The sequence below is a fragment of the Pelobates fuscus genome, chromosome 9, assembly GCF_036172605.1.
Source record: "Pelobates fuscus isolate aPelFus1 chromosome 9, aPelFus1.pri, whole genome shotgun sequence".
In the NCBI taxonomy this organism is placed as follows: domain Eukaryota; kingdom Metazoa; phylum Chordata; class Amphibia; order Anura; family Pelobatidae; genus Pelobates; species Pelobates fuscus.
In genome coordinates, this window is record NC_086325.1 from 46,871,996 (window position 1) to 46,986,018 (window position 114,023).

The 114,023-nt window shown below is 39.1% G+C and overlaps 2 protein-coding genes across 4 annotated transcripts; one reads left to right on the top strand and one right to left on the bottom strand.

Annotated features, from left to right (window-relative positions):
* The first annotated feature begins 17,018 nt into the window (after positions 1-17,018).
* LOC134572752 (fibronectin type-III domain-containing protein 3A-like) lies at positions 17,019-99,316 on the top strand. Of its 3 annotated transcripts, none has more exons than XM_063431912.1 (26): positions 17,019-17,157; positions 54,897-55,038; positions 69,814-69,904; positions 70,296-70,372; positions 74,508-74,739; positions 76,009-76,284; positions 79,191-79,249; positions 79,766-79,923; positions 81,833-81,892; positions 82,036-82,174; positions 83,764-83,817; positions 83,984-84,105; positions 84,204-84,378; positions 85,404-85,490; positions 86,374-86,512; positions 86,594-86,662; positions 86,752-86,870; positions 88,666-88,771; positions 89,387-89,562; positions 89,658-89,771; positions 91,024-91,173; positions 91,486-91,769; positions 92,725-92,937; positions 96,120-96,286; positions 97,173-97,294; positions 98,615-99,316. In XM_063431912.1, the coding sequence occupies exons 2-26, from the start codon at positions 54,928-54,930 to the stop codon at positions 98,930-98,932; spliced, it is 3,618 nt and encodes a 1,205-aa protein (XP_063287982.1). In that variant the 5' UTR covers positions 17,019-17,157; positions 54,897-54,927; the 3' UTR covers positions 98,933-99,316. The 3 variants fall into 3 exon arrangements, with proteins under 3 accessions (XP_063287982.1, XP_063287983.1, XP_063287984.1); XM_063431913.1 differs by having other exon boundaries at positions 69,829-69,904; XM_063431914.1 differs by lacking the exon at positions 17,019-17,157 and adding an exon at positions 61,221-61,367 and having other exon boundaries at positions 54,957-55,038.
* Positions 99,317-106,386: 7,070 nt separating this feature from the next.
* LOC134573641 (growth hormone secretagogue receptor type 1-like) lies at positions 106,387-110,192 on the bottom strand. The gene is made up of 2 exons (XM_063433427.1): positions 109,445-110,192; positions 106,387-106,685 (listed from the first exon to the last, which is right to left on the bottom strand). The coding sequence occupies exons 1-2, from the start codon at positions 110,190-110,192 to the stop codon at positions 106,387-106,389; spliced, it is 1,047 nt and encodes a 348-aa protein (XP_063289497.1).
* Between the last annotated feature and the right edge of the window lie 3,831 nt (positions 110,193-114,023).

Sequence of the window (114,023 nt, forward strand, 5' to 3'; positions counted from 1 at the left end):
TCACACACAGCACTCACACACATTACAAACAGCACTGTCACACACATCACACAGCACTCTCACACACAGCATTCTCACACACACCACACACAGCACTTTCACACACATCACACACCGCACCCTCACATACCACACCCTCACACACAGCACCCCTCACACACAGCACCCCTCACACACAGCACCCATCACAAACAGCATCCATCACGCACACATACTGCACCCCTCACATACACACAGAACCCCGCCAACACACTGCACCACACACATACACAATAGTTCCAAACACACACACACATATATATATATATATATATATATATACATACATACACACACACAGCACCCCTCACACACATACTGCACCCCTAAACACATTACATTCCAGACACACACTAGATCCCTTACCCAACTCTGGATCATCTACACACATACACACTAGATCCCTATATACACTCTGAATCCGTTATAAACACACACACACTAGATCTCCTACACATTCTGGGTCCTTCAAACACACACTAGACTCCTATACACACACACACACACACACACTACACTCTTAACATACACACTCTGAATCCCCTATACACACACACACTAGATTCCTTGTAAGCAAACACATACTACACCCCTAAACACACACTTTCTACAAACACTACATCACCTATACACACACTCTATAGCCTGTTTGCACACATGCTACATCCCCTTTACATACATTCTCTACAGCCCCTAGCCACATATGCATCACATTACACCACAGGCACAACATGTCTAAAACTAACCTTATTACACAATACCACACCACAATCAGCTCACTCTACACACACGCAATACCACAAGCAGACTCCAAACACATGCACAATACTCTTTCCTGGCATTTTTGTCTCCTGGTATCCAGTTATAGAGACACCAGAGACAAGTTGCACAGTTGCAAGGAAACACAGTGCAAGCATGTTATTAAATTTGCTTGCACTGTGCAGAACAAATACAGGTTTTTTTTTTCTCATGCTAGAACTCTTCAGCAGAGCTCTGCGCATGGTTCGCCCTGGAAGAGCATTGAACCAACATGCTCACTTTGAGAGGGGGCGTGCTTGTCATTAGTGATGACAAAACACACCTCCTCTGACCCGCCCCCTCCTTAGTGGGCCGCTGGGATAAAAAAATGCCCGGGCCGAATTTTTCTCCCAGTCCGGCCCTGATCCCTACTCACACACCAAAACATACAGTGAATCCTACACACACACAGAAATACACCATGCGTCCGTTACACACTCACCTTTACACACAAAGCATCCCTTACACACACACGCACACACACACAATGCATCCTTTACACACACACACACTGCTTCTCTTAATGCATCTCTTACCCACACTCAATGCACCCATTACAGACACACACACTGCATTACATCACATACACAGAAACACACCTGGCATCCCTTACTCATGCAAACATAGATTCACACAATACATCTCTTACACACACACACACTGCATACCTATACACACACTAAATCCCTTACACAAACTGGTATCCCTTGAGGAAGACCCGAATGGGTCGAAACGTCGGTCAACTTATTGTATACCTTTTGATGGAATAAATACTTTGTTTATTACTTGAAAGACCCAAGAGTGCTACCTTTGTCTACTTACTCTATATACAATCAGCGTGGAAGTGCACCAGGGCATAATTTTCAACTTTAAAGTACCAGCAAGGGTAAGTGCCATTCACACTTCTTACTGTATATATATACATTAAAAGTGATCTATATGTATTAAAGGACAATTAGATCTAAAATGTACAAGTGACTTAGTGCGTATTATCATGGAGTATACAAAGGGTGTAGTTATAGCAAATTGCTACCCAGCTAGGAATATATTATACAAATAAAATTTAAAGTTAGAGAAAATTGCAGATTTCAAAGTCAGAATTGAGGCAGTTGGGTATAAGGTTATTGAAATTAAATATAAACTTAATTTCCTCTTTTCCTAACTTATTTATGTAGTTACCTCCCCTCCAATCTTTTTTAACTAATTTGATAGCACAGAAAAAAAGGTCTGTAGGGTCTTGATTATGAAAAATCTTAAAATGTTGAGAGACAGAATGTGTCTCTAGGCCTTTCTTGATATTACGGACATGTTCTGCAATGCAAACATTATGGGGCCGTATAGTTCTCCCTATGTAGAGGAGGTTACAAGGACATTTTAGGGCATAAATAATTCCTTTGGAGTGACATGTAAGATGGTCTTTTATTTTGTATGGTTTTCCTATTGTACAGCCATAAAAACCTATAAGATTGTTGCTAAAATGATTTAGTTTTGTAGTGTCTAAATTGCTTTTAACTAAAATATTTTTCAAATTATTGGTTCCCCTATATATTGTTTTTGGTTTTGGGGGTAAAATGACTTTTAGGATGGGATCATCCCTTAGGATGTGCCAATGTTTTTGTATGGCTTTTTGTATTCTTTTCGCACTGCCGTTGTATTTGCTTATGAACGGAATTTCGTTATACTTTTGAGAACTGTTCTTAGGTTTATATTTCAAAAGTTGATCTCTTTCTAAAAGTTTAACCTCTTCCATATTTTTCTTTAGATCATTTTCGTCGTAGCCTTTCTCTAGAAATTGGTTCATTAGGTATTCAGCTTGTTGTGTATATTCTTCTACGTCTTTGCAATTCCTCCTTATTCTCTTAAACTGTCCTTTCGGGGCGTTTGTGAGCCAGGGAGTATGGTGACAGCTATTTCGGTTAATATAGCTGTTCGTGTCTACTGGTTTAAAATAATTTTTGGTAAAAATAGTTGAATCTTTAATATATATATTAAGATCTAAAAAATTGATGTCTATATTACTAATGTTACTAGTCAATTTAATGCCCCAGTCGTTGGTGTTGAGAAACTCGAGGAAATTTGCCAGTTCATGATTGTTACCTGTCCAGATGAAAAATATATCATCGATATACCTGCGATAGGACACCAAGTTTGCCGTCCAGCAATGGCCACTGGAGATGAACTGCTCTTCCCAATGTGCCATAAAAAGATTCGCATAGCTGGGGGCAAACTTGGTGCCCATCGCAGTACCGCAGATCTGTAGAAAAAACTGATCTTGGAACCAAAAAAAGTTATTTGTTAAAATGAGTAAAATTCCTTCTAAAATAAACTCTATTTGTTCCTTCTTAAAAGACGATTTTTCTAAAAAGTGTTTAGCTGCTTACAGTCCTTTTTTGTGGGGGATAATACTGTATAGTGAACTAACGTCATACGTGACTAAAAAGTAGCCCTCCTGCCATTCAGTTTGCTCCAATACTTGGAGCATGTGGTTGGTGTCTTTGAGGTAGTATGGGTTTTTGACCACTAAAGGTTGCAGCATAACATCTATGTACTCTGATATTCGAGTGGATACTGAATCAATGCCTGAGATTATCGGTCTACCTGGTGGGTTGTATCTGTCTTTATGCACCTTAGGTAGATGATAAAACACTGGGACTCTAGGGTGGGTAAAAGACAAATATTTAGCTTCCTTCTCATTTATAATTTCTAGTTCCTTTCCTTTAGAGATGTATGCATCAAATGTTTTCTGTGTTTCTTCCATAGGATTAGATGTTAAACGTTGGTATGTTCTCTACAGGATAGGTTTTGCTGATAACTATTGTTTTTTTTTATTTTGTCTACCTCCTTCATGACCACAATTTCAAAGGCCTTCATCTGGTCAGAGTTCATATGTTTGGGGAAGAAGGTAGATTTTTCTTTAAGGTCTGAATGTATAAAATTTTCATTCTGTATAGATATTGGGGGTTCGTCTTTTCCATAAAAGAACTTTTTAAGAGATAATTTCCTAATAAACTGGTTAAGATCAATAAAAAAATCAAATTTATTAAAATCTGCTGTGGATGCAAATTTAAGACCCTTCTTAAAAATTTCTCTTTGGTCTGTGGAGAGGTCTTTTTGTGTTAGATTAAAAATGCCTTCTACATCCGTCTCTTGTTCCGTTTCTCCCTGTATGTTCTTTCCTCTTTTCCTTCTTCTTCTTCTTCTTCTTCTATGGGTCTCTGTCTCTTCCCGGGAGATTCCTGGGGGAGTGTTTTCTGAGACCACTGTAGTCTGTTGATGGTTGGATCCTTCCAAAAAAACGACGAGGATGGTAAATCCGTTGGGGGTAGATCAGATCTTTGTTCTGTGTAGTGCTTTCCTGCTATAGTAGATTCTGAATCTCTTTTTCTCCTATTTTCAACAGTTTTTTTCTCTATCACTCATTGTGTGCTCTCTTAGTACTCTATCCTTAACTACTGAACTATAAGTTCTTCTGTTATTCTTATATGTGTAGTCCCTTGGTCCTTGGGTATTCTTTTCCCAATTCGTATTCTTGTGTTTTAATGTTGGTCTTTCTCTATGGTCCCTCATCCTATTTTCACGTCGAGGTATGTATGTGTGAGACTTATGCCCCGACTCCTCTTTGTTATTTCTGTAGGGACTTCTTTCTCGTATTTTTCCGCTTTTACTCTGTCTTCTTACATTACCTGTCTTGTAGTCGATGACGTCTCTAAGGTATTTCTTTTTCTTAATTTCTATGATGGTATCTTCTATTTTGTCTACTTTTGTTTTAATCTCTTTAACTACGTTGTTGTAAATTTCTGGGCTAGTGTTTTCAATCAAATCATCTTTCCACTTTATAATATCTTCATTAAGTTTTGGTAGGCTTTCTTCCCTCCTGGCTACTATATAGCCTATGAGGCTGAAAGAAAAGCCGTCCAACATCTGGTTCCAACCAGTCATGAAATGAGGGTCATCTCTATCAGAGGTTGGATCTTTTGTAAATCTAAGACCTCTGGGTGTAATTCTTTCATTTACATATTTGTTAAAAGTTGCAATTTCCCATTTGGTTTTCATTTCTTTGATTAGTGCTTTTTCTAAATTGTATTTGCTTTTATCCACATTACTATAATTTTGTGTCAGGGTACTGTCCTTCCCTCCTATGAAGCACATATCTATATTATTAATATGATAATTCCTATTGTCTAGAAATGCCATTTTCAGTGCAACAACGTTCAACTTCAGTGAGAGGATATATAGTCAAAGTTTAACCCCTTAAGGACCAAACTTCTGGAATAAAAGGGAATCATGACATGTCACATGTAATGTGTCCTTAAGGGGTTAAAATACAAATACAGAGTCTAAACATATATACCAAAAAGTGCCAAGTAACTCAAAAACACCCGTGTGGCAACCTCTCTACCCACACTATAAAAAGCAAAACATATACATACACAATGGGTGGAGTATCTTGGTTGGAGGTATAAGAATATGGCAAGGATACAAATGGGATAACTGTAAAACAAAATAAAAACACAAGCACCTAGTGCAAGATCATACAATACATAGATAATAAAATGAAGATTTCGTGATTTAGTACTCACAAAGGAAGAGCCAGAGAATTATGGCTCAATCTAGATGCCTGTGGGAAAGTTGGAAGGGATCACACTCCCTTTAAGTGTATAGGTGATGCTTTGTTGGTCCCAAAAAAGGAAGAATGTCCATACAGATAAAGTAAAGACAATGCTTCCTTTTAATAGAGGGGTTTCAATAAAATACAAGATGAATATAAAATGAAATAAAATGCAAAGCAAGATTCCTTCTTGCCAACACCACTGCAAGTGGTAGAGTCAAAAATTCCACTATGGGATATTCTGAACACCAAGACGCGTTTCGCCTATGGATTAGGCTTCCTCAGTTGCTAAAGTTACCTTTCCGTTGATGTTCTCTTATACCTCTTCCAGATTGCACTGTAGTGTTAACCTGTTCCGGGTTTGTCTCCTTTCCGTGCCGTTTCTATTCGCGGCAGCACACTGATGACGAACTTCCAGTTCGCGGTTTTCTATCTCGATCATTGTTGGAACGCATATGCGTTCCATTTGTTTAAAAAACTTTCTTGTCCATTTTGTCCATATGTTTAAAACATTTGCCGAACCCGGGCGCATTTAGTATGGAATAGAAGACATCAAAAGGATTTTAAAAGCATAATAATGCCAACATATAATAAAAGTTGAAAGAAACATATATAGATGTAATAATACATGTATTAGAGTTATCCACATGGGACAACATAAAATAAGAGCATAAGATAGATTTTGAAAACATAACTGTATCAACATGTAATAAAAATAGTACGAGAGCTGTTTAGCCCTTTAAGGTAAAAATGCTCCCGGTTGCCTTCTGGCACCATAACAAATTAATTTAGATGAAGTTGTTATGGTGACCGGAGTATTCTTGCAAGTGGGAGCTTCTATCTTAGCTCCTTATCATTATTATAAGCTCTGTCCTATACACCTGGTAGGTAGCATAGAGAGAGCTTACAGAGAGGAGAAGAAATGAAACATCGAGTGTTATGTATAAAAGTTTGTATTCAGAAAAGTTTTCAGAAGTACCAAAATTAGGGCAATCACCATGGAAACCAGTGTAACCAGAAGGCAGATGCCATTGGTGACTGCACTGTTTTACAGCTTTTGAACACTTTTCAGAAAATGACACTTTTACACATAGGCCCGCAGGTTTCTATTTATCCTCTTCATTTGCAAGCTTTACCATTTCGGAATAGGATTATGATGTCAGTTGCTAAATAATAAATACAAATTTAAAAGAAAACGACACATGAAACAAGGTAAGTAGACGTTATAGGATAATTTTCATTGTTTTATTCAATGCTGTAAATTCCAGAGAAGTGACATTTCCCCTTTAACGAGTTGTTATAGAATGCTGGTAAAATTATTCTATGTGGAAATTTCCCACCTCCCAAAATTACAGATCCACAGAGGGAAACTGTTTTATTTAAAGGGATATCGCTGCAAAGAGGACATTATTTGATTTAAAGGAACATGGTTGCAAAGGAACTAACCATTAAGAAGACCATGTATAATAAATCCCCAAAATTAGATGTTAACAAATAATTACTTTTTTTCCCTCTATAATTACTACTTTACTACTTTATTAGTCATTTGTGAAGCAAATAACAAGTTGCTCATAAATGTCATAATTGTGCAGATATACTAGAAAAAAAGAAGCATTTTAGCATAGGGTCTCACTATAAAAGGCACGCAGGTGTGTTGTTTTACTAAGCTATATTATGATCATTGTATTTTTCATCCACGTCTGTATCCAGAATTTTTTACAGTACTTGTATATTTTCATTTTCGGCAATTAAGGCATTAAAAAAAAAAAAAAAAACACAACTTCACAGTGTTAGTTTCTAAAATGTGAACCAGAAATGTAAAATGAATTTGGAATTAGAAAGAAAAGCTAGAAAACTACAAAATTAAAAAACTTTCGGCAGGTCCGCTTTGTTTTTAGTTAGGCTATTGTCAGAGGCGGCTCTAGACTTTATGAGGCCTTAGGCAAAACGCAAACATGAGGCCCCACTAACAAAAAAGTGTCACATATACACATTGATGCACTGTCTACCTGTGTATGTGCCTGAGAGTGTGTCTGACACAGTATCCTTGTGTGTGTGAATGTATGTCTCTGTGAGCATGTTAGCGTTTTTGTCTGAGACCCTATGTGTATGGGGTAGCTGATGGTGAGAGGGAGCGGGGGGTGATGGTAATGTGAGTGGGAGCGGGGGGTGATGGTAATGTGAGAGGGAGCGGGGGGTGATGGTAATGTGAGAGGGAGCGGGGGGTGATGTGAGAGGGAGCGGGGGGTAATGTGAGAGTGGGGGGGTAATGTGAGAGTGAGTAATGTGAGAGTGAGGGGGGGTAATGTGAGGGGGGTAATGTGAGAGTGAGGGGGGGTAATGTGAGAGTGAGAGGGGGTAATGTGAGAGGGGGGTAATGTGAGAGGGGGGTAATGTGAGAGTGAGAGGGGGGTAATGTGAGAGTGAGAGGGGGGTAATGTGAGAGTGAGAGGGGGGTAATGTGAGAGTGAGGGGGCTAATGTGAGAGTGAGGGGGCTAATGTGAGAGTGGGGGGGGCTAATGTGAGAGTGGGGGGGGCTAATGTGAGAGTGGGGGGGGTAATGTGAGAGTGGGGGGGGTAATGTGAGAGTGGGGGGGGGGGTAATGTGAGAGTGGGGGGGGTGATGTGAGAAGGAGGGGGTGATGGTGAGTGGGGTGAGGCTGAGGGTGGTGACGGAGGGTTATGCTGAGGGTGGTGAGGGGTGATGCTGAGGGTGGTGATGCTGAGGGTGGTGGGGGTGAGGCTGAGGGTGGTGAGGGGTTAATGCTGAGGGTGGTATGGGGGTGAAGCTGAGGGTGGTGGTGGGTGGTGAAGCTGAGGGTGGTGAGGGGTGATGCTGAGGGTGGTGGGAGGTGAGGCTGAGGGTGGTGGGGGGTTATGGGGGATGGTGAGGCTGAGGGTGGTGGGGGGTAATGGTGAGGGTGGTGGGAGGTGAGGCTGAGGGTGGTGGGAGTTATGGGGATGGTGAGGCTGAGGCTGGTGGGGGTAATGGTGGTGGGGGGTGAGGCTGAGGGTGGTGGGGGGTGGTGAGGCTGAGGGTGGTGGGGGGTGGTGAGGCTGAGGGTGGTGGGGGGTAATGGTGGTGGGGGTGAGACTGAGGCTGGTGGGGGGTGAGGCTGAGGGTGGTGGGGGGTGATGGTGAGGGTGGTGGGGGGTAAGGCTGAGGGTGGTGGGGGGTAAGGCTGAGGGTGGTAGGAGGTGAGGCTGAGGGTGGTGGGGGTTATGGGGATGGTGAGCCTGAGGGTGGTGGGGTGATGGTGAGGGTGGTGGGGGGTGATGGTGGTGGGGGGTGAGGCTGAGGGTGGTGGGGGTGATGGTGAGGGTGGGGAGGGGTGATGGTGGTGGGGGGTGAAGCTGGGGGTGGTGGGGGGTAATGGTGAGGGTGGTGGGAGGTGAGGCTGAGGGTGGTGGGGGGTAATGGTGAGGGTGGTGGGAGGTGAGGCTGAGGGTGGTGGGGGGTAATGGTGAGGGTGGTGGGGGGTGAGGCTGAGGGTGAAGGGGGGTGATGGTGAGGGTGGTGGGTGGTGGGGGGTGATGGTGAGGGTGGTGATGGTGAGGGTGGTGGGGGGTGATGGTGAGGGTGGTGGGGGTGGTGGTGGGAGGTGAGGCTGAGGGTGGTGGGGGTAATGGTGAGGGTGGTGGGGGGTGAGGCTGAGGGTGAAGGGGGGTGAGGCTGAGGTTGGTGGGGGTGAGGCTGAGGGTGGTGGGGGGTGAGGCTGAGGGTGGTGGGGGGTGAGGCTAAGGGTGGTGGGGGTGAGGCTGAGGGTGGTGGGAGGTGAGGCTGAGGGTGGTAGGAGGTGAGGCTGAGGGTGGTGGGGGTTATGGGGATGGTGAGGCTGAGGGTGGTGGAGGTAATGATGAGGGTGGTGGGGGGTGAGGCTGAGGGTGAAGGGGGGTGAGGCTGAGGGTGGTGGGGGTGGTGAGGCTGAGGGTGGTGGAGGTAATGGTGAGGGTGGTGGGGGGTGAGGCTGAGGGTGAAGGGGGGTGAGGCTGAGGGTGGTGGGGGTGGTGAGGCTGAGGGTGGTGGGAGGGTAATGGTGGTGGTGGGTGAGGCTAAGGGTGGTGGGGGGTGAGGCTGAGGGTGGTGGGTAAGGCTGAGGGTGGTGGGAGGTGAGGCTGAGGGTGGTAGGAGGTGAGGCTGAGGGTGGTGGGGGTTATGGGGATGGTGAGCCTGAGGGTGGTGGGGTGATGGTGGTGGGGGGTGATGGTGGTGGGGGTGGGGGGTGAGGCTGAGGGTGGTGGGGGGTGAGGCTGATGGTGAAGGGGGGTGATGCTGAGGATGGTGGGGGTGATGGTGAGGGTGGTGGGGTGTGATGGTGGTGGGGGGCAGGCTGAGGGTGGTGGGGGTGATGGTGAGGGTGGGGAGGGGTGATGGTGGTGGGGGGTGAAGCTGGGGGTGGTGGGGGGTAATGGTGAGGGTGGTGGGAGGTGAGGCTGAGGGTGGTGGGGGGTAATGGTGAGGGTGGTGGGGGGTGAGGCTGAGGGTGGTGGGAGGTGAGGCTGAGGGTGGTGGGGGGTAATGGTGAGGGTGGTGGGGGGTGAGGCTGAGGGTGAAGGGGGTGAGGCTGAGGTTGGTGGGGGTGATGGTGAGGGTGGTGGGGGGTGAGGCTGAGGGTAGTGGGGGGTGATGGTGGTGGGGGGTGAACCTGAGTGTGGTTGGGGGTGATGGGGAGGGAGAGCCTACCTTTCCCTGGTGGTCCAGTGGGCTCCCTGGTGGTCCGGTGGCCACTGCTTCCGGTCTGCAGCTCCGCAGAGCTGCAGACCGTGTAATCTCGCGAGATTTCAGAGCGTTGCCGTGGTAACCCGCGGCAACGCTCTGATTGGCCAATTCTCGCGAGTCACATGGTCTGCAGCTCTGCTCACTGCGGAGCTGCAGACCAGTGTCTGCAATGGTGGCCGGGCAGCCAGGAGGGGCCTCGCACCCGGCGGCATACCGGGCAAGCCGCCGGGCCCCCTCCTGGTGTCAGGTCCTCGGTCACTGACCGAGGACCTGACACACTCTGCCCACAGGCGGTTTAGGCGGCCGCGAGGCCCCAGCCAGCGCGAGGCCTTAGGCGGCCGCCTAAACCGCCTAATTAGAGAGCCGCCTCTGGCTATTGTGGTTTAAAATCCTTTTATAAGAAGCGACCATTACCACCTTATTCTACTTAATAAGCAGCTTATTTGTAAAAAAAAAATCTATATTTTTGCAGCTGGCTGGTAAATGTCTCTCACAGTTATCTATTTTTAGCTACTTAAATATTTAAGTGTTCTAAGACAAGTTCAATATATTTTAGACATTATATTCTGTGAATATTTACATTGCTTTATACACACACGCATTACTATGAGTTCTATTGCACAGGACTTTTTAATGCTTGTAAAGTTTGTTCTTTAATACACTTCTGCACTGTAAAAAGTATAAACACAGAAAAGCACAGTCAAGTAGGTTCTAAGTCAGGGTTGGTCAAAAGGTAGACCCCAGCTGTTATATAACTACAACTCTGATTACACTTTAACCCCTTAAGGACACATGACATGTGTGACATGTCATGATTCCCTTTTATTCCAGAAGTTTGGTCCTTAAGGGGTTAAAGGGACACTATAGTCACCAGAACAACTACAGCTTAATGTAGTTGTTCTGGTGAGTATAATCATTTCCTTCCCTCCTTTTCAGAGAAGAGGCAGTGTTTACATTGCCCCTAGGGACACCTCCAAGTGGCCACTCCACAGATTGCCACTGGAGATGCTTCCTGGCTCAGGGCTGCACAGTAAGCAGCCCTGCCGTTCAACGTCTCCACGCTCTGCATGGAGATCCTGAATTTTCCTCATAGAGATGCATTGATTCAATGCATCTCTATGAGGAGGTCCTGATTGGCCAAAATGGCATTTGGCCACGCCCCGTGCCAATTTAAGCCAATCCAATGCTTTCCCTATGGGAAAAATCGGCCATTTTGATGATGTCACAAAGGGGGTGCAGCCAACACAAGCGTACCCGTGCGGTGCTGGAAATTTTAAATGGGGGCTAAGGGGGGGGGGGGGGGGGCAAGCCACGTAAATGGTGTTTAGCACTACAGGGTCAGGAAAACATGTTTGTGTTCCTGACCCTGTAGTGATCCTTTAAGACATTTTAGTTCTAAAGATTTGCTTTTCTACCCTCTGATGTTCAAAGCAGTCTTAAAAATTGACAGCTTGTGCAAAAAAGGGTCAAAAATATATACTAAATACAAAATAATAGTTAGGCAATCTCTAAACCAGTATTACCATAATCCTTTTAACTAACACTAAAGCGTGAACTGTCGAGAATTCAAAGAATTCAAAGCATTCAAAGTAAGTTTCAATTTTTAGATGATAAAAACCAAAATGGAAATAATAATTTGGCCTAAAAGTTGCAATTTACAAATCTACAATAAAATTCTTGATAGTTCCTGACACTTTGGTAAAAAAAGAAAAAAAAAACCTGAAAGGGTTACTCTAAAGTTCTTTGATTTTTCCTATGGTGGGAGGGAAGCTTCTGTCAACACAACTTGAAACTGGGAGATCTAAGGTAAAAAAAAAAGATTTTTTTAACAAAACTCAGCAAAAATTCCACCAAGATGACATCAGTATGTAGATAACCCCAGGTTATACATTTTTATCATAGACACGTACTTTATTGACTTCAGTTTTCCGTAGGGTATTTTAGGGGGGGGAGGCGGGGGGGCGGTGGAATAGCTCAGTTATAAATATATTTAATACATCTTAAGTGGAAATCTAAATGTACATCATTTGTAGACAGCTTGGTAAGGAAGGGGATTATCCCCAAAATACTAACTTGACAGCTGATAAAAAAAAAAAAAGAGTTATAATGACGTATGTACAGCATTATCAACAATTAAATAGAAGTATGGAATGATTTAAGGCAGTAATCATTAAATAACTTTTAAAAGCATGTATATCTATATTTATCTGTAATAACAATAAGAATTGATTTACCTGGAAGGGTATATAAAGTTTTTACAGATTTTTAGGTATACCCAGTGCTATTGTAACACAGCTAAAATTGTACTTATTTTATTAAAATGTGCAATTCCCAATATCTCCAGGTGTCTGAGCATACTACACCAGTGGCAAAAGATGTGAATCTGGGTGATTATACATTTAGCTTCCAAATCTGTTTTGTCCCTTCGGTGTGTCCACAACATAAAGTCTGCATCAGTTGGATAAATATTACTCTATACTTGCTAGTTTAATTAACGCAATGCGTTCTGTCCCATCACTTTCGATTCAATGACGACACATCAACAGTGGGAATTAGAAGCGTAATAAATTTTGACGTGGGAATTATTGCATATGTAAAACAACCCCCTTTTAGTATTTTATCATTAGCTCGAGAAGATCAACCATAAGTGCTATCCAATTGGTGATCTTAAAAAATTCTCCAACTCAGCTAAAGTCAACTATTTTAATTGGACTTCAATTTGCTAAAATTTGATGTTTGGTATATGGCAGAGAATTGAGCAGTGAGACTGCTGGAGCATGATGTATACTAAAAACTGCTTCATTAAGCTAGAGTTGTTTTGGTGTCGATATTGTTCCTTTTATATACTGGCTTTATGTTAATCTCCAAATCATACATCAGTATGTAATCAGGAGACACACTTTTTAAAATTAAGAGCTAGGCAAATTCAGTATTCATACATCTTAATTCAATGTAACTCAATTAAAGGAACACTATAGTCACCTAAATTACTTTAGCTAAATAAAGCAGTTTTAGTGTATAGATCATTCCCCTGCAATTTCACTGCTCAACTTACTGTCATTTAGGAGTTAAATCACTTTGTTTCTGTTTATGCAGCCCTAGCCACACCTCCCCTGGCTATGATTGACAGAGCCTGCATGAAAAAAAAATGGTTTCACTTTCAAACAGATGCAATTTACCTTAAATAATTGTATCTCAATCTCTAAATTGAACTTTAATCACATACAGGAGGCTCTTGCAGGGTCTAGCAAGCTATTAACATAGCAGGGGATAAGAAAATATTAATTAAACAGAACTTGCACTAAAGAAAGCCTAAATAGGGCTCTCTTTACAGGAAGTGTTTATGGAAGGCTGTGCAAGTCACATGCAGGGAGGTGTGACTAGGGTTCATAAACAAAGGGATTTAACTCCTAAATGGCAGAGGATTGAGCAGTGAGGCTGCAGGGGCATGTTCTATACACCAAAACTGCTTCATTAAGCTAAAGTTGTTCAGGTGACTATAGTGTCCCTTTAAATCCTAGTTAATTGCAAGGAGAAATTCAACTCATAAACTAAACTTTAGGGCAAAGTGCCAGCCTGAACATATTAGAAAGTGTACTTTAGCATAATTTATTTTAATTAGAACACACTCATAGCATCACCAATCAAGCAGAGCCACACAATTATCTAAATATTTTTTTTCTGGAGTCATATGGTATTTATTATGACCTTTATAATTCTTGCCAACTATAATGGTATTGGGGAAAGAGAGATGAGGTCTCAGGCCATAAAATGCAATGGTTGTTATCAGCCAAGATAAGGGCATTTTTTGTGAGCAATGTGAGAATGACATCACTTGTAATTTCTGAATCAGGAGCACAATACCTAGTTTGATCTTTATAAGGATATCTGTGTAAATGGGTTTGAATATTTAATACTGTAGAGGTTTATTCCATGATTTGCATGGAATTCAAAGTGAACTTAAAATTTCAGACCAAAATAATCAAACCAAACACATAGCTGTCTTGAGGATTTTTTTTCCAATTCAGCTAGCTACTGTGACCTGAAATTTAAAATTAACTTTACGGTCCAGACAATACACACTTTATGTTTGGGAAGTAGAGTGATCATAGCTTGCATTTTGTATAATTAAAAAGACTACATAAGCATCAATGGGAAATGCAAGCCACGATCCCAAGATGAGTACGTTCTGCCCTAGTCTGAGAGTGTTGTGCAACTAAAGCAAGCCTAAAGGGGCACTATAGTGTCAGGAACACAAACGTATGTATTCCTGACACTATAGTTCTAAAACCATTGTTTAGGTTGTCAGCCGCGTTTCCTAGGGTTAGAAAGTTGACTTACTCAACTTTTTCCAGCACTGCATGGGGCTCCTCGTGTCTGGCCCCGCCCCCAATCCACCTTCTTGCATGACATCATCAGAATTTGATGATCTCAGCCAATCCAATGCTTTCCAACAGGAAAGCATTGGATTGGCTGAGATTGTCAATTCTAATAAACTAATTCTAATGATCTCAGACAAGAAGGTGGGGCTCGGGCAGAGACAAACACCATGCTGTCCAATCAGCTTCACCCCATAGAGCGTGGAGATGCTGAACATCAGTGCTGACCCAGGAAGTACTTCTAGGGGCCATCTGAGTGGCTGCCACTGGATGTGTCTCTAGGCAGCAATGTAACCCCTTTCTTTCTTTGGAAAAAAAAAAACAGTGTTTACAATAAAAAGCCTGCAGGGACTGACCATACTCACCAGAACAACTACATTAAGCTGTAGTTGTTCTGGTAACAATAGTGTCCCCTTTACATAGAGGTCTTTTTGCTTGTTCCTATTCATCCTCCCTATTTGAAGACTGAAGGAACCCAAATCAGTAAAAAGTTGTTTATATGCCAAAAAATAATAAATTCCAAACACCCTTAAGAAATACTTATTTGTTACGGGTCTTAACTAAGAAAAGTGGGTCAATCACCATGGAAACCAGTGGAACAAGCTGACCTATTGCATTGGTGCCTCCTCCCCTTTTATATTTTTGCAACACTTCTTAGAGCTGAAGACTTCTTACAAAAGGTAGAAATCCTAGTGAGTTTATTCTATGATTTGTGGTAAATGAAGGACCATATTGCAAAATATAGGCCAAAATAGACATGGGGATATTTTAGCATTTATGTATTCATTTATCAATTCACCATTTAGTGAAAAAAACAAATCTTACCAGTGTGCGCCAGACATCGTGATGCGTATATGTCTGCTAGTCTAACGTCTGGAAAATAAATGTCTGCTACCTCCTTTATAAAGCTTCAGTTTTGGTAACCTCGTCAGAGTTTATTTTTAGGAATGGTTTGTGCTAAACGATATGTGTGCGTATGTAAGAAATTAGGATTAAAATGCTATATTTCTAGCTCATTTAAAGGAATGCACACCATTGTTTCTGCCATAATGGCTTTTTTTTTTTTCTGAGAAAGAAATGAAAATAATTTTACCCAATGAAAGTACTTTAAAGTCCATGAGTATGCTTTTTTTTTTTGCAGGAACTTTCTTAACAAAACGTTTATGTAAAATGGGACTTTAAGCATTTATTTATTTATTTCTAAAATATTTTACCAGAATGGATACATTGAGATCTATTTTGTTTTCCAGTATCTCCTGGGTCCACAAAACATTGCATTGTTACAATAGGATACAATATTACAAAAATACAATATACAAACAATATATACATGTATATAATATATACATATACACACGCACATATATAAATGTAATACATAACAGGTAATACATATGTTCAACCCTGACAGGTGCATTCTGTGCTGACGTATTTGGCCATAGATCTCTTTAAAGATTTTAGATTGAATGAAGATTTGACTGTGTCCCTGGGGTTTTTCCATAATTGCGGTGCTCTGTAGAAAAATGAGCATTGAGACACTTTATTTTTGTATTGCGGTATGCTAAATATCTTTTATGATTAAGGTAGAACAAAAACAGACACTTAATAGTATACAGTGGGGAATTTTTTGTGTGTGAAATCTGTGATGATCAATCCTAATATTAGTTCACAATGGAGATCTACTTGTATAAACACAAGATGTATTTACTAAGAAATGAATCCTTTGACATACAGAGCTATGCTCGAGGTGGCATTTTCTTGCCATAAAGTAAATGGTTCTATAAAATATGTTGTTGTTGTTACTTTTGAAATAAGGCAAGTATGGCACTGGTTAGGATCAATATGCAGATGTAGCTCTACTTGCACACATGTGCCAGTTTACCAAGACAGCCATGATTTTTACATTTAGGGTGAATTAAAAAAAAAAAGAAAGAAAAAAAAAAAAGTAATTATGGGAGAGAGTTGTAAAAGGGGACTCATCGGCACAAACATTACACTGGTTTCCATAGTAACTGCTTCTTTTTTTTTTTTTTAACTTTGTAACAGATTTGCAATCCATCTTTATACTTAACCCCATAGTGTTTGGACTTAGCTGATCCTGATGAAGGAAGGAGACTGCAGACAGAGCAGTCTCTGTGAGTAACTCCTGCAGTGTCTGTCAGAAGGAGGGGAGGGTGACCTGTCTGCATGGGTGGAAGGTATTTTTGCCTATCTCTGCCAGCCTGTCTGTAATTTCCAGAGGGGGAGGTATTCTGTTCCTGGTAGTCAGTGGGGTGTGCTCAGTGAAAGGAGATTGTGTCTGAGCCCTCTTAGCAATCTGCATGTAGGGGAAAGAGAGAGGTAGTGTGTGTGTGTGTCTATCCCAGGCAGGCTGTCTGTGTGCTCAGTGAGAGGGGGAGGGGGAGAGCAGTCCTGTCTGGCAGTCTGTAGACCGCCCCAACTCCGCGCATGCGCAGTCCCTGCATTCCAGCATGGCGCTGCAGCCCGGCAGTGGAGGAGCTGCGCACTGAGATTGCAGCGGCCCCGTTGACCTTACGGAGCAGGAAACTCCGACTTAGCCCCTTCACTACCATCACTGGATCTCTCACCCAATTCTCCAGACGGCACCCAGGTAAGAGCTGTACTCTGGATAACTCTGCACACCCTCCCATCGTCAACCCCAGGATACTTACACCCCCACCCCCTCTATCTCATGTCAGTGGTATTTAAATCCCCCTGGCAGTATTACCCCAGCCCCCACCATTATCCACCCCAGGGTATTTAAATCCCCCGGGCAGCATCTCCCCCACCCATCCACCCCAGGGTATTTAAATCCCCCTGGCAGTGTTATCCCCCCATTCTCCATCCCAGGGTATTTAAATCCCTCTGGCAGCACAACCCCTCATTCTCAAACCCAGGGTATTTAAACTCCCCAACAATCCCCCCCATCTTATGCCAGTGGTATTTAACCACCCTGGCAGCATGACCCTCCTTTCTCTACCCCATGGTATTAAAATCCCCCTGGCAGCATTATTCCCCCTCATTCTCATCCCCACGGTATTTAACCCCCTACGACAGCATGCCCTCCACCCCCTTCCCCTACCCCAAATAATTTAACCCCCTGACAGCATGCTTCTCCCCCTTAGAGCTGCAAAAAACACTTTGTGGATGGTAACTCTATCACACACCATCCCATACCTTTGCCCCTCTGCTGGCACTTATTCCAAATGGGAGATAATTCTGACTGCCCATGGGGTAGAACAGACTTTTTATTTGCCCCCAGTGTGATGGAATGAGCAGTGGGCAGTGAGTGCTATTGCTCTAACTCAGTGGATTGTATAGTTTAAGGGGGGCAGACATGGGTTAACCTCTTTCTGGGGCAGTACGTACAATAGAGGGTTAAAAAAACATGTTTTTGTTCTATGCCCCCCCTTGGTGACTTCAGTATTGCCCCCCCCCCCCCTTCCCCCTGTCCTTCACAGAATTTGCAGCCCCCCTGTCCCCCCTATCTTTGCCTCCTGGAAATGCCACGTAGGCTTTAGTGACTGCAGATGGAGAGAGAGAGGATCCTGCGCCCTCCCAACTCACTTTTCTCCCCTCCTCCTTTTTTCTCCTTATTACTTTTTTCATATGTATTTTCTTACTTCAAAGCCAATCGTCTTGCTTTAAAATTTTCAACTATATTCCCTTATTATGTGCCTATTGATCTCCCATTAGACGGGTGCAACCCCCCTGTCCCCTACAGTCACAACAAAGGGCTATTGACTTTTTGTATGACGTCACCCCACGGACAGTTACTTGCTGCGGGCGGGCTCTAATGTCAGTAAGAAGGGGGTTGGTGGGGGTTACGAGGGTCTAGGATTATTGCTATTCAGGGACTGAATGAGTCCTCTGGATTTAGTATAGCTGGACCCCCCCCCCCCCTCTCCTTTCCTTAACTTCTCAGCCCCATCCCTTGTAGTTTGATGCTGAATGTGTGTTGCTTAAAAATGTTTTTTTCTAAACTTTGTAAATAAAAGGAAAACAAAGAAATGCAAAAAAAAAAAAAAAAAAAAAAATAGAGACCCACGTGATACATTTACTCTCACAGTGCCCTGCATTACTTGGCACTTCCATGGAAGTCGATGTTATATGAAGTGATAAAAACATAATGACACTTTTACTCAACATTCCTTTAGCAATATATTCACAGATGTGTTAGTTAAATATGAAAACCCAAGCTGTCTCTCAATCTATAGTATTTGGAGTAGCATTTTTCAGATTTGCCTTAATAAATATGATCTGTGGTCCCCAGACCAAGAGACCAGGGAAGTGAACTAGAAGCATTGAAATTATCTTGTAATATCCATCACAAGGTTTACAGATCAATTAATCTTTTGAATAGAACACCCGATTGCTGTCTGTGGTTTTATATATAACCTCTTAGATGTATCTTTACTGGTTAAGTTCATAACTATGTATCTCATTGAGTTACTTGGAGGAACTTTGTTGAAATGTAGCAATACTTTACAAATATGACATAATTATTACATTTGCCCTCTAAATATTTTTTTTTTCAATGTCATTCTTTTGTCTCCTACCCATATAAAAATGTATCTTGAAAACTGTTTAATCAATTCAGTTGTTTAAGGCAGGATCCATTTTTTTAATCTTTGTTAATCTATAAAAGTGACCCTTTATATTGCATCCTTTATACAATATCCACTGTAGGATACAAACAATCAGTATAAATATGTATCAAGTCCCTTTGTAGCCACTCCAGAACATAACTGGTTTGTCTAGCAACTTTGTGTTACTGTTCACCATACACCATTTCAGATAAAGGATCCAACAAAATGTATTAACACCTTGTTCTAAGTGTCTGCCTGTGAGTGATGGGGCAGTTTTACTGCCACTGCATATTTACAAAACTCATTCTTTGTCATAGGACTAAACCTCACTTTATAGGCCTGATGAGCATTTTAAAAAGAAACTATACAGTCAATCATTTGCTTTCCCCCTGATAGCAGTGTGATACAAGCTCGTTTTCCATTGAGACAGAATTGTTACGTTGTAAAACAAAAATGGTACTTTGCTGTTTATTTGCCTTTGGTTTGACACACATACATGTTTATACATTGAAGCAGTGATGGCCACCCTCGCTTCTCCAGATGTTTTCATACATCAGCCACTAGCCCAGCTGTGCATGAAACAAAAATAATAGTTTGCTAACTTTAGCCAGGTCCTCACAAAGCAGACTTTCGAATGCCATGCATACATTCCTCGTCAGTTTCAGCTTTTCGTGATTAGATTTCTGGCGTACCCGTTTTTATATATTCCTCATGGATGCTGCAGTGGGCTGTCTTCGTTTTACAGTGGTTTCCATATTTAAGTGTTAGCAAGTCCAAGTTCGTCTCTGGCCAAAGCAGACATTGTTCCAGTTTAACAGCTGTGCGATTGGCACCCTCTGTCTCTTTCCTCCATACAAATTCACCTCCAAATTCTCCTTTCTCTAAACTATCCCAGTGCGTTGGGGTTGAATTCCATTACCGTGAATCAATGACCATCTTGTAAAATGTAGCACGAGATCTACAAAGCAGGATGGAAATATCTACGATTCCCTCTATCTTCTGCTTACATTTTTCCACTCTTAAAGTAAGGGGAAAAACTGTTCTCTTTGCGCATTATTCCACAGAACAAGCTGCCACAAGTGGAAGGCTTTTGTACATAATATATTGTTTTAACAAGTTTACTACCCCCTCCCAGTACACTTGGCCTGGGTTATACTTAGGCACTACCTTGGCAATGGCATTGAATAATGAATGTCTAGATGTGTTTTCTGGCAGACCTCCTCTGACTATAAATAGCCCTTTCAAAAATGAGTAAGCTAATACTCTGCTAGGCTGGATTTATTTTCTCTCCATATAGATTTTCTTGCTTGCCCATAGAAACACAGTGACTTCCTTGTTCTGTCTCAGTAGCTCTATGATATCGGATCTCCTTCACCTATCGTTACGATATTCAAGGATGAGCTGACTTTTTTTGTTTTTAAAAAAATGAGCAGTGAGGCATTGTTTGCATATAGGTATATAATGAAGTAGGGCAGAAGTCATGTTGAATGACCGTAGACATTGGTGACCCACCACGAAGTATCATCGGGTGTCTACAAGAGCTGGGCCTTGCGTGCGTCTGCTGATGGTCTAGAAGTAAAAAATAGGGAGGTTTGGGCCTAATATTTCACAGGTGTCTCATCTCCTGCCCTGTGCTTTGAATGACTGAAGGTGGTGGGATGTGATATAACGTGTTGTGCTGACTCAGATTTGTACAATTTATCCCATTTCTTCCTCAAATTAAATCAGGGATTTGAATGGATGCTCCAATCAGATGAGGTGCTTTTGGAGTTAACTGCATGTCCCATCCCCCTCCCCCACCCAAGACCTATTTTATAAAAATACAGACATTTTTAAAATGTTTTTTTTATAAATGACCTTAGTAATCAGAGCTTGTCTGAAACCACAGGAATAAAGATGATCAATTCATATATATATATATATATATATATATATATATATATATATATATATATATATATATATATATATATTTTGTGTGTGTGTAAGCATGTTAATGCAATTTTGGGTGTTTCTCTGTATTAGGTGCCTGTGGCGTTTGATTCTATTTACCTTGACCAATAAGGAAATACAGTGTGGTAGTTTCATTTCTCAACATATAGTTCGGTTATGTATTCCTTCTGAGTACCAAAGAGTTCATTTTTTTTTCTTTTATTATTTCCTTGTAAGATTAAACTGTAAAAGGAAAGGAATGTAAGCCTTGTATGTGTTAGGGGTGTGCTATTGGGCTTTAATATAATTTTGAATTTATTTATTTTATACCTCCTGTATTTAGAATTTCAGTAGGGCCTGTTCAGTATGACACACATTTCAGTCTAAATTGAAAACTTTTGAATTGTGTCTATCGTGTTTGGTTATTTGATTATGTAGCCTGTGATATTACTAATGAATGGATCTAACATGCACCTGTCATGCCTAGCATAACGTGGTGTCACTTTCCCAACATTCAATTTATCCTCTTCATTGTATTAGTCTATTTCTATATTGACAGCAAATGTAGACATTTTTTGGCCTACTTCACCAGCTGTCAATGCGTTCTTAGTTTTTTGTTTTTTTTCTTCCAAAAAATGGTTAGAACCAATGCACCCTAGAAAAACCCTCCTCCTTCGGGCAGTGTAGTTGCTGTGATTAACTGTGCCTTGTACTTTGCCAGATGTGTATAGGTATGGTTGAATAGACAATATTCTTCCTTACACAGAAATTAACTGACAAAGAAGCCATTGTGTTGGCATGTTAGGGGATGCGTACAGGTAATCTTTCCAAGCAGCGCTGGCATTTCAGTTAGTGTAACACCCACAAACCTGTCAAGCCAAGCAATAGCTTACTTGTGCATTATTTGAGATGGAGCTTCTGAGACTGGGGGAGCCCTGCATTGACACAAGCCTGATGGTGGGGGAGGGGGGAGTAGAGGAGGGGAAATGTCTAAGGACTTATCATTGCACAGTAAGCACTGCATTGAGCTGTGTCTCTTTAAAAAAAAAAAAAAAATTAATTATGCAAAAGGAACTAACTTAGCCACATGTCCACTGTAAAATTGTGTGCTTTAAACTGTTGCTGAAAAATAGTCACATGAAAAATAAAATTGTCGCTGCACTATATATTTATTCATTCATTTTATGTATTGCATTTTATATAGTGTAAATCTAAAACTTCACTTGAGGTTTATTGTTTTGATAGAGGCATTTTCATTTTTTTAATTAATTTTTTTTAGCTTTTTTTTGTGTGTCCTTGAGGGGTAGCACTTAATTTCCATAATACCTTTACATTAATCTATTAACTGTGAAGCAGGAGCTGAACGTAGCATTAAAAAGCTAGTTTAAAACTAGGCCGTTTTTCACCTTTCCCTCTTTGCATGAGGACATCCAGCGTCCTCAAAATCCCGCTAGGAGAGCATTAATTCAATGCTTTCCTATGGGGAAGGCCTAATGCACACACGCCACTCGCCGCGCATGCATATTGAGGTCCTTCTAGGTGCTAATGTCAGAGAAGGCTGTGCCAGCGCCCGAGGGACTTCGGTGCGAGAATAAGATGAGTGAAAGAAAGGGTTATTTAACCCTTTCAAGGCTGTGGAGCAGGCAGAGGAACACTTTTTTGTTAGGAATACAACTTTGTATTCCTACCACTGTACCGTTACTTTAATCATTTTATTACTATTGTTCTGGTGATTGTGTTTTTGATGACAGAATAATTTAGATTAACAGTCCAGATATTATCCAAAATCCACTCACTATTTGCATTCCAAGTCTATCTGGTTGACCAAAAGGACCATTTTTTGAAAGCACTACCCATGCATGGCGTGTATGTTTGTAGAAAAAAAAAAAAAAACCTATCGTCCTTGCAGTTAGTGGGTCACAGTCAAGCTGTGGTTGAAGCATACTGATGTTGTTATGGTGCCAGAAGTGTCCTGGTGTCGTTAAATCCCCTTCCACCATGTGGTTTGACAACTTAGTTAATAGTTCAACCCCTGAAGGTAAGCTGGTACCAGGGACCTCCTGCCACCATAACAACTTAATTCTGATGAAGTTGTTATGGTGTTCGGAGTGTTGCTTTCGCATGCGGGCATTTAAATGTTTGAAATTTGTGAATACATTTACACAGTTATAAAATGTACTAACACCTCTCATTAATAGACACTAGAGCTAAATGCAAAAATGTAGAAATTATAACTTCGTATCTATTTTTTTAATTTAGGGAAGTATATTTTAAGAACAAATTCAAATTTTCAGCACCTGTGACCAGGACATTGCGTGGATGTATAAGAATGGTTGGAACCGCTTACTTGGCCAAATTCTCTGCATACTCTTATGCAACACCCTAAGAGTTTATGCAAGCCGCTAAATACTCTTGGGGTGACACCCCATAGCATTGCCGACTGGCATGGCGCATGACATCCCAAAGGCTGCAACTCTCCTATAAACATGCCGGGTCACACCTCATGAAAACATTTCTTGAGAAGCGAGTGACATCTGCTTTTTAAGACATTGTGATTTGTTTCTTCCTCTGGTGGATTGTGAAATCTCGTGATGTATAATAACATTACAAGAGAAAAATAGGGATGTATAAGTTGATTTTGCCACAAATCACATATAGAGAAGTTTGTATGTTCACATATACGTATAAAAAGAGCTATTGGGAGAATTGCTGGGAGTTCTAATTAGGAGTTTAAACTAAATAGCCAAATTGAAAACATTTTTATTTCAGATATTGTGGCCTGAAATTTGCTTTGAATTTCTAACATTTCACACTGTATCGAATATTCATATAATGTATACGAATGCGTGAAAATACATGCATCAGTGCTTCAATGGCTCAGAATACAAGAATTTCAAATACAAAAAGCAAGGCACTTCTGGGATAATGTGATTTTTTTTTATTTATTTAAATGTCAAGTAGCTTACAAATGTACGAGCAATTTGTTCAAATTATATGTGATTTGGCACTTTAAGCACCATAATCACTGAAAAAGTTGAATTCAGGTGTTTCAATCAAACCGATTGCCATAGGTGTATAAAACCAAGCACCTAGTCATTCGGCTTGCATTTACAAACTTTTGCGAAAAAATGAGTTAGTTCTGAAGATCTTAATGAATTCAAGCGTGGTACTGTGATAGGAAACCATCATTGCAAAAACTAAGTTTGTGAAATTTCATCCCTGTTAGACATTCCATTTTTCAACTGTAAGTGGTATTACTGGGAAGTGGAAGCATTTAGGATGAGCAGCAACTCAGCCACGAAGCGGAAGTCCACGTAAAGTCACAGAGCGAGCGGTGTTACCGATTGCTGAGGTGCATGGTGTGTAAAAGTCGCCAATGCTCTGCTGAATCCGTAGCTGAAGAGTTCCAAACTTCCACTGACATTAATATCACCACAAAAACTGTGCGGTGGGAGCTTCATGAAATGGGTTTCTATGGCCGAGTAGCCACATGCAAGCCTCACATCACCAAGTACAATGCCAAGCGTCGGGTCAAGTAGTGTGTGTGGAATGGTTTTAAGGGGTTGGGTTAGGCTGCTTACTTCCAGTGAAGGGAAATTTGAATGCTTCAGCATGCTCCAAGACATTTTGGACAATGCTTTGCTTCCGACTTTGTTGGAACAGTTTGGTGAAGGTCCTTTTCTATTTCAGCTTACCTGTGCCACAGTGCACAAAACAGGGACTATAAATGCACCTTGGTGTGTAAAAACATGACTGGCGCACACACAGGCCTGAGCTCAACCCCATCGAAAACTTTCGAGTGAATGGGAAGGGAGAACCAAGATAATGCTAGCCAGGCCTTCTCGTTCTACATTAGTGTCTAACCTCACAAATGCTCTGCTGGATGAATGAGCAAACATTTCTACAGAAACACTCCAAAATCTTGCGGAAAAGCATTCCCAGAAGAGTGGAAGCTGTTATAGCTGCAAAGTGTGAACAAATTACATAATAATGTCTATGTATTTAGAATTCGATGATATAAAAATCACTGTTGGTGTCCTGGTCAGGTATCCTAATAATTTTGTCCTTATGTACTCTGAGTATGTACCTGGCTCAGCCAATGAGAGACCAGTGGTTCACATAATTTTACCCCACAGCCAATCATGGTAATTTTTTTGTAACTGTCAAATTTGTACTCTGCATGGCTCTGAAAAAACTTTACAGAACAGTGATTGGCTGTGGGGTGGAATCAGCAACTCGACTCACACTGATCGATTTACCTTCCAACAAAAATGGGGTTTTGTGAAATGGGGTGGGATGTTTAAATCGGTGGAGATAAGCTACAGAAAACGGCAATTTTTTGTTTGTTTGTATTTAATATGCTTAAGTTGTGTCTGGGGAATCCCCTTTAATGTAGGCCATGGGTCTTTCTTTATCCACATCCACTCTGCCTGTGAGAGCAAGGCCATGCCATTGGAATGTGGAAAACTTCTTATTCCATCTCCCCTCCCCCAGTTTTGTTAACGCTTAACTCGTTAAACTTTCTCTTCATATTTCTATTGTTTGTTGTTTCCTTTATAATACTCGTTCCTTTAGACTTTCTAGTTTATATTGACCTACCCACCTCTCTCGCCTTGGCTTCCTCCTCATTGCTTACTGATTGTAACCTATGATTTTGCTATACATGAGGCTCATCATGAGTCACAGCCCATATTTGACTTTACTTTAGTTGGCTCTAATTTCTAAATGCAATGCATACTGCATTCTATATAACATGAAAAAAAAACCACACTTGGGGTTATTTGCTAAACTCTAGATTGTAGCAAATTAAGACATAAGATTTTCAAATTATTTATCTACAACATTTCCCATAGACTTTTACAGTGATTTCTATAGATAACTCACTTGAAAAGTTTATCCAAAAATACAAATTAATTAGAAAAACGTATCCAGAAATATTAAACCTTGGCCTAAATCTGAATATTAAAATTGATGCTAAATTAGTCAAACTAGACTAGTCTAGTCTAGAGCCAAGGTGGATATTTGTTTCAGATCAACTATATTTGTTCAATTTGCTGGATTTAATTCACTAAATGTAGGTTTTTGTGAATAATCTAGTCTTGATAGTCTGGCAAGCCATTCATTAAATGAGTGTTTGTCATTCAATAGTTTTGTTTTTTTCTCTTTTCAATTTCTTGTACTCAATATACGGAAAGGAAAAACTGTCTAGGAACAACAAATGTTTATATATTTTTTAAATACTAACCATGGCAATAGTGGATTTTGAGCTCCGGTTGATTGGATGGTGGCAGATAGCCAAATTATTTACAGATTACAGTTATGTTGATTCCTATTGGAGATGAGGAATCAAGTGGCAGTCAGGTTTAATTATTTCCTTAGTTTGCTTGTCCAAAACTGAAAATCTTCATGTATGGTTGGTGAGCCAGTTGCGTCTTAGTTACCATATTGGTAACTTTGCATCAGTGTTGGCCAGTCATGGTGACTTTAAATCTGTTATCTCAACATACACTAGACTAGTCAATATTGTAGCATTTATCAGTGCGATTATTTGGCTGTTGTGTCCTAAATTTAGAAATTCTCTTCATTTCACTTAGGTGTGGTGTTTAGTGGTGTGTGGTGTTCCCCCCACTTTCTCTAGCAGCATGGATTGTTTGAATGGTCTTGATTTCCGTAGTGGAGGCGCATACAAAAATGTAAAAGTTTTGTGCGAATTTGCCAAGGTCATTCTGCTTTGTATCCAGCTGTTATCTTTGGAAAAAGGCAAAGCCTGATTGTTATATTTTGCATTCCTGTGGGTGAAAAAGGGACACATTGAATTTTTATTTTCTTGCAAAGCCTGTAGGGCAAAAGGAAGATGGCAAATTATTCGTTCCTTCTAGACGTCTGCGAAAACGTTTCCTGTCAATTTAATATAAGGAATTTTGCTGCCTGTAAAGTTACAAAAAATCTGTTATTTTCTGACAATATTATGATTACAGTGCTATACTTAAAAGTGTGCAAGTGCACCAGAGTTATCAAAATGATTTTATTTGAGTAATTCCATGTCCCCTTTTCTTTTTTTTTTTTGGGGTGAATGTGTGTACTATGCGGAAAATTATTTTTTTGCGTTAGTTCATGCTAGCTGCATGTTTACATTGTGTTTAACATAACAATTATGCTTTCATTTTCTTGACATATGGCACCATGGTATTGCTTTGCGTGCTTGGTATTGAGAGGTAAAATAATATTTGGCTAGAAAATATAATGCTTAATTTAATTGATCAGAAATCTGCCCAGTGTTTGGTGATTTTTTCCTTGGCCACTTAAATGAAAAAAAACTATTCACTATCTGGTTCTCTTGCATTTCCAGAAGCTACAGGTTTCTCTATCTGAGATGAGAATTTTTACTTAGAAATTCAAATAGTTCACTTTTCTTCTCTTCAATTAAAAATGACTCTTTCTTTAAGACATTTAAATTTGCATGCACTGTTTTTCTCTGTTCTCTTCCTGCTAACGTCACTCCCAGGAGACAAGTTCCGTCATGTCATCATTTATGCTATCACGTCCAGCGTATGTGTAACTGGAGCTGACATCAGACGTCTTATGGCCTAAATATATAGGCCCTGAAGCAGATTCTTTTAGGAGCAGTATGTTTGGCTTTTGTTAGATTGTAAAAGGCAATAACACCTGTTAGATGAAAAGAAAAGAAGAATGTATTATTTTTAATGTCAAAGTGGGTGGAGGTGTTATATTGTACTTGGGAAGTTCCTGATAAAGGTTATGGATGTAATGCTGCTTTGCATAAAGCCGTAGTGGGATATCCGAATATCCTTCAGGGTTTCTTTGTATATTTACATTTAATTAGTCTAAGAATATGTGTGTCTTCCTCCAGTGTAAAGGCCTCCTACATGGTTGAAAGAATCAAACAAAATGGATAATTGGAGATGGATATCATTTGAGCTGTGCTTAAAGGAACACTATGGTGCTAGGAATACAAAGCTGCATTCCTAACACTATAGTGTCCCATATCCCCCCTGCACATGCGCAGTAGACTCCCTATGTATGTATATGGGAAAGCATTGGATTATGGGAAAGCATTGGATTGGCTGAGATCATCAAGATTGATCTCCGTTTTGGAGGCAAAGCCATGAGGAGCAAGCTGCGGGGAGACCAGCGCTGCGTGATTAAAATCACCTTTTTACTGTGATCGGAGGGGGGGCAGTGACCTAAACATCCAATTCAGGACTACAGTGCCAGGAAAACATGTTTGTACATATTTATTAATTTATTTTTTAGCCTTTGTAACTTCTGCAGTGTTGTAAAAATTTTATTTGTCCTTTTTTTTTTTTTTAAGTTTTTTTTTTGTATGCTGGGTTTTTCATGTTCGTGTTTCAATTTCTAAATTCGAAATAGGAGATTCCAATCATTCTACACCCTTAGGTCCTTCTTTTATGGCAATCAAACTGCTTATTAATATTATAACTATTCTAGTGACAGCTAAGGTGTGAGTTGAATAAATAAGATATTTACTGACGTGTCTTATCACAGCACATTGATGCAGTGTTGATTGTCCTGCCTAAGGTTAAAGGTTATTTTACTGACTTGAGGAAACTGATCATGACTTTTTCCAGGTACTAGTTGCCCTTAAACTAATGGAGAATTCTATTTTGCATTATATTGTGCATCATAAATATTTTATTTAATGAAGACCTTTTTCTATTCCAGGATTAAGACATCCCTATTACCTTATAAAACATTGATGATGTGCATTGGTTGTGTAATTTCCTGTGCTGTCTAAGTGATTGGAAAACAAATACTTTCAGATATAGTCATAGCTCAAACACACCAGCAGCTACCCGTCCTTTGGAAACCTTTCAGAATGTATCCTGGAATTATCTTTCTGTCTCTGTGAACTGAACATTCTGGTAAATAATGCCATCAAACCTTCCTTTATTCAAAGGCAGCACTGGGACGTACATGTTCTGGTCTGCCCAAGATTAGTGAGAGTTACACTTGTAGCTCCCACTGTTGAATTCAGCTCCTCTCCCAATAATGATATCGCAGAACTGGAGCTGGGGAGACAGAATTGCTTTTGTTTCTGCCTCCTGTGCTCCACTCCCTTCAAACATGTAACGAGAGAGGGCTTAATTCATCTGATGCCCACTTCATATTGCACGAATGTCCCAGTGCCTCTGTAAGATCAAGGGGAACTTTGCCAAATGGCAGCTGGAGTGCAATAGTGTAACTCTCACTGTCCATCCCAGCACATAAAAAAGGTCATCATAAACCATGGATATCAGCATTAAGCTTAGTGCGCCCTGATAACTAACTTCCAGAACACTTAGCCTAATTGCCGGTGATAATGTAGAATTGTAATTTCCATGAGTCCTTGCAGCCGTGGAGTGCCGTGTTTTTTGTCAAACTGTATTATCATGGTTTTGATGGAAAAGCAGGTGGATGAACCAAATTATCTTTCACCGCCATATCCACTATAATGAGTTGTAGTGGTTGTGGTGCTCTAAACCCCCATTACTAAAACAAATTTTTGAAATCACTGCTGCCTTTGAAAATTACACAGACTAGGCATTTCATGGTAATTAACATTTCCTATAAGCCCCTAGTATGCAGAAAAATATATATTTGTATCAGCGATTGCTACTAACTGTTCTAATGTTTTAATGTAAGGTAACCGTTTCTCTTTAAGAATCACTAATCCTTTACGCCTCAGACTGTCCCTTGGATATTCAGAGGGTTTAAAGATAAATATGACTAGATAACATTTTAGTGATTGGTTAAATTTGAGAAAATGTCACTGCAGTGCTCGTTGTGTTCTTTCTACATGCAGGAAAATTTGTATTTAAAAAATATAAAATACAGTCGGAATTTGACAAACTGATGACTGTATGCCACCCAGGTGCATCGGCTTGCATTCGGGCCATGTAAATGTCATCATTCACACTGCTTTGTTTAGTTTATTGTTCAGTTTCTGAAAGGTCAAAACCAGTGAGGTAAATGTTTAGCACAGCTGTGTATTTAAATACCTCCTTTTTCAGTGGCAGAGCTTAAACATCTTATTATACTAACCTCAGGATTTCGGCTCCAATGTAAAGGCAGATATGGCGATTTTCCAAGTACCTGGCCAAACCTTACTGCAAGGCTCAGCAGATGTAACTAATGCCATTTATCTGAAAACCGTAGGGAAATTATTAGTAAAAAATGAGTAGTTATAGAATAATTTACTAAATAGAAAGTTATGGTTACTTGACAGCCAACAGGCTAAAATAACCCCACTTTGTAACATCATCAAAAAATAAAACTCTGTGTTATTAAACCCCTGCTCCCAGAGGTGAGTTGCATTTTTCTAATATAAATAAGGTCTGTTTTTAAATCGTGTATGTCAAGACATTGCGTCCGTAAGTCTCTAAATGACATTCTTTATTGCAATCTGTATTTAGATAATCCGTTATCAGGTAATTGCTGCTGTTTTGTCTATTTCTTGCTATTTATCCATGGTCTAGTCCTATTACCAGCACCCATAATAATTGAGGTGGAGATTAGATAAAGACATACAGAGAGAAATGGCAAGCCAGACTAAATGAAAGATAAACCAACAAAGAGTTGTTCTGTATTATTAGCTGCAGAAATACAGGCAATACCTACAATATATTGTCTTTTATAGGTACCTGTCAGAACTATGGGCACTCATGCTTTTTTTTTTTATTTTAAAGAGCATAACATTCTATGTATACATTGTGTTAGCCGTTTTTGCTAGCAAATGAATAGATTGGAAGAAAAAACTATTTTAAAATAGGTATTTCTTCCACCTGTCAGTCAAATCTTTGGCATAAAATATATGCCGAAGAAATGGCTGACAAGGGAGGGCAGAAAAGATTACCCACAGGTGGTGCTTCTGCTCGCCGCACATAACAACCAGAGTGCATGAGCTGTGGTTGCTATGGAAAGTCCCTAGCTAATGCTAGGGAGCGTAGGCGGATATAGGCATGCTCGCAGGGAAGTCAGGCACACCCTAGCAGCCAGTTTGCGCATGTGCAGTGTGAAATCTGTTTTTTGCAGTTTACTCAAATGTCCCCGAGAAACAGTATTTAAACCAAGCTGATACTTTCTTGCAAATCCAGGACAAAAGAAAGGTATCCATTTGAATTCCAACATCCGTTATCCACATCCTCTAGGCTAGGGAGCTAACAGACATGGGCCAACAAAGTAATAGTGATTAACACGACTCTCTGGAGTCATGGAGACTGACACTCCTCCATATTTCTTTAATTGATCACCCTAGACCAAACATACACAAAAATGTATGCAATGAAGAATCCTAAAAAAAAAAAAATAATTCTCTGTTGTTTGCGTGATTGTAAAGGAAGGCATGCTTATTCATTTATTTTTGACTTTACAAGTGTAAGTATCAAGGCACTAAGCAAGAATCTTACAGCTCATATTTCCCATAAACCCCAGTGCAGCCTTATTAAAGTTAATGAGAAGTGTGCACAATAAAGCAGCTTATGGAATTTCAATCCGTGAAAAACACATGGATGAAACCCACTGACAGAGGTGTATGGAAGCAAGAGTATTTATTACTGAATGAGAAGATGACACTTTTGCATCTCATTGACTTTAAAAGGACCATACATTGCCTAAAGATCTAAATGTTTAAAGTGTGTTATATTGATAATTAAAACAGAAAATACTAAAACTCTGAAAACTGGCAAAAAAACATCCCAAAAAAATCAGTTGCCAGCCTCTCAGTAAGTCTCCGCTCAGTTCTTAGAAAAAGTTTTGAAAATCAGACTGATCCCTTCGGTAAGGACAGTTCAGATCTGAAAGATTGGCAAGTTGGCAAAAGTGGATCTGATCAGCAGGTAGATAGCACCCATACTGCAGTTCCCATCAATATGTTCACCATCCCTATTTAAAAAATGTTCACTGTTTACTGAAGAGCTGGGCAGGTGAGAGGTTGGTACATCATGTGCCCGGACGGAATGCACATGCACTGTGTTTAAATGGGCATGTATGAAGATCAGATCGGGCAGTTTGATGGGCAATTTGAGGGATTGTGGTGGAACTACAACTGGGTAAGAAAAGAGAGCATTTCTGAAATGAGTGACTGTTGGGACAGGACAGTAAATTGAAGTAGTTGTGGTGTGCAAAAAACGGGGCGCAAGAGAATGCTAAGAACAGGCAGCAGCTGAAATAGCCTCCCCTTCGGTGGTGTGATCCTTTGATGTAAAATTAGGTTCTTTTTTTTTCTGTCCTTTTATACCTATATTTTTTTTACATTTTTTTTTTAACAAAGTTAAAAATGAGATAACTGAAAACTTTTTTCCCTTGCTGGATATTTATAAGCTCTTTGTTTTGTGAAGTTGGTAGCTTTAGTGACCTGAAAATATGCCTATTCCGCATAGATATCCGCATCCCACCCCTACATCGTGTTAAACTTAATTCTCGTGATATAACACAGCAGACCAAATTGTCATTTTCTTGGCAGGGAGGAACATAATGTTTGTTCTGGATGCTACCCTGATTAGATTGCTAAGAGAGGTTGATGGGATAACCATAAAACTGTTTTATTATTATTCCTCGACTTGGCACAATTAAAGTATCTATGCATGGTAATATTTAGTACCCTCTAGTAACATGAGATTTCACTACTTTAGTTTCCTTGATTTCTCACCTGTTAATTCGTTCTCTCCTTCTTTGTTTTGTCCCCATCTCTATATTTTTTGTTTTCTTAATTTGTGTCATCTGTTATATTTACACATTTTGTAGTATACATGTTTGTATGGTCTCTAAGCACACATGAGTATATTGTAGGCTGTAAATCATGTTGATTTGAAAATTGTTTTCATTATATAGCGTAAATATTTTGCCTTGTTTTAAGTATATTGTGTTTATTTGTTTGGTTTTATGGTAGGTTAGAGAATTTCTAAGTAGCCGAGGTCAGCTTTATTGCAGATTTATATTATTCTGGGTTATTTTCAGTCTAGTTCTGTCTGCACCTGGTGTCCTTGTATTGTAACTATTGCTTGTTTGTGAGGTCTCTCCACCTGGTGTAATATTGTATTTCAGATCGACGGAAAAAAACGTCGAGATCAGCCCGTACCACTTGATGCTGTTTATACAAAAAAGGTGATAAACTCAGACTGAATAAATTAGGGCCACTATTCCGTCTTAACTTGAGAAAGGCAATGAGTTTCCCCCCTAAATCATGCCATAAAAACTGTAGTCTTGTATATCCAATGTATTCTTAGACTCCAACAGACTCACAGTCATTTTGCATTCACTCATCTCAACCTGCATCACAAACTCAACTGTCTAGTCTTTAACCCCTTAAGGACCAAACTTCTGGAATAAAAGGGAATCATGACATGTCACACATGTCATGTGTCCTTAAGGGGTTAAACTAAACCTTTATAAATGCTCCCATTTTGCAATTGTAGCTAAAGAATCCGGTTTGCCACTATTACTGATAATGGTGCTCGGGGGAGGTGACGAGTTAAGCGAGGTGGCTTAAGGGATAGGTAATTCTTCTCTAACCAGTAGTTTCATTAATGAAAAGACATAAGCTTCCTATGTAGCTAACTGAGCTTTTTAAAGTTCAGTAATAATAGCTCATAGAGCCTGAATCGTTTAGTCAAGGGAGAATATAGCTTTACATTTGATGTCTGTAAGGATGGCTTTTTAAGATAATTGCAGCCGTTCTTGGAGAAACAACAAAATGCACGGAGATGGGGGGAGCATCTTGCTTACATTTCAGATGCATTATAAACAGGTGGTAATAGTGTTTAATGGATCCCGCCATGAGGTTACTCATGCACTTTCTTATCCAACACCGCTTACTATAAGCCCTCAATCCATACTGTTTCCACATTGCCTTAGCATCCTACCCATCAGTCAAGTCATTATTGTACACCCACTGTATTCTTTCATCAGCACTAGTTTAGAAAATGTGTTTGTGGGGTCAGAAAAGTTAACATTAAATGTAGAAATCCGCACTGCGGTATTTACCTTTATCCTGTAACTGAGTTCCTCCATCCTGCCTCCCTGTCAATCATTGCTAAAAATATGGATATTTTCTGCCAGTGAACATGGTTAATAGAAGAGAAGAAACTGAAACAATGTTTCTGTTCTCCTGCTCATTTGCATGACGTGCCCTGACTGTGCCTGGACTGGAATGTGATGTCATATTTTATCATTCCACTGTAAAATTTTAAGAGAAGTGACCGTTCCCCTTTAAGGCAAACTTATCACGTCATCTGTGCTTGTTTCACATTTGCCAAAAACACCAGACCATCATTTTTTTTTTCCTCTTTAAAATTTTTTTTTTGCAAAGTAATGATTTTACTAAAGAGGAACGTTTTAAAAAATATATAAATATAAATCTCCATCAAATGAAACAATTAGTGGATGTTGAATCCATAATGCAGACTTTAAAAGAAATCATGGGAAATAAAGACATTTGTTTCAGATTATTGGTACAAATGCAGATTTTGTTTTTGTTCAAATGGTATACCCTTTAAACAGAACATGTCAACCACCAGGACATGCATGTATATTAATTGGACACTATAGCATTTGGAATTCAAACCTATATTACTAATGCTATAGTGCCACTAGTTACATTCTAGACCACACCCCCATCGTTGCCATATATTTAGTTATGCTTTTTTTGGAGGGAGGGGGCGGTTATATCTAAAAACAGCTTGCAGAGCCTGCAGGTCTCTTATCCTCTTATCTGCTACCGTTGCAAACCCTTCCCTATTAACTTGGCCAATAATTTCTGTGGCTGACAAATCACATACTTTCCAATGCAGCTCAATGAGAAGTCTCTATAAGGCAGGTGCTCTGAGCAATTGCTGCCTCTTGCGTTTAGCTCCACTGAGCTAACCAACCCAGGAAGTAATATTACCTGCTGTCTGCTTGAACACCAAGTGGGTGTAAACAGGTTAATTTATTAGTGTCCATTTCTTTTGAAATCTGCACTTTTTGCAACATGAAATGAAGAGGACATACTCTTCATTCATACATATTTTCAGCAAACTAAAGTGCTTTAGCGGTCTCGAGTGTCCCTTTAAATTCAAGAAAATGTGTACTTGGCCATAACTTCAGTAATGCAATAAGTGCACTCGCACCATTCTTGTTGCACTGCAGGTCCCTAAATAAGTGGAAATAAATGTGCTTGTTGTAACTAGGTGTTATTGCAATGATATGCAAATTTAAAAAATATGAATATTATACTACGGAGATTTGTCAAAAGCAGTACACCCAATAGCTAACTTTTTAGTTAGCTAATCCGTTTTGTAAAAATATCATTACTGAGATTTCTGCTTCACCTTTTAAATCTCATGTTTTGTTTTTTGTTTTTTGTTTTTGTACTGATATTCCATATGCTGTTACAGTTATGTGGATTGAATTCTAAGACATAAAAACAGATTGCTCCATTACTGGTGAGTGAAGATATGCTGCATGCAAAGTTATTGTGCTTAAAAAAAAAAATTACTTGGCTGTCAAGAAAGATAAGATGCTATTGATCTGCACTTTTCAGGTTCCTAAAATTGGCATATAAAAAAAAATACAGATTTATTGCCATATAAAAAATAAATTTCCCCGGTGGTTGCTGTGGATGTTGGTTTTGTTTCCTAGCCTCCTCTCCTCCAGCCCTTCCACTGTGCACTCACTGCCACCCACGCACATGGTGGAATGTTGAGTTAATAAGTGCACATGCTTTGGCCAGATGGGATCGGAACTGCAAGGAGACAAAGTCTCTATGATAAGTTCTACTTGTGCTGCACTGTGTGTGCATCTGCAAAGTCTATATGCACTGCCACCTCTGCTTTGTTATTTTTCCATTACCGGTCACGTGGGAGGAATTGCAGGAACTGCACTACATTGACCAAGCCAGAGGAGTGGAACAATGCGAGCAATAACTCTCTCAATGTAACATATTAATATTTTAGATTTCTCTTAGATCTCCCTCCTTAATGGCATAAGCTGCGTAGTAATATTTACTTGCACTATGCTTCTTTTTTTTGTTTTGTTACACACAGAGTTAAACCATATTCTAGAACTTTTTAATTTTTTTTTATCTTTTCTAAACATGTTGTTCTTCACCCATTTTCTCCTAGAATGCACTGTTCTGACCTTGTTCCTTCCAAGTGGAGTGGAGTCCTTCCACGGACTCCCCTTTTCACCTTCCTTTTCCTGCCCTTCCCTTGTACTGCCAATAAATCTTTGTCTCTGGGAGAATTTGTGCTGTAAATAAACTTTAATGAGCCATAGGCAGCAATAGGGTTAAGGTGTAAATTGGAATTTCCTTGGCTATTAAATACTGGACAATTATATGCTAAACTATGTTATCAGTGCCATCAGTTATACATAGGGAGCTGGCACTATCCTGAACAGAGGAATAATAATAATATTCAGAATATTTCTCTTGATCTCCTGCATTTGGCTCATTTCCTCTTTCCCTCTCTGGTTTTGTTCATCATTGGCGTTTATTTCCGTTTCACTTACTGACTCATCATATCGTCGCTCATGTCTATGATACAGACTTTTCCAGAGAATTCTATTGCAAAGGTTACAATATGTTCTCCCGGCCTAGTTCATAAAGGTACATTGGAGCCTCTTGTTTACTTCCTGGATGCTATGAGCCACGTTGCACAAACTTCCTTTTCAAAGGCAGTCCATAAAATACTCACTGGGAGCAGCCATCTTTGTTTTTCTTAGTAAAAGGCAAGCAGTTTAGGTAGTGTAGAAAACATTATGTCTTACATGTAAGAATTTTTTTATATATATTTTTTTGTAAATACATTGCTTCATCAAATAACTTTGAGCATTGGAGCCATAGAACAAAAAAAATATATATATTTGTTTAGTTTTCTTTTCACGGAAAGTGTTTGAGTTTGATTCTCGATGGAAACTGAATGATTCTTGAGAATTGCTATAATTAGCAAGTAAGAAAACCAAATTGGTTTATGTTACTAACCCCAATATTGAGTGAGTTTCATATCAGTCCCCCGTCAACTAACAGGTGTGTACTGTGGCTGTGTGTGTATACATATAATTTATTTATTTTCAAGACCTGAGGAAAACTTGGAAAAGCTTGACTTTTAAGAATTTTGTTAGTCCAATCTAAAAGGTATCCGTACATACTGCAATACCCTCTCAGGGTTAAAATGACAGGACCACTGCACCCATTCCACTTCATTAAACTCTTTTCCGACTAAACAGACTGTGAAGTTTGACACTTATTTATTTTATATAGCAATTCTTACATAGTGCCCTTATCAAGAGCACTTTACATAGATTAACAAACAATACATTAATTGATAGCATATTGATACAGCCATTGGGTTGCAGTATATATAGATAAGTATAATACTTAGATGAAATATCATTATGAATAGAACAACAAAGTACGGTAACCTAGAACAAATCATTAAACAACAAAGTTTCATTGAACTACTGTATATTCTCCTCAGATGTGGGAGGTCAGGAGCTTCCACTTGTAAAAAGAACTAGGGAAAGTTCCCAAAATTAAACCCCCTTTTCTTTTCTTTTTTTTCTGAGTGATTGACTCTAATCCTTACAGGTGTGTAAAAAGTTGCATGTTTACAGACAGATTACTAGTAGTCTTATCACATAGTAGTCTTATCAGACTTTTAGTAGTCTTATCAAAGATTAGATAAAGCTTTTAGGAGGCTTTGAAGAGCAGGTGACCTCTGGAAAATGCCACGTGTTTAGGAAATGGCATCTGAAAAGTTTTTAACTGACCTGTGATCCTAAAACATTTTAAAACTTTATTTCTCTCTTAAATAAATAGTAATGTATTCTAGACAGAGATAAGCAGGGCAAGGAGGGAGCATAAATGGAAGAGGAGAAACCAATAAAATAGGGCAGGTTTATTACAGTGTTCTGTTGTAAAAATGTGGTCTGAATTACTGAAATTAGGGCAATCACCATGCAAACCAGGCACCATTCCATTGGTCGCTTTTCTCCTTTTACACATTTTGCTTCGCTTTAAAAAATCTCACCCAATGATTGTTTCTCCTCTCCCAATGCAATGTGTGCACTACCTGCGCCAGGATTGAAATGGATTATAATGTCGGTTTCTCAATCTTTAATATACATTTAAAAGAAAAGCAGGGTCACATTAAAAGTTACCACTACTTATGGGTGCTTTTCACTGTTTTAATACACTACATTTCCCAAAATTGAGGGAAACCTTGCATTCAATATCCTATTTGGAATATAGCAACAGTATAGAGTAATCACCAGAACTAATACAGCTTAATGTTGTGTTTATGGTGCAAGTAGTCTCTCAGCGCACTCTCTCTGCTTTGATTAAACTGTTTTCCAGAATTTTGGCAACATCCGGGGGATTCCCAGGTACCATAAGCCCACCTCATTGCCTCTGACGTTTTAATGTTGATTCTGGTCCTGGCATTTCATTTAGTTAGATTAACCCCTTAAGGACACATGACGTGTGACATGTCATGATTCCCTTTTATTCCAGAGGTTTGGTCCTTAAGGGGTTAATGCAGCCTGTTTTTTTTTATAAAGTAAAATGATTATTGTCCTGTTGACCCATTAAGCTTCTGTGAGTGCAAAAGTAATATTTAGCGAGATTGAGCAATGCTGATAAATTAACACTGATGGCATATTGAATATAGGCTCGTTATCCTATAAATGTGAGCAATGCAATTTGAAGCTTATATATTTCACGATGGAGCCACTGATAATGGGGAATGGTCTATACTGCCAACTTGCTGCAGCTATCGCTGTCGTTTATCAATTTGATCCTTGGACTATCTGTATGTCCTGATGGGTTTGTCTCTGAGTCCTCGGGGCATTGGTCATGCTTTGGTGGGTTTGCGAGACATTGCATTTGATGTGCCTTGCTGGGAGCTCATGTTGGGAATCTTTACTTAAGATAAGTTGCTGAAATGTTTGCTTTGTAACAAAGTTTACATTTTGTCAAGGTTCACATCAGTATCACAAGCAAACAGTAAGTGTGGATTCCCAGGGACACTGGGCCTTTCAGACTTTGCTGAAATGGTCAAAGTGACCTTTGCTTTTTCTGTGCAAACACCAGGCCCAGAAACAAGTCCTGCAGCTATTGTAGCCACCGTGTTCTTTGTTAATTCTTTGTTGTAACGTTTGCCAAGACCTGGCTGGTTTTACAATGTCTAAGCTTTGTAATTTTTTTTAATTTTTTTTTTTGCCACTTGTTAATGTTTTTCTAACTCTTTCCAGATCTCAGACTAATTTTGCAGTTTCCTGTGTATTGATCACTTTTACTTTAAAGTATTCATCCAGAATTGCTTCCCCATATTCCCTGAAGGCAGAATAAATAGTTATTTCGACTAACACATGATGGGGGAAAAAAGTCTGGATCTCAGTCAGTGCAAATATTTAGGAGACAAAATTCATCCTTAATCATGTGTTTTGTGTCCAAAAACACCCACATTATTCATAGGACTTGGTGTTCTTAATTTTATCTATTGCTTTGTATCACTTTTCATGTCACAGATGCAGTCTTATGGCACCAAATACGACTAAGCTCCTCAGTAATAGTTAAGCTTACATCTTTAGCATAGACAACAAGAGGTATGTATGTACTGGCTATTATTGTGGAATGTAACATAAACTGACTGCACTTGCAAATGTATGTTTAGTACTAGTACACAAAAGCATCCCTTTAAAACCCCTTAAGGACCAAACTTCTGGAATAAAAGGGAATCATGACATGTCACACATGTCATGTGTCCTTAAGAGGTTAAAAAGGATACATAGAGCTAGCAAAATATTTTTTAAAAAAGTGCCTTTTTGCACTGGTTAAATTTGAGGTAATCCTTCGGTTCCTTTCGATTCACTGGGCATTGAATTAACGTCAGATCTTTTATTCAGAAATTGAGTATGTTATAGTTATTGTCAGTTATGCAACTTGGGGAAAAAAATAGATTCCTTTTTATTTCGACATTTTCACTGCGGTCAGACAGTTGGGAAAGAATGTCAGTGACTATATGCTGCTTAAACGCAAAAGAAAGTGCTTAAGACAATTTGCCATGCAAGATGAAATGTGTTTGATGAAAAGAACAGATTTTCGGTTCGACCCTTGTTTACAACAGCGGCTGTAACACGGTAATTTAGGCAATGCTCTCCAGCTCTTCTTTTTACTTCTTTTATTTTTTATTTTTTTTAAAGTTAAATCCAAGGACATACTTAAAAATTAGAGAAATCTCAAAGTATCCTTCCTGGTAAAATATTTTATAAATAAAGTATTTAGCCAACTTTTCCCTGTTTTTCAGATATGTATTGATGTACCTGTGATTTTCAGGGAGTCAAATTAATCCCGTAGATTGTCAGCTCATTTGAGCAGGGCCATCTTTAAGTCTTGTCTCTGTAATAGTCTAGATGTCAGTTGCTTATTGTCAAATATCCCCATTTTATAATCGTAAAGTGCCGCTGAATACGTTGGCGCTATATAAATGGTGCGGATGCTGCTACCACTAATACTTATTGTCTGAAAGCATTAACTGACTGGGAGAGTTCTGCAAAGTTTAACCTAAAACGTGATATTGCCTTTGAAATCCTTACAATTCACACTGTAATGAATACCACTGCTAGATGACTGATTTAAACATTATTCAAAGCAAAATCATCTTGACAAATTCTCTGATGTTGCTCAAAACCTGCAGAGATGAACCCAGTTTAAAATGCTGTTAATGATCTTGTGGTAATTTATGGTAAGAATGTTGGTCTTGAATATTCGCTTGGATGTTAATCATACTGATGTAAATCATGTAAAAAAACACTTACCGTAACCTTACATCATGTGTTACTCTTATGTGGTGATTGGTCCTCTGCGTTATAGAGTCTGTTGTGCTTAGTCGCTCCTTTTCCCACTAATTCATCAATAAAATAGAGCTACTTCCAGCTTGATTGCTCACTTGAAATCATGCTAGTTATTTAAAAAAATGTGCTTATCTCAACTGAAATTACGTGTTTTTTTTTTTTTTTACACCTGAGGAATCCACGACGTTGAAATAAGACTTCTCGCCCCACAGAGGTCACCTGGTTATCATTTTTTGTTTGACTGTCTATTAACCTGGGTGTGGTAATGGCCTTCAAGTGATAACTCTGAGATAATTACACCATTCCCGGCAAGCCACGCGCAAGCTCCAAAATAATTGAATTATAATGATGGGTAATTCTGCAATGAATGTTTCTCACAGCAAATAACTGATTTGTTGTGGTCCTTCACTAGTTGCACTGCTTTGAGGTTTGTCCTGAATAGTAGAACATTAGAAATGGGATAGCACCTAAACCATGTAGAATTGGGGGATGTTTGGCATCAGATTGTAAGCATTTCAGGCTAGCATGTGTTGTGTTGGACTGACTGGCCATGCAGATTTTGCTAGTAGAATCTCTTTGCAGTAGGACAAAGTTAGTCTTTAGTAAAACCAAATTGAAGCAAAATGTTGCTCTAAAATCTAGCTTTCACCAGAGTTGGCATGACAACTTCCAAATATCTACTACCTACTAGTTACATTTATTTGGAGAAATATGTGAAATGTAGAGCTTTAAATAGACATAATAGAGGAATTGGTTCATTTGTATAGCCTCATGTACACAGTATATTTAAAAAGAAAATAAGTTTAAAAAAAATTAAATAATAAACTTGCATTCAAACTAAGTATCTAAAATTGCAGCACTTGCACAGGTAGAACTCTGCTTGACCAGAAAGACGGTCCACCAATCAGGAGCCTCTCATTACATCTATTTTTTTTCTCCTTTGTCCTTCAGAACTTTGTGGGATACATGGTTTAACCAGCTATCGTAGTTCTGCTCATCATATAGAATGAAGAGAACAGTTCAGCAAGCTGATAAGAAACAAAATACTGTTGCTATCAGCATTTTGATACCTCAATTGTATGTGCAGCCATTGCTTGAGTTTTTCCAAGTTGTAGGTAGTGTGTGTGTGTGTGTGTGTGTGTATATGTGTGTGTGTGTATATGTGTGTGTGTGTGTGTGTGTATATATATATATATATATATATATATATATTGCACTATACCACATTTACATTACTGTAGTAATAAAAGGTTTTCTATATATAATAACCTTTTATCCCTACAGTACTCAACTTTATGTGAAACAGGTCACATTTTTCCATTATTTTGTCAGTGGGAATAATGGAAGAGGGATGGGGAGTATCTATTACACAGTGCAGAAAGGGTTTTCACTTGAAAATCTGTGTGAGCTGATTAGCAAAATGTGTTGTAATTGTAATCAATAAATCACACTCATTGAGCTTTCTGTCCGACTTAAGAATATCATCGTATGACTGACGAGCCTTTTGCGATTTCTTCAGTGACACGTTCCTTTGCCAGCTATCTTTGTCAGAACTGGCCCATTGCTCTTTGAGCAGAGACTTCCTGGCACCAGGGAGACCTAGGAGAAAAACACAGATTCCTTTTATGAACTTTTCTCTGTGAAAATGCATTCAAATAATAACATGCTTGAATCTGTATGGAAATCAAGACCTTAACCCCTTCAAAGCCGGCGACTTGCGAGGATTGTCACAATTACAAGTTCTCAGCCTAACAATGTTCCTAAAGGGGTTAAATAATGTAACACTGATTTTGACAACTTGACAAATAAAGTTAGCCAAGCTCCAAATGGAGCTCTCCTTCCTTCCTTAATGCAACTACTGGCAGTGCTACACATGTGAAAGTGCAACATATAACTATATGGGAGATCCTGTGAGAAGTTTGCTGTCACTGGGATTTCCCTGCACACACAGATTTCATTAATATTCCCTATTGTGCTTCACTTATGGCTTGACGCGTACATGGTCATCTCTGCTAGCGTATGTCTGCATATATAAAAATTCTCTGGCAACTAAGTTGCAAAGAGCACATACATTCTTTGTTCCTAGAAATTCTCTCATTAAATGCCAACACATTCTACAATTATACACATGCTTATTATATACACAAGCTGTCCTTATCTATTGATAGCTAGATAAACATCTGATATTTCTGGGCAGAGCCTACTCTCAAGAAATAACCGTAGTAAAAAAAAAAACAAAAAAAAACCAAGGATTAAGGGTCAACAAGTGCAAACATTTTAAGATAAGCCAACATTCGTCCCAGGTCATCTGAGTTGAAACTGTTTTTAAAATCTATGCTTTGTGTTACGCATACAATTTCGGAAATTTTGTGGAAACCAAAAAGGCTACCGTTTGAGACAATCGCCCACCAATTCTCCATTTTTAATCTTTGTATATACACACCAGTCTAGACAAATTGAAGGATGGAATGACTTTTTTTTTTAAAAGCATTGTTTGCACAGAGCCAGTATGTGGGCAGTTGTTCTCATCAACACTTGTTATTTAGTTGCTAGTGGTTCCAGCTGATGTATGTCCGCGATACAGAATTCAGGTGTTTATTTCGCCATTGTTCTAATCTATTTTATGTACTTTTTTAATAGCTGTATCATATTTAATTAAAATATGCTGCTGATTGCTTTGTTTTCATTTGTTAATGTGGAAGACTTTAAAATACTATTTTTGAGGACCTCTGTATTAAATCAGTCGTGGATGAATTTGAATATATTATAGGAGTCAGCTGGATCATTTTATTAATTCTTTATTTTTGTAGTGCATTTGAGGGAACAACGCACATGGGGTACCCCGACGGCAATCCACATGCTTTTTCCAAACAATTATAACAGTAAGGGTATGTTAGTACTTGCACAATTCTATAGTTAGTATGCGGTTTGTCAAGATCATTCACGATTTAGTATCTATTAAGCGTAAGGTAGAGATATTACATGGGTGGGCCAGGGAGAATAGGCAAAACATTAATAGGCTTGCTTAGGTATTAAGGAAGTGTTCAGTACTATGCTAGACAATACGTGACTGTAGTTACTTATGTAATTGCTGTTTGGTTGCATGCTAAGCACAGTATGGTTGGTATTGTTAAACTAATATTTGGTTTGTTACATGTTAGACCATCAAGATTGTCAAGAGAGTAATAACATAAAGAACAGACTTAACCTGCTAGTTCTCATGGGTGTGGTTGAGAACAGGAGTCCAGCAATGCGAGTGCGGGTGAGTCTTAGGTCAGAGAGTTCAGCTTGCCCCGCAGCATCTGGGATCCTAGTGCTTTCTCAGCCGATTCCCAGCTTGGGGGGGGGGGGGGGGATTTCAGGTCCCTCCATATTTGTGTCCTCGCTCGTGGCGTGTCGCCATTGCGGATTGCTGCCTGTCGTTGTTGGGAGTTGCTTTCTCTGAGCTCTTTGGGAGACGCTGCCCCTGTACCTTGGACCTTGTTCCGGGTTTCCGCTGCTGTCTTTCCCTGGCGCCTCAGGTGACCAGCTCCTTGGTGCTTTCTTGGCATCCGCCTTGTGTGTGGAGGGTCTCGTGGGACAGGCCTGCCACGTGGGGGTTTTGGTGTTGCGTCGGCATCTTGTGGGCAAGTATGTAGCCCTTGATCCTCTAGGCAGGGCCGTACAGATGCTTGGCTGCCGTTAGGTGTGTTCCCCTTCTTTGCCCCCAACCGCCGTTGTGAGCGGGTGTGTTGCAGATTTGGCGGGATGTACACGAGCTTCGCCAGGGAGCCTGTCCGGTACGTGCCGGTCTGCTGGGTTTGAGGCTTGGCTGTGGTCGGTTCGCTTGTTTGCTGGGGCTGTAGCCTTGCCTCCAGATTTGACCAGAAGTTGGCAAAGTGAGAGTCCAATCGGGCTAGAATATTGTCTATGGAGGCCTCGGCTGAGGTAGCAGCGACAGCCGTCGCCATTTTGTCGCGTGGTGTTTTTCAATGCTGTGTATAGGAGGTAGTGGTGGGCGCCCTCCTCGGACCGGGATGACCCCCGCCGGTCTGAGGGGGGGGAGGGGAGGTGCAGAAATCTGCTTGAGTACCTGTATTTTAGCATCCAGAGAGCGCCGTCCCTCTGGCGCCAAAAGTGCTTGTAGGCCGCACTGGGTGTCAGCGTGGTTGCACTGATCCAATCGTCATCAATTTTTGGTATCGATCTATTCGTCGTGATCTCTGCTATGCAGTGTGCAGTATTTTGCGGTGTAAACAGCTGACTGGCGTGATTTATGGAGAGTTATGCTGCCATTCAGCCCGCCAGTCAGGCTCCGCCCCCCTGGATCATTTTAGGAGTCAGCCTGATTTTATCAAACGCCAGGAATGAACAGTGCCCCAGAGATCTCTTTTAAATGGACCGCTTAAAATATGTTCCTGCTTGAAGCTTACATGTCATAACACTTATACAATGACCTCTAATTTTAAGTGTACTTGTCATTGAAATATTACATAGAATGGCTTCACAGAATAACATTTAAAGCAGACTTGTCAGCCAGAAAAAGGTCAGCATTGTATAAAAAGTACAATTTTTGCAGGAGGGAGCAGCAAATGTCAGATATGTATATATTTTTTTAACATATACTTTTAGTGGCATTTTCCCCAATACAATATGCAGATTAACTTTGGAGACAAACCTGTTCTGACCTTATCTTCAATGCTTTTTCTGAATAACGAGAGTGAATATGAGCATGCTTTATTAGGATTACGACTGAGAAAGTATTATGACAGTTCTATTTGTATAATGAATTGGCCAGAAAAAGGTTGATCATTAATTGGCCATATTCTATATATGTTGGTCATTGTGGCTACCTGCCACTATATTAAGGCCAATGAGATAGCTCCGTGGGCTAATGCATCATCAGTAGAATCTGTTCAACCCTTGGAGGTCGCAGCTTCAAATCCCAGCAGGGCTGACTCAGCCCTTCATCCTTCCGAGGTAGATAAAATGATTACCATTAAATTGGGTAATAGTAACAACCCCTGGATTTTGGGCCAAGGTAAGATCCCCAGGACAAACTTGAAAACCAGAGTTGCCTGAATGTACCTCTCCTGGTTAAATACTTTGCTATTGTTATTATTCTGTGTAACATTCATTCCACAATGTAACGTGATATAAAGTTGTATCTTTATATTATTGCATTTGCCTCCACTATGTTCTATATTTGCTAGCTATTTGTTTGGTTTTGTGTGGCTTTGTTTCTCTTGTGAAATCACAATCGATTGTGTAATTTAGCCTTAATTTCGTAAATGTTATCCTAAGCCTTTGCTTGATAAGCAATATTTACATTCAGAGGTCAAAAAAAATTCTCTAAACTTTAAAACCTACCTAAATTATTCATTCAATCTGAAAACACTGGTAGAGTTATGTTGAACAAGCATTTTTACTATAGCAGGATTGGTCCTTGAGTACATTTTTGACCTTAAATAGTATTTAGTTTTAGGATTTCCTGTATGAGTTCATGTTGTGTGTGTGTGTGGGCTGACCATCCCCCACATAGTGGGATGCTTATATTCCTCTTAAGGACACTTTCTGTACATCCGTATCATGTGCTGAGTAATCTTGGTATTTAAAGGCCATCCAGTTTCTTCAACCCTTTGAATTCTGAGTTATTTGAAGAATTACATCGCTATTTGGAGATTTCTGGCCCCAAGCAATGTGTGAAGTGGGTAGAATAAACATTCTACATGTGTGTGTTTTGCTTTTTGTTAAAACTGAACCATTATCAGATACAAATATTAAGCCTCTCAGCCTGGCTCAAGTCCTTAAAGTACTGTTATTTTTCTCTACATTGTATTTTTGCAGAATTTAGCGCAGCACTAGGAACCATATCAACTTTACTGATTGCTAGATATTTGTTACATTGTTGTCCTTCTCTCATATACACACACAAGTGAAAATATGTATGATGTTTTTTGTGTGTTATAGAGAAACTAAATCCACTGAAGGGTTCTGGAGACCTAGTAAATCATGAGACTAAAGGCCGGCTGTTTTCGAACAATGAGTTTTCAGGCTACATTCCTTTTATTAAAGCTAAAGTAGGTGTAGGCCGCGAAAGGAAACTCTTGAAAATACTGTGGTCCGAAAAATAAGTTAATGCACTACAACATAAACAAAGAATGTGAGAACTCTGAGAACAGACGAAAGCTTGGTCTTCAGTTTAGTCACAGTTTAGTCTTCGGGTAGTCTTCGCTCGAGTCTCAAAAATAGTTTTTGCTCACTTTACCGTTGCACATGATATTGAACCCACCCATGAAAGCAGTCTAGAACCGAAGTGCCGGCAAGTTCTATCTGCATGAGAGATGCAGCAACCCCGAACAATGTTTCAGCCTTCTCAGGGCCTCATCAGCGCGGTGTAACTGATACCCCTCTAGACACAGTGAACACAGGGTCCACGTGTGAATTTCCTTTCTAACTTGGGGAAAGACACATTAATGCATTGCAACAAAAATTTTAAACATGAGAACTCTGAGAAAGGACAAAAGCATAGAGAAACTCAATAGCTTGCCCTTTGGTAAATTCACCTTGAGATCTAAGCAGGGACCCACCAAGGGCAAGATACTTGAGCTGTTGTCCATTCTCCATATTCTCTTGCACCCTGTTTTTTGCTCTCTTCATGGTCCTATAAGGGTATTGGCTATACCTCACTGATGAGGACTTACAAGGCCAATATAATTGTCTGGGGCTGCTGTATCTCTCGTGCAGAGACAACTGGTCTGTATTTCGGATTTGGCCTTTTTTTTTTTTCTAGTTAAAACCAGCTTGAGATCTGAGTAGGGACCCATCTACAGGAAAGCTAAGTGAGCTGTTCAGTATTCTCTTGCACTCAGTTTTTTTGCTCTCCCAAAAAGAAAGTTGAGAAATATGTTGCAGAATACTGCAGCTCACATAATGAAATGCCTTGGGACATTTTCAGTGGTTCTCAGCTGATAACACTCCTCTAAAGTGTCTGTTATACAAGATCCCCAAGTGCTAATCAGATTTCTCCCATCCCAATCCATTGTGGATAAGGAACGAAAGATGTTAATTTAGGCTAAAAAAAATGAATGGATCAGTCAACCAGAGGCCGATGTATTTCAGTGCAAAACATCTGAATTAAAAACACTTTGATCAGTCAGTCATAGTGCCACTATCTAACTCTGTCTGTCCATTGTATGTAGAAGTAATCATACAGAAGGCAACTTATACAAAAACATTTTTCACAGCACTACACAGGAAAATCCTATTACAATCAGTTACAACAGTATAGCTCTCTGTTATTTTGCATCTGATAATCAAAAGCAAAGAGGAAACTCGTGTGTCCAAAAATGCATATATGTGTGTGCATGCTTGAGTGTTATGCAAAAGACTTTAATGGTTAAGTTTAATTATTTAACAGTAAACATCAACATATATATATATATATATATATATATATATGTTTCCTATATATATATATATATATATATATATATATATATATATATATATAGGAAACATGGGGGGATGGTTATATATATATATATATTTATAATGCTATAAGTGTTGCTGGTGCAATGCTTTTTTTAACCTATTTTATTTTCTCGAAATGCATGCTTCTCCGGCGGTCTATCATGTCTTTCTTATTATGTGTCTTTAGAAATTCCTAAAACTTGAGAGAGAAGTTAAGGGGGGGTTGCTTTTACTTAGGGTTGCGGGGTTCAGCACCTGGAGGAGTTGAGGTGATACAGTACAGGGTTGTTCACTAAAGTGAAAATATAAAACGAATTTCAAATTATTGGCCAAAATGCAGATATATATATATATATATATATATATATATATATATATATATATATATATATATATATATATATAATAGAAAAAATACCGGCACTCTAGGTCTTCCAAATGGTGGTGTTTAATTGCAGATCATCCAAGGTCAACGTTTCAGCCCTGGATCAGGGCTTTCATCAGGACACATAAAGAGCATTAGTGAACATGACAAGCTTATATAGGACTGTATAACCTATGAGCACTTACCCGATCAGCTGTGGTGAATCAGCCACGATATCCGGCGTCTATCCGCGCCTGACTGCGCATGTGTGGAGCTCCAGGAATGCCCTGTCCGTCACCATTGCGCTGAATCCCCCACGTGACGCGGCTACGTCACGTTACCCCAGCAACCACTTATACATTGCGGCTGTGGGTCATCGTGCTTACGTACACCGTCGGGAGAGTCCCTCCTCTCGTCCGCGGGTGATTGGACCAGCGAGGTGACGGCAGAGTCACTTCCACGCCCCTTCTCATCCAAACGAAAGATTTTTTTGGATAATGAACAGTGGGCATATGCTCATACATGGAACTATCTATATATAATATCGACAAGGGGATAAAATCCTTGTGTATACTTTAATGTGATCTGCTCAATTCAGAGCAGTAATATTGTAGTATATTATCTACATCGTACCAGTGAAAACAGTGATCAACTATGTACAAGAAAACGTGTATAATATAAAAGTGATATGTACATATTTATAGTGGTAACCTAAACTAAGTGTGACCCTATCCAGGGAAGGAAAAAAGACATAATTGTCTCATTTTAAAAGAGAAAAGTGTATTAAGTGGGAATATCTATAGGGCCTCTCTATGGAGGCATCTCTATGTGTATGGGCACTCTAAGAAGTGTCAACACTTTTATATTATACAAGTTTTCTTGTACATAGTTGATCACTGTTTTCACTGGTACGATGTAGATAATATACTACAATATTACTGCTCTGAATTGAGCAGATCACATTAAAGTATACACAAGGATTTTATCCCCTTGTCTATATTATATATAGATAGTTCCATGTATGAGCATATGCCCACTGTTCATTATCCAAAAAAATCTTTCGTTTGGATGAGAAGGGGCGTGGAAGTGACTCTGCCGTCACCTCGCTGGTCCAATCACCCGCGGACGAGAGGAGGGACTCTCCCGACGGTGTACGTAAGCACGATGACCCACAGCTGCAATGTATAAGTAGTTGCTGGGGTAACGTCAGTGGTGTATCCTGGTTTTGTGCTGCCCTAGGCAGGACAAAACTCAGGCGCCCCCCTCACCCCCACCCCCCCCCCCCCCTGCCACCCCCACCCAACCCTTCCCCCGCCTTCTAAATACACACACACTGACAGATACGCATCCATTAGCTAACTGTTAGCTAATGGATGCGTATCTGTCAGTGTGTGTGTGTGAGTGTATGAGTGTGTCTGTGTGTGAGTGTGTCTGTTAGTGAGTGTGAGTGTGTCTGTTAGTGAGTGTGAGTGTGTCTGTTAGTGAGTGTGAGTGTGTCTGTTAGTGAGTGTGTCTGTTAGTGAGTGTGTCTGTTAGTGAGTGTGTCTGTTAGTGAGTGTGTCTGTTAGTGAGTGTGTCTGTTAGTGAGTGTGTCTGTTAGTGAGTGTGTCTGTTAGTGAGTGTGTCTGTTAGTGAGTGTGTCTGTTAGTGAGTGTGTCTGTTAGTGAGTGTGTCTGTTAGTGAGTGTGTCTGTTAGTGAGTGTGTCTGTTAGTGAGTGTATGTCAGTGTGTGTGTATGTCAGTGTGTGTGAGTGTCTGTTAGTGAGTGTGTGAGTGTGTCTGTTAGCTGCTAACAGACACACTCACACACTCACACACACTGACATACACACACTAACAGACACACACAGTCAGACACACACACACACTCTAACAGACACACTCACACACACACACACTCTAACAGACAAACAGACGCACTCACACTCACTAACAGACACACACTAACAGACACACTCACACACACTAACAGACACACTCACACACACTAACAGACACACTCACACACACTAACAGACACACTCACACACACTAACAGACACACACAGTCAGACACACTCACACACACTCTCACACTCACTAACAGACACACACACACACACACACACACACTAACAGACACACTCACTAACAGACACACTCACACACACTAACAGACACACTCACACACACAGTCAGACACACTCACACACACTAACAGACACTCACACACACTAACAGACACTCACACACACTAACAGACACACACACACACACTAACAGACACACTCACTAACAGACACACACTAACAGACACACTCACTAACAGACACACTCACACACACTAACAGACACACTCACACACACTAACAGACACACTCACACACACTAACAGACACACACAGTCACACACTCACACACACTAACAGACACACACAGTCACACACTCACACACACTAACAGACACACACACACACACTAACAGACACACACACACACACTAACAGACACACTCACTAACAGACACACACTAACAGACACACTCACTCACATTAACTCTTTTTTTTTTAATTTACCCCCCCAGCCTCCTTACCTTTGGGAATGCTGGGGGGGTTCTCCCTCTCCCTGGGGTCTAGTGGGGCTGCCGGTCGGGCTGCTGGGCTGGTTGCTGGGCGGGCGGCTGGCGAGGGAGCACTTCCTCTGAGCTGTCTGCTCAGCTCCCTCGCGCGCCGCAGAGTGAGGCTGGGAGGCGGAGCCGGAATATGACGTCATATTCCGGCTCCCAGCCTCACTCTGCGGCGCGCGAGGGAGCTGAGCAGACAGCTCAGAGGAAGTGCTCCCTCGCCAGCCGCCCGCCCGCCCAGCAACCAGCCCAGCAGCCACCAGCCCAGGATGTCTGTTAGCCGCAAGGCTAACAAGGCACTTGCCCTGGGCGTTTGGGGGCGGCTTTTTTTGCCGCCCCCTGGAAAATGCCGCCCAAGGCAAATGCCTTGTTTGCCTCGCGGCAAATACGCCCCTGGGTAACGTGACGTAGCCGCGTCACGTGGGGGATTCAGCGCAATGACGGACAGGGCATTCCTGGAGCTCCACACATGCGCAGTCAGGCGCGGATAGACGCCGGATATCGTGGCTGATTCACCACAGCTGATCGGGTAAGTGCTCATAGGTTATACAGTCCTATATAAGCTTGTCATGTTCACTAATGCTCTTTATGTGTCCTGATGAAAGCCCTGATCCAGGGCTGAAACGTTGACCTTGGATGATCTGCAATTAAACACCACCATTTGGAAGACCTAGAGTGCCGGTATTTTTTCTATTTTATACGTTTTTGTTTCACTGTGCACCAGGCTATAATTTAACAAGTTGGAGTGCAGGAATTTTTTGTTTCACTATATATATATATTCACTTTATCGGGATTAACCTTGTCTGTGTGCCGTGCCTTTATGAGCTCCCCTTTACTTTGTGACTTTATTTTGTTAAAATTTCAATGTGGGGTCATGGACAGGCCTTCAACTCCTATCTAGCAGAATTCATAGTAGATGAGGTTTAGTGGAAACATTTTTTTTTTTTGTTCTCAGGGGAACTCCTCTCTGTGTTATCTTACTAGCATTTTTATTCATACCATCCGCACTTTATGGTACTAAACTTTCACCTGTATTGATAAAATCTGTTACTTGGTTGTGCGCGGAAGTGATGTGTTTGATGGAATTGGCACAGAGTAGAATGATGTAGTCTTACTTTGGGAAGGAAGTTGGCATAGCTGAATTATTCACAGATCACTCATTAAGTTGCGTCAACAGAAGCCCGATCAGTGGTTGAAAAGAACGAATGTGTATTTTGGTTATTCATTTTCCACACACAAGCTATTAACTGACATACACAGAGCAGGCATAGTCTGCTGTGAAACTTGGAAATTTAAATACTGAATGTGAGGTTACGAAATGATTGCCATAAAATCTCCAGCACAGTGCTCTTTTGTTTTACTTCTGCGGGAAAGACGTTGCCTGATAAACGTAATATGGCATGACAAATTTCCTATATCCTGTTATCTCATTCTTTCTTTTTTTTTTTTTTTTCATGAGAACTTAAGGCCAGTTTAACTCTATCCACCCACATTACTTATATGTTCTAAACAGTGTTGCTCAAATTTTTAATGATGAAGGACACATTTCAGTGAACGGCCTAAGTTTGGGGGCTGAACACTATTAAATCTGTGATACAATAATATACTGAATGTGTGGACTTTTCAGACTTAATGAGTCCATGCAAAATCCTTTGACGAACATATCTGGCATCCTCAAATTGGAGAGTTAGGTAGCTGATGTTATATTAAGCCATCTAGGGCCAACTTTTGGCCACGGGTTTACAATGCTTTAAGTTAACGTACGTTGAGACTCAAGGTATCGTCATAAAAATGTGATTTAGTTTTTCACAAAAATACCACTGTAGTTCCTCTGTAGAACACAGGCGACCAGATATGTACCAACTTGAGACAAATGGATCATTTTAAAATAGCTCAACTGAATATCAGCTGAATTATAAAAAAAATTTCCCGCTGCAAAAAATTGATAATGTAAGAGGATTCTGGAGGAAATTAGAGTTGATGTATCTTTAAAGGGTTAAGGTGGGTTTGAGATACCATTAGGATGATTTAGGATTAGGAAGGCTTAGATGCAATTTCCCTGTTTTGTACCTAATAATGAAGGATATTTGGTTGCTATTTCACTGTTTGTGAATAACTGAATTCTCCATGTTGTGTGTAGCTGCGGCTGATTTCAACAGACAGCAGTCAAATGGAGTTTCCAGGGCTTCTTTCGGATGGAGCAACCTTCTCTGGCATGGTCCACCACCATCTAGCATAAATGATGGAATCATGATGGTTCTCCAACCATCATGATTCTCCCTCAGTCACATCACTCCCCTTATGGGATGTCAGGGAGGAAATAGAGATCTTGGGTGACTCGGAGGAGGGCGTTCTGCCTTTCACGGTCTGTCGCCAGCATGCTATACGCCAACTATGTGCAGAATTAAAATGAGTCTGTTTGGAACACTTATTCCAGGATGCAAGATGATGCTCCAATGAGGCCATAGTTCAGGTTACACCTATGGCCACTAAGTGCATTTTGGAACGTGTAGAGTAAAACTGCACATACAGACACCAAGTGTCATGACCACTTTTCATGGTGCTTGAAGTAACTCTTTAAATAACGAAGTGTTCCATTTATTAGGAAAATGGGTTAAAACAACTGAATTCTCACAAAAGAACAAAATTTGGCTGCTGTTCAAGTTACCATTTATGATTTAATGATAATACCTTGTTGCCTTTTGTTGAACACTGTGTAACTTTAGGAAATGGCCTCAGCCCATGGCTATTGGCTACCAGAGAACTATGGGGTGTAGTCCAACAACTGCTCCTTTTAAATAAATAACTTGCTTTTCTTTACAGAATCTTGGAAATGAGCCTAATGCGTATAGGGAATATTTATGAATGTGTTGCTAATAGAAATGTTGTGAGAAAATTCTTAAAGTGGGGAAATCTCTATATATCCCTGCAATCAGTGTATTGGGTGCTAATAGAACTCAGAAACACTTTTACTGTGGATAAACTTTCATAAATTCACACCCAGTGTATCTTCTAGTTGAAAACATTTTCAAACAACACTCTAAAGACAATAAATACTACTGCCCATTGTAGTAGTTATGATGCAAGCAAGAAATGCTGTCATGGTTCCATGTCAATGGTAGTAACCTCACTCACCAGGCTGCCAAGGTGCACCGGATCCAGGAAAGGCCAAGCCCCACGTCAAGTATGATATAAAGTAGTGGTCCAGGCACTCAACGTGATAGTTAAGAAAGCAGTTTTATTGGCGCAAACAAACAAGGTTTCGACCTGACCGGCAAACTTGTCAAAGACCCGTTCGGGTCGAAACATTGCTGTTTGTTTGCTCCAATAATACTGCTTTTTTTCGGCTATCACCTTGAGTACCTGGACCACAACTTTATTTCATGATTCCATGTCAAACCATTTTCAAGCAGTTTGTCAAAAGTTAAAGTACCTGTGGAGCAGCCCTTTACTTGTTATATTGTCCACAAAGATGTTTTTTTTTTTTATTGCTGTAACAAAACACATTTGACATATTTCACAGTTATGCATTGCATTTTATATATCTTTTTTTTATTAGGTCGTGGATGTGAACATTCATTGATGAATGAATGAACATTTCAGCAATGATGGCCGACCAGCCTCCCCCCTTGGAAGCCACACCTTTACTGAATGAAGTATCTCTCCTACCTCCCATGGTTAATGGGGACAGCACACAACAGGTAAATGCCTGCTGTAGCCACTGTTACACCAACACATTATAGCTTGCATTATAATTTTAATTTGACACTCATGTTCTCAAGAACTCTGTTTTCAACCCATTCTTCTTGGCACATCAACGCTGTAGGGTTTAGTCATTTCTCAATTGTGTACCAAGGGGGATAATGAGAAAGCTTATACTGTTGGTGTGAACTGGGTAAGGAACATCTAATCTAGATTACTATAGCCCAAACCCAATTCAGATTTCCGCATCGAGGATTTTCACTAACATAGAAGAATCATTGTGGGTATCATTAATTTAATTGGTTTGCCTGGTGACTGCTCTGTTCTTAGAATGTTGCGCTGTCTTTCTACTTCCTATTCTTTTGTGAATTCTCTCCAATGTTTTAAAAATAATTGTGTAGGTCAGCTACTGACCTTCAACTTGTAGGTGATCTAGACCTCCTAATAACTTTTGCTAGCCACTTCCTTTGTTTTTGTTTCATTAAAATTAGTCTGCTAACAGATGGTCTTTTATCACCCCTTGACTGTCACAGGAGTCTGCTGTGTTAGCAATAGTTTGCCACAAGGATGTGGTTTTCTGTGTCATTTTCAGTTTCTTTGGTGGCCCTAAAATTCCATGTGTGTGCCTAAAGAAATTCCCCAGAATTTTGTGGACTTTTCTATCCATCAGTATTTGGACAGTAACCCCAGATTTTATGATTCAGATATGTGAAATGAAAATATAACTGAGTTAAGATCCGAATCATCTGAGATTTGCCATAAATCTTGTCTGAATTACAGCCCTTAGCTGTAACTCAATTTTCAAGAGACCAGAAGAATTTTACATAATGATAAAAAAATCGCCATGATTTTAAACTAAGTTGTCATGTTTATTACTCGATTGAAAGAAGTTTGCCTTCTATAACTGTAACAAAATAAAAAACGAATTGTAAGATGTCACCAAAAATTGCAAATTTGAAGAAAAGTAATTGGTTCAGCTACAGTCAAGTCTTTTTTATTTTAGCCTTTTTTTTACAATAGTTATCCAAAGAATCTGTCCATCTTTCCTTTTTTTGTTTTTGTTTTGTTTTGCGCTTAAGTCTGTTCTAAACTTTTGTTTATTATGTGCCTCTCTAAACATTAATAAAACATCCTTAAATAAATGAAAGGCATATAGTTGAATGTGAACAGGTACACAGCTGTCTACTTCATATTTTCTGCATTCACGGTCAGCAGTGAAGCGTGAGCCTTTACTCGTGGCATTCATACATGCCCACTTCATTACAATACCACTGGCATGTTTGACAAATGACGTGGCATAGTGTGAATTATCCACAGTTCCTTTCTTTTCCTGATCTTTTCTGTTTTCATCAATCTGGCACATTTTAATCTTGTCTCATCTATCCAGAAGGCTTTGTTCCAGAATAAACATACTTTTATGCAAATTATAACCAAGCCAATATATTATTGTGGCTTACCAGTGATTTGCATCTTGTGGTAATCTCTCTGATGTTCTGCTCATGTGGTCCTCTGTTTATACCGTATGCCACTTCTATGTCTGCATTCTAGAGAACATTTGTCTGTTTTGTAGCTAAAAATTTACTTCATGATTATGGGGAAATATTTTGTGATCCAATAGCAGTCTTTGGCTGTTGCTGATCTTTCCGATCTGTTCATGTTTTAGTGGTTTTGGGGCTAAGAATGTCCTCTTAGGAAAAAGGAACAAACAATTAACCCCTAAGGGGATGGGGTATCCATTTAAACTAAGGGACTGTTAAATTTAACAAAGTGCTATAAATTCTATGGTGTTCATGTCTTTATGGATGCTAATACCCTAGAATGTGGTACAGAACCAAAACACAGTTTGTGGAGCTTTAATGTTTAAAGGCACACTATAGTGCCAGGAAAACAAACTTACCTGGGTCCAGCTCCTGGGTCGGCGCTGACTCAGCTCCACCCACCCTCCTTCCCTGCCAATGTGGCTGAGTTCGCAATAGGATATCTCCATAGAAAGACATTATTCACTGCTTTCCTATGGGGATTCTGGTGGCGCTGGAAGTCCTCATGCATAGCGTGAGAACGTCCAGCGTCGTTTAGACAAGCAAAAGTCGCCTATCCACCCGGAAGTCCCTCTTGTGACTGTCTGGTAGACAGTCACTAGAGGAGGAGTTAACTCTAGCAGGTAATTATTGCAGTGTATAAAAGGGTGATGGGAGTTTGCACCCAGACCACTTCAATGAGTTGAAGTGGTCTGGGTGCCTACATTGTCCCTTTAAGCAGAAATGCATAATGTGTCCCAACTGCATTATTTGAGATATCATTGTATCTGAGCTATTAAAAATAAATTAATAATCTACACCCACATACTACATTTTCTATCATTTCTTTTCAGTAACTAGAGCCTTTGGGTAAAAAACATTTTTAAAGTACAGTTGCCCTTATCGAATGTAAATATTTAAGTCTTAAAAAAGGAAACATATTGTAAACTTCTGCACAAAAGTTCAAAGATGGTGCTTATCACTATTTCAAAACAACCACAGCCATGAGAAAGCTGGTATCAGATCAGTAACGATCTACACTAAGAGAAAAAGTTCACAATGGCTACTTTACAACAAATGATCAAAGGCTTAAATAGGAAAATACAATTTACTTTCTGTTTAAAATAGATTTGATTGAAACAAGGCACCATAAGCATGTGGTTAATAAAAATAATAAAGCAACTCACCGACACCTGCATTTAAAAAAGTATCAAGGGAACATCCAAGGCAACATTACAACTTAATTAAAATGAAGTTGGTATGGTGCCAGGAGGCCCCATGCAGCTCCCTTATCTATACAAGTTAAAACGTTCACGGACAGTTTAACCCCAAATTTGGATCTCCAGCATAGGTCCTCTTTGTCCCCGTTGGCATCTGTTGTCTAAAAGTACAAACTTTTTCATTAAGAAAAAAAAAGTGTATTGTTTTACCCATTTCTCGCTCCTAATAAAAAACATATATAAAAAGTGATGATTTCTGTAGACTTATCAGGAGGTAGCCTTGTCATGTTCATATTTTGTGCATGACATATCCACTGTTGGACGATCAGTGTGGTGTTCTGTATCAGGACATATGATATTAGTAGATCGTAATAAATATCACAATATGATGTATTGGGACCGGTGCTCACTATATGGAGAACAATATTTAAGGACGCTGGCATTGAGAGTCGACATAATCTTATTGGAATGGTTGCATGTTATGTGCTATTTCAAATAAAATATGTTGTGAGTGTATGGTATGTAGTCTTAACACACATAGCTTTAGGGTAGTACTATGGTATGCTGAAAAGGGAGGAGATGATTATAGGGTGTAGCTGTATTGTGTGCTATCTCAGGAGGGGTAATGTATCTGGGTGGGTGTAATTGTACATTATTCTGTCCATAAGATTCTAAGTATATGGTGTGTTGAGGATGAATGGGTGGCTGGAAGTTTGAGACACTCCCAAGTGGGGTCTGCCCGCAAGACAAGTTCCTCATCTCTTGTCTCCTCTACTCTACATTTATTAGTAACATATTCGCTTTTTAAACGCAATCTGTCATATGGATTCTATAAAGTCATCCAGTGCGTATAATAATGCTCTGCTAATGGTCATGTCAGATTGTTGAAAGTGTAAATATGGGGTCACCTGTATTCAGTCAGAGCTGTCCACAAGCTACAACGCCAAGAGGGCACCGAAATCATCAAGACCTGAAATGTGGGCATCAATGGTTACTCTGAGCCTCTGGGTTAAACCCTGAGAGTAGCTATGTATGGTTACACAATAATATCCATTATCTAGCTCTATGGTACGTTATTTTATGGGACTTATAGCCTAGGTATATTTTATAGCATCATGTTATGCCTTTTTGTTGTTGTTATATGACTTGTATAAATTCGTCAGCTGCATGCTACGGTCTTTTTTAAACTAGATTAGAGAGACTGGGACTATTGTTACATTCTGTAACACGGTCTTCGGGGATGTTTGAAACTATTAGGAGAGAGAGCCGTATCTGTGTTATACACTTTAACATGGACTTTATGGCTGTCAAATGCTGTATTAGGACAGCTCTAACAATATTACACACTGTGACAAGGGCTGTATGGTTGTTTGATGCCGTTTTATGAAGGCTTTCTCTTATATAAACTTTAACATGGACATTATGGCTGTTTAATGCTGTATTAGGACAGCTGTAACTATATTATACACTGTGACAAGGACTGCGTAGCTGTTTAATGCTGTATTGGGAAGGTGGTACCTAACCTATGAAATTCTCTGTATTATGTTTTGATACCACATTAGTTAAATATCAGTAATATTATATGCTTTAACATGCCTCTATGACCATTCAATATGGTAGAAAGGCTGTAACTGTTATATAGAATAATACTGACTTTATAGCTCTCTGACACTGCATTTGGAAAGCAGTAACTATGATACACAGTATCACTGGCTCTGCAACAATTTGACATTTGGGGAGGGGTTATTAAACGGACACTGTATTCACCACGACCACTATATCTCGATCTGGGTGCAGTGTGTCTGTTCTTTTCACCATGTTAAATAAAGCAACACAGTCTGTAATGTTTACATTGCAGGGTTAAATCGGTTTCTAGTGGTGCTTCCACGGCACTGATTGAGTAAAACTTGGTGGTCATATGACGTGGACGTTCATAGGAAAGCATTGGGTACCTTTCTAGAAATAGTCTGCATGGAAGTAGTCTTGGCTAATCATGTAATCAGTACTGCTCTTTGAGTAAGGCGCACCACTACATCTGACATTGCAGACATTTGTAGCAGCTGATTGGTAAGGTTTGTGTTTTATCTTTGTATGGAATCTCTATTTTAAAAAACAAACAAACAAAAAAAACAGAAAAATAGTGGTAATTTGCATTTTATTTATCCCAAATTGAGAAATACTTGACTGCTTTATTATGGAGTGTGGAACTAGTGCTTCTTTCATATTTAAAAAGTAAAGCATAACCAAAATAAACTTGGGTTATGAGTACATGACCTGTACTGATCTGCTTTTACAAGGTTCCATTTTAGTATATGTCAAGTCTCTGGTATATGCCAACACAAGAAATTTGGTATATGTCAAGTCTGCATATAAAAGAGTTGCGAGAGGCAACATTTTTCAGACATACGCACAGAGACAGTGTCTAAAAAATCTCCACTCGACTGTCAGAACCATAGAAGGACAGAATGCAACAGGCAAATGTTTGAATGCACTTCTTCAATTTCAATACCTTCAAACATCATAGGTTTGAATTTTATTTTATTATACTTATAACTTTTTAACCACATCTGTAGCAGTTGCGTCGTTCAACCGCGTCTTTAACTGAGCTCTTAGAATTGTAACATTTTGATTGGAATTGAGGTATTAAATGCGGTTAATATGGCTAGGTGTGTCAAATTTCCCGGCCACGGCTGATGGTAGATTTGTTGGGCATCCGGGACATTTGTCTCCTTAAAACCTACGTGTGCGTTTGTGGTTTTGTTTTCTGTGAAGGTTTCCTGTTGACTTTTTTTACTTGACTTGTGAGTTCCCAGAGAGTTAATATACTGCTGCTATAAGGTAAAAAAAATTGCCTGAGTCACAAGGAACAAAATCGATGATATAAGTTGCCCTTTTTATTACCTGACCTTTTTTTGGTTGTTGTATCTGAAATAGAAATTAGCGGTATTGTCCAGCATCATACAACTCTTTGCTTCCTCTCTACTATGTTTTGTTAATCAAAACCAGGACAAAAACATCTCCCAGAAACAGTGACTGCATCATAGAATACATTTGATGTGTGTGCTTGAACAAATGTATATGACCGGAATCAACGGGAGCCACTCATGCATGTGCAACACAGCCACATGGACTTCCATGTTAAGGTTTTTTCTTTTTCTCTCATTGAGAGATTCAGAATCTCAGGATACAAGCCAGAAACATCCCATACATATAGTACAGTTAAAGTGGCTCGGTCACCACCCCCTTCCATAATTAGTATCCCATAAAGATAAAATCTTTCTAGAATACTCGCATTGACTGTACTGGAATTTCAGTGAAATTCAAGCACAGTCAATAGGGAAACTAAGACCGTAGGGACTACTTTTTAATAGTATATTTCTTATGCTTGACAAAATGCAGAGCTACTGCCATTTAAATTTTGTAATTTCCCCCACTTGTCACTAGTGATGGCTATAGGGAAAAAGGCATGATCTATGGAGGGTTTCGCTGGATAGACCTCAGTGTTGGACTCTTGCGCATGCACCATTGTACAGCACTAATATGAGCAACTGGCAGGAAGACCATGGCGGCAGGCGTGAGGTACAAGTTCCGGTAAGTAAAACTCACCTTCCCTGCCCCTTTGCGACCACCAGACACCAAAGGAGCAGTCAATGTCAATGGTCTTTGCAAAGTGTGCAAAGACCCCATTTGTTGACAGAGCCACTTTAAATTTACGAAATTCGTAATTCGAAAATAACATTACATTTTTTTATTTATTTTTTTAAATGTTAATAAATAATAGGACATAGAGTGAAAGGATATAAATTCACCATGAACAAAACATGGATGAAAATATGAGGAGTTATTGAGAGTAGCTATAAAGACTTAGTTTTTCAATTTCCAGATCAGTATATGTACATGGTGTATTAAGGAATCTGTCTATCCAGTTGAATCCAGGTGAAGGGAGTTTTTTGGGAGAAGTAGTCTTGTTAATGTATTCTAGTGCATGACATACTACGTTTATTTTCCAGTTCCACATTCCAACTGGTTTAGAAAAGTACAATTTGAGAATTTTCACAATGGAAATGCTTTATTTGCCAAATACCAAAAGGTCAGAAGAGGTCACCTATTTGGCACAGTCCTCTGGAACCAACAAATCACTGTGTCCGCCCTGGATTGCTCCGGTTTCATATCTGAAAATATATATTCTCCCCCTCCATATAAATATATATCCATATAGGTGATGGTCTGAACACCTGAATAGGGGATGTTTGTGAACTACATCATTTATTTATTTTATTTTTTTTTTCTAAAAACTAGGAAAGCATTTTAAACTGTAATGTTCTATTAAAAAAAAAAGTGTCAGCTTCTCTAACATTCTTTCTTAGCAGTCATGGAATGCTGGGCTTTTACAGTACAGGAAGTCAAGTTATTTTAGACTTCTAATGTTCTTGTAAGTGCCAAATATATTTATCAGTCATTTCCAATTTGAAGTGATCTACCTAAAGGTGCTAAAATGTTGATATGTGAATGACAACATTGCTTCGGCAACTGCTTATTCATGAAAAGAGGAAAAAGAAAGAGGAAAAAACGCTTTATATCTCTGCAAAGAAAGGTTAAAGGAACTTAACATGTATAGCTTGGAGTAAAGATGAGACAGGGGGGATATGATACAAACATTTAAATACATAAAGGGAATCAACACAGTAAAGGAGGAGACCATATTTAAAAGAAGAAAAACTACCACAACAAGAGGACCTAGTCTTAAATTAGAGGGGCAAAGGTTTAAAAATAATATCAGGAAGTATTACTTTACTGAGAGGGTAGTGGGTGCATGGAATAGCCTTCCAGCTGAAGTGGTAGAGGTTAACACAGTAAAGGAGTTTAAGCATGCGTGGGATAGGCATAAGGCTATCCTAAGTATAAGATAAAGCCAGGGACTAATGCAAGTATTTAAAAAATTGGGCAGACTAGATAGGTCGATTGGTTCTTATCTGCCGTCACATTCTATGTTTCTATGTTTCTTGAGTGTGGAGTAAACTCATCAGATGAATAATTGCATATAATCATTTTTTTTAGCCATTAATTCAAGTAAACCAATTTTATTTACTGCTCCTTTAAATGACATTTCTTTAAATATTTATCAAATAGTAAGTCTATAAAATTGTGCAATTCTTTCATGATATCTTGGGGCTAACATTTGGATCATGCCTTGCAGTATAATTAAATAAACCACTTTTTTTTTCTTTTTTCTCTTGATGCCTGAAGGTGTGAGGTACATAATATTATTCTTTTTGGAAACAGCACAGCACCAAGTGTGATCTAGATCATTTTTTTTTCCAGTCATTTAAAGACATGAAAAGCATTTTTACTTTGCTTGTGTTGGCTTATTTTCTCAAATTTTCCATGACTTCATGCCTCCAATTGCCGGTTCTAATAGCGGCTAGGAAGAATGCAATTAATCTCCCAGTTACATTGCTGGAATTTATTGCTTCACTCCTGCCATTGACATGTTCTCGCCACAAAAAATTATAAAAATGGGGCTGCAGATTGTTAAGAGCGAGACCGAAATTAGCTTCCACGCAAACAAACTATGCAGTGACAGCTATAATGTCCAACCGAGTCCTGCACAACTGTGAAACAGATGTTGTCTCCGGTCTTTGGATGCTCCAGTTACAGAAATTTGCTGAAATTATAGTTGTCTTTTGCATTTGCCTGAAATGTTCCCCTGCTAAAATGTCTGGACTTATTCAGAAATTGGTAATCATGAATTTGGAAAAGTTCTAGAACAATTTTTAAAGGGACCCTTTAGGCACCCAGACCATGTCAGTTCATTGAAATGGTCTGGGTGCAGTGTCCCTGTTCCCTTAACCCTGCAATGTAAAACATTGTAGTTTTAGAGAAACGGCAACGTCAAGACTGCCTCTGAGGCGCAGCCTGCATTTTCACTGGAAACATGGAGTTTAACTCCATGAAACAGCGCTAGACAACCTCAAACTTTGCGTGAGGACGTCTAGCGTGTTGAAAAAAGCATTATCACATTAACATTTTACTCATGCTACTTTAAAGGGATACTATAGTGTCAGGAATACAAAGCTGTATTGCTGGCACTATAGCTCCCTCGCGCCCCCCATCGTCATGAATAAAGCGTAAAAAAAAACTTTATTTACTTACCTGATCCCAGCGCCGATGTCCCTCGATACTGGGTAGCAGCTCCACCTTCTCCAACGTTACTGGCGAGGGAATGCTAATGCGCATGCATGGTGGCGTATTGGACCCTCCCGATAGGAAAGCATTACATTAATGCTTTCCTATAGGGAAATGGCAGATGCTGGATGTCCTCATGCAGAGTGTGAGGACATCCAGCTTCAGTTACCGGACCAAAAGTCCGTTAACATCCAGGAAGTGCCTCCAGTGGCTGTCTGGTAGACAGCCACTGGAGGCAGACTGAGTGCTGCAATGTAAACACTAAGTGCAATAGGAACACTGCACCCAGACCACTTCAATGAGCTGAAGTGGTCTGGGTGCCTATAGTATCCTTTTAAGGGCTATTCACTGAAGTGATAATTGCCAGAATGAGCAAACTGAAAACAACGTTTCTCTAATTTCTCTAATCTTGGCCAAAATTTTTGAATTCACTTTGAATTGTCAGCAAATAAAATAAATAACCCTGTTTATATCACACACATGTCTAGTATCTGCATGACATACAGCTATCACATGATACTAATATTGTGTTTACACAGCACTCACATGCATATTAAATATAGCTAACATAGCTTTTGCTCTATATGTGTTCTCTACTATTGTGTTAGGAAACGAGGAAGCCAATGTGCCAAAGTACAGCTTTGAGGTCTAAGGAGGATCCTGTGAGACCACGGGATCCTTCATAGATAAAGCCGGTTCCCTGCAGCCGCCACTGGTGACAGCTTGGGGGGATTGACAGTTCTAGACAGTGGTAGCCCTGCCCAGTGTCTAGAAGTATCAGATGTAGGAAGTATAATAAGACAAAGTAGTCACTCTCAGTATATCTCTTAACTGGGTTGGAATGTTATTGAAATTCCAAAACATTCAAAATAAGTAATTTCATAATGATTCTGTCTCTGTGACATACAGTTTTTCAGGGGGGTGACATGCCTTTTTAAACATGTTTTATTTTCTGTAGAAGAAATGGCAAGACTGTTACACTTCCTACATAATAAATTAGCTGCTATTATTTCATAACCATCTGAGGTCATACATAAGCGATCTAGGTAGCAAAGTGGACACACAAAAGTATGTTTTAATGGTGAATGGTGCCTTTTTTAAATTTCTGTTTGTGTCTTTTGTTTTGTAAAATAAGCAGAAAAAAATGCAATTGAGGCTGTTTTAACAAACTGTTTTTTTTTTTTTTTGTGTGACAGTCTAAATTAGGCTACATGTCATGTGACCTATAATTTATTAAAATATGTTGCCAAATATTCTTTCAAATGGATTTAGAAAAAATTGTATATTTCAGATGTAGGCCACATTTTAGACACTGCATTTTTGCCGGCTGTAAACTGCCTCTGATTTCCTTTCTCTGAAAGGGTGTACTGAAACGTGAGCACAGCTGGTGCTTTCTAACAACAACTTGAAAAACATCTTAAATTTGCTTATTGTATTTCAATATTTTTTATTTATTTTTTACCCAATTGGTAGTTGCCCTTAAGTTGTGTTCATGTAGGAAAATAAAATGACCAACTTAGAGGTACACCTGCCTCCAATATCATCACTTTACGTTCCTAAGCAAGGTTTAGCTTATTGGCTGAGGGTAATCCACTCGCTGGCATTTGTAGTGTAGAGGAGGAGTGACACTATTAATTCCAGGTAAAAAATCTAATTGTTCAAAAAGTGATCTGTTAAAAAAAAAAAAAAAAAAAAAAACTGGGAGAGATGGAGTGTTCCTTTAAAACAAGTTATGCTTAGCTCATTGTAACATTTCTTGTGTATAGTATCTCTGTAAAGATACTAGAAATGGCAATAAAGCAACTGATATAGTGTATTTTTTTATAGTTGCTTGTAATGACCTATAAGTCCCTATACTCACACATAGGAGAAAAAAAATCCTATGGGAAAGCATTATGATTGGCTGACATCTTCAGAATTGATTCTCAGCCAAAGAGGCAGATCGGGGGCGGAGCCAGCGTCTGCAGAACTGTGCGGCGCTGGAAATACAATGAGTTTTCAAGTTATTTAAGGGGGACAAGGAGGTTAGCATGTTTGTTTTTTTAACACTTTAGAGACAGGAATATATTTGTGTTCCTGACCCTATGGTGTTCCTTTCATTTTAGTCTGCACATGGGGTTGGTCAGTGATCACCTCGCTATAAGGGAACCTATCGTTCTAAAATAACGATTGTTATTTTGGGGACTACAGATTCTCTTTAACCTCTCAAACTGCTCAAGTTAAACATTGCTAGTGTTTACAACAAATGCACGATTATAAAATTAGATGTAGCTCTGGGCGTTTAAACTTATCACGTGTACGTGGAATGAGCAATATTTAGGACTAGATTATAGGGTTGCTTGTGAGAAACAATTGTTTGTGCTCAAGGGAGAATGCACCAAGAGAATGGATCGAGGATGAAGCAAATATGTTCCATATGTAGAAATCTTAGCATTAGATTCTGTTTTGCAGAAATGCTGTGATTATTTAACCATTTTATACCCTCCTTTTGCCATATTTTTGAAGGTTTTATTCTTCATATGCAGTTAGCTGGTATAAATTTCACTAATGTTAAATATATAATCTCTACATTTTCTTTCTACGATGCAGATCTATTTGTTCCTCTTTTCCAAATACTTTTGTATGTTTTCCTTGAGTCTATGACAGAACTTAATGACAATAAAACTCACAGGAAAAAATGGAGTGTGTGACTGAGTGACTGAAAAGCTATGGTGCTTTGGTGCCTGATGGGGACCCAGGTTAGAGGGCAAATCATTGCTTAACGGTTTGCCGCATACTCCTGGCATCCTATCCACTACACTAGTGGTTATGTAGAGGCTATGATGCTGGGAATAACCCTTCAAGCCATGTATGTGAATGTACTGCAGACTCGACAGCAGTTACATTCACAATTGTTATTGTATGTATGAGAAAGTCACAGTATTGTACAACAGCAATCTTCTCAGAATGGTGATTTGTCACCATATTTCAATAAACATGTTGGTAAACTAGATTGTGAAATTCAAACACTTTGTTCTTGTTCTATATTGCTTATTCAAATATATAACTTGCAGTGGGTTCTAAAGTTGGCTATATTGCGAGGGAGTGGTAACTGGGTGCTATGGCTCTAGGTTAAACCCTTCTGAAGGGAGTGATGTGTAACTGCTTCCCACTCCCTCCCTGTGTCCTTAGGGAGTAATTACTGGGCAAGGCAATATAAAAAAGGCACATAGTTATGGGTGAAGACTCCTAGTGTTGTAAAGAAAATTATTTAAAAAAAAAAAAAAAAATTTGGTATAGGAAAACATTGTTTTTTGGGGGTTTTGTTTGTTTTTAATTGGTTTCACTAACTTGCTCTGTTTGTGGGAAAACAAAATCTTAACAAATCTGGGCTTTTTTCATGTGTTTTTTTCGCTCTCCAGTATGAAAATGTGTAAATTTTTGTAAAAACCTGGAAAAAAAAAAAAATCACCCTGGAATTAATTAAATGTTCCTGCTGATTCTCCAATGCGCACAGAGACTCCTATCACCGTGACAAGTCCCTCTCAAACGAAAATGTATATGAGACTTAATGTTTGTAGTTACTGTGCCTGTAAAGCATGGGTGTAATCCATAGAGCTAAGCACTTGGTAGAGGAGGGGCTGCAGGGAAGGGAAGAGGTACGAATCTCCCCATAAAATCTTAAGAACATATGTGGGGTTTTGACTATTGTCCAAGGCACCTCCCTCCTGAATTTCTTTGTTTCCAATCTTGATGGTGTAATTGGTGATATTCTTATAGCAATACTTTGTGCTCATGATCTTATTAAGTTCTGTGCTAAATCTCTGCTGGAGCAAAGTTCTAAAAATGGAATCAAGCTGTCTGTTTTTGCAAAGCTGAGATCACACAAACACAAACTAGTAGACAAAATAATAGTAAAATCCCCCTATAGTGTGAAAACCCTGTCACATCATCTGTTATAAAGGGTTAAATTAAAAGTGTACAATTTGTAATATACAACATTGTAAGGTTCCCAAGGATTATGCTATTTAATATAGATTGTCGTTATCCATCTAATGAAGTGGAGCCCGCAATAGATTCATGGCCTCCCAGTGTTTGTCAATCTTCTCACTACCAGTCTTAAAGAGTTACTCTGACCAAAAATCCTGGCTTATTGTTGTTCTATGGGGGCAGCCATCCTTAAATCCTCTTAGAGGGAAACACTACATACCTATTCTAAGACTACGCAGGAAATCGAGAGTTTGTGTGCATTCATGAATCCAGACATCATGTAATGTGAAGTGCCAAACTTCTCATATTTTGCATGGTTTTGAGTAAAAGCAGTGCTTCTCATAAAGAGGACTCAAAGATGGCTGCCTACTTAAGTGCAAGTCACGAGATGCACTGAAATGGAGTGTTATATATATGCATTAAAAGAAAAATTAAAGAATATTCTTTATTAAATTTTGTATTTTATTTTTCTGAACAATAACAGAATAATGACAGGTTTCCTTTAATTTCCTTTAATTTGATCAGAGAGCGCAGTACATGGATGGAGTCAATGAACAGCTTGGTTTTTGCAAACTTAGAAGTTTTGAGTAGAAGCTGGCAAATAATTATTAGCATTGTAGTCCAATGACATCTGGGATCCCCCAAATAGACAGTCAAAATACAAAATCTACCCATTCAGAATTATGAGGAATTCTAAACTTTCAGTCTTCTAAATATTTGTCTTTGAGACCAGTGTACGCTGGCCATCAGATTGTGGACCATTTAGCACCAACAGTTATTTTGATTAGTCAAAAATATATTCTTTTCAGGTAATTTTTGTTGTGCTTCAGAAAATTATTACAACCAGGCATTCAGACTTGGCATAGTCATGTGATCCACTAGGATCATTGACCCTCTTTTAGTAGTCTCATAGCATTACCTCCAATCTGAAAAATGAGGTTAGGGTTCACAAAAGGTCACGTGTTGTCTGTGCCAACCTCGGGGCTTACATTCCTGCAATAGAACTACCAGACCATGATACCGGCGCTAGAGCAAAAAAATGAGTTGGTGCTGTGTCAACTCTTTGATCTTTGGCATTGTGTTAAGCGAATCAGATTGCTTTTTGGCATATAGCAAAAATACATTCTTTAAAGAACAGTCCCTACGAAGAACTTTTTTTCCCCTCTCTCTTTGTATGTGTGTATGGTGTTTTTTTTTTTGTTTTTGTTTTTTTTTGTGCAAAACTCAAATGTAATAAAAAAAAAAAAAAATGAATCCCGGTGTAAATGTATTGCCAGCAGCAGTTATAATCCTTGTAGCAGTGTGAAAACCAGAATCTGATATTACTGGAATACTCCAAGCACCATAACCACTAAATTATTTCTCCCCTCCCCCCCATTTAAGTAGTCAAACCTTCAAACCTTTTTACAACAGTTTACCTTCTTACCTGTGGTCCACTGGGCACCTCTCTGCCCCCCTCCAGGAGGGCTGAAAGCTTTCTCTCTGAGCTAAGTCCCGTAGTGCAGGTTAATTGGCTGAAAGCGATCAGCTGATGTAGTAGTTATGGTACTTGACTTGTTTCTTTTAAAATGGGTAAATAAAATGTTAAAAAAAATACATCACGGTTTAAATTCTAAAGCAAGAATTGTGGAGAATTGCACATATAGGCCAAAATAGCTGAACTTGAAAAATTGTTGGAGATTTGTTTTCTGTTCTGCTACTATGGCCTGACATTTTCAGTCCTCTAACCTGTTCTCTGCTATTCTCATTTTACTAAATAAACCACATTTTGGTGTGTTTTTCAACATGCATTAAAAATGTGAGGTGTTTTAATTTTTAATACTGTTTTTTTCATTGACATTTTCCAGTCATCTCATGTAAAAATCTGAACTCTTCCAAACAGCCTCTTTACTTGCAGGTCATATTGGTGCAGGTGAATCCAGGCGAAACCTTCACAATCCGCACAGAAGATGGACAGATTCAATGTATCCAAGGTAATTCAACTGCTACTGATTGATTGAATCATTCTTTCAATGAAACTCTCTGGGTTTTCCCAGCTTTGTATCACAATGACTATGACCCTTCTGTACAGTTACAAGCCACAGTGTAACATCACAAGGTCTGTTAGTCAAGGACTTCCTGTTAAATATGTCATAATCATTTAATCAGATGCAATGCATGTAGTGTTAAAAAATAAATAAAAAATAACATAGAAACAATGCTGGTAATCTAATAAAACTGCATTTGTACAGCATGTTAAACTATAAAATGAAATGTATTTAATTTTCTTCTGATCGTTAGAGCCTAGCATTAATTTAAGTCAAACAAGCGAAGTCTTACTTTTTATTAATCAACTAATATGTTCATTTTCTCTCTCCTTTGCAGGCCCTGCACATGTCCCCATGATGTCACCAAATGGTTCGATGCCTCCTATTTTTGTGCCGCCTGGCTACGTGTCTCAGGTAGCAATCATTATCACCTTACATGTAAATTTTATGATTATATGTCTATACATCTGCATATCATTGTTAAGAATAAAGAGTTTGGAACAAGTAGCCAAAGACATTAGCAACCGCTGCCATTTAGGAATTAAATAACATTTGTTTCTCTTTTTGCAGTCCTACCCACACCTCCCCTGGCTGTGACTCACAAGCTGAATGGGAAAATGGTTTTATTTTCAATCAGATTTTGTCTTGCTTTAGAAGGTTTTATCTCCTGCTTTGTAAATTGAACTTTATTGCAGACAGGAGGCTCCTACTAGATCTAGAAGGCTATTAACACAGCTTAAACAGAATGTGCACTACAATACGTTTAAAAATTAAATCTCTCTTTACAGGAAGTGTAAAGGAAGGCTGTGTAAGTCACATGCAGGGAGGTGTGGCTAGGGCTGTAAAAAGAAAAAAAAGTGATTTCACTCCTAAATGGCTGAGAACTGAGCAGTGAGACTGCAGGGGCATGATCTATACACCAAACAGCTTCATGCTGATAGTTGTTTTGGTGCCTATACGATCCCATTAATGCAATAATGCACCCCATTATCCATTTAAACATTGTAAGTGGCTGAGTGGAGTCTCACCCTCTCCTTTCTTGAAATGTGCCCCAAAGGAATTCAGTCTCACTAGGCTCTCAAACAATGAAGATAAAGTCAAAACTTCACAGAAACCTTGTGGTTTATTCACACTATTCCATGGTGTGAGCTCTGTCTACTGCTATTAAATAAACCACAAGAATTCAGAAAGTTATAATTTTATCTTTATTGTGTAAATGACTGGTGCGAACAAATTTCTTTGTTGTAACTTTGGTATGTTTTTTTGAGGACTTATTAGGATATCTCTGTACTAAGGGTTGCAGGAAATAGCCTTCTGTATGTCACTGACTTTTTACCCATTACTCATGATATAATGTTTTTTATATTTTTTTATTGTTATTTTATTTTTATTTTTTTCATTTAATCTTTTTACTTATATGTAGCATATATTCTAAGGATTATTTAGCAAAGCCTTCTGGTACCATGGTAATATATACTGCAGTCAAAATCTGAAAACCCCAAATTAAGTGCTTGGCAAATTGTGCTATTCTGAAACATTTCTGGTAGTGTATTATTTACATTGGCTTTCTTTGCCCTCCTGGCTGTTTTCGATAAATAATGCTCACACTGTGTGGCATAATGGGGCGAAGGCTAAAAGGTATCCACTGATTTATGTCTTCAGGTTTTCCAAATCACAGCATTTTTGTTTTATCGCCTTGTGCTCTATATTCCTGTCAGTAGCTAAATAATTTGCTGTTCTCATTCACTGACGGGAACTTCAGAATGTTTTTGGCATACATTGCAGCTTCACATCCTTCATTCCCGTTTAGCTCAGAGGGAAATGCTATGATAACCTTAATGAGCCAAAGCAAATAACGTACTGGTGGTTAGTTTTTGCCTTCGTAAGTCTGAAACTATCACCCAATTTGCCCTTCTGGGCTTTCGTTGCTTTTGCCGTTGCCTTCTTCTCTTTATATTTTAAGCATTTAGCAATTTCCCTATGTGGATAGGAACAAGTTAATGCAAATCACTTTTTAAAAAAAAAAATCCAGAGCCCCATTTTTGTTTTCTGATTAAATATTGATAAATGTCCAAATAAAAATTCTATTGAATTGGTCAAGGATCTAATTGCAATAAAAAGAAAACTTCACAATAGCATAGGTACTAACTCTACTATTAGTGTAGACCAGTACAAACTAGATATTATAGAGCTATGCTAAACATAAATAGTTAAAACCCCAAATTAACAAATTCATGTATGACTTGATAGAGGAATTCAATTGGTGTTTGTTTGTGTGTGTGTGTGTGTGTGTGTGTGTGTGTGTGTGTGTGTATATGTGTGTGTGTGTATATATACACACACACACATAAATAAAAAAAAAAAAGTTTGACACTTGATTGTAGTTGGTTTAATTCGCTCAACTCACATGACAAGGAGTAACTCTGTTCACTTAGAAAATTATCTATGGAGGGACAATTGCCATCGGAAGATATATCAGAGTAGGTGACATTTGATTTCCTTGAAAGCTTGACGTGAAAGGTAAATGGAAAAAAAAAATGAATGCAAAGAAAGTGATCACCTATGGGTGTTTTGAGATATAGATATATATGTAAGAGTTCAACTCACATAAAAATGAGCCATAGTGTGCATTGAATGTAAAATACCTGCCACAGGATACAGCTCCGAATATTGTAAGCACTTTGTGTAATGCCCAATTGGGAATTAGTAAGTTGCTTAATTATACTGCAAGGCAGGCAAAGCATTAATCAGATGCAAAATATAAATATAGTAAGAGAACCGATAACCTGGCTGATTGCACCCTGAATCCTTTTGCAAAAAATTCCATGAGTGTTTGACTGTGTAAAATATATCTTTTTTGACACGTGGCTAGTTTTTACAGTCAATCACAGACACATAATTCAGAGAAGGCAAACAATGACACAAATATCTGCCTGTCTATTGATCAGTCTCTGCTGGGGCCTCACATCAATATTCACAGCAATTAGCTATTTCACATGGTACATATGCAATAACAAAAATAAAATCAAAACTATAATAAATACATAGATCAACTGGTCTATTTTGTTTGTCAGATGCAGTCATCATCTATATTCATTTTAGATATTTTCAGATCACCAATAGATCATTTTTGTGGGAGCTACACATGTTATCATTATCCAACCTAAAGGCTTGATAAAATGCTAAATAATCCTGTTGAGGTGTTTTTTTTATTTTTTTTTAATTCTGAAACTGATGTGTCAAATTCTATTGCCGCTTTCTTCTAAAAATGACCTTATGTTAATAAGAGCTCTGAATTATTTTAATATTGAACGTAATTATGAGTGTTTTCTCCATATTATTGGAAGAAAACACCCATGCAATGTTGAGTCCAAAAAAGTGTGGTTTACTGTAGAAACCGCCTGTCTTCTATTTTATTTATTTTATATTTGTGCAATAAATTACAAATACCACCCAGAAGGTTCAGAGATGATGAGTGATGCTTTTTTTTTTGCTTTTTTTTTTTTTTTTTTTTAAATACACAATTTCTTCATTCAAAGGCCGAAACTTAAAACTGTGTAATGATGTTTTTTTTTTTTTTTTTAAATATATTTAAATGATTTATTCTAAAAATAAATAACTTGGGCAATCATTTTATAATTTTGTCAGTATTTTACTCTGTTTGGTACTATGAGAATTGGTACAGTTATATCTTCTCCTTTATATGTGTCAATACCATGCATCAAATATGACGATCCGCACTGATGTTACATTAATCTGCAGGGCTATTCATTCATACAATGTGTTAATTAAACTATATCTGGCTTCACATACTTTATATCTAAATTGTGGACAAGCTTACCTTTGATTTATTACTTTGTTTCCACAAATATGTCTGAATTTATTTTTGACCCTTGAGAAAATCTGCACATGATCACATCTGCATTTATAACAAACATTTAAACAAATATTAAAAAAGCTATTACTATCCTCAATTTTGCAGATTATTAGAAACAAAATTTCCCACAATATTAAGCTTGTTTCCCAGTTTTTTTTTTTGTTAAGTCACTGTTTAGTGTACAAATCCCTGCATTGGAACCAATGGCAGCAATTGAACAATATGTTCCAATAAGAGTTTTAACTGTCCAGGATGTATAAGTAGATAAAGAACTTCATTCCTCGAAGCAAGAACAAAATGTTTCCATTGTTATAACGCAGTGTAACAAATTTATTTCTTTTATTACTGGTTTTGCTTTTGCTTTTTTTTTTTTTTTTTTTCTTCCACCAAAACCTATTACAATCCTAATCCCAATAGTTCCATAGAAGGATTGAGATCACGCGGGGCCCTAAACAGGTTACTGTTTTGGGACCCCACCATCAGTTTTCACCTAGGTATAGTGAACAAGGCCAAGAATATATTCATGGTTCAAGGATTTGTGTTTAACTAATGGGCCTTAGATTGCCACCTAAAGTCTCTAGTTAATCCTGCTCTGCATAGCTCTATTGAGCTACTATAAAATACACATATAGTTACCTATTTTCAGTTTCTCTTGAATGTTTGCCGTTTCAGGTCGTGGAAGAAAATGGAGTCCGCAAAGTATTGGTTCTGCCGCATTCCGCAGATTACCATCAAGCAATACACCCTCAGCTTTCGCACCTCGCACATTATATGCATCCTCACCCTGCCCTTCTCCCCCACCCTGGTCATCCTGTCTACTCCCAAGTCCCTGGAACAGGAGAAATGCCACCCCAATTTATGCACCAGCATCCTCCTCCCCCACCACATATTTTCCAAGAACAAGGTACAGCCTAATATTTAAACCTTCCTCAACAGAATATATGAGTCCAGGCTTCTTATTTTGTTTAGATATTCTCAATCTTGTTAGCTGTATTATATTGTATGGTCCTCATCCTGTCAATTTTACAGAATTTTCTATTGAAACTTTGCACAACAAAAAGTAGCCTTTTCGATCCACCTGTGGTTGAGGTAAAATTATAAATATAGAATGCCAATATTTGTGATGCAAATATTCAGTTATCTAGTTATGTCTCAAGAACGATGAGCATGTCCTCCACATATGTGTGGATGACTAGGCCTCATTCAAGTAAATATTTTTTATATACACCTGTAAATTCATCAGCAAATGTGTACAGAATACAATATACACTTAAATGACTGTTTTCTGGCCTGTGAACTTGGATACACTTGTATCTGCATTCTCGCAATCTGAGATTAAGCGGCATGCATTGTGGAAACATCCTTAACAGCTTAATGTAGTGGTTATGGTGTCTAAAATCCTACCCATGCAGGCATTTTAATGTGAACATTGCTTTTTCAGAGAAAAGGCAGTGTTTATATTCTCGATAAGACCACCTCCGGTGGCAGTCACTCAGATGACCACTAGAGGTGCTTCCTGGGTTCAGGGGGCTGAATAGTGTTAACACTATAGTGTCAGGAATACACATTTGTATTCCTGACCTTATAGTGTTCCTTTAAGCTAGTAAACTTGCACCTGAAATGTGTACATTTCCACAGGCCAAAAATATACTTTTAGTCAAAGAGATGCTCTACCTACCATAAGGATTACAGCTTTTTGTAGTGATAATGGGGCAGAATCTTTGGGTCCATACAGTTTTTTTATAACTATTTTTTATAAGTAGTTTGATGCTCTCCGTGCACCCAAAGACCAGGCTGTCTGTTGCCTCTAAAAAAAACAAAAAATACAAAAAAAAAAATGTAAGAGTGTCACTTCTTTGTTACCTATACAAATCCTCCCAACACGGAAGAGAAATTTTCATATTATTGCAACTGCTGCAGTGGGGATGAGGTAAAACTGCTCAAAAATGGTGTGAGGAAGATGCTCTTGCAACATAAGCACTACAATAAGCTACAGTGGTTATGTAGTTTATGAAATATATTTTTAACCTTTGCTTTCATTTATAATGTTATAGATTTTTCTGTCTATTAAGCATGTATTTCTTTTTTTGTAAGACTTTGTTTTCAATTCATTTTTCTTCACACATAAATCGTCAATGTTGGTGTTTAACCAATTTGACATTTTTATCTTCAGAGCCACGTTCTCATGGACGGACAAACTTCATACAGCGAGATGAGCGAACCATGAAAGTGCCCGATCCAGTTCGGAAGAGATTAAAAGACAGACAAATCGGAGGGCACAACAATAACAAGTTAAACAGCCCACCTTCCTCTCCGCACAAAGCTCAACTTGCTGCCAATGCACATATCCAGAATGGATACTCCAAGGGACAGCATTTGACAGGGGGACTTGTTAAAATGAAACAAGCAACAAAGACTCGAGGCAGCCCATCTGCTGACAGCGAAACTGGTATGTACAGTATTCTTGACATCAAACCGTAGTTTGCTCTTTCTGTTAGATACAATAAAAAGTGTGATGTGGCAAATAGGGCAAGACCGTAATCACGGAGTGATGACCAGCTGTGAAGATCAGAGACATGCTTTGCACTAGCAATTGTTGTGTTCCACTGCATGGGTATTTTTTATCCCAGTCGTCTGTGTGGGCTTTTATTGTGTGTGTTAGAGTTTATTGCATGGTAGTGTTCTGTGTGTGAAGGGATTTGAAATGTGATGTAACATCATATTTCTGCACAGCACAACACAGAAAGGGTTCTACTTAAAGGAACTATTTTGATTAGTTCCCCTCCACCCCAGCATGTGAAGTAAAAAGATAGATTAGCTTACCTTTTCTCCATTGTTGCGGTGCTGTTTCCATGTATGAGATCATCAGTCCTGATGATCTCAGCCAATCCAATGCTTCCCCACAGGGAAACATTGGGAACATAGTGCGCATAAGTGGCAAATCACTGAGCACGTTTTAACCCTGCAACGGAAACATTTCCCTTTCTACAAAACTTAAATCTAAACTACTGCACCCATACCACTTCATTGAGATCCTTTAATAATCCACGTGTTAATAACACAATATTGGGTAGTCACCAAAGCCATCTTCAGTCGAGCCTTGAGTTAACTCTGGAGCTTTTCCACACCTGAAACTTATTGAGAATGTCTCTTTGTTCAGTTTGGCTTCTAGCAATAATCCATATTTACATCCAAACTTGGAAATGTGAGCAAGAATATGGTCTCCTACTAGACTTCACCAGCTCAGTTTTCACAGAAGACTCCTCTCAGTTGCACCGAAAGTTGAACTTAACATGTCCTGTGTCAGTGTTTACGTCGTATATTTGTGATGTGTGTGACATTCATTTGACCATTGGCCTGAGTTTGGCAGCCATTTCATCTCTTTAAGTTAACCGCGAGGAAAATAAAATCGAATTAGAAGCGTGTAACGCTTGTGGTCACACTCAATCCAAAAATGTCAGCCATGACCGGTAACTTGGCAACCTGTAAACAAGCCTCCTTGCAATTTCATTCTGTTCAAAGAGACAAATCCACATTTACTTTTTGAGAAAAAAATTAAAAGATTTAATTAAGAATTCACTTCATTTTTATTCATTCAGCCTTGGTAATAATGAAATTAAACCTTCGGATACCATTGACCAAACCCTTTGCTACGGTGATTAGAACTAATGCTATGTGTACCTAAACTTTACAATAAGTGTGTACCATGGGTTGGAAAGAAAATTAGACAGATTAGTGATTTTATCCTCTCTGCAACATGTATACATATAGAAATGCTAAGAAATTATGTTCTGTTTTTTGTGGTAACAATAGCCTTTAATTTATCACAATAAGTCATTTGATTGTGTCACATGACTAAACTAGAACTAATAAGCTCTGTTAAAATATGATTTTGGCAAATGTATACATGACTTGTTATTTTATTGCAAGGATTGGGGCTTTTCATCTTCAAAGCGGTGCTTTTGTCTGCAGTCTAGGTAGTGTTTCAACTTAAACATTTAAATATGTTTTTTTTTTGTTTTTTTATCTCCATTTAAATATCTTTTTGCAATGCTGATATACAGAATTAAAGCTGTCTTTCTAACTTTGCATTGTAGCTTTTCTAATTATGTGATTATTCATAGCCACATTTGTTTTTCACCTCACTCAGAAAGCCACCCACTTCTCCCCCCTCCACACCTATTTAGTCTGGCTCGCCCACTCGGTCCCCAACTACTGCTTCTTTTGAGAAACCAAGTAGGGCACTGGAAAACTTTTCTGAAAGTGAGGGGCTTTGGTGTCTTCATAAGAATAATACAATCTTTATTAAGATTAAAACGAGCTATTGCTATAATACCAAACCAGTCCTCAAGTTACAGCTAAAAGTCCAGGATTTAGGCATATCCCAATTTTATTCCAAAGGAGAAAAGTTAAAAAGGGGGGGAGAGGAGGGGAAAGGGAATTGTTAGTGAGTGTTGTGTACTTGTTTTTAAATGTGAGTGCTTTGCTGCGGGGATAGAAGTATTGGATATTTATGTAGTTGAAGCAAGTTTCAGAGAAACTGCAATGCTTACATTGCATGGTTAAGACTACCTTATAGACAGCCACTAGAGGTTCTTCCTGGTATCTCACGGAGTTTAACTCTGAAGCGATGCTGGACATCCTTAGTGTCTTCAAATCCCCCATAGGAAAGCATTGCCTCAGTTCTCTCCTATGGGGAAGGCCTAATGCATGCGCAGTGCTTGCCATGCATGCACATCAGATTCCCCCTCCGCTCTGACGTCGGAGAAGGCAGAAATGGAGCCTGTGCTCAGGGAAATTGGTGCTGGAATAAGGTGAGTGTTTTAAAGGGTTTTTAACCCTTTAATTGCAGGGGGTGGGGAGGGGGATACAACTTTGTATTTCTAACACTATAGTGTTCCTTAGTTAGTGTGCTGACATCTACTGTTAAAGACAACACATTACAAAGTATCTACATTCGAGTGTTTCGTTTTATAGAATGTGTCGCGATGCCTGCAGACCCTAATGCAGGATATGTAAGAGGATGCTGCTTTTTATGTATCTGCTGTAAAATGGCATTCGCTGCATGAATGGCCACTGATCTTAAAAAGGCCTGCTGTTTGGTTCAATTGATAGGCATTGAGTAGACTGGCGGATTATGTAAATATTCAATCACAAAACTAATTTGAAACTAACATCTGTGCATGTAGTCCGTGTCCGGGTTGTTAAATCGGTACCAGCTGGCTGTTTTTCTTTTAAATACTTAAAATGGAAAAAAAACAAAAAAACAAAACAGAGAATGAAACCGTTTCAGGACTGAGTCATACTGTGCGCAAATGGTAATTTCTTTTTACGTTTTATTTTTGTCTTTGTTAGATAGTGAAGCGGAACCGAAAAAGCTACAGGACCTGATCTCCAGCATGGGGAAGCCTGCTGTAAGCATACTGTGAATGTTTATAAAAATGATTTGCTACCAATATATAAGCAAAGACATACCATGAGCTATTCATTAAATAGTGAATTGTCAGGAATTCTCCAAGTGGATGTCAAAATAGCTGTGCCTAAAACGCCCGACTTGTTTTCCATTCTTTAATTGATTATTTTACAGTTATATTTTGTTTTTGTTTCTCTCGTGCCTAAAATGTGTCCACCTTTGCTGCTTTCCAGACAGTTTACAGTTTAGTGAATAACTTTGCCCCTGAACACTGACATACCTTATAGATGGGAGTTTTGGTTGCAGCTGCTCACACAGTTGTACTTTACATTATTTCGGTTTTGTTTTGCTTTTTCATTTCCTTCTTGTTCTTTGATTGCCAGAGGTGTGCCTACTCCTCTATTGGGTACTTAGAAGGGCTTAGAAGGGTTAAGTATGCATCTATGGAACTTTGCTATAGCACACACATGTAACTCATATATGTATTTTCTTATCAGTACTCTCTGCTTCCATTTAGGTGTCTGTATTGGAGGCCAGATCTGCTGTGTTGACGTGGAGCTTACAGATAAGTTCCCATAACCCAGAGAACCCCACAAGTATCGTACCAGCTGCATTAGTGTACGAGGTGACTGTGTCCAATGGTGGCAAAAATGGAAACTTCAAACAAGTGTACACGTAAGTAAGAACTTGATACTTACTGGACAATTTAAGGGAAAGTCTAGACGAAAAAATGCATAATTTGTTTATTTTATTGTATTTGAGCAATGCAGTTAAAATATATATATATATAAACATTTCTTAGTTTTACAAAATTATTTTCCTGAATTCTCAAAATACTACCTCATCTGCAACGAAGCTGATCCACCACCTTTTTGCCGGGTGGGGACAATAGGTCCCCCCTTATTGATAATTTTAGGGCCCCCACCCGCCGCACAGGGGTGGGGGCCGGGGGGGGGCAGTATGTCCCCCCCCTTTATTTATTATTTTAGGGCCCCCACCCGCCGCACAGGGGTGGGGGCCGGGGGGGACAATAGGTCCCCCCTTATTGATAATTTTAGGGCCCCCACCCGCCGCACAGGGGTGGGGGCCGGGGGGGCAGTATGTGCCCCCCTTATTTTTAATTTTAGGGCCCCCACCCGCCGCACAGGGGTGGGGGCCGGGGGGGCAGTATGTCCCCCCCTTATTTTTTATTTTAAGGCCCCCACCCGCCACACAGGGGTGGGGGCCGGGGGGGGACAATAGGTCCCCCCTTATTGATAATTTTAGGGCCCCCACCCGCCGCACAGGGGTGGGGGCCGGGGGGGCAGTATGTCCCCCCTTATTTTTTATTTTAAGGCCCCCACCCACCGCACAGGGGTGGGGGCCGGGGGGGACAATAGGTCCCCCCTTATTGATAATTTTAGGGCCCCCACCCGCCGCACAGGGGTGGGGGCCGGGGGGCAGTATGTGCCCCCCTTATTTTTAGGGCCCCCACCCACCGCTCAGGGGTGGGGGCCGGGGGGGGAGGAGAGTAGGCCCCCCCCCCCCCCCTTCAACCACTATTGTGGCCAGACAGCATCCCTGTGGGTTCGGGCTTCAGCTGTCAGCTGAAGCCACGCCCACAGCAGTGCTGACAGGCTGTCAGCACACAAAGCGCGTTCACAGTGCTTTGTGTGCTGATAGCCCGTCTGATGCATCGGACGAGAGGCCTTTTTAGGGCCTCTGAACTCGGAAGTCCCTCTGGTGGCCGTCTGATTGACTGCAACAAGAGGTGTTCCAAGCTTCCAATGTAAACACTGCATTTTCTCAGAAAATACAGTGCTTACAAGAAAAAGGCTCCGGGTAGCTGTAGCACTCATCCTAAACAACCTCATTAAGCTGAAGTTGTTCAGGTGACTATAGTGTCCCTTTAACTGCCTTGCTCATGCTGGCCAGTGTCCAATCAAATACGAAGCATTATGCACACAGTGAGATATAAACATATGCAAAAAAAATTGTTAAATTTTTCATTAAATAATTTAATATTCGATATTTGCCAAATTATTGGATTAAAATAAAATACAGTGGGACAAGTCACAAAATGTGCAGATAAGTCTGCATGCTTGAACTAATCCCTATTGCTTCCTGTGAAGTTCTGATTTCTTCTTCCTTGATCACACAGGAGGCTGCTTTGCAAACAGGCAATTAACAAAGCAGGAGATAAGAACTTTTAACATAAACACAGGCTGCTAATATAAGATCCAACATGAGCACTTCTTTACAGGAAGTGTATTTTGGGGCTGTGTGTGAGATTCAGGGGAAGTGTGGCTATGACAGTCTGGGGTTGTTTGGATAGAGTGAAAAAATAAAATTGTTAAACTCCAGAAGGGCAGATCACTATGCAGTGAGCCTGTCGCTTTATTTACCATAACCACTTTATTAAGCTAGGATCCTATTAGTGTTTAGACTGAATTTTAAAAATAAAACGGAGTATTAGTCTATGGGTAGAAATTGAGACTGTTCAATTATTTAGATGGAGTTGTCAAGCAGCAAGTGGCCAGCTGTCACATTGTGCGACCTTCTAATTGATCATATGTATCAATAATAGTTTGTTGTTTGTCCACAGAGGTGAAGCTACAACATGTACGCTAACTGACCTACGGCCAGCAACCGACTACCATGTCAGGTAAGTACAATATAACCAGAGTAGTAAACTCAAGAACAAGTAGAAATAAAATGCCAATGTTAAGGTTTCAACAGTACCAAATTATTGCATAGAAGAGAAGAAAAACTCTTTGATTTTAATCCAGGCAATCTTTTATTTCATAGAGTTTCTGCCACGTGCCCACCCCTAGAGGGATCCATTAGTGAACTAGTGAGTTTTACTACACAAAGCTGTGAGCCTGACACTCCAGGCCCACCAAGACTCTCTAACCGAAGCCGGACTTGTCTGACCTTACAGTGGAAGGTATGTCTCTGCTCAGAAATATATCTCCTTGAATTGCTTTTACCACCTGGTAAACTGCAGCCTGCTTGCTGCCTTCGGAATTCTGTTCTGAAACTGTGATGGCTGTAGTTCTGTCTTTATGTGCATCATGGAACGTCAGCTTTTGTGGCCTTGCTTGCTTATGGTGCTTTCCAAAATGTTTAGATAGTCATATGAGACCATAATCAATACTGCTAGAGAGCCAAATAGTCCAGTTTAGTTTCTGGAATAAGGTTCTCTCAGTGACCACTGTTGCTGTCTGCATTATGAATTTGTGTCTAGAGTTCATAATTATAGCTGCCATGCTCATTGGCTAATGTTGTTGTTAAGTGCCATATCCTTCCATCACGAACAGTGTGAATAATTGCCACATAAAATACATGTTGAATTAAAGGTAAAGGGATACTTGTAAACGAGGAACTTCCATCTTACTTCGTACACAAAGAGCATGTAAATGCCAACACAGCTACTTAATCTGTATTCACCTGTTTATTTACTTAAGTTTATGGAACAGGTACTTGACACAGTGACTTATGACTCTGGGTGTCAGCCATGGCATAAGGTATCTTAAAATAGGGGTGCCCAAAAGCTAGATCCTCAGATGTTGTAGAACTACAACTCACAAGATGCCTTTAGAATGACAAAGCATCATAGACGTTGTAGTTTTAAAACATCTGGTGATCTACCTTTTGGGCATCGCTATCTTTAAAGAACACTCTAATCAACAGTTTGCCTATAAACTAGGGGACAGCACCAGGGGACTCCAGGCAGCCTAACCACAGCAAATTAAAAAACTCCTTGTGATACAGCCAGGCAATAGTTTTGGTTAAAATGAAGGCTCAAAGTAAGTGCACTGCACACCATTATCCAGAATTTAGGAGATGCCCCTTCTTTGTGTCTCCAGTAAGAAAAAGTAATAAGTAACAAATGTGAAGTTTATGGAAACATTTTGTCTTTACAATGTTTATGCCAAGCTTGACTGAGATGTGTTAATGGGGTTTCAGGATAAATACTTGATGAACTTGAGACAAGAAATTCTGTAAAGATTTGATCTTTCAGCTGTCACTAAAACCAGGGACACGAAATTCTAGAGTAAAAAACCTTGACCCCTCAAAGTTTGACCAGGTCAATCATAATACAATAGGTAGTTGGCATTCATCTGCTTTTCGAAATATCGTGAGTGCTGAAAATGATATAAGGGCCATGGTCTCACCTGCCTGAATGGAAAACCAAATCATAGTAGAAGAAGATCCCGCACTTTTAATGTGAGAAAATGCTTAATTTATTGTGTCCTTGCATCAACCTGTACAACAACATTTTAAATGTTGATTTATATGAGGGAACACTAATATAATCCTTTCCACTGAGATAAATAAATTCCTTGCATGGGCTTATTCCTCATCAGTAAAATGTTGATCATTACAAAACCATGAAAATGTACAGTGTCCTGTCCATGAGTGTGCAAGAATGTAGCTGATATTTAAAGGATTATAGCTACAAAATGTGAAACTATGTTTTGTTGTAGACTTCATCTGATCATTCTTCTATTCCCCCCCTTTTTTTTTTTTCAGGCTCCTAGTGACAATGGTTCAAAAATTAATGGCTTCCTGTTGGAATGGGATGAGGTGAATGTTTTGCGCATGTCATTTTTTTTAATAGTGTTTATATGTACTTTGTGTAGGCATACTTGATTGAAATTCTTCATATCTCAGGATATGGCAGGAAATATATGTGTGTGTGTATATATATATATATATCTCAATAGTTTTCTTCTTTTCCTTTCTCTTTAAGGGGAAACATGGGCCTTTCAAAGAGTGTTACTCTGGATATCTCAAACAATACAAGCTTAACAAGTTGTTCCCATCCACAAAGTACACATTCAGAATAGCTGCCAAAAATGACATGGGAGTAAGGTATGAGTGGCTTCCATTTTATTTATTTACCTTAGTGTTTGCATAATTATAGCTGTATACATAACTTGTATTTTGATTGTCTCCTCTCATCCCTCCAGTGGATTTAGTGAAGCAGTTCCTTACTATACTTCCGGAAGCGTTCCCTCCACACCATTGCCCCCCAGACTTGTGCAATCTGGTATTACTTGGCTGACATTGGAATGGAGCCCACCCAATGATAATTCACCAGACGAGGCCCTAACATACAGCTTAGAAATGGAAGAGGAAGGCTCTGTAAGTGTATCTCTAGAACGTTAAATAAACAGACCTTGAAAATACATGGTATGTTTTTTTTTTGTTTTTTTTAAAGGATTAGCCAGTGTGCCAGTAGGACAAAGGAAGTGAATGTATATACTGGGAACTGGATGGTTAAAATAGTATTGAAACAAAATATTTTCAGATGTATCTAGCGTATGAGTGTAGCATATTAACTGGCTACTCTGTTGGCCTGATGCTCACAGCTGTTGTCAAACATGTAATGTTTTGCACTTCCTGCTGCCAAACTGGATTTATTTATTTATGGAAGACTTTGTTTAGCACTTTTGCAATATAATTTATTTGTTTGTTTTTTTCCAGTTGTCTAAATCATAGGAATTTTCATTATTAGCAACTTAGAAAAAAAAAGACTCCTTGTAGTGGTTATGTTACTGTAAGTCTATAGATGCAATCCCCTGTTTTTTTTTTGTCACACTGTGTTGAAGCAGTGTGACAAATCCTGGGGCTCTCCCCTACAACCATAGCTTCCTTCATTCTTAGCCATACTGATAATGTGTAAACGCCACATTTATATTATCAGGTGACAAAGCTTCCAACCCTGAATGGCAATGATTGGCGGACAGAATTGTAGGTCGGTTAATTTACCATTCCCTCAATGGGCAGCCAGTGATGAGCTAGGAAAATCAGCTGATGCTCTTCATTGATTGTTTGATTTTTTTATATCACATGGACACCTAGAAATTGTATACTGTGTGTGTGTATTTGATAGCGTGACAAAGACCATATAGGTCGAAACGTTGCGATTTGGCCGTAGGTTTAAATAAAATGCCTTTATTCCACTTCTACTAAAGTGCTTCCTATATGTAGAGATTTATGAAGTACCGTTCCTATGATACTCCGCCAGCATTCTCTCCTGGTATAAATAGTAGCAATTAATGATATCAATAACATGAGCTGGGCTGCAGAAAGGATTCTGTTAAAGTATTTTATTACAACTTTAAAGAAAAGCCACAAGATGACATTTGTGTTTCATTTTCTTGCAGGGTTATGGTTTTAAACCAAAACATAATGGGGAAGAACTTTCATGCACTTTAAAGAACTTGAGGAGGAACACGTCTTACAAGTTTAGGGTATGTACAGGTTTGACTTGACTTTTCTTGATCTATTGATGTTCATAAATGGCAACCATGGCAGATGAACCATAGGTCCCATGGGTTCATCAGAATCATAATAAGAGAACCCGGGGCAATTGCAGCCAAGATTTAAGTAAGGGCATCCTTGAGGTTGTTTTGCTGGATGTTAGTAATGCAGTGTGGGCAAGATATGGCACCATCTAACAGTGCATTACTAAAACCTGCACTGCGCAAAACGAAGAGGATATTCTGCTAGAGTTTGGTGCCATTGGAAAAAACGATTTCACCTTCATTATATCTAGATAACTGTGGCCCCTTACCTGTTTATTAGATTTAATGGCAGAGCCCAAAATTTTCTACTTGCCCCCTAGCTATTGGCAACTTGGCAAGTCAGAGTGCAGCTGTAGCAAGTAGAAATTTACCCCTGGTGAGTGTAGCGTGGGACCTCTAGGCTTGCAATGAAGAGTAACGTGGAGAGCGATGAGTGGAACTGCTCTTGAGGGATAAAATACTTCATCCATAAACCCCTCATGGGCAGTGTTATATTAAATAAAAAGTTTATAAATGAGAGGCTCCTGATTCTTTTCCTGGTCTGGGAAAGGTCTATCTGCTACTAGCACATATATTTATTATCTCTATAATGCCATAAAAAAACAGGGGGTTATTTTACCCCATAGTTTACCTTTAAAGCTAACCATTTTTGTAAGAGAACACTTGGCTTCTACTTATGCCACAGGCTCATTAAATGAATCCGATCAGTCAGTAAAACCAAGTGAGTAATGGATGGTGAATGAAACAAGACGAGGATAAAGAATGTATGTGTATGTGCAAAATCCTATTCTGCCAATCACTGAAACTCTTTTTTTTTTTTATTGTGCAGGTTTTTGCATTTAACAGCGAAGGCCGAAGTAACCCCAGTAATATTGTAGAATACTCAACCTCTCCCGATAAGCCTGGTCCTCCCAGTAAGCCGAGTATAAAGGGAAAAATTCATGTTCACAGTGTAAAGGTTACGTGGGGTAAGCTTATAGATGTTTGATTTACTTTCGTCATATCTGGTTAGTTTAATAACAACTCTAACAATTTTCATGTTCTTTTAGATGCCCCAAAAGACAATGGAGGGGCAGAAGTATCTAAATACTTTCTTGAAATCTTAGAAACTTCAAATGGTAAGTTTTTGGGTTTTTTTTGTTTGTTTTTTCATGTGTGTTTTAATACCTTTACACTATATATATATATTTACATTTGGTCTCATTAGGTAATAGGTGGGACATGATATACAGTGGATCTTCGAAGGAGCACGTATGTGATCATCTCAAGCCCGGTACTTCCTATAGATTAAGAGTGTACTGCAGCAACGTGGTTGGCTCAAGTCAGGTGAGATAAACTTCTCTTATAATACTCAATCTTTGCTTTTTAACCCCTTAAGGACACATGACATGTGTGACATGTCATGATTCCCTTTTATTCCAGAAGTTTGGTCCTTCAGGGGTTAAAATATCAAACTTCTTTTTTTTTTTTTTTTTTTTAAATAACAATATCTATGGTTAAAAACATAATAATAATGTATTTCCTTTCGTTTGTTTGGCTACTCCTCATTCAATAATAACAGCATAACCTGACCTAATTTCCAAAACTGTGAGCACCTATTTAGGGCTTTTACTCCAGATGGTAACTTGTAGTAAATTGAAAACTGAATTTGCAAATGTTAAATCAAAATAGCATAGGTTAGTGCAAGGGCGATGGTGATAGTCACTATTACAGACATGACTATGTAGGCTAAATTCTGCAAATCCAGGTTTTTGGTCACAGGTGTATTTGGCTAATTTTGCTGTTATTTAAGTTAAAAAAACACCTTTTGCACAAATAAAAGGAAACTAGGTTGTGAGATATTTTTCTTACATTTAATACAAGCTTGAATGTAACTTGTGGAGCATTGGACACTTCATGGATTGCAGGATAAAACTTACAAGGAAAGGTTAAAGGAACTTAACATGTATAGCTTGGAGGAAAGACGAGACAGGGGGGATATGATAGAAACATTTAAATACATAAAGGGAATCAACACCGTAAAGGAGGAGACTATATTTAAAAGAAAGAAAAACTACCACAACAAGAGGACATAGTCTTAAATTAGAGGGGAAAAGGTTTAAAAATAATATCAGGAAGTAATACTTTACTGAGAGGGTAGTGGATGCATGGAATAGCCTTCCAGCTAAAGTGGTAGAGGTTAACACAGTAAATGAGTTTAAACATGTGTGGGATAGGCATAAGGCTATGCTAGCTATAAGATAAGACCAGGGACTAATGAAAGTATTTTGAAAATTGGGCAGAATAGATGGGCCGAATGGTTCTTATCTTCCGTCACATTTTGGTATTCTACAATTGCAGTGCAAACATTACTATATCATCAGTTTTCTTGACGTTGTGTTATTGTAATGACAGTCCAGCTGGGCTAGAAATAAATGTTTCTTTAGGATTTTATAAAGTAGTACATATTTTTTAAAATAAACACTCGATAAACTGTACTATAAGATCATTAACTCTTTTTACTTGTGAACCATGCTTTGTATATTTTACCCTTGATGTGCACTCTGTTGTTTTTTTTGAGTTGCTGAGGAAACGCTACTTTGCATATAAATTGTGACCTTGTGAAGTTAGGGAAGTTTGATACTCTAAGCGTTATTTAATGCCCCAGTAATTTTCACACGCTCCTTTCCTTTCTCTGTCAGGAAGTACTGACATTTTGGATCATTACAGTCGTGTCATGTTGCAGTGAAGGACTATTCTGCTGTTATCAGATAAAATGAAGGCTTAAGTGGCCCCAGTTGTCTAATGAGCAAAACTAACACATAAGATGCCTGTACACATTAAGCTGTTTGTGATGCTCCAAACCGATTTTTTTTTTGGTTTACTATGGTAAGCCTTAACAAAATCCATCAAGCTTGCCACTGGTGTACAGGATCTGACCTATATGGTAGCCATTTACTTTTCATTGCATGACACGTATACACCACAACACAAGTTAGATTAAGCAATATATGTTTTCACGATAACCTTTGACCTAGTTCCAGATCAGTTAGAGAAAGCAGGTGAGCTTTTCTGCTTGGTGTCTTTTACTAATCCTTTGTTTTTTGTTAATGTTTTTTTTGTTTTGTTTTTGTTTTTTTAGGTTTCTGATGTGCTAACAGTCCAAACAGGTATTGTACCACCGGGGCCTTGTCATCCCCCACGTCTAGCTGGAAAGGCCAAGCCTAAAGAATTAAACCTGCAGTGGGGTGAGTGTCTGCACATGATGTACCTGTCACTTTTCTTGCATATACCACGCGTTTTTAAAAGCCATTTATGTTGAGCACAAGGAAGAGAAGACTTCATGTTAAAATATTTTAACCTTCGCTACCAAATGCTGTTAATTAAAAATAAATGAATAAAGCTTTTTTTTTTTAAATATATTCTGGGCTGTATAGCTAGCACGGAAGTTCAAAACAGCAATTTTGTGTATACATTCTATCATATTTTTTTTCTCTTTTATTCATACTTTGTTTGCAGAAGTAATTGTTTTTTTTTTTATAATGCAGTGTAGACCCTTAGTATCCCTTGCCTTTCAATGCTTCATAGATGTCCTGAAGTACGAATGCTAGTGCACAAATACCTTTAAAGAAGCACAGCAATTAGAATTAGCTCTGTGTAAGCACGGGGTTGGCAGGAGAGTTTAAGTATAAACATTATATATACTATAATAAATATCTTTGTTCTCTACTTAGAGCACACATCCTTTCTAGGTGTTGGGTCTAGCAGAGGACTCAACATCTTAATACAGAAATGTCTAATATAGATGCTAACAGCACAAATCTTTTTAACTTGTTTCTTATTTTGTTTTTTTGTTTTTGTAGCTTCTCCTGCTTCCGATGGTGGCTCAGCGGTAACATGTTACACTGTTGAGATGTCAAAGCCTGAACAAGAAGATCGGGGACAAGTCTACCAAGGTCCTGAGCTAGAATGCACAGTGAGCAACCTTTTGCCTGGGCAGACCTACAGCTTCTGGGTCAGAGCTGCCAATAAAGCGGGGGTACGTTGTCATACTACTTGTTGGTATATGTCTGTCGCAATGTATTTATTTTGTAACCGTCCTTACTTGTGTGTTTTTTGTTTTTTTACTTATAGTGCGGACCTTTTTCAGAAAAATCAGAATTCTGCACAGCTCCTGGGCCACCTGAACGATGCAAAATGCCCTTATTGATCTGTAAGACGGCAAACTGCGTACTAGCTAGCTGGGAGGTAGGCGTGTTTCCTATACTCAACTCTTTTGTGTTGAGAGTTTTGTTATGTTTAGTTTAGTATGAGGATCAGTATATTAGAAACACCTCTATTCTCTTGGCAAAGTAAACTAGTGACCCTTCACATGTCTAGGTTTTTGTTAAAGAAACACTCTTTGTAGTGGTTATGGTGTCAGTGGTGCCCTCCCAGGTTACATAGTCAAATGTTTGCAAAATGGCTTGACCACTTGCCCGGAGTCTGCTGGGTTACAGTTGTAGCTTCCTGAGAACTTGTATCCTTGCAGGACCTTCCTGTAACTCCAGTGAGCTAAGACCTGCGGTGTAGAGCCGGTTCATTGATTGACAGCCAATAAGCTGTGCACCCTCTGGGTAACTAGCACCATTACTGACTATTGGGCATTTCACAAAGTTACTTTCTGTTTGTAGGAATTTCCGTTTTCTGCAATTTCCTACTGAAGGCAAAAATAATAGTAATGCCCATCCATTTGCATGGTTACACTAAGTTTCTTAACCCCTTAAGGACACATGACATGTGTGACATGTCATGATTCCCTTTTATTCCAGAAGTTTGGTCCTTAAGGGGTTAATGCATTCAAACTGTTTGCAGTGAAGCAGGTTTTTATTTGTTTTTCCTCCACACTTGAAAGCTGTTGAATGTCTCAAATTTAGTTTTTTTTTGGCATGAAATTTCATCCTTCTCTAATCATTTATTGAATAGTGTAATAATCACATATCTATGTGCATTTTCAGGGCATACTGTATACTTTATAGTCCAGGGGTTAGCAACCCTCGGCACTCCAGATATTCTGTAATATATCTCCCACAGTACTCTTACAGCCATGAAGCTGGCACAAAGCATCATGGAAGGTGTAGTCCAAAACCTCTGGAGTGCCAAAGGTTGCCTATCCCTGCTACAGTATTGTTAATATGTAGTTAAGTTGTTTTGTAAGTATACAGTAAAAAAAAAAAATAATTATTGAATGGCAAGCATTAAAATGTATTTATTTAGCTCTATGCTGGTAGATAAACCAACCCAATTTTTCCCTATAATTTTCTGTATTTAATCTGTTCTTAAACTCATGGTATGCTTTCTTTAGTGGATCTAATTCCCCTGCCTTCTGCTCTCAGAATGTGTGTGGCATCAGCGGCTGGTCAGAGCAGCTGCAGTGGCCAAGGATATTTATTTACTAACTGTGATTTAGAGAGGTGTGCTTCTGTTTGGATTGTCATTGACATGCTTTGTTTTCTTAAAGGTTCCTTTATGTAACGGTTCAGAAGTCACCGAATACAGGTTAGAATGGGGAAGGATGGATGGATGCATGCAGATAGTTTATGACGGCTCATGTTCGAGCTATGAAATCAAAGGCCTTACACCTGCAACTACATATTACTGCAGAGTCCAGGTAGTGACACCAGATAATTATTATTATTATTTTTTTTTTTTAAAGATCAACTATTTTGCTTTTTCCTATTCCGCCCACCCTCCCCTGTCCTCTTTTTCCTTCACTCTCCATCCTTTCTTCATCTGTCTTTTTTTTTTTTTCTTTCTTTCTCTCCCCTTTAACCTCCCTCTTTACAATTTGTGTGTGTGTGTGTGTGTGTGTGTGTGTCGATCTATTGATATGGCTGTGTCTAATTTTCTTTTACATTTTTTGTAAAATGGTAAATACAGTGTAAATCTTTTAAAAGATATAAAGAAATGATTCTCCTTTCAGGCTGTTAATACAGCTGGAACCGGACTATTTGGAGATACTGCCGTGGTGACCACTCCAGCGTCTGTTCCAGCTGCTGTATCAATTTTACAAGTGGTCGATGAAGAACTTTTAGAAGCCTCTCTTCCTTCACCATCCGAGTGCCTTGCGATTGCCTGGAAAGAGCCATGTTGCAATGGGTCCGATATAATTGGTTATAACATAGAATATGGGGATAAGCAGCAGCTAACCGTAGACTGTGTTACAAGCTGTGTTTTACAGAACCTAATCCCTGATCGCACCTACAGGTAATGTATTTACTGTGTTTTTCAAAATCACATGAACCCCACAGATGTTTGTTTTGTTTTTTTGTGTTGCCCAATGGTTCGAGTAATGTCAATTGATATTCTTTTTGATGGATTACAGTTGGGAGTGTGAAATGTTGTCTATTACTGCACTTAAAAGTGAATACTTCAATATTGCACTAAAGAGCTATTTAATATCCATTAATTAATGCTGCCATTATGGCACTAGATATTTGTGTCTTACATTTCCCCCGGTGTTCGTCCAGCCTGTATGTTTATGGGAAGAACAAGTTTAGAACCAATGAATTTTAAAATAAAGTTGGGAACTTTATTGAATGACTGTATATTTGCAGCTTGCAGGTAAATTTCAAATGTAGTTAATTATTTTGTGGCCCTTAAACAGTTACTCTAAGGACCATGGTGCTTAGAGTCGGAAAATAATTTTATTGCAAGAAATATTAAACAAACCGTTTCTTCTCGTATTAAAAAAAGGAAAATGGCAACTTGTGTGGCCGAAAAAATAATAAATAAAGTATTTAAAAGAAAAAGGGCCCTTTACTAAGGTCAAAGGATAGACTACAAATATGGTTCATACAGAATAGGTTAAATTGTCTGTGATTAAAAGAATATAGGAAGGGAAAAACCTTGAATGTGTCTTATGAGATATCCACTTCCATTTGCATTGTTTTATATGACGATCACCTGAAATTGCATGTTAAAATACCAGACCTCCAATTCCATTGAATCTCTGACAGCCAGAAACACAGCCAGTGCCTGGCTAAGCTTAGTGGTAATAGTAGTTCAGTAGGAGATGGAAGTCTGGAATTTTGATAATGCCCCTCCGTGTTATTTTGAGCTCTGCCGAGTATAAAGTGTGTATATGCAATTCAGACTGATATCTGTGTTCAATGTTTGGAAAATCATTTAAAAAAATGAAATTACTTTTCCTTTCTTGCAGGATACGGATCCAGGCCATAAACAGTTTTGGAGCAGGTCCTTTTAGCCCGTCTATTAAAGCCAAAACCAAACCACCACCTCCCAACCCTCCCCCTCTGGAATGTGTAGTTTTCAGCCACCAAAGCCTTAAGTTGAAATGGGGTGACGGATCGAGCAAAGCTTTAGCAACTGAAACTTCACAGTTCAATTTACAAATGGAGGATAAGCTCAGCAGGTGAGTAGCTGGCTGGGGCTTGAGAACTGATTAATGAGTGACTCATCTATCCTGCATGTTACCAGCTCATTAGTGACATAAAGGTAATTGGTTAAAATTTAACGTTGAGAGATTCAGGTTCTCCAGACATTAGCGATGGTTTCTGTTAATGGGCACAGAATCAACTAATTAATCTTCTGGAGGTTTAAAAGCTCTGTTTGCTCATTACTTTCAGCAGTTTGGCGCTGGGCCTCCTCACAGCTTGAAAGACATGAGCTGGTGCATTCTACAGCCTTTATTTTCACTTGTTTCTATAGAAAATTAACAATATAGTGCTTTTTTTCTTTAAAATAATTTACATTTAAAGGGACACTATAGGCACCCATACCACTCCATCTCAATAAAGTAGTCTGCGTGGCAGGACCCCCTCTACCATCATTCTAACTTTGCAACTGAAAATATTGCCATTCTGCAGAACTGCAGAGTTTATATGCCTATGGTACAGGGGTAGGCAACCGTCGGCACTCCAGATGTTGTGGAATACAACTCTCAGGATTATAGTTGATCCAGCACGCAGAACTGTATCACAGCTAAAGACTAAGGATAACGTCTAAGCGGACCTTAGAATGGCCGGACTTAACGTACAAGAGAATAGTCAAAATACTTGCCGAGGTCAGGGACACAGAATGAGACGCAACGATGAGGAAACCCAGAAGTCAAGGATACCCGAAACCAGGGAAGTCAAAACAAAGCCAAAGTCAAATACCAGAAAAAACGTGATCAGGAACACACTCTCGGATAACTAGCTAGTGGAAACCACGACAGGACACTGGCAAAAAGGTAATTTGGGTTTAACCCCTTAAGGACACACGACGTATGTGACACGTCATGATTCCCTTTTATTCCAGAAGTTTGGTCCTTAAGGGGTTAAATAACCCTCTATAGGCTGTCATTGGCTGTCTCTGACCTCTGACCCCAAAACGTGCGTGCATGTCTATGAAGTGACGTCGCACACACGTTGGCACCATCTTTAATGTGGGCGAAGGTGAGTTTATTATAAAATCCTGATCCGCAGTGGCCGGCGTTCCTAAGAACGTTACACCCGCTGGGGACCGGAACGGAGGGAGACCGGGCAGCTGCCCTACCCGACCAAGGTAAGTTTAAAACCTTTCTGTCGGCGTAGCTGCCTAGTTTATTTGCAGACAGAAGAGCCGTGACAACAACTCCCTTGATGCTTTGCCAGCATTGGAACTTTAAAAGGATTATCTCAGTTGAGGAAGCGGTGATAACCATAGTCCAGTGCTGTAAGGGAGAAAGTAAAATACCACCCCACCCCTCTCTACAGTTTGGGGGCCGTTAATCTAAAAGGCCACCAGGCCACTATAACGTTAGGAATACACACCTTTAAACTTGGTGCTGCTTCCGTCTACTTAGTGTAGCAACCAGCACCTCTACTACAATGGAATCTACACATAATTAGAGATTGTATTTATTTATAATATATAATTTGTGTGGATTTAAAAATCCTAATTTTTCACTTGTTAATGGCTAGTGATGAGTGGGAATTTTAAGCTGTGTATATATTTTATATACCTAAATCACTTGCTGAACCTCCTACCTGTAATGTAACTTGTAAAGTACAAAGTACAACTATTTACACTATGCAAATAAAAAAAAAAAGAAATAATAGCTTTGGCAAAACAAAACACAAGACTGTTTATTCAAAACACACTGCATTGTAGTAAATTGTAAAAGTTATAAATAATTCTCCAGTACATATGTCGTCAAAATTTTGGCGACTTAGGCCGAGGCTCAAGTTTGACCAACTTAACGGGTTCATCAATCAAGCTGCCTGGGTCCGCCATTTCTTTAAAAGTAGTCTGCAGTGGCGTACTGCGGGCGGGAGGAGTGGGAGGGAGCAGCGGCTCCACGCCTGGTGCAACCAGTTAGGTGGGGACCATGATCCTGGTCTGGGTGCTGGAGGGGGATATGTGAACTGTGCCCCATGGAAGCTGGGGTGCCGGGCGGCCGGCACAGCTTACAAGTGCAGAGACGAGCTATTGATAGCTGAACTGACCACATGGAAGGAAAGTGGGGGCCCATGCTAAGAAAAGCCAGGGCAAGGTCAAACCAGCAGCGGGGGCTGAGCTTAACAAGGCCCTTACCCACTGCTGCTACTGCTGCACATGGCAGTGCAGCAAGAAGGAATCCGTGCTTCTCCAACTAACAGCCTATCTGTAACTGTGTGTGTGTGTGTGTGTGTGTGCGCGCCTGTGTGTGTATGACTGCCTGTGGCTATGTGTGTGTGTGTGTGTATGTGTGTGAGAGGCTATCTGCCTGCCTGTTACTGTCTGCCTGTCTGTAATTGTGTATGCGTGACTGCCTGTGGCTATATGTGTGTGTGTGTGTGACTGTCTGCCTGCCTGCCTGTTACTGTGTGTATGTGTGTAACTGTCTTCCTGTAACTGTGTGTGTGCATGTGTGTGACTGTATATGTGACTGCTTGTAACTGTGTGCGTGACTGTCTGGCTTCAACTGTGTGTGACTGCTTGTAATGGACTGTGTTTATAACTGTCTGCCTGTGACTATATGTGTGACTGTGTATATGTTACTGTATGCCTGTGACTATATGTGTGACTGTGTGTATGTTACTGTATGCCTGTAACTGTATGTGTGACTATCTGCCTGTAACTGGGTGTGTGAGGTTCAGGGGTTTGTAGGAGAGGGGTGCGACAGGGGTTTTGTAGAAGGAACTGACAGGGGTTTTACAAAGTTTACACATTTGTGCAATACAGAAAAAAAAAAAAGAAAACGTGTAAAAAAAAATCAAAAAAAAAAAATCAGGTGTTTCTTACAAATTTTTTGGAGGGGGAGCCAAACACAGGACTTGCCCTGGGTACCAAATGCTATAGGTACAACCCTGGTAGTCTGTACAGTGGAGTGGCACCACATCAACACAAAAACGAGCCTGGCCGACCTTGAACAGCTGGAGGCGGAGGGGTTGACACCTGCACTGGTGAGGCTTGAAGACAAATTGGCTAATTTGTTATCTCTATTCTTTAAGATTTAATGTGTAAGATCTCCCTTGTGTGTGTTTTTTTTTTTGTTTTTTTTTTATATTGCTACTGTTTGCTTAATAATTTGTCATGTTGAAAACAAACCTATTAGGGCCAATATGAAAGATTGAATTCTTCTATTCCTAGGTTTTTTACAATCTACAACGGTCCATGCCACACGTATAAGGTTCAAAGATTAAATGAATCAACTACATATAACTTCAGAATCCAAGCCTACAATGATGCAGGAGAGGGGCCGTTTTCTGACGTTTACAACTTTACTACAACCAAATCTCCACCAGCGGCATTAAAAGGTGGGGAATTCTGACTGGTTATAATTTTTTTTCAAAACTCTATCTGGCAGAGTGTTGAAAAAACGTTTTAGCCCTCCATAAACTGATTGTTTGCTTCCATGATTAGCTTTGCAATGACAGAAGGCAGTAAGTATAGATCTGAAGGCTATTGAAAATAACTGCTTTTTACCTACTTCTCTAGCATAGCCTACATACTACATGCTGGTCGTTTTGTCATCCAATGAAGGATTTAATGATGTATTCAATAATTTTGAAGTGATAAAACAAAACAAACATTTAGATGATTTTTTTTTTTTTTTAAATAAAAAGTTAGTAACATTATCACTGCTAGCGGTGAAGTCTCAGCTAGGTTGCAAAATGGCCACGTTGGAAGGATTCTTTCTTATCTAATGTGAACAAAGTTTTGCCAGTCTGTTATCAACTGACCACAATGTGCTTTGTTATAAATAAACTGCCAAAAAGGACATTAGAATGCAGAATGCGATTGTTTGCTTTTTAAAGTGCTGACAAATTTATGGCTATAACATAATTTAGGATTTTCAGCAACTAATGTCCGTACTACTTCACGTCTAGTCTTTGTGTGCCTCTGTAACCGTACCATGGGTAATGAACCACTACAAATATGTCCATTGACAAATTGTATTCACAGCATCTCACAATGACAGTGTGCTTTTGCATTACTATATATTGTGTGAAGCGACATGTGTTACAAATGAGTAGGTGGAGGCAAGCACCTGTTTTAGAGAAGGCAGGTGTGATCTTCATTTAAATGCATATTTTATTCCATATATTTTCCTGTGATTTCACCGTAGGTTGATTGTTTTTCCCACGTCTTGTATTTAAGTATGACATTGATGTAACATATGAGTTTCCTTTGATTTTACAGCACCTAAAGTACAACAGACTGAACCTTATATGTGTGAAGTTACCTGGGAGGCTTTGCAGCCCATGCGAGGAGATCCCATTGTTTACATCCTTCAACTTACCAACGGGAGAGAGATCGATCAGGTATGTAATGACATTATGTGAAATAATTGTATTACATTTTATAGTTATTACATTTCTATGGTATATTTTATAATATACCATATAGGTGTTTATGATGTATGTATGAATATATGTATATATATGAGAGAGAGATATGCCAATATTAGCAGAGGTCTCTCTCTCTCTCTCTCTCTCTCTCTCTCTCTCTCTCTCTCTCAATATATCTAGAGAGAGATCACACACACAGTGCACCCTGCTAATATTGGCATTACCCTAGTAAATGCGAACACAGGAGGCTGTGAGAATTATTTTTTTTTTGTTTAACCTTTTGTTCAAAAAATATACTCTGCTTTTATGGATAGTGAACAAAGGCAAACACAACACAGGTTTATGATTAAAATAAAAAGTATTTGTTAAATGTATGCGTGGCACAATTATTGGCAACCTTTTAGTCAATACATGTGCTACCTTCTTTTACCAAGATAACCGCTCTGAGTTTTCTCCTATAATGCTGGATGAGGTTAGAGAATACATGGCAAGGGATCTGAGACCATTCCTCCATACACCATCTCTCCAGATGCCTCAAATTGTGAGGTTGTAGCTGGTGGACTCTCTCTTCAGTTCACCGCAGAGGTTTACTATTGGGTTCAAGTCAGGGGACTGGGATGGCCATGGCAGAACCTTGATTTTGTGGTCAGTAAAACATTTATGTTCATTTTGATGCATGTTTTTGATCATTGTCTTGCTGGAAGATCCAACCATGGCCCATTTTAAGATGTCTGGCAAAGGTAGACGAATCAATGCATCTCTATGAGGAATGTTCAGCTCCTCTAGGCAGAAGTGCCTCTAGTGAGCGTCTCCATGACTGCCACTAGAGATGTCACTTGGCAGCAATGTAAACACTCCCTTTTCAATGAAAAGGTTGAGTTTGCGGTGAAAACCTAAAGTCGCCAGAAGCACTACATTAAGCTGTAGTGGTTCTGGTGACTATAGTATCTCTTTAACCTCTGTGTGCCCAGACATATTTCAGATTATGTATTATATTAATGGGGTTTGTAGACTCCCTGGTCTGCACCATATGATTATCCATCTTGCACATTGTGTGAGCAGTCCCATTATCTTGGAAAAAAAAAGTGTTTAAGGAGTGTTTTGTTTTTTTCCGTCTGTAATTTTGCTGGATTAAGCATCAGCCCATCAACTTAATATAGGTCTACATATCAGTTCATGAGTTCAGATAAGAACATTCCTCAGAACCATAACAAAATGGGGGATAGCTGATTGGCTACCCTTGGCCTGCATTAGTAAAACACAGAGTAACACTGTATCTTTTATGTTGAACAGGTATACAAAGGGCCAGACACCTCATTCAGTTTTACAAACTTTCAAACAAACTGTGAATACCGGTTTCGAGTTTGCGCTGGACGACAATACCAAGATTCTACAGGATTGCAGGAATTATATGGACCTTACAGTCCAAGCACCACATTCTCATCTCAAAGACAAGAATTGGTCCTACAGTGTCCAAACACTACCACGGAATCCACAAAGGCCAAGAGGAAGCCCCTAAGTGATGAGCAATTTGCCATTTTGCTACTGATGATGTTTGCAGTAGTGGCTTTCCTGTTTGCCGTTGTTATTCAGTACTTTGTAATCAAGTAGATTTTAGTTGTCTGTTTCTAAAACAACCTGTGCTTTTTTTCCTTTTTTTTTTCTTTCAATATTTATGTTTAATTATTCTAATTAAACTTATAGGTGGAAATGATTGTATTATATATAAGTGCATTTCCATTCTTGCTGCTCACTCATTGAGAGGCTGGATCGACTGAATCCTTCCTACATGCAAAAACATAAAGCATCATGAAATTCTTAGAAAGGGAATTAAAATCCTATGTTCTAGAACCGTGGTGTGAAATGCCTTAATAGACTCTTAAATGTCAAGACAGCGTTGTTCGTTTATATAGAACCTCTGCTTTTAAAGCACGTCCTTGTTAAATGTTCAGCTTTTGCAAGTGGTAGTTGACAAAAGGAATAGTTTGTTCAAAATTGTTCAAAAAAAAAAAAAAGAATGATAGGCACGCAGTTTCCACTCTTACCTTTGGCCTCACGGGCCTGGCAATGAAAGGGTGTGCATATACGAAAGGCATTAGGGAAGCTTTTAGGAAATCGTAGACAAGCACACTGTGATTTATTGAATAATCAGACGATGTGATATTTGTGAAATGGAAGTGAAGAATAGAGATGTGCGAATCAAGTTTGCAAACGGACCAGTGGGTCTACATTTATTGGCTTTTCCACATTGATATTAGGTTCTATTAAACTCCACTGTGCCTCCTTCAGTGTGTTAGACATTGAAGGGTTTATTTACTAAACTGTGGTGGAAAGGAATTTGCTAAATTTAAGGACAAAATAAAAAAAAAGGTAAAACAAATCCTCCCAGTTCAGTTTTCAATATCTTGTTTAGTAAATAGCCCTCAGTCTTCATTAGAACGCTATCAATTTCTGTAATGAATACAGAAAATAGAGCTGTAATGCAAAAACTGACTGTTCTTTCGTGAAAGGGACTCTAGATGGCGTACACTGGTTTTTTGGTTTTTTTTGAGAATTTTAAGTAACTTCAATACTGATAAAAACCTGAGAGTTCTGTATAATATTTTATAAGCTTACCTCTGGTGTGTTTGTGTAAACACAGTATGTATGGGTGCATATAATTATACATACACTCATAAAAAAAAGATACTCCATATAGAACTTTCATTGCATTTCAGTAAATCCTTAAAGGGACAGTTAGGCCTGCTTTGTTCCATAGTCACATGAATGAAGTCATCGATTTGATTCATGCCTGTGATTTGTAAAGTGCCATATGGCGTTTCTCAGAGTAACCACCTATAGCCTATAACTCCTCCCCTTTCTCTGATGCGCCAAACCAGCTGTCAAAACGATAGCATCAGGAATATTGTACATGTACTCTGTTAGTGCATGCGCACAGTTTTCTTCTAACAATGGCTTGTTCAACGAGCCTATGATGCCAAAGGAAGGAGAATACGGCATTTATCTGTGAAACACTGCTCTGAACTCAACTCATTTTTCCTAGACAGGGATTTTTTAGGATACTGCTCCTTTAATGAATTCAAGTTATCCACATCTGAATGGTTTAATGCAGATTTGCTATATTTTTATAGTATGTCATGTTAAAACAAAGCCGTGCTGATTATATGTCTGCAGGATTATAAGGGAAACACACCATTATTGGTGTAAAAATGAATCATATTTTTTTTTTTTTCCTGAAAAAAAGAAACTAATGTTTATGGAGTTTGGTGCTAATAAAATGGGCATCCTAAATATAATAGCACGGTAATGTATAGCATGACCATGCAGCTTCTTGCTTTCTATGAATTCTTTAAATTATGTAGTGTACCTTTAAAGCATTAGCTAATATTTCAATTATTTAATTGCAATATGTCCAATCCATTCAATGTGTGTTATTTCTGCCTTTTGAAGGGTAAATAGGCCTTACAAACCCATGAAGTGTATGCAAACCCATTTCCATATGTTGACCTGCTTTGCATTTCATTTATATGTTCGAGTAAAAAAATATATATATATATATATCTATATCTAGTTTTCTGTGCTTCTAAAGAACATATTGCAGCACTTTCTGATTAAGCACAGATTTGTCTTTACGGAGGGGGGGAAAAAGTGCATTTATTATAAATGTTACACTATTTAGCTCAAACTGAGCAAATAAATGTTTTTATACTGTCTGTAATCTAAGATATAAATGCCGCACGTTTTTTTGTTTTTGTTTGTTTTTTTACATTCTTTACAGAGATGCCCATATGATGTATTATCTACTAACCTAAATATTTTTACATATAAGATGTTTTTTTTTTGTAAGAAATTATCATGCTGATAAATATATATAAGTATATAAATATACATTCCATCACTTTATATTTCAGATTTTTTTTTTTAGTTCTCACAATATGCCATTGTTATTTAGAATATTTTATATCTATAAAAAACATGGATTTACAAATGTGTGAGCATAATTTGCATCAATTTGACGATGACTGTTTCTAATAGTACGTGAGCTATGGTCCATTTTAAGAATATCTCGTCCGAGTCACTTTTATTATAGAAAATAAAATCTACAATAACTCTATTGTAGCAAAATATAGTGTTTATTTTTCATGTGATTTTTTTTTCTTTTATCATCAAATCCTTAATTGAAATTTTTTGATTTCCAAACCTTTTGCAGAAATGCAAATCATGTGCTAAAGCCCCCTTTTTTTTTTTTTTTTTTTGCCATTTTATGTATTATGTCACCCTTTTTTTTTATGCATAGTTGGATGTCTTGTGTATTTCTCCTGTTTAACGTTAATTCATCTAGAAATTATGTCTGCATATCAACCTGTATTGCCACTCCCTTTATAGTAGGCTCGGTGCAATCGGAAAAAAAAATGTACATTTTTTTTTTCTTCTAGATATCTACACTTTGTATTTGTATTCTATTTATTTTGATTTAATAAGTCGCGAAAAAGTAAGGTTTGAATGTATTGTTCAAATTGTAGCAGAAACAATCATCTCACGGTGAAATAAAGTAATTCCAGTATTAACCCTTTCTCTGTCAGACCACAGTTCAATGCTGACCCCTCTCACAGGCAAAGAGTTAAATGATCTTGATGAGTGTCTGCGTGTATGTCTGTAAATATGTTTTTGTACACTTGTTAGTGTCCGCTGTCTACAGACATGTTTACATTTTATTCTGTATTTGACTATTTTACATTTGTTTTCTTTCATTTATTAAAAGATAGACTGTCATCATTGCCAAAGGATTTTTTTTATTATTTCTTAGCGAACAGATTTTTTTCAAAGACACATTAAACTTTAAACCGTATCCATGTTTTTCCTTTCTTGCTCCCCCCCTCCCCCCCCCCGTTGTAGACAGCAATTGTATTACAGGCTTCAACACGTACTAAAAATTATAATGGTTCATAATGCAAAAACATAAATAAAGCTACTATAATTTACTGAATGATTAGCGTACTGCCATCCGACACTTACTGCTACTTTTTTCATAGTTTTGTGATTTTTTTTTAAAATCATTTATTATTATTGTTATTTTTTTTTACAGACTATTATACATTCCAAATTTATGTAATTTAGTGGAGTCCTTGTTAGAGACATGTTGCTTTGTATCTTCATTGTAATTTTGAGGTATCTTCTACAATATAATAAAATTACCCTGCTTATGTATAACTAAATTGTTACTATGAAATAGTTAATATATTTAATGTCCAATAAAAAGTATAAAAATGTTTATAGGGGAGTTTGTTTCTTGGGTTGTAGTTTTCAAACTGCATTTTTATAATGTTATATTTTTGCAGAACAAGGCTTACCCTGCTGTTATTCCCCTTAGAACTAATCTCTCATGTTTTTATTTTTTGCCTAATAAAATTCTTCTAATTCTGTCTAAATGTTGTTTCTTTGTCCCTGGCCTATACTAACATATCCTATTTTCAGACGACTGTTGTGTAAATGTATGGACTTTATAAAATTATAATACTTCCTGGATATTGATTGGCTACCCCCCCCATTATTAAACCTCATTGGTTGAGATTAGTGAACACTCGCAATAAAAAAATTTTTTAGGGGCAACGGTCCCTTTTTATAAAGATAGAAAAGCTATTTTGACTGTGTTGGAATTTCTTTCAAATTCCAATACAATGAAAAGATAAACATGAGACAAAGTAAAAGCTATCAAATTACTCCTGGCAAACAGCTCCTACGGCTGATGGGAACATGTGTCTTCCCACATGATCCGTAGTAGATGCCTATAGCACTTTATTGCGAATGTGTGAGATCTTCCATTTTGAAATCACATTCATGAGAGTAGTGACGACCCACTGGCAGATGAGTTTGTAAGGAGCAAAAGAATGCTCATTTTGAGAAGATTTGAAATGAAACAACCAAGATGCAATTGAAGTGCAGACTTTTCAGCTTTAATTCGAGGGGTTGACCAAAAATATTGTATGAAACATTTTGGAATTACAACCATTTTCATACACAGTCCCCCTATTTCGGGGGCTTAAATGTAATTAGACAAATGAACACAATCCTAAATAAAATTAGAATTTTGAATACTTTGTCGAGAATCATTTGCAGAAAATTACTGTTTGAAGTCTGGAATACATGGACATCACCAAATGCTGGGTTTCCTCCATTGTGATGCTTTGTCAGGCCTTTACTGCAGCTGTCTTCAGTTTTTGTTTGTTCGTGGGTCCTTCTGTCTTAAGTTTTGTCTTCAGCAAGTGAAATGCACGCTCGATTGGGTTGCAATCAGTTGATTCACTTCCCCATTGCAGAATATTCCACTTCTATGCTTTAAATAACTTCCTGGGTTGTTTTCGCAGTATGTTTTGGGTCATTGTCCATCTGTAACGTGAAGTACTGTCCAATCAACTTTGTTGAATTTGGTTGAATCTAAACATACAATATATCCATATACACTTCAGAATTTACCCAGCTGCTTCCATCTTCTGTCACATACTAAACACCAGTGCCATTAGAAGCCATGCATGCCCATGTCATCGCACTGCCTCCACCATGTTTTACAGATGATACTTCGCATTGTGTACCATTTCAAGCCTTCTCCATACTTTTTTCTTTCCGTCATTCTGTTACAGGTTGATAATCTGTCCAAAGAATGCACTTCCAGAACAGGGCTGACTTTTTTAGATGTTCTTTTTTTAACAAAGTCTAATTTGGCCTTTTATTCTTGTGGTGAAACCTCGGTATTTGCTCTCATGAAGTCTTTTCTTATCGATAGACTTGGATAATGACATGCCAACCTCCTGGAGAGTGTTCTTCACTTGGCTGGAAGTTGTAAAGGAGTTTTTCTTTACCATGGAAACGATCATCCATCACTGTTGCTTTCCTTGGACCTCCATATTAAAGAGCTCTAATACCTAAACTCTTTTTCCAAAATCCGAGAGACTGCACTTTATGCCCATATTCCCTTTTTAACTGAAACTTGAAATTATTTTGGTAAACAGCTGAAATACCAAAACGTGTGTGATTGTCCAAATAGTTCCAGACCTTACTATATATTAAGTAATAAACTGCTAAAAAAATAAAAAAATTAAAAAAAAAATTAAAAAATTGATAGTTGCCCTTTAAGTACAGATAGCTAATTAACATTGTAAATGGACTTTGCTAAGCCCAAAGAAAGGAAGCTTATGAAGTAAACTAGTTAACACAAACTGTGTAAAAAAAAAAAAAAACCCCAAAAAACCCACTTAAAATGAAACCCCATATAGGCAGATAAACAATACTGTTGTTGTGAAAGTAAAACATGACAGATCAGCTTAAAAATAAACAGGGGATTGCTGTAAGCCTGTTTCTACCTAAAATATACTATGTATGTGCGCAACCCGTAGATGTTTTTAAAATTCTTAATGTCATGTCAACATTCAAGAGGATTGGTTTTCCAAGTATCTCACAGATGGTCATTAACAATGATATACTCGTTTTATTCGAGATCTAAATCTATTTGTTTGGGATCACTGCATTAAAGGGACACTCCAGGCACCCAGACCACTTTTGCCCATTGGAGGGGTCTGGGTGCCAACTCCCTCTACCCTTAACCCTGCAACTGTAATTATTGCAGTTTTCATAAAGGGGAGGAGCGTGGGTGGACCCTGACCCAGCACCGAGGGACATCAGCGCTGGATACAGGTAAGTCACTGTAGGGGTTTTAACCCCTTTAGCAACTTGGGATGGGGGTGGGAGGGAGAGGGGACCTGCAATGCCAGGAAAATGGTTAGTTTTACTGGCACTGGAGAGTCCCTTTAAGCTGTATAAGTTCCAAGACTTCCAAATTTGCATTAAGATATGCTAGTCAGATCTCTGGCACTCAAAGGGTTCATATCACAGTATTATATTGCATTACTGGCCATCCAACAATTAAACCAAAGTTTTGTTTCTTTTGTTCCAAAAAAAAAAAAGCAATTTTCAAAAGGTATACAAAACTGTATGTAGAAAAACTAATTATTTGAATCAAAATCTATAAAGTGTATATGTTACAGTTAAGGTGCAGAAATCCGTTAACATGCACATTACCTAGTTAATCTGCAGATTAACTAGGGCGATCAGTTAAAGTGCAGAACATGATTTTGTTTCTCAAATATTTCTCACATTACCTAAGTAATCTGCAAATTACCTACTAGGCACTCGTTAAAGTGCAAAAAAATCATTCTATCCTCCATCTCTGAGGGGCTCACAGCTCTGGAGGACACCATGGTGTGCACAGGCTGCTGTTCTGTTCTTGTCTGGACCCCATAGTCACATACCTCTTCAAACAGTTAACTGGTAAGAAACGAGGAGCCCCCCACCACCACAAAAGAGCGAGCGCTTCCTGCACATTATGCAGCAACACTCTGAAATGATCCCAGCAGATGCTCTCCACTGTTCTCAATATCATCATATATTTGAAGACTGTCGGAATCAGTGGTCCATGAGCAGACCTCTCCTTGGTCTCATTCTCCTCAATGAGAGAAGAATTTCTCGGACTTACGGAGCAGCATTGTTAGCAGCCAGCCCCCTCTGAGAAGCAACAAGCCATGCGTCTATGCTTTGAGAATTTGATGGTGGAGGGCATTGAAAGGAACTTGCTCACAAAAAGAATCGAGACAGGTTCACACAGAATCTTTCTGCCTTCAGGCGAGAAGTGAACGACTCTGCAGAGACTGCACTGAAAGGGTGAAACAGGTTCTGTGAGGACGTTTTTGTAATAAATAATTTCCTCTTTACCGAGGGAAAGAAACAAACTTTTGCATTGAAAGGGTGAAACAGGTTCTGCAAGGACGTTTTTGTAATAAATAATTCCTCTTTTACCGAGGGAAATAAACAAACATTTTGCACTTTAACTAGACGGAAGCAGTTAATGTGCACATTACCTAGGTAAAGTGCGGAAAACTCTTGATTCCGCACTTTAACTGAGCAAATCAGTTAATCCGCAGATTAACTAGGTAATGTGCACATGAACTGATTTCTCACTTTAACTGTAACATATATAAGTAGTTTTAGTACCAGGAGTGTCCCTCTAATATAAGTTAATTAATAGAGGTGAGCTCTGTCCCTTCCATAGAGGGTGGCTCGCTTCTTGTCATATTCCTGGATTGCAGAGATTGTCTTCTTTTCAGGATCTTGTTCATTGCCGCTCTGTATTTCTGTGACATGATGTTGTAGAGCATGGGATTGATAGATGCGCTCAGGTAAAAGAGAATCATAGAGACTAAACTGAAATACTGTGTCAGTTCATAAAATAGGTGTTTTATTCCAAACAAGGCAAACAGGATGCGGCCAATGTGAAAAGGTAACCAGCACAACACGAAGGACACAACCACAACAGCTGAAAAAAAACCAAAAAACAGAAAACGATAAACCAAACATAAAATATGTATTTATTTGTGATTTAAAAATAAATAAGCCAATATATGCTTAAAAAGGAACACTTAAAAAAAACATAATTACAACAGCTGAAGTGATTATGGTGCCTGAGCTGCTTTGTCACTTAGGACCCCACCTGCCGCCATTGGGTGGGGGCCAGGGGGAGCAACAGATCCCCCTTTCTAATCACTTACATCCCCCTTTTTTATCACTTAATGACTAAATTTCATCTGAACACAAATGGACAAATTCCCAACATTCTGTTTGCACGAAATTCTGTCAATACAGCAAGAAGGAACCCCTGCCACATCTCCAGTGGAGGTAGGGCTCTGGGCACTAGGAATCCTAATTCAATGTTAAACAGCCCCAGAGGACTCCAAGCACTATAACAAATTCAATGAGATGAAATATTTATAGTGTCTACAGTGTCTCTTTAAACCAAAATATTGACAGGGGGCACCATCTTTAGCTATTATTAGAATTTATATAAAGATCAGAAAATATTTTCAAACAGAATAATATAGATAATTCTGAAGGTCTCACATATTTCCTGAAGTACAGTAGCTGCCTGATCTTTACAGCAACACAAGAGTCCAAGCTCTCTTTACTTTCCAACGGGCATTTGATCAGATCACATTACAACAAGAATCATTAACGCCCTATGTATCAGCCTATTGAACAGGGTTCTTCATTCTGTACAGTATGGTTGTAGTGACATAACACCTTGAAGAGGACCTCACTGTTTATGTTTTTACCCTTCCCTGGTCATGCACGGATGGTGGCAGAGTAACTGGGAGGGGGGGGATTGTACGGTAAGAACTCCAGTATGTAAAACATTTTTATTTTTTTGAGCAAAGAGTTGTGTTAAAGGTCAGATTTTATTTAAAAATACACCTGGATACTTTATCAAAAGACAGGTACTGAACAGAGAAGAACAAAGCATTGTATCACTAATACTACACAACTGGTGTGAAACCTTTGATCATCTCTCTGCAGTTATAGATGCCCATGTCTTCTGTACATTCGGCTGGACACTCGCGCATTTGACCTTCCTTGCTGGACAGAATAGTGATAGCTTTCATTTCAGTTCAGGTTTACAAGACAACTTTACAAATAGTTTGCATGCTCTTAATGTAATTTCTTGAAGTTTTTTCAACAGTAGAACTTGAATTGGAAGTTGTGATTACATTTTGCAAAGTTTTAAAAATTAGGTTTGAATTGTCTTCCACTCCCCCCCTCAAAAAAAAATCATACCATAAACCCAGCAAATAAATTATTGTAATCCAATGATACAATTTGGGAGCCACCAATGAACATGTACACTCACAGCATCATGGGAAAAGTGCTTTTTGTACACCAAGCATGTCAAACTCGCGGCCCACAATGGACATATTTGCGGCCCGGCGAGCCGCGAGTACATGTTTGGTGTTAAAGCAGAGTAGGCACCTGCTTCTCCACATTGCAGGTGCCTACTCTGCTAAAATTCTTCCTGCTCCTCAATGCTCCCTCGCGCGCCGTCTGTAGTGATGCCGGGTGCCGGATTATGACGTCATACTCCGGCACCCAGAATGACTAAACTAGCGCACGAGGGAGCAGTAAGGAGCAGGAAGGAGATCTCCGGATAGAAGATCCTCTCTGGATACCAGGGAATGATTTGAGTGTGTCAGTGTGTGTATCTGTCATTAAATGTGTGTGTGTGTCAGTGAGTGTGTGTGTCGGTCTGTGTTGCGATGGCCAGAGCTGGACAGTGGAGTACCTGGAGGTGCACAGAGGCACGCAAAGCCACGTCACATTCCGACGTCGACATGCTCCACCTTCACAGGGTTTCAAGAAGTAGTGGGAGGATCCATTTTGGCACAGGGTGCGGACGGCGCTATTTGGGGTATACCAGAGGCCGGACTCTGGAGTTGCATACTGGCAGCGGCAATGTGAGTGGAGTCTGCTTGTTGGCTAGAAGGGGGTGCTGTAATTTAGTATAGGGGGAGGACTGGGATTTAGTATAGGGGGGACTGGGATTTAGTAGAAGTTTTTTTTTTTATATATATACTGTACTTTTCAAAATAAACCTGTTTCTATGAAAACAATTTTGTTTTTTTTGCAGCCCACATAAACTTAAACCTTGTTTATTTGGCCCGTGCTAGACTTTGAGTTTGACATGCTTGTTGTACACGCTAGCTTCATGTACAAGTCCCTGAGCGAATCAAATGCCTGTCAATCTATGGCCACATAAATGGATTCATTCATAGTTATCTAACGAATCAATTCTTACGTCCATTGATTGACAGGCATTTCATTTGTTCAGCACAGCTGAAAGTGATTTGTGCACAAGTCTAGTATATGATCATGTATTGCATTATAGAATATTGCCAGAGACATAGTAAGCTCCCAGTAAAAAAACATTTTAGTTAATAAATATATATATATATATATATTTATTTTATTTTCTTAACTTGTTCCCTTGAATATTTTTCGTAAACTCCATAATTATCTTAATTTATTAATAAATGTTAAACATTATCGAAAGGATATAATATATAATTTATTCTTAAGCCTTATATGATTCATTAAATGAATTCTAGGTGAACAAAATCACTCAATGAACATTCACTTACTAACATATTTGCATTCATTTTGAGATCAGCAATATATGCTACCACAGGACAGAATTTAAACCACAAAAAAAAGTTTAGTTCTTAGATAAAGCATGTCGAGTTTGCTTACCTAACATTTTAACAGTTTGCTTGTGGTCTTTTCCTCTATTGCCAGCCCTGATGCCATGCTTGCTGTTCCATAGCTTCCTACAGATAAGTCCATAGAGCACAGTCAAAAAAAATATGGGTACGAAGAAATATATGGTAGAAACCCATATCATTAAATGGAAAAGCCCACTTTGGGCTGACTGCTCCATATATTTGCATTCCATGGATTCCTCTGGTTCGGATTCAGCAGGGTGATCCACCCCAAACAAGAACATTATTGGTCCAGCTGTAATTATAGAAAAAATCCACAGAACAACAATTACAATTTTCACCCTCTTCTTTGTAATGATTATCTTTGATTTCAGGGGAAAGCATATAGCAAGGTATCGCTCCACACTTACAGCAGTAATGTGAAGGATTGTGCAATAAGTACACGTCTCACTCAGGTACACCAGAAACTTGCAAGTAAAGTCCCCAAAAATATATGGCTTATATTTCCAAATTCTGTACAAGTCAGAAGGCATGCCAAGAAAGATAAGAATATCCGAGATAGCCATGCTGGAAAGATACATATTTACTGTGGATCTCATGTCCTTATATCGTTTGAAAACCAATATTGTTATGACGTTTCCTGTGACGCCCAAGAAAAAGAGGGTGATGCAAATTATCGTTACCGGAATCAGGATTTCAATTTGAAACAAAGTATCCGTACTATCTGTAGTATCGTTAAAACCACTTCCAAGCCTCATATCACTTTTGTTGATATCCATTCTCTTAATGATGATGTAACAACAATTTCTTCATATTATTGATGCTAAAGTCGGAACAACACTCCATGTGTACGATCCTTGTTCCAAGAAGATAACCCATCTATTAATAAAACTGTAAGACTGTGCGAATCTTATTCAAAAGAAAACTAATATCAGAGTTTCCAAAAGACATCCTCTCTATAAACTACTACACTAAATGGTAGGTACTGTGTTTCCCACACCTGTTAGGAGTGTCTTGGCTTAAAAAGGGGTGGGTACGCCCCGTTCATTTATTAAAAAACGACTTTATCATTGCCCATGCCATTTTTCAATACTGCTATGAAAGAAGAAAGGTTTCAAACTGTTAATGCTGGGTGTATTGGGAGCTAATGTATTTTTATGTCCAATTAGCAGATTAAAAACATGTCCTTTGCACCTTAACAGCCCATTAGCCTCCATGAAATCTCATTTATCACAAATTCTGAGACTATAGAAAAGTACAATCTGTAATGTCTCTTTTGGTGAAGCGTGAAAAATAAATATCCATATTTAATCATCTATTTTATCATTTCTTGTACATTACCAGTCTTGTTGATCTTATCTGAACTTAGCTTGTTTATATAACAGCTGCAATAAACATGTACTTTGGATTAAAATGAAGTGGTTTGAGTTTCAGCTTTTAATAAAATATAATTCCTATGATAATGGTTCGTACAATGGGCACGAATAAAGAAAATTCAAATTGTTGATGATATATTTATAAATAACCATCATGTTCTACATTCACGGCAGCACAGTGTACCTACAGTCCTCATGTTTTTAACATTGATCTCATTAACCCCTTTAGGACACATGACGGAAATATTCCGGCATGATTTCCTTTTATTACAGAAGTTGTGTCCTTAAGTAGTTAAAGAGACTTAAAATAAACATTTTCCTTCCATTCTTTGCTTAAATCAAATAATTCAAGGCCATCATTTTTTGTATATTATTTCTACTAAGCGAAGCACTATATAATAACTGGCATAGCCTATTTGCATTATGCTCTACTCAAGCCTTTTTACCAGGCTTTCATTCAAAATAGGATGAAAAAAAGATGGATGTTTGCAAAGGGTAGATTTTATTCTGAAAGCTGGTTACGTATTGAAAACATAAGCAACGCTGCTGACAACTCAATATTCTTAAAGTGCGAACCATATAATGTTTCGGTTAATGCAAACATCAAGAGAAAATTTTACTTCTTTAAGTAAAATAATTACTTTAATTCATGACCACTTGTCATGAACAGGGATACTTTCTAAGTTGTTACAGTAAGGGATGTTTGGATATGAAGGGGTTAATAGCCCTAAGCCTCTGGATTTACGAACGCACACTGTTAACTGGAACTAAAGTTACACCAAATTTACCACCACCCAATAACGCCTTCATCACCCCCCACAAATCATTACAATAATACCCATCTCGTGGCTTAAATAACCACTCCACTTTCCACATGGCGGAGAAAAAAAGGAAATCACTGTTTAGTGGATATACACCTAATGAATACATGCATGAATTGTCCTCCCCCCTGGCCCCCTCCCCTGAGCGGTGGGTGGGGGCCCTAAATTAGAATGGGGGGGACCTAATGTCTTCCCCCCCCTGACCCCCCCCCCCCGAGCGGTGGGTGGGGGCCCTAAATACCAATTTAACCCCCCCAGGTGACTAGGGGTCCCCAAACCCCTAGTCACCCCCCCTCCTAAAAACAATAACCTCTACCTACACCCATCACCCTAAAAATAATGAGGGGGGGGGCATTAACTAAGTACCTGTTAAAAAAAAAATAATAACACTTACCATTTGATGTTTTCTTTCATCTAAAATCTTCTTTTTTCAGCCCCAAAAAAGGCCAAATAAAAATCCATAATAACCGACGCACTTTAAAAAAATAAATTAAAAAAACGAGCGCATAAAAATAAATCCATCTTCACCCATGGAGGGCTCCGCGCAGACTGAGTTCTGCAGGGTGGGGGAAGGCTCAGAGCACTCTGGTTGGTGGGTTTAAGCCATCCAATCAGAGTGCAATGACAGGTAAATGAAGAGACTGACAGGTAAGTCTCTGCAATTACCTGTCAAGGCACTATGATTGGTTAGCTTGAAATCCACCAGTCAGATTGCTCTGTGTCATTTTACACAGCGTGGGAATGTTCTTTGGAATTTTCCCACGCTGTGTAATTTGACTCATAACAACACTCTAATTGGTGGATTGAAAGTAACCAATCAGAGAGTTATGAGTCAAATTACACACCATTAGGTCCCCCCCCTTATTTTAATTTAGGGCCCCCACCCACCGCTCAGGGGTGGGGCCAAGGGGTAGGAAAATAGGTCCCCCCCTATTCTGATTTAAGGCCCCCACCCACCACTCAGGGGTGGGGGTCGGGAGGGAGGACAATAGGTCCCCCCCATTATTTTACTTTAGGGCCCCCACCCACCGCTCAGGGGTGGAAGTCGGGGGGGAGAGGACAATAGGTCCCCCCTTATTCTAATTTAGGGCCCCAACCCACCGCTCATGGGTGGGGGCCGAGGGAAGAACAATAGGTCCCCCCCTTATTTTACTTTAGGTTTCCCACCCGCCTTTCAAGGGTGGGGGCAATAGGTCCCCCCTTCAGGTTAGAAGCCCTCACTCGCGCGGCTCGGGAGGGGGGACGTGTTTTTTTGTTTTTTTTACAGTGAGCAGCCACAGGCTGCTCACTGTTTACTTGACATGCCCCTACTTGCGGTATAGCGAGTATGAGCATAATTTAATAATACTAAGTAATCTTTACTTAGTATTAGTAAATTTGGCTGAAAGACCAATTTACCGTATATACTCGAGTATAAGCCGACCCGAATATAAGCCGAGGCCCCTAATTTTTCCCCAAAAAACTGGGAAAACTTATTGACTCGAGTATAAGACTAGGGTGGGAAATGCAGCAGCTACTGGTAAATTTCTAAATAAAATTAGATCCTAAAAAAAATATATTAATTGAATATTTATTTACAGTGTGTGTATAATGAATGCAGTGTGTGCGTATGAGTGCAGCGTGTGTGTGTATGAGTGCAGCGTGTGTGTATGAGTGCAGTGTGTGTATGAGTGCAGCGTGTGTATGAGTGCAGCGTGTGTATGAGTGCAGTGTGTGTGTGTATGAATGCAGTGTGTGTGTATGAGTGCAGTGTGTGTATGAATGCAGTGCATGAATGCAGTGTGTGCAGGGCCGGTGCAAGGATATTTGCCCCCCCCATATGTCCTGACCTCCCCTCCTCCTCCCTCAGTGGTCCTTACCTCCCCACCCCCGTGTTCCTTCACCCCCCTCCCCCAGTGGTCCTGACTCACCCCTCCCCTAGTGGTCCTTACTTCCCCCTCCCCTCCCCTAGTGGTCCTTACTTACCCCTCCCCTCCCCTAGTGGTCCTTATCCCCCCCCTCCCTCCCCTAGTGGTCCTTATCCCCCCCCCCTCCCTCCCATAGTGGTCCTTATCCCCCTCCCTCCCATAGTGGTCCTTATCCCCCCCTCCCTTCCTCCCATAGTGGTCCTTATCCCCCCTCCCTCCCATAGTGGTCCTTATCCCCCCCTTCCCTCCCATAGTGGTCCTTATCCCCCCCTCCCTCCCATAGTGGTCCTTATCCCCCCCTCCCTCCCATAGCGGTCCTTATACCCCCCCTCCCTCCCATAGTGGTCCTTATCCCCCCCCTCCCTCCCATAGCGGTCCTTATCCCCCCCTCCCTCCCATAGCGGTCCTTATCCCCCCCCCTCCTTCCCATAGTGGTCCTTATCCCCCCCTCCCTCCCATAGCGGTCCTTATACCCCCCCTCCCTCCCATAGTGGTCCTTATCCCAC

What these genes read in the sequence shown, in the direction of transcription:
- LOC134572752 (XM_063431912.1), top strand. Translation starts at nt 54,928, where the DNA reads ATGAACATTTCAGCAATGATGGCCGACCAGCCTCCCCCCTTGGAAGCC. An exon ending in ATCTGCTGACAGCGAAACTG is followed by an intron (nt 76,285 to 79,190) that starts GTATGTACAGTA and finishes TGTCTTTGTTAG; the next exon opens with ATAGTGAAGCGGAACCGAAA. An exon ending in AACTTCAAACAAGTGTACAC is followed by an intron (nt 79,924 to 81,832) that starts GTAAGTAAGAAC and finishes GTTTGTCCACAG; the next exon opens with AGGTGAAGCTACAACATGTA.
- LOC134573641 (XM_063433427.1), bottom strand. Translation starts at nt 110,192, where the DNA reads ATGGATATCAACAAAAGTGATATGAGGCTTGGAAGTGGTTTTAACGAT. An exon ending in GCAAACTGTTAAAATGTTAG is followed by an intron (nt 106,686 to 109,444) that starts GTAAGCAAACTC and finishes GTTTTTTTTCAG; the next exon opens with CTGTTGTGGTTGTGTCCTTC.